We start from the raw sequence: 144,179 nt of genomic DNA, 5'->3' as shown, positions 1-144,179 counted from the left end.
GAGGCAGATAGTGAACGGGGTAGATAGGGGTGATAGAGAGGGGGAGGCGAGTGAGGGAGAGAGATGAGACAGGAGCATGAGGGCAGGCGCGGGAAGAACAGAAGACAGAGGACGAAGAGACAGAAGAACAGAAGACAGAAGAACAGAAGAACAGAAGATGAAGAACAGAAGACAGAAGATAGAGGACGAAGAAGCAGAAGACAGAAGATCACAGAAGAAGATACAGAAGACGAAGAACAGAAGGCAGAAGACCACAGAAGAAGATGAAGAAGAAGAGAGGCGACAGGAGAGGCTGAGAAGCACACAGATGAAGAGAGAAGACGGGGAAAAGAAGAGTACAGAAGAAGATTACAGAAGAGGAGCGAGGAGGAAGAACAGAGAGGAAGAAAAGAAGCAGGAGCAGGAGAGAGGGTGAGTAGCGTGGGGCAGGGCGAGGGGCTGGCAGGTGGGGGTACTTACTGGGAGGTAGCTAGGTGGTCTCAGGAACCTGGAGGAGCTGGAGGAGCTGCAGCGGCAGGGGGAGCGACCTACCCTTGGGTCAAGGGTCGCTACCACTGTCGCGCAGCGGCCGCCGTAAGAGGGAGGAGGGCGGGAGGGGTCAGCTGGGGGCGAATGGGAGCTGGGGGGCGGGGGCGTGCAGGAGGTCGCGGCGGGAAAGCGGGAGGGAGGGGAGGACAGGTAGAGTGAGAAGAGCTGGGGGAGGGGGGTTTAAGGGTGGAGGGGGGTGTGTGTTAGGAAGTTTAGGAGATTAGGGAGAGAGATAGGAGTAATGTTGGGAAGATAGGGGAGGGGGGGTTGTAGAGGTGGGTGAGGGTGAGAGGTAGAGTGAGAGGATAGGAAGATAGGGGTGGTAACAGAGGGGGTGGTGGGAAAGGGGAGAGATAGAGAAATAGGTAGATAGGAGGAGGTGGTGAGTGAGGGAGATAGATAGTGAGATAGAGAGATAGGTAGATTGGTAGATAGGAGGAGTGAGGGAGGCAGATAGCGAACGGGGTAGATAGGGGTGATAGAGAGGGGGAGGCGAGTGAGGGAGAGAGATGAGACAGGAGCAGGAGGGCAGGCGCGGGAAGAACAGAAGACGGAGGACGAAGAGACAGAAGAACAGAAGACAGAAGAACAGAAGAACAGAAGAACAGAAGAACAGAAGATGAAGAACAGAAGACAGAAGACAGAGGACGAAGAAGCAGAAGACAGAAGATCACAGAAGAAGATACAGAAGACGAAGAACAGAAGGCAGAAGACCACAGAAGAAGATGAAGAAGAAGAGAGGTGACAGGAGAGGCTGAGAAGCACACAGATGAAGAGAGAAGACGGGGAAAAGAAGAGTACAGAAGAAGATTACAGAAGAGGAGCGAGGAGGAAGAACAGAGAGGAAGAAAAGAAGCTGGAGCAGGAGAGAGGGTGAGTAGCGCTGGGCAAGGCGAGGGGCTGGGAGGTGGGGGGTACTTACTGCGAGGTAGCTGGGCGGTCTCAGGAACCTGGAGAAGCTGGAGGAGCTGCAGCGGCAGGGGGAGCGACCTACCCTTGGGTCAAGGGTCGCTTCCACTGTCGCGCAGCGGCCACCATAAGAGGGAGGAGGTGGGAGGAGGGGTCAGCTGGGGGCGAATGGGAGCTGGGGGGCGGGGCGTGCAGGGGGTCTTGTCGGGAAATCGGGAGGGAGGGGGGGACAGGTAGAGTGAGAAGAGCTGGGGGAGGGGGGGTTTAAGGGTGGAGGGGGGTGGGTGTTAGGAAGTTTAGGAGATTAGGGAGATAGATAGGAGTAGGGTTGGGAAGATAGGGGAGGGGGGGTTGTAGAGGTGGGTGAGGGTGAGAGGTAGAGTGAGAGGATAAGAAGATAGGGGTGGTAACAGAGGGGGTGGCGGGAGGGGGGGAAAGATAGAGAAATAGGTAGATAGGAGGAGGTGGTGAGTGAGGGAGATAGATAGTGAGATAGAGAGATAGGTAGATTGGTAGATAGGACGAGTGAGGGAGGCAGATAGCGAACGGGGTAGATAGGGGTGATAGAGAGGGGGAGGCGAGTGAGGGAGAGAGATGAGACAGGAGCAGGCCTGAGTCATCACCATGTTGGGATACAGATTGTAGGTATCGGCAGATGAAGCAGCCAAATCTCCAGTTAAGACTGCTACTGTTGCTGTGATTACTCATTCCCACATAAAGGGGGAGGGTGTTAAGAATCTCTGGCTGCCATAAATGCTTTGGCCAACGGCACCCCTTTACCAAAAACATATTCAGAAAAATATTTCTTCCACTTAAGCGCCCAAAACATCCCTTATGTAACCATTCCAGGGATTGGTGATTTGGTGATCCCTAACCAAGACCGCAGATTAAAACTGATGACAGCAGCACATGAATGGGTTGCGTCTGACCATGCCACTGTGGTGGCTACAGTTTCTCAGCTACAAAAACACTATGGTGGCATTGTCTGTACAAACAGGCAAAGCACTATGGGTGTGATTCTGACCCCGGCGGTCTTAGACCGCCGGGGCCTGGGTCGGCGGGAGCACCGCCGACAGGCCGGCGGTGCCCCGCAGGGCATTCTGACCGTGGCGCTTTGGCCGCGGTCAGTGCAGGAAAACCGGCGGTCTCCCACCGGTTTTCCGCTGCCCCTAAGAATCCTCCAAGGCGGCGCAGCTCGCTGCGCCGCCTTGGGGATTCTGACACCCCCTACCGCCATCCTGTTCCTGGCGGGTCTCCCGCCAGGAACAGGATGGCGGTAGGGGGTGTCGCGGGGCCCCTGGGGGCCCCTGCAGTGCCCATGCCAATGGCATGGGCACTGCAGGGGCCCCCGTAAGAGGGCCCGCTTGTATTTCACTGTCTGCATTGCAGACAGTGAAATACGCGACGGGTGTAGTAGCACCCGTCGCACCTTCCCACTCCGCCGGCTCGATTACGAGCCGGCTTCATGGTGGGAAGGTCGTTTTCCCCTGGGCTGGCGGGCGGCCTTTTGGCGGCCGCCCGCCAGCCCAGGGGAAAACTTGAAATACCCGCCGCGGTCTTTTGACCGCGGCGCGGTATTTTGGGGACGGAATTCTGGCGGGCGGCCTCCGCCGCCCGCCAGAATCAGAATCACCCCCTATGTCCTTAGTTTGAGATTTGCCAACAAAAAAGGTTCTATCATCAAACACCCACCACATCCACCCCACCTTGTCCCAAACAAATCACTGCAGTGTGTATATCTGGACCATTGAGGCACCCTAAGTTTGGATGGTGCATTTAAATATATTCTACTTGCTGTAGATTCTTGCTCCAGATTCCTCTGGGCATAGCAACAGTGACCGGCTGGTGCTTGCACTGTTATTAAAGCTTTGCAAGCCTTCATCAGGACATATGCAGTAGCTGCATCCACTCAGACCAGGGCCCTGTTTTTGCCTCTAAAGCATACAAGGATACTATGGGAACCCTGGGTTTGGTTGTACATTATTCCTCACCCTACCATCATGAGGGAAATGTAATAGAAAAGAGGATAAACTGAGACGTAAAGCAAATCCTTAACAGCTAGAGTATTAGGTTCAGATTGCAGTTGGATCCACCACCTTTATGGAGTCCAGAGAGCCTTAAGTAATCTGCCTAGAAGGTTTTTGTTGGCCAGACCCCATGTGAATTTCTGTTTGGCCTCCAGATGTATGTCCCAGATCTTAATAGTCTTGGCACAGTGGCATCAGCAACACCTTTGACATAAATGAACATCTCACTGTCTTACAAGAACTCCAAGACTTCTGAGATGAGTGTTCTACTACGCATGGTGCCACTGAAGGAGTAAGGGACCGACCAGCACCTACCAACATTTGGGATTTGATTTGGGATTTGTTTTGGGAAAAGATTTTGGTGGAGAAAGAAGTTGGCCCATTATAACCTGCACCAGTGCCAGTCCTTGGAATTCAAGGTACCAGAACAGTTATTTTGCCACCATTTGCCTGTTGTAAAAACAAACAATTTGTTTCCTTTAATCAAGTAAAATTGCATCATGTTGCCGATACCCTACACTAGGGCCAGAGGACTCCTAGGTAATTCCTTAACCTCTCACACTCCCATACAGGAAAAACCTCTTTCGTTGTTTCCCCTTGGTTGGGTAGGGTGGATAATGAATGTTTGTTAGTTTCAGTTACCAATGCAAATACAAGAAACACACCAGATGTGAGTCTACAATTTTCTACTACTTTTTAAACAGTTGTTTATGATGAACTACCTTTGGAGGTGTCTACCAGATCTCTTTCACCTGCTGTGGCTCCTGTTTTCACAAAGACTGCTTCTGGGTACTTTAACAACATTGACGACTCTTCTTCAGATTCTACTACCACTTCTCTTTGTGGTATAAATGAATATCTTCATTTGCTTAACTTATCTGATCCGTCCATTGTCCTATTTGTTGATTATACTTGCCTTGTTGGCTCCCTTCTTGTGAACTGGGTTTGTGACAGTTTTCGTCATGCTTATAAGTGTGCATTATCTACCTGAATACTCTGCTGTTGAGTTAGGAGATAAGGTACTGAAGCCTCATTTGACTTCCCACAAAGTGCAAACAAACCTGTCGCTTTCTACTGTTCTATCTGAACATTTCTACTGTTCTGGTTTCTGATAAAAAAATTCGGGATAAGGTCATTTATGATATATTTCGTCCTGTAGACACTATTCAAATTCCATATGTTTTAAAAATAGCTATGGACGTCGTAATTACACCCAGTGTTGTATCTGATGATTGGCACGTAAAAACAGTTTACTCAATGCTATCTGAACTGAAATATTATACTGTATTTGAATGTGAAGATGCACATGAATTCAGATAACTACGGTGAAACACTTGGGGGCATATTTATACTCCGTTTGCGCCGAATTTGCGTCGTTTTTTTCGACGCAAATTCGGCGCAAAACTAACGCCATATTTATACTTTGGCGTTAGACGCGTCTAGCGCCAAAGTATGGGCAAATAGCGTCATTTTTTTGCATGAACGCCTTCCTTGCGTTAATGAGATGCAAGGAAGGCGTTCCCGTCTAAAAAAATGACGGCGACGCAAATGCGTCGTATTTATACTCCCAGGCAAAAATCACGCCCGGGAGTGGTCGGGTCAAAAAACCCCGCATTTGCGCCACTTTTTAACGCCTGGGTCAGGGTAGGCGTTAAGGGGCCTGTGGGCTCAAAATGAGCCCACAGGTGCCCTCCCATGCCCCCAGGGACCCCCCCTGCCACCCTTGCCCACCCCAGGAGGACACCCAAGGCTGGAGGGACCCACCCCAGGGACATTCAGGTAAGTTCAGGTAAGTATACATTTTTTTTTTTTTTATATTTTTTTTTTGGCATAGGGGGGCCTGATTTGTGCCCCCCTACATGCCACAATGCCCAATGACCATGCCCCGGGGACATAAGTCCCCTGGGCATGGCCATTGGGCAAGGGGGCATGACTCCTGTCTTTACTAAGACAGGAGTCATGTAAATGGCGTCTGGGCGTCGTTTAAAATGGCGCAAATCGGGTTAAGACGATTTTTTAGCGTCAACCTGACTTGCGCCATTTTAAGACGCCCTAACGCCATTTTTCCCAACGCCGGCGCTGCCTGGTGTACGTGGTTTTTTTCCACGCACACCAGGCAGCGCCGGTCTGCTTGCGTCGGCTAACGCCATTCAATAAATACGGCGCCCGCATGGCGCTTCAGAATGGCGTTAGCCGGCGCAAAATTTTTTGACGCTAAACTGCGTTAGCGCAGTTTAGCGTCAAAAAGTATAAATACGGGCCTTGGTTCCCATCATTATGCACACCAATACCTACATAGAGCTAATACTCCATGTGCAGTTTTTAATTATACACAATGGGAACATTGCCCCACCCCACCAATGGGTAGTTCAGAAACATATTCAGATAAATTCACTTATTTTCCTGGGCATGATACTTCTGATACTGCATCTTACTATTTTAAAGTAACACCTTCAAAAGCAAAGACAACTATGCTCACCAACACAAAACAATTTTATTCATATTCATTCATTCCACAACTAGCTATTAAAAGATATGAATACTGGAAAGAAAAAAATAATTTGAAATCAGCTGGGGGAGCAAACAATTGGCAAACACAAGGCATGGATGGCTTTTTTTATAGCATGTCAGATTTCACCGCAGATGATTTTTCTGAATGACAATTCAGCAGACTACCTGTCCAGCAAAAATTTAAGAAATTAATGTGCCCAGTATTTCCTCAATTGCAGGTTTTGACAATTGGCCACATTTAGTAAATTACACCAAAGAACAGCTCAATGGTATAGTTCAGGAAGGTTAATTCAGTTCTCCACTTTAAAGTCCTAACAGCTGGCAATCGATGTTGAGATAGAATTGACTGTGTGAAAATGGGCTACCTACTCCAAACTACAGAACAGGCATATATTGTCCAAAACGTTGTGCTACATTTACCATGATTTTGTAATGGGGTTACATTAATTGTGCAGCCCGTTGTGCAATTTTTGTCATTTACTAAGCCACGCAAAGCCACTATGTGCAGATTTATGTGGTTTAGAAAATCCAAAGAACCTCAATGCAACACTAAGCCCCGCCTTGCATTACTTTTCATCAGGAAGGCATCGTCTGGGTGGAACACCAGGGTTCCCATGCATCCATCCATGCATTTGGATGCACACCTAGATTTACAAAGACGTGTAACGTGGATTTGTGTCCAAAGGGTGTGCCTGCCCAACAGACCTAACAAGGGGAAATATTTTCATTTCTCCTTGTCACTTCCTCTTTCCACATGTGCTTCATTCTGCAGCACACGTGGAAAGAGCAATATGGCTCTAAGGATTTTTTTGTGCAGGAAAGTGTTGATTCCTGCACAAAAACAAGTCTGCCCATAACGCAGGCACCCTTGTACTATGTGGCAAGGATGCCTAGGTTGGTGCCAGGCAGCAGACCAGTGGTAGACTAAGCAGAAGTACTCCATATCTTTGTAAATATGAATCATTTCTGCTCTTTCTCTCTCTTTCGTGGAACTCAGCACAACAGGCTACTTTGCCGTGCTGTGTTGCATGAAATAATATTAAAGGTCCCCCTTTATTTATAAAGCCAAATGGGTATATATTGACACAATTGTGCAGGTCACTTGCAGCAGCTTTATTTCAAGCCTATTCCCTATCAACTGAGGGATGGATGCCCACTTTCCTCCCATTTCCTCCTATTGAAGTTCAAGCCCCTATCAATCACTATATGGCGATAATCAAGAATAAAAGAAAAAGATAATACAGCCTGCCAAGTGAAATACCTTCTATGTGCCAACAACATCTTCTTAAAAAGTACAGACTGCAAAACTACATAAAACACCTTAATGGCACCAGAAGACTCCTCCAAAATATCGTTCTACAAAATAAGCTGGGGAAAACACTTCTTTTAATGCAGATGTCTGCAAAGGGGTGTCAAAGCATAATGCAAGAAAGAACTGGAAGGAACAAAGTGGAAACAACCAGCTGTACCAATTCATATAGATGCCTCACTTAAATCATTTGAAAGACTGAAATTGAATTTGCACTACCAGAATCTGTCACTTGAAATACCGCCAACTAAACCACTGTTTGAGTAGAAGAGACTCACTGATCCCATTGTCAGTGCCATCCAGCATGAGCTACATGGAGCATGTGGGTCTCACAGATACGTAATACTGGGGCTATATAATATACTCCCTGGCCATTTATATTGTAAATAGGTTCCGTCCCACACTAGATTTTTGGCCGCACAAAATGAAGAAAGACTATATGGAAGTAGATTAGACATTATTGTTAGATGCATATGATAATATCATTAGGGAAACCAAACTAAAATGTTTATTTTTTAAGATAAAGGATGTAACACCACTGTGATCTATTCCACTTCTTATGTCACTGTCCATGTCTAAGATGTCTACTGACAAGCAATACGGAAGGAATTATCACTAACATTTGATGAACTGGGAACATCCGCGACACATCTAGGACTTTTGCATGACATGAGTAACTTAGAAAGCACCTTGCATCACAGAAAGTGATGGCATGTCATGACTTTAGCTGCCAGAAAACTCTGTGGCCCTCATTACAACTTTGGCGGTCGGTGTTAAAGTGGCAGTAATACCGCAAACAGGCCGGCGAAAAAAAAAAATGGAATCACGACCATGGCTGAAACCGCCAACACAGATAGCCAACTTTAACACTCCTACTGCCACGGCGGTAGCAACAAACACCGCGGCGGTTACCGCGAACAGACAGGCGGAAGACAATGTGCCACCCACATTATTACAAGGCACCAATTCATCAGCTTTTCCGGGGCGGTACCAACCCCATCAAAAGCACAGCGGAAACAGGAATTGGAAGGGAAACCACTCACCTCTCGACAATCAACAAAGAACTAGGACACCATGGAGCCCGAGTTACAGGTCGTGCCCATGTTGCTGTATCTGTTACTACACGACGAAGTGGAAAGAAGGCAGCAGCGTTGACGACGGTGAGTACTGCACCTAGCACACAGGGGAGGGGAGGAAGGAAAAGAGAGTGACACACACATGCAAAACGCAACCCCCCCAACCCCCACCCACAACAACACACTCACACACATATGCAAAAACATCACAGATACACCCAGTCACCCCCTGGAAGAGCGCAAGGATAAAACAAAATGAGTTTAACTAGTGTAATATTCGAACATTCAGATATAGCAAGAGATATTCTAAAAATCAGTATAAACAAATATTTACAGCAAGTACACAAGTCCGTACACTGTCCCATCAAATGTCCATGGACCAGTGGTCCCAAAAAGCATGGGCGAAGCCCACACATGACACCTGCCTCAAAAACGGAAAGAACACTGCAGGGGCATCAGGTCAAAAAAAATTACAGGCATCTCAGGGGGAAGGGGGGGGCACCTCAGCCGGATGATGGTACGACTCCACTGCTCCTCGAGGGGGCTCCATGCCCACTGCTTGGTCCTGGGGAGTGCTAAGCCACAGTCTCTCAAGTCTCTCAAGTGGGTTCACTACCCACTGCTTGGTCCTGGGGAGTGCAAAGCCACAGTCTCTCAAGTGGGTGGGTTGGCCACTGCCTGGTTCTGGGGAGTGCAAAGCCACAGTCTCTCAAGTGGGTGGTTTGCACACTGCTTGGTCCTGGGGAGTGCAAAGCCACAGTCTCTCAAGTGGGTGATTTTCCCACTGCTTGGTCCTGGGGAGTGCTAAGCTACAGTCTCTCAAGTCTCTCAAGTGGGTTCACTGCCCACTGCTTGGTCCTGGGGAGTGCAAAGCTACAGTCTCTCAAGTGGGTGGGTTGGCCACTGCATGGTCCTGGGGAGTGCAAAGCCACAGTCTCACTAGTGGATGCCTTCTCCACTGGTTCTTGAGGGAGCTTTGTGCCCAGAGTGCTTCATCCTGCCAAGGACTGTGTTAGTGGATGCTTTTCCCCACTGGTTCTGGAGGGGTCTTTGTGCCCAGTGTGCTTCATCCTGCCAAGGACTGTGTTAGTGGATGCTTTTCTTCACAGGTTCTGGAGGGGGCTTTGTGCCCAGAGCGCTTCATCCTGCCAAGGACTGGGTTAGTGGATGCTTTTCTCCACTGGTTCTGGAGGGGGCTTTGTGCCCAGAGTGCTTCATCCTGCCAAGGACTGTGTTAGTGGATGCTTTTCTCCACTGGTTCTGGAGGGGGCTTTGTGCCCAGTGAAGCTGCACCTGGGGTGTGGCAGTTGACCTCGTCTCACCTGGGTGTCTTTGCCACACGATGTACCTGGAACAGGTAGCATGATACTCCATGGAGGCAGACCCACACTCCATCCTGCGGCGACTTAGGCTGCCAAGTGCTGGTCCGTGTCAGTGCTGGAGGTGGTGTCTCAAGTGCGTGTCCAGGGTCCAGGTCGTTACCTGCATACTCTGATGGCTGCACACTGGGGATGCTGCTGACGTCCGACAGAGTGGCATCGGCTGTGCATGTGGTGGTGCTGATGGTGGTGCAGGAGGCGGTGGCTGTGGCGGAGAGGCTGCTCCTGCTTGCCGTGGTGCAAGTGACTGTTGCGGTGGATGGAGACACCATACCGTTTCAGGCTGCCTCGGATGGCTGATCCATGGGGAGGATGCTGCCGACTTTCGTTGTGGCAGCGGCAGTGCAGGTGGCGATGCAGGTTGTGGGGCAGGTAGCAGTGGAGCAGGCGGAGGTGCAGGTGGCGGTGGTGACTGTGGTGCATGTGGCTGCCATCCCTGAAGATTTGGTGGTCACCAGCCCCTCACCAGGTGACATCGTGCCCAGAGGTGATGTACCCTTTGGCTTGTGGCCCTTCCCCATCTTGACAGTCACTGCAGGGACCTTGGCACTGTCCACTCGGTGTTTGTGCGAGGCCTTGCTGGGTGGGTGATGTGACTGTCACCTGCTAGAAGCCGGCCCCTTTTTGACTTTTGCAGGTGGTGGAATAGGGTGGTCCTTCTTTCCCTTCGGTGGCACACTGGCAGCTCTGACAGGTGCCCCCTTAGACCGTACTAGAGTAGCACGGACCACAGCTGATGCAGATGTGCTGGCTGATGTGCTGGACTGGGATCTAGACATCCTGGCCCTAGGGGAAGGACAGGGGAGGTGTAGGGAAAAGGTCAAAGTTAGCTAGGAAAAGTTTTTTTGACACACAGGGATGGGAAGATGGAGGGGGTTTGGGAGTGGCGGATGAGGTAGCAGATGAGGTAGCGGTTGTAGGAGGTCTACGTCTGCTGAGTTTGGGTGAAGGTGCATGGGCTGGAGGCTGTTGTGAGGTGGATGGCTTTTGAGTGGGTGTATGCCTTCATTTGTGAACTTTGGGAGGAGGGCTTAAAGACACACTGGGAGAGGACACAGGGGAGGTGTGAATGGTAGTGGGGGTGGTGATTACACATGAGCGGTGTGTAGTGATGGGCGTGCTGGTGATGGAGGTGGTGGCTGAGGATGTAGTGCATGCAGGTGTGAGTGGAGACGAGACTGGGAGGGAGGTGGAGGATGGGGACACAGTGGAGGCAGTGGATGTTGGTGTGTCAGCATGGGTATGGTGCTTGTGTGAGTGCCTGTGAGATGTGTGGTGCTTATGTTTGCCTGAGCCACTTTTGTGTGTTGATATGTGTGCATGCTGGTCTGATGGTGTGCTTGGGAAAGGCTGAGGTAGAGGCAATTGGGTCTGGGTAGTGGAAGTTGGAGGGGGTTTGCTGCAAATGCCTCTCAACATCATGGATGGCATTCAGAATGGTTGACAGCCCAAAAGTGAAGGATCTCAGGAGGTCAATAGCCTCTTCACTGAGGGCAGCAGGGCTGACTGGGGCAGGGCCTGAGGTGCCTAGGGCCAAGGAGATGCCCACCCTCCTGGGTGAGCGGGTACGGGAAACACGCTGAGGGCCTGCTGGGAGGGCGGTGCTGGTAGGGGGGTGGAGGCTGTACCTGTTGTTGCGGTGGGCACAGAGGTGCCCGTCACTGCAGGGGAGCTCCCATCAGAGGAGGAGTCGCTGTCGCTGATGTCCCCTCCTGTCCCCGTCGTGGAGATCCCCTCGCCCTCCCTCCCACTGATGCCTTCAGACTCCCTAGATTCACCGTCCAGGGCCATGTGGGATGCAGCTCCCTCCATCGCCGGTGCCTCTGCTCCTCCGCCAGATGATGCTAATTCACACAGGGTGACAAAACAAATTGGGGGGGAAAGACAGAGTAGACACATGGTCAATTACAGCAACACCACTACCGTTGGCAGACACAACACACAGGGAGCAGCCCTATGCACTAGGTTATGCATTAGCAGTTAGTAGGAAAATCACCTGCCCTTGGGGTACTATGCCTAACACCATTTGCTGCACACTTGGAACCCAAAGGACCCTGCCTAGTTGTAGAAGCCCACTAACACTATTGGGGTTGGAGTGCCTCAGAGCCTGCCTAACAAGGGACCTACCCTACCAAGTTCGCCTTGGCCTAGGTCAGAGGTCTTCAAACTGGGGGGCGGGCCCCCCTTCGGGGGCCTCAAGTGGTCCCAGGGGGGGGCGCCAAACTCTGACCAAAAGAAGCATTATACAGATAACAGGCCTTTGTTTTAAGCAAAAGCATGTTATTGCATTTTTAAAAAGGTAACAGTACCTAACTGCAATGTTTAAATAGGTCTGGACATATTTAAACATTGCCATCTTCCTAAAATATTTGTGAAACATTCTGAGGGGGGGCTCATAGATTTTTATTTTTCAACTGGGGGGGGCGCGGCATTAAGAAGTTTGGAGACCACTGGCCTAGGTGAAACCTCAGCCCACATCCCCCACACAGACACTTCGTAAAGCGTGCAGAGTCAGCTGAATGACACTGTACTCACCCCCTTGTGGCTGCTGTGATGCCCTCAAGTTCCCATCCAACTCCGGATATGCCACCGCCAGGATCCAGAACATCAGGGGGGTCATGGTGCGACGGGCACCCCTTCCACGTTGGGAGGCCAGCCCCAGCTGGGCCTCCGACGTCTTCTTGCTCCAGCGGTGCAGGTCCTCCCATCTCTTGCAGCAGTGGGTGCTCCGTCTATGATAGACCCCACTTCCTTCACGATGGCACGCCAAATTGCCTTCTTCTGGTGGGTGCTGAACTAGAGGAAAGGTACAGGATGAAAGGAAATTACTTTCCTGTCCGGCCCATCATACTCATTGCCCACCAGTTCCCACCCATGCCCTGATGCACATACACTCACCATCCTCACATGCAGACCTCAGGACCCCCACCCCACATGAATCTTCCATCCACACCACTCCAAACAGGCATTGTCCATGCATCATGCTCACAGTTTACTCACCTGTTTGTCTGTAGGACCATAGAGTAGCGTGTACTGGGGGAGGACCCCATCCACCAGTTTGTCCAACTCCTCCGCGTTGAAGGCAGGGGCCCTTTCCCCAGACACATGAGCCATTGTCGCTTCCAGACCGAGGTCACAGCAGCACTTGCAGTATAGGTCCTCTTCTGTTGAAGGTCAGGTATCAAGTGAGTGAAGAGATAGAAAATGGCGGTCACGTCTACGGTGGTACGTACCGTCACCACCGGCGTACATCGTCATTGGCTCATGGAACCCATAGGGCCCAATGATAACCAATGCTTTGACCACCTACCGCGATGCTGCACAACGCCAGCGCAGTTACCTCATTTTCCATTGTCCCTCCTTACAGGTCAGGCAGCCGCCATTTCAGGGGGGCACAAGGCATGGCACCTAACTGCGTCACAGAACTATTCTACAGATATATGGCCAGACAATGCCACACACGGATTTACTCACATTACTGAAAACACACTTGTGCAACCTAAGTGGTACATGACCCTCTTCTCACCATTCTTCTCCATAGGGCACATACGCTGGGGCAGATGATGAGATGGCGTCGTCCTCCAGTGTACAGACCCCTGGTGGACCTGTCGACAATGGAAGACAGACACATCATTATCACCTACAGACTTGATCGTTCAACAATCCAAGAACTGTGTGCCCAATTGGAGCCAGACCTGATGTCAGCTATCCGCCATCCCACAGGAATCCCCCTTCTAGTGCAGGTCCTGTCAGTGCTCCATTTCCTGGCAAGTGGCTCCTTTCAAATTACAGTGGCCATGGCATCAGAGATGTCTCAGCCAATGTTTTCTAACGTGTTGACCAGAGTGTTGTCAGCCCAGCTGAAACACATGCGCAGCTACATCATTTTCCCCCAGGTGGAGGATTTGCCCACAGTGAAGGCTGACTTTTATGCCCTGGGACATATCCCCAACATCATTGGTGCCATTGATGGTACACATGTGGCATTCGTCTCCCCCCGCAGAAATGAACAAGTGTACAGAAATCGCAAAAGCTACCATTGTTTGAATGTGCAGATGGAGTGTTTGGCAGACCAGTACATCTCTCATGTGAATGCCAAGTATCCTGGCTCTGTGCATGACGCTTACAATTTGAGGAATAGCAGTATCCCTTATGTGATGGGCCAACTCCAGAGGCACCGGATGTGGCTAATAGGTGAGCCCAAGGTCCCCACACAGTATGAGTAGGTGTCTGGGTATGGGGTCATCCCTATTGGTTAGTGTGTGTCTAACAGATATCCCTCGACATTTGCAGGTGACTCTGGTTACCCCAGCCTCTCATGGCTACTGACCCCAGTGAGGAATGCCAGGACAAGGGCAGAGGAACGCTACAATGAGGCACATGGGCAGACTAGGCGTATTATTGAGAGGACGTTTGGCCTCCTGAAGGCCAGATTCCAGTGCCTCCATCTAACAGGTGGCTCCCTATACTACTCACCGAAGAAGGTGTGCCAGATAATCGTGGCATGCTGCATGTTGCACAACCTGGCATTGCAACACCAGGTGCCTTTTCTGCAGGAGGATGGGCATGATGATGGTCTTATGGCAGCTGTGGAGCCTGTGGACAGTGAGGAAGAGGAGGCAGAGGAAGAAGATATTGACAACCAAAATAACATCATCATGCAGTACTTCCAGTGACACACAGGTAAGTGACTCGCACTGCTCCTCTCATATCTGACTACTGTAGGACATTGTATAAGTCAGCCTATTAACATCTGTCTATGGACACTGACAGGTCACTTTGGCTTTCTATTTCACAGATCTGGGAACCTCATTCTGCCTTCTGCTATATTTTCTGCTGCCCAACAACTGTCATACAGTGGTATGAGCACATGAACATTTACGTTGATATTAGTGGATGATGTTATAATTATACATTTGTGAAAGAACAGACTGACTCGAGATTGGTTTGTGATTTGAGGGTGTTTATTTATGGGCTAATGTGTATAGAGGTATGTGAAAGGGGCTGGGGTGATGGTGGAGGAAGTTCCATAGTAGAGTCCAGTCTATTGGTATCACAGGTGCATTGTCCAAGGGGGCATTGGAAGGGGAGCAATGTCAGTTCCAGGTTGGACAGGGTGACAGAGTGGGACAGGAGGGTGACATTCAGGAGAGCCTTATTTCCTGGCAGAGTCTTGGCAATGTTCTCTGTCTTCTGCCTGGATCGCAGGGACCATTTGCGGGGTGGTTCTCCTTCTTCAGGGGGTGGGGTGCTGGTGGCCTGTTGGTCCTGTGGCGGGGCCTCCTGTCCACTAACGCCGGCGGAGGTGGAAGGCTATTCATTGGTTGGGCTGGTGTCAGGGGCCCGGTGGTATGCCATTTCTCCCTCATGGTGTTGGCCATGTCTGCCAGCACCCCTGCAATGATGACCAGGGTGGTGTTAATGGACTTCAAGTCCTCCCTGATCCCCAGGTACTGTTCCTCCTGCAGCCGTTAGATCTCCTGAAACGTGGCCAGTACCGTGCCCATGGTCTCCTGGGAATGGTGGTATGCTCCCATGATGTTTGAGAGTGCATCGTGGAGAGTGGGTTCCCTTGGCCTGTCCTCCCCCTGTCGCACAGCAGTCCTCCCAGCTTCCTGGTTTTCCTGTGCCTCTGTCCCCTGAACCGTGTGCCCACTGCCACTGACCCCAGGTCCTTGATTTTCTTGGGTTAGTGGGTTTGCCTGGGGTGCCTGTAGTGGTGGACACACTGCTGATTGACGTGTCCTGGGAAGAGTAGCATGGGCCCGCTGGGTGGGTGCTGTGGTGGTGTTTCCTGAGGGGGAGGTTCTGTGGTGGCTTGGGACTGTGGCAGGGGAACCGACTGTCCAGAGGTCCCTGAGGGGCCGGGCTGGTCATGTTGATCCAGGCGTGCAGAGATGCTGTCATTACTGTGGGCCTCTTCGGTGGGGGGACTGGATATAGCTGGCACCTCCTGTCCAGTGACGTTGGGTAGGGGTCCTGTTGGGGTGTAAATGCATTGTTATTGTATCTGTGTGTGCCATCTTGTGCAATGGGTGTGTTTTCCTCTATTACTGTGCTTGCACTATCGCCTTGACCCTTGTGTGAGTGGTGATTGTGTGCCCTGGGTGAGTCTCTCTCTTGGACATGCTTTTGTGATGGGTGTCCATGCAGGTCTGTGATAGGTGTCCATGCATTGGTGTTGCAAGCAGGGCTTGGTATTGAAATGGGTGGGTTGTGATGGTGGGGTATATGTGAGGTGGTGGAGTGATGAGTGTGAAGGTAGGATTAGGAGTTTGTGATGGCATGCAGGTAGTGTGGTGGATATATTAGTAAAGATTTGCCTTACAAGAGTCCAGTCCTCCTGCTACTCCTGCAAGGCCCTAAGGATGCATGATCGGCAAGACTTGCTCCTCCCATGTCGTAATTGTGGGGTAGGAGGTTGGGGTTCACCGCCAGTCCTCCGTACGGCTACCTGGTGTCTGGATACCACGAAATGTACCTTCCCCCGTAGGTCGTTCCACCTCTTCCTGATGTCATCCCGTGTTCTTGGATCCTGTCCCACTGTGTTGACCCTGTCGACAATTCTCCACCATAGCTCCATCTTCCTAGCAATGGATGTCTGCTGCACCTGTGATCCGAATAGCTGTGGTTCTAGCCGGATGATTTCTCCCACCATAACCCTGAGCTCCTCCTCAGAAAACCTGGGGTGTCTTTGAGGTGCCATGATGTGGTGTGAGTGATGTGTGAAGTGATGTGTGATGTGATGTGTGGGGTGATGTTTTGGGGTGTGTGGTGTTTTGTGCGTGGTTAGTGTATGAGTGATGGTGTTGTGTGCCTCTGGATGCTGGTGTTGTCTTTCCTTTTCTCTCTCTCTCTGCTTCTTCCAAATTTTTCGGTGTAAGGATTTGTGGGTAATGTGGGTGTGTGTTTTATAGTAGTGTGAGTGTGTGGGTGTGTTGTGTGTATGTGTGGCAGGTGTCTGTATTTTGAATTGTCCAATGCGGTTGGGTTTTGTAAGTGTGTATGTATTTTGAGCGCAGCTGTGTACCGCCAATGGTTTACCGTGGTTGAATGACCGCCGTGTTGAATTGTGGATCGTGATAGTGTGGGCGTATTCCTGTTGGCATGACGGTGTGGGTTTTTCTATTGCCAGTTTATCACTGACCTTTGGTGTGGTGGACTTGTGTGGGTGTCTGTATTCTGGAGGATTTCTCAGTGTGGGTCATAATACCCAGAGCGGAATTCCGCCACGGACATGGTATGTTGGCGGCCGTCAGTACGGCGGTCAGCGTCATTTACCCCCAATGTTGTAATGAGGTCCTGTATCTTGAGTTACCAGAGATCACTCTCAATACCCACCTTGGAAGACTGTCACACATAAATTATTAGGATTGTGCACTGAAACCTTGAAGACCACATAAACATATTTAGGTTCATCTGGGAAATTGCCTTGAAGATGGTAATGCTTTCGTAACAGAATAATGACTGAAACAGATGAGCAACAAAGATGGCTGGTTCACAGGGGAAATTGTCTTGAAGATGGTAATACTTTAGCTATAGAATAATGACTAAACCAGATGAACAGCGAAGTTGGCAGCCAAATGGTAACAACTTACATTGCAAGGCAACACAGTCAGACACATATCTGTTAAACAGATGCTTACAGACGATACAATATAAACCGTCAGTTTCTACAATCAAATACAACCAAGAGTTGTGAAACCCCTTTCACGTCTCTCCAAGGATGTAAAACTGCACACAGGCATGGAACGTGCCCTACCTCCCCAAGCACCAGTAGTAAAACAATCGGCCTTCACCAGTCCGCCAATGCCTTTCAACTAGGAACAGTGGATAAATCCCTCTGCATTGTTAAAAGTGGTATACTAACCGGGGAAAGGGCCCCCTAAAATCCTTCCCTTGCTTTAATTCAAAACATCATACTTTAATAAGGAACACCTTGTCATCAACACTAGATCTGGATGGAAATGTATAGGAACAGGATTGATAACATAACAGCACCAACTGTGAATATAAATGTCAAGGTTAATGTAAGACACCAGTCAAATAGATTCTGAGAAACATATCGATCACGGATGATTCCCTTCCCTTTTTCCATCTTCTTTTCTCACTGTTCTTACTTCTTAGTTAACATTTTACATTCTTTATCTGATATGTGTACTAAAGTTTGAAACTTGTAATGTTAATACAGAAAACCTATATTTCAGTGAAATTACATCCAAACAACCCACACTCTCATTCATGGAAAGCAAAGTAAAATAATCAATCTCTTGTGAACCACTTCATAAAGAGAAATGAGAGGCAGAAGTCTGCAGAGACATTGATTTAGATGGAAGCTTAGTATCTGTGTCTGGTTTGGTTAGAGGCATAGTAAGAAGGAGCCTGAAGAATGTGATCATATAGGGCCTAATTTAGAGTATGGTGTACTTGATACTCCATTGCAAATGAGAAGGAAAACTAATAACGTGTACTAAAAGGGCCTAAACAGAGAAACGTGTTAGAAAAATAAACGTGCAACTTTAAAACTGATGGACATGGTGTCCACCATGACGAAGTGCTATGTGAAATAATAAATGCTAATGGTAAATGTATTTTTATTAATTATAACTACATGCGTTGACAAAATATGAGTGATATTATTGCACTACAAAACAAATGGTTTGAAGTTACTTTAATTGTTTTATTCTTCGTGTTTAGCATTAGTTAAAATGCCCACGTTTTGGTATTTTTCCAGAAGCAGAAGCACAATGTTTAACTGTAATGTTGATTTTGCTGAAATGCTTGGCAAACATTGTTTTATTAAACATCCTGTGTGACTTGCAGAGTGGAAATATATGTCCTGCTTTTGCTGCTGTGTTGTATTTCCTTGAGATAAATGTTGTAATCTTTAACAATGAGCCTCAGTTTTTTAAAGCAGCCTTAGCTAAATGTTGTGTTCTCTGCTGCTGTTTATTTCAAAATTGCAATATTTCTATGGAAGCTGTCAACCTGAGAGGAGCATGAATGGGACACTATCTTGGAAGGAACAAAGAAGAAATACAACTGAAGCATGGATGATGTTTTATTGGCTGAGCACTAACCCACCTCATAATCTTGTCCAATAAAGACTTAGCTAGTAATTTTTTCGTCTTTAATTTAGCAAAGCTTTATATGATGCATGTCAGTTTTAGAGATTCCTTTTACTTCCATGTAGAGGCATATTTGATCCTATTTAGCTTCTGTTAAGTACTGTTATTCATCTCTTTACTGTGATTCAAACATTTCAGATACCGTAGGCTCAACATTACTGAACTGTGCCCCCCTTCGTGTTCCTTATGCTGACTGAAGACCCAGTGTGACCTATGCTCTACTTATGAAGAATCTGCAAACTGCTGTCTCATTTAGGAGAGATATAACCAATGTGCATTTATTTTTCTTTTGCAGGTTTTCCTCTTTAGAAACCCAACCACATGTTCTTGTTAACACCATAGTTAGATGTTTTCCAAATTAATTTTTGTCTTATTTTCATTTTTGCATGAAGCCAGCACATGCTTTCTGAATTAGATTTAAGGAGCTAGGATGCCTGGCCCAATATTTTATTTGAATGTATATTAATTGATTGTGATTAATTCAACTGCACAAACTATATGTATAATGTTTCTTTCATTCACTTAATTATGTTGTTATTCTGTCTTGTTATTCTGGAGTGTTTAAAGGTAAATGTATTAGCAAGATAGAGATTCTTTATACACAGTGGACAGCCTGTATTGTTTCTGTATTACTATCACTTGGTTTTGTACATCATTTACATGACTTTAGCATTGTCAATGTAAGGCAATAAGGGGATCATTCCAACTTCGGCGGGCGGCGGAGGCCGCCCGCCAAAGTTCCCCCGTCGAAAGACCGCTCCGTGGTCAAAAGACCACGGGGTCATTTCAACTTTCCCGCTGGGCCGGCGGGCGACCGCCAAAAGGGCGCCGGGCCCGCCGGCCCAGCGGGAAAGACCCTGCAACAATGAAGCCGGCTCCGAATGGAGCCGGCGGAGTTGCTGGGGTGCGACGGGTGCAGTTGCACCCGTCGCAATTTTCACTGTCTGCAAAGCAGACAGTGAAAATCTTAATGGGGCCCTGTTAGGGGGCCCCTGCACTGCCCATGCCAATGGCATGGGCAGTTCAGGGGCCCCCACGGGCCCCACGACACCCGTTCCCGCCATCCTGGTTCTGGCGGTGTAAACTGCCAGAAACAGGCTGGCGGGAAGGGGGTCGAAATCCCCATGGCGGCGCTGCAAGCAGCGCCGCCATGGAGGATTCTCTGGTCCAGGGGTAATCCGGTGGGAAACCGCCGGATCCCCTTTTCTGACCGTGGCTTTACCGCCGCGGTCAGAATAGCCCTGGAAGCACCGCCAGCCTGTTGGCGGTGCTTCTGTTGCCCTCCGCCCTGGCGGTCATAGACCGCCAGGGTTGGAATGAGAGCCTAAATCTTTAAACTTTACCAAATTGTTGTGGTGATTCATGGTCACATAGGTCATGGTGTTTTTAAAGTACTGACTCATTATTGCATATTCTGTTATTGTTTGATGGCTATTGATTCTCATTGTTTGATTGCATAATCTCATATTCCTGTCTGAGTCAAAAGATTTTATTTGACCTCTGAGGGTGGTAGATGTCACTGCCCTCTTACGTGTCAACTTATCATATTAATATAAAATAAATAAGGTCACACAACCACAGATTATGACAGCAGAGGATGGTTTTGTCTTAATAGGAGAGGATCATCCTGGTTTTGATGGTTTTGTCTCAATAGGAGAGAATAATCCTGAATTTGAGAGATTTGGTTTTGCCAATGCTTTTTGAAAATTCTGATTTTGGGAAATTTGGTTTTGCCAATGCTTGTTATGATGCGATTTGGTAAGGTTTCGCACTTGCAATGCTTTGGCAAATAGCAGGTGAATTGTGATTTATGAGAGAAGTAGGGAGTTTGCGTACTCCAACGTAGCTGAGTAGGGAGTTTGCATACTAGAGGGTGAATGTAGAGAAGTCATCGTACTTCAAGTGAATGTGGCTCTTTGTGCTCAAACATTTCCCACATGGTTGTTGACGTAACGGACCCTGCGTGGTCTAAGACCGTGGAGTATTGTACATTGTACTAGTGTATGAGACACTTGGTTGTTGTTGTTCACTTGTCCGCAGCTGGTGTAGTTGTATTCCTAGGGTGTGTGTTAAGGAAGTGCTAGTTTGACAGGTACTAGGTGATTCCTGAGCGCGCAGGGAGGACCTGATATTAGTCATGGGTGAAATTGGCAGGTTGAATTTTACTTGCACATGGGAGAAAGCTATAGTCAAAGGAGTAACTGTCAGAGCTAAAAGCCGCAGTTTCGTAAGGCTTCCGAAGTGATTGAGTCCTACCTGTTGTAAGCAGACAAGTTGGTTTTTGTTGATTTTTCGCAGTATTTAGCAGTTAGTTTCCTATTTTAATCGAGCTTGAAGGATGAGCCACAAGGCTTTGTCAGCCACTGTGTGAGTGAGTGTGACGTCACTGGGTTTCACACTGAGATTGGTTGGTTGGTAAAAGAGCCACTATCAGATTGGTGGACAACCGTAAACAGCTATTGGTCGAGGGTAGCAAGTGAAAAGGATTTTTGGATTGAAATACTTCCTGTTTTGAATTTAATTTGTAGTTTTAAGCCCAATTAAAGGTAAAAATGAAATTTTTAAAAAGTGCAATAAGAGGAGATGCTTTCATTCCAGTTAGAGTAGGAGAAATTGCCTCATCAGAAGGTACGCCTTCATACATAATAAATTAAGACAAAGGTACATCACCATGTATTTAGTTAAGACACTTGTGAAAAATAACAGAGAAGGAAGGGAGCTTAGCGTTTCCTGCTCATGGAAGTTTTTCTATGAGAATATTAGAAGAGAACTTTATGAATTAAAGCCCAATCCAAGACCAGCACAATTTGAAGCTTTAGCTTTTTGGGAGTTAGTAGCCAGCCAATAAGAGAAATAAAATTTGAGAGACAAATGTGAAAAGCTGAGAAAACATTGCTAGGAGCCAAATGGGATAATGAGAGGTAATTTTGGAAGTATTGGTATTGGAATTGGAATGTTGTGTGTAATTTCACAAGCGAAAGGAAACAGTGACAGACCAAAGACAAAGAAAAAGAATAAGAATTATGACAAAGCTGAGATAATGTCAGATGAAACTAAGAAATCGCTGACTTATGATAGTGATTCAGATGAGGATTAATTCATAACATAAATATTGTTAAATCATCCTCCCCATATGAGACACAAGAGGCAAGTCAAATTGTTAGTGCTAGTCCAAGTGCACCTCCAGTTGTGGTAACACAGAGTCAAGTACAGGTCGCAACTAATGTTCCTGCTATTACAGTAACTCAGACTCCTGTGATTCAGACTGTAGCTCAGCCTGTAGTGCATTCTACAACAGCTAATGTTGTTAGTTCTACACTGAGTATTACAGTACCGGTGGCACCACAGATTTTCCAGAAACCAATGATGGTTCAGGTGGAGTCTACACCTAACTCAATGGCTCCGGTGCAAGTTGTTAGTCAAGCCCAGACAATGCCACGGTATACTTCAGTAACAATATCGCAGTCGAGTTCCTCAGTGTTTGCAGGTCAGAGTTTTGGAATGATTTACTTGAGAAATCAGAATACTCCATCAAGCCCAGATCCTGATCACAATTGGTCCAGTTGTTCTATAGTATGCTCAGGGAAATAATGAAAGTAATATGCAGAATCTTTTTTTTTTTTTTATTCAGAAATGGAGAAACTCAATGCTACAGCAAGAGTTATATCTCCAATAAATCAGATTTTCTAAGCAGGTTGTGGGCAGCCAATTACACTTCTTCTTTTTGCACGCGTATTCTCAAAAATTCACAAATTTTCACGATTGGCAAGCATCCACACCGCTAGATATACAAATTTATTTTCCCTTTGATATCTCAAAAACTACTGAACAAATTTACACCAAATAAGCAAAAGCTTGATCTGTGTACCGAAAGCTTGCCTTCTGCCAAATTTGGTGTAATTCCGTCCAGCGGTTCAGGCTGTAGTTGTGACTAAGGAACCTATGCGAAATACAATGGCAAACACAACATTTTTTGACCGCTGCTTGATGGACCACTCTAAAACTTTCCAAGTGCAACAGGAATCACCAGGCCATTTTTTTTGGAGGAAATGTTTGTGAAGATTTTTCAAATGGTGCCAAAGATATAAGCAAGTAAAAAATTGCTTTTTAATGGAAACTTGATCCTAACTTTAACTACCTAGTGGAAACCATCACTATGATTTATATAAATACATACAGACACATATATATATAATAAAAAAGCAGAGAATTCACTTCCCTGGCATATACTTACTATTTCATTGTAAAGACATGCATGGGAAAGGCATTGCATGGTAATGGACATGTGTTAAAGGCATGCCTGGTAACAACATGCTTGGTTCCATCAGACATCCAGAATGCAGAAATGACAACTGTTGATGACTTTGTCGAGGGTATTAATGTTATAAACCCATTTCTACAATTCTCTACAAGTATCTCTAATTAAAAACGTATTTTCCGAGAGCTCACAATCAAAATCAAATGTAGGTCTCCTAGGGCAAAAATGTTCAGGAAAGTGACAGATCTGTAATTGTCTACTCCATTTTGACAGCCATCATCCCCAAGCTCTCAGGAAGATTCTTCCCTTTGCTCAGTTCCTCAGTATGAGGGGAATTGTAGTATCCTCATTGACTATGAACCACAGGCAACAAGCTCATTATAGGCAATATCCACACCATATTATTAACAAGGTCCAAAAACGAGCTGGGAATAACAATAGGGAAGCATTATTTGAACCCAAAGAACATATTGCAACCAAGACACTCACATATCTCACTCCATGTTCTGACACTATGAAAAAGATCACCGAAAAAATGTGTAATCTTTTCATTTTAAATTTTTAATGGGGACCCTCCCAATAAAGCAGTTTAATAACTAGGGATCGGGCTAAATTCCTAGACCCACATGACAAAATATGAGAAAAAGATCTCCAGCAAACAGCCCCTTTTGAGAGGCCTCTTGGGCATTGCAGTGCCAGACCATACTGGAGCTAGCCCACTGTTGAAGCATGCCACCCCTAGGGATGGATGACGGCTCGTGCTCTGATTTATTTAATATCCCATCCGGCCTGTGATTGATTAGGTTACACAATTGTTGTTGACTCTGCTCCACTATGAAACAGCACATTGTTTAGTTAATCACTATAGATGAGAGAGTCTATGTGCTGGACCTTGAATACTCCCAGCACCTATCCACCCCCTTTTTCTTTTCTGCAGGGAGATTAAAATAATGCAGAAATTCCAGAAAGGATTTGAACTCCCTGTCTTTGGGCAAGTCGCCAAACAGTGTATGTTACAGCCTTTACTGGTAGACTAACTGACCTCTGTCTGCCCAGCCCTAATTGCAGCATTGCAACGTTGGGGGGGCTGCCACATGCAAAAATGCCGAAACCCACAGCATGGCAAGTGCCCATTGTCACACCTCCATGGAAGACTGTATAACAGGATTAGTTTTCTGTGTGTCCTTCATAGGTCTAGTGTAGTATGTCATCAGGTCCTCCTTTGCCTATAGGATATCATGCTCTAAGGGAATCCACATAGGTGTCTCCCTGAAAAGTCTTAATCATGTATACTGAATGGGCTAGCTTCTGGACGATCCGATAACATTCCATACGAGGCAGCCAGAATCCTCCCCTTTTTGTGGTAGCACACAACTTGGAGCCTTTCAATTGCTAATTCCTTACACCCCTTCATTTTCACCACTTGCCCACTCCGCCATAGAGACAAGTTGAACTGTTTCCAAATTTTGAAGTCAGCAGTCCTTTTCTCTATCATAGCAAGGACTTTTCTCTGCATCATGTCCCCCAGGCCTCCACTAACATAGATTCCCAGATATTTAAGACACCAATGTTTCTGCTTCCAAGGCAAGTTATCCATTGAAGCTTGAGTCATGGTCATGGTGAGGTCCAGATTTTCACATTTAGCCCAATTAATGCAATAACCTGAGAAACGTGAGAAAAGATCAATCAGGGTCACCACTTTTTTGCTGTTTGTCAGAGAAATCATCAGCATAGAAAAATGTTTTGTGGACTCTCGCTGCAGATTGTACTCTTGTGATCTCAACTTCCTGGCTCATCACTATTGGCAGTGGATCTAGCACCAGAAGAAACAGCAGCAGAGATAAAGGGTGTCCCTGCTGTTTTCCACATCCCACCTGGAATTAGAGAGATGTTAAGCTCCCAGAACTGACCACCGCCACTGGATCCTCATACATACCCTGCTCCCAGGTCAGGAAATTTAGGCCAAAGCCCATTCACACCATGGTGTGGAGAAGGTTCCCTCACTCCTCTTTATTAAAAGCATTCTTGATAACTTGGGGGGGGGGATACTTTCTCATTCCCATCATCTTTAAAATGCCAGAAAATATAAGACATAAGTCTGTGGTGGATGGTAGAGGCATATACCAGATGAATCCAACCTGGTTAGGATGGATTAGGACAGTAATACACTTCCTTTAGACTGACTGCTAATATATTCAAAAGGTTCTTAGTGTCCTCATTGATTAAGGGGATCGTCCTGTAGTTGGCCTACTCCAAGGGATCTCTAGCTGATTTAGGGATTAAAACAAGCCTAGTCTTGATAAAGTCTGAGGGGATCTGCCAGTTGTAAATGCTTTTAGGAAGACTCTACATGATAAAGGGGGAACCGGGGGTATTGTGATTTTATAAAATTCTACCAGCTAACCATTTCTTCCCAGTGTTTTCTGTTCTGTAAATCACCTGTTGCCTGCAGTACCTCTTCCTCCATGATGGCTGCTCAACAGACAGTGTGAGATAGGGACGGTATCCATAAATCTGTCTTTCTCTGTCTGATCTGAGGGGGGTTTTGACTTATACAGCTGACAGTAGAAGTCATGACAAGCTCAAATAACATTATCTGGGTGAGTCAAGAGTTCCACCTTCTTATAGTGAATAGAAGAAATAATCCAACTCACCTTCATTTGTTGTAGCTGAGAGGCCAAAAGTTGGCCAGCTTTCTCCCCTCTTTCAAAGTGTCATTTTAGGAGAAGTAGGGCTTTTTAGGCCTGCTTGGTTTACAGAACATTCAGGTCATATTTGGCCTTAATTAATTCTCTAAGAATATCCAGGAAGGGGAGGCATGCATATGTGGATGTAAGACAAACAATTAAAGCCTCTAGGGACTTTCTCTACCTGTCTGTTTGTTTTTTGGCTACAGCTGAGACTCGTATCATCTCATATGCTCCCACAGCATCAATGGGGACTGAAGTGATCCCTCCTTCTCATTCAAAAAACACTGGATCTGTAAAAGCAATTGTTGTTTATCTGTTGGATCCATATATTAAGACGTCTTCATATACTACAGACTAGGGGTCAGGAGAAGATGTGTTAAGGTCCACCATAAGTGCTATCATATCATGATCAAAAGGTCCCACAAGTATAATCTGTGCCTCCCTATAATCTCGCAAGACATAAGCTGTTGTTAAGAAGTAGTCTATCCAAGTACTCATCCCGTGGACACATAAAGTAAAAGTGTAAGCACATCCTCTCAAGTTCAATGGCCTCCATGGGTCAACTAGGGCAAAATCTGAAAGTAAGTTTGGCAAATAATACCACTCGCTGTCATGTTTGGAGTCTGGCCTACAGATCCTAACAATCATCATGGCAATGGTGAGATTCCCCATTCACCTGCGATCATGATCGTAGTCTTTTAGGACACCAGTAATCTGCTAAATCTAGATTTATTAACTACTGGGGCATAAACACAGCCCACAACTAAGTAAGCATCCTACAACTGTGGCTTTAAAAAGACATTTCTCCCATCCTCATCTGTCCATGTGTTATGCAACCTATACATGAGGGCCTTATGAAGGAGTATTGCCACCTTTCTGGTCCTGTGACTCAGGGTGTGGTCTGTATCAAGGCCTGATGTGTACTGGGACAAGCGTAAATCACCCAAACCACTCTCTCTGCGTACTTTGTCACAATCTTGTGATGAAAAATGGGGTTCCTGGATCAGTGCGAACAAAACCATTTCATCTAAATAGTTTCATGGAAATAATTCAGGATGAATGGCATTCCCCTTTTCATAGAAAGTCTGATTTAGAACTTGGCAGACTTGTTACTTCATCACAACGGTGACGGATATCCTGTCTGCTGAAATCTAATCCTATTAACTATGATGGGATTTAGATTTCGGCAGCCTGGATATCTGTCACTGTTATGACGGATTCACCCGTCCATCGAGTTCTAAATCAGTCACTAAGGGCCTGATTTATGAAATGTTAGTGCCGCCTTTTTGTCATTTTTTGATGCAAAAGAGGTGCAAACTATCAGGCTCTACGTCTTATTTTCAGAATGGGCTTTTGCACACTTATTATATTTTAAAGGTGTAAATGAAATAGTTTCAGGGCTTACATTCAGAAACATTTTTGCCAATGGTATTTATTTCAATCCTTTATGTCAAGGGACATTATTTCAGATTTATATCTTTTACATTGTGCGGTAGTTACTTTGGATGATTTTCACTGATCCTTTACCACCCCTACACATCATTCATCTCTGCCCCCTAAAAATGCCTCACCATGTATAAACTACATCTATCTCTAACCCCTAAACTTCATCATTCCCTGAATCCTTTAAAGGTCTTTCTACTTCTAAACTCTACCCATCTCATAACCTAAAACCCTCCCACGACTGCTAAATTCCACCCATTCTTGAACCCTAAAAAACCCTTTCTATACGTAAACCCCACCTATCCCTGATCCCTTCAAATCCTACACCAACCCTAAGCTCCCCTCAACCTTGTACCCTAAAAAAAACCCTCACCACCACTAAAACCACTCATTTGTGACCTCTAAAGCCCCTTCCCACTCTTAAACTTCTGCATCCCTGAACCTTAAAAACTATTTCTACATATAAACTCCACTTATCTATGAACTCTTAAAACCCCACACCACCCTAAACTCCACCCATTCTTGAACACTAAAAACCCTTCACCGCTCCAAAACTCTACCCATCACTTAACGTTATAACCCTCACCAGTCCTTAACTCCACTCATCTGTAAAACATCCCTACACACCACTGTTAGACTTGGCATACAGTGGTAGTGGTTCTCCCAAAGTTTTTTGCTTTGATCTAGGATGTTTTTGATGGTTCTTTCAAAGGGCCTACTGGCCCGGAGCACTTTGCCACTGGAAATACAGTGTGAAAGTGCCAGCACCATCCTTCCATCCACCTAGAAGTATCACTCGCCTGGCATGCAACTTGCATCCTGGTAGTTTTGCTATGTAGGTAGGAGAGCTGGCATCACTTGCCAGGGTGTTCACATTTGCGTACGGGTATCGTATTATAAGAATTGATCCTGATAGAAAAGGCTGCTATTGGTGCACGTGTACCTTTGCAGTGGATTTGATAAAAGTGCCACCATGCACCGGCAGGCATGGACGTGCACCAGGACACATGTGCCGAACACTAGTGCATGTTGGCGCTGCCCTTCAGCGCTGCTCTACCCATAAGGTAACGTGGGACAATGAGTCTTATTAACCCAGGCTACAATAGTGGATTTCAGGGGAGCAGTCTCATGATGTTTAGTATAGTTGAACTCAGGATGACAAACTCCTTCTGACGATAATGGAGGTTTTGTCATTGATGCCCTAGAAACAACACTTCCTGGAAGTAGGCATTTCTAGGTTCTGAAGTGGTTCTGGTGTCTTATAAATTAGACTTCATTCTACGGGTCACAGTGATAGAGCACATCAGTGCATTTCCCTGTCGACCGCTATAAAACTTGGGCTTCGAGAACAACAAAAACCTGACATTTTGTGTCTGGATAGATAGAGTGGGGGGAGAGGTTTTTGACATTTGGACTCGGAGTCAGAGAATGTTCCCACTAAAAATAAAGGTCTGCATTCCAGAGCCTCAGGACTGAAAGGGAGGAAATTTAGGGGACACATCTGTGGTTCAATTGAGAACCCTGTGAACCATCTCCAACTTCAAAAGGAACCATCTAGTATAACTAGGGGTACTCAATGTCTTCAAGGTAGAGTAACCTATACGGGGATGTGGGACTGGTGCTGCTGGACCCCGTGGGCACACTGCCAGAGGAATCTGTTGTGCCTAGCAGTATAACTGTCCAAGGAGAGGATCCACACTCAGTGGTTGCTGGGAAATTTAGGAGGGAGGTGGGTGGGACACACATACACACTCACACTCACTCATTCATTCATTCACTCTCTCACACACATGCACGCGCACACACACATCCATTCACAGCACTTATTATCAAATATTGCAAACATACACCCACACACCCACCGAACATTCATTTTAAAAAACACACACACACTTACCTTCAGCTCTGCCTCAGAGGTTCCAGGAGGGACCTTAGGACAACCAATGAGGGAAGGTAGCAGTCCCAACTTCATCAGAGAGTGGGATGGGGTCAGTGAGGCTTCTGACCCCACCCCACTCTGTGACAAGGTGTCACTGATTGACAGTTGCCCTGGGAGCTTCAGGGCTTAAACCTGAAGTGCCTAGGTCAGAGTCAATGGGTTATGCTTTCCCTCATCACCGAGGGGGAGGGCCTCAAGGAACCTTTGTTGAGCTGAGGAGGTCACGCCCATTGGAACTCTGACCTCTTCAGCCCAGCAAAGTTCAGCTCAAGCAGCCAGGAGCCTGCACAAATCACTCATGTCTAGTTCCTGGCTGGCTGATCTGAAAAGAAGAGTGTGTGTCAGGCTGACCTTTGCTCAGCCTGACAGACACTCTTCTTGAGGGGCAAAAGTTAGGGAGGCATGGCCTCTCAGACCCATTGGACTGGCCATAGCTGTCCATGCTCCCCTTCTTGCTTGGAGACTGGACTAAGGCTGATTACCTGCTGTTGTGTGGCATCCTGAAGGGTAACTCTCTAAGGGCAGGTTGGCTTGCCCCCGCTCTCTGAGGAGGTCTCAGGGACATCAAAGATCTTTTGGGTAGGACATACATCGACGACCGGTAAAATCTGGAAAGCGGTGCCCTCTGCTTCATCTACATCATATGCTGAACATCACCTGGAAGCAGTGGTCTTAGCTTGGCCTAAGTATTGTGTCTGGAGACCGGAAATGTCTGGTGAGGAGCTTGCCAAGGACTGCCTGAAATTCAGGTGAGTGGCCCATCATTGTGGGGACCACTGCATGCCGAAACGTCTTGTTGTTGTGAACAAGATCACCCAGTGTGAGACCTCGCGGGGCCCGCTATTGTCAAGTGTGTTGCATTTCTTTCGTGTGAACCTCTCCTGCATGCTCATTATGTGTGGTGCCCTGTTCTTTGGTTGCAACCCTTGTAGGTGGGGGTGCAGCCTTGGGTGTGCTGTACTTGGCCTCATATGGCACCGCTGAACTTGCATTGAAGTGTGTGACTGGGGAGTCTGGCGCGACTACAACTCATTGTGTATTAGACAGTGTGCCTAAATCCAGAGAGGTATGGAAACCAAGTTGCGAGTGTGACCAGTGTGACTCAAGTCATTGTGTGTTAGATGTTTTTCCTCCCAGAGTGGCATGGGATTGATATCCTTTATGTGAGATACTGGGAGTGTCTGGTGCAGTTCAACTCATCACATACCAGACTGGTGCCTCTGTCCGAGGCAGTATTATCTTGAGAAATGACATGTGAATGAATGTACGGTCAGAGAAACTCAGATCAGTGGACTCCTAGTGTTGTGCCTTCTTTTTGTGGAGAGCACTTTTCACATGGGATCGTAACCATCCCGGGTCACTTGAGTGTTCGTGCCCCTGACATGGCATCTCTTGCTACAGGAGGTATGGGCCTAGTAACTTCTTGTGTGCAATTGGAAATGTTGAAGGCGACTCAAACCGAGAAGCCTTAATGGTGCCTCTCTATTTCTGAGGTGCTGAAACTGGCAACCATTTTCTAATATTGTACTGACTGGCTGGGCTTGGTGCCTCTGTGTCTAATGGTGGCTCAGTGACCCTCCACCTGTGTTTTGCTAACCTCTGAGTGAACCTCCTGTGGGGAGCCCGAACTTCTCCTCCTTGTTTAAAGGCTGTTGTCTTTCCTTTCACCCACCTTGACTTTGGAATCCTGTGACTTGTGCCTTTGCGACAAGCAGACCAGTAATCAGGAAAAGGTTGATGCATCTTTGATTCATGGAAGGGCGGGATCGTCAAAGCTGGTTGGTGGGTAATGGGCAGTTTGGGACCCAGGGGGCTTTCAAACACAGTGGCATCCACTACTCAGATGTTAGGGTACCTCATTAGGGCATTGAGCGTGAGTGCGTAGAAGTGAATGTGGACACGCACTGATGCCCATGGCACTGCAGGGTGGTGCAAAGTGTATGTGAAGGAGTAAGTGCGGGTGAATGCAAAGGCAGTATTTTGGTGAAGCTGGTCACGTTTATCCTGTCAGTGAGTTTTTGCAGTAGGCATTACGTCTTACTAGTGGAACTTCAACCACAGTGCTCCACGAAAGTGTTGTAAACCTTGTATGTACATTTTGCTGCTAATAGTGGGAACCTGGGTGCACCCTGAATTTATGTGTTACACTGATTGTGAGGAATTCTAGGGTAGGTCTTGTGCTGACAATGTTTGGCACCTTAAGTGAGTGGTAGGAGGGAAGGTACCGTTTTCCTCATGTGTACATGCAGTCAAAGTATTTACCGCAGCTGGGCCTCATGATGTGACTGCCATTGTAAATTGGGGCATAGGCCCTGAGTTACATTATAAACATACTGTAGTGTTGACAAGGTGTGTGTTGAATATAATCTTTTTAGACATATACTGTATGTGAAGTCTCCTTTGTACCACTCAGCTTGGTTGTGGCAGGGAAGTGCTGTGTCTTTGCTTTACACATTGCCTGTGTGATAAGCCTGAATGCTCTGTGCAAAGCTACCCAAGGGTGAACACACGTTACACAGAAAGTGTAATCACCCACCCTAGACAGGAGTGGCAGGTTCTGCCTGGCTAGGGTCTTGCCTCAGCCAACAGAATGTGCTGATTCCAACAACCACCCTTCCCTGAACCCTAAAAAACCCTCACCATCCCTAAAGCCACTCATCTGTAAACCCTAACCCCATACCACCCTAAATTTCACCTATGACTGATCTCTAAAGAACTCTCACCACCCTAACCTCCACCCATCTCTAAACCCTACAAATCCCTCAGCGCTCCTAAACATCACCCATTCCTAAACCCAAAAAACCCTCACTACCCATAATCTTCATCCAAGGGTGTGATTTTGGATATTTCCTTAACATTATCTTTCCTTCAAAATGTTTTCTTTTTTTTTCTATTTAGCTGTATTGCTTTGAAAGCAGTTTTCCTTAAAATCGATTTATTTTTCCATGATTTGGCTTCTTAATTTTCCTCACATAAATCACCACCCAGTATACTGTGTTGGGAGTTCGTGTAGGAAGCACTGCAGGGGTCGCATCATCCAAAACAATCATATTTCTCAAGTAAGGGGTGTTGCGTACTGTGTGATAGGTAAGGCCATCAAAACTATCCAAAGAGAGAAACTGTTTGACATCCGATAAGGGAGTTTCCAGGAACACCATATATGAGAGAAAGAGAAACTACCATTGACAGGTACTGTAAACATGGGAATGAAGAAAAGATACTTGGGGCCAAACAAAAGCCCCCCTCAAATCAACTTTAACTCTGGGATCACCAGCAAAAGCTGTACCAGAGATGACGTGGCCCTAGGCCACCCCATTGCATAACAATCTAACAATTAACATTGAACCAAATGGAAGGAATTCCATAACATTAGGGATACAAGACCACCCAGGGGGGAAAGTGATCCCCTTAATAGAAAACATTTTAGAATCAAGAGTAGTATCCTTTAAACTACAAAATCTGGCCACCCATATAGCCCTCTCACTCATGTTCACCATATTTCCAAAATGAGTGAGGTGTAGGCGAGTCTGACCGGACTCTTGAACAGTTAATTGGGGTTCCCACACAGGGGGCTCTGGCACTGCAAGAGCGAAGGGCAGACGTAACTATGCAAAGTGATACAGTACCAGAAAGGGGTGGCAGAAGCAAGGCAGAGCCTTCTCTCCAAAAGACAGGAGGTGGATGTGACCTTAGCATATGGATCGACCCACCACTCCCTGGTTCCTGGAATGGCACCTTGTACTAGACGAAAGTTGTCCAGAAGTACGCTGCTCTTCCTCCACAGAGAGGGACACAGTCATGAGTAGGTGAAGGCATACATTACAGTTTTATGGGAGAGCGTAACTTGTCTCCACCAGCCCGGTCTTCCTATTGTCACGGCTTGGGATCCTTCCTTCCATCTTGATGTCACTTCCTTTATACATCTGCTTTCCTCTGAGTTCTTCCACTTCAAATCGGGCCTACTATCATGAGCCAGGGTTGTCTTCTGAGAAACAGTGTCCATATGGGTATCGTCTATCCTTTCAAATTAGACTCATCATCTTTCCAGGTATTCGTTTCGTCGTATTCACTGCTCTGGCCATCCATGATCAGCATTCTCGCTGGTTCCAGCAGCCCATACTTCACTTCTTTTTTCCTCAATCGGGGTCTGAGCACCAAGAACTGTTTCTTTTTCAGGTTAGTTTCAATTAAAAGTCTGTCAGGAAAAGTATTTGATTTTGTTTGTACACGTAATTCCCATGTTGCTTTGCCGAAGTTAGAATTTGTTGGGCGGCTGGTTCTGGGAGCAAAATCAAGAATTTGCCTTGAACAAGACAGAGAGGGTTTGTGGCCTGATCTCACCTAGAGTGCTCTCTGGAACGCCAAAGGAGAGTTGAAAGTCATGTTCTTGAAGGTTGGGAGCAGGGTGCTGGGAAACCTCACCATGTTAACCTTTTCTGCATTCTCAGGAATGCTGGATATCTGCATGTTGTTCTTATGGCTCCACTCTTCCCAGTCAATGGCTCACCAATGGTATATCCAAAGCTCAGGGCCGCAGCCAGGCAGAGTGTCCCATTTGGATTCCATCTTCCATCACCCTCTGTTCTAGGACATACAGCTTGGAGTGAAAAGTATGAATGTCCCCTTGAAAGGACTGTACTTCAGCAAAGGTGGTAGATGCTATATCAGTAATAGTGAATAAACAGAGCTTAGCATCTGCCAGTTCCTTCAGCAATGAGGATCATGAGGTATTTTACACCCCAGGTCGCCATTTTTGTCCATGCTACCATGTCTTCCCTTGGTACGTTATTTCTTCCTTTCCTTGCCACACTTCTGAAAATGTTATTTACCTGGTGGGTTTTATGGTCTTGAACCTAGTGACATGGGTGTCAATGAGGTGACGGCGGCACCTGTCTTTTCCAGATTATTCTGTTCCATGTATGGGGGCTGCCTCAGGGATTCAATAAAAAAATCTCAGATAAGCCCCAGACCATTGCCAGTCCCTCCCAGTTGTGTTATCCCCACCTGCATACACTCCAGAGATGCCCTTGAATCGCACCTGTGGTAGGAGATTGCAGTAACACAATGATAACCTCCAAATATAATAACAGGGAGCAATGAACCTGTGGGCCACCCTCCAAGCTAGTCCCCAGAAAACATTCCTGCTTTAGAGAGGTAGAAGAAAATAAGGAGGCAAGTGAAAATAATGGCCTGAAGAATAAAATGTGACAAGGGGTGTCAAAAGAAGATTAGTGGAGAGGCATTGAGAGGGAGGACTGCATGATCAGACAACACATGGCGTGGGCACACTGATAAAAGCTTGTGTGTGAGCCTGATTTAAGATTGCATACCGTTACAGTTTCTGGTCATCCACCTCCTACCGGTTCCAGTTAGGAACGACTGTTAATTCCAGCCTCCCACACTGGGAGCATCAGTTCCTCGCCTCAATGACCCCAAAACAAATTTATGTGTAGCAAGTAAGGCCCTCTGGTAAGCCAAACTAAACATAGTAGGATCAGTTGGCTAGCCATCCAGGGGTGGCACCGTGCATCAGGAATGTCTGTTGGGGAGAAGAGGGCACTGTAAAGAGAGGCCACATGCCTCTCCCAGTTCCATTCCGCTTTGTCCCCCAGTGCGCACATTATCCTTTACCTTACCAAATTTCGGGGGAGAGGCCACAGGTACAGTTGTCAGGGACTGAGCAGGGCCTGAGTAGACATTTGACAATGGGACCCCCTCCATTTTCAAGGTGTTCACTGCCTCAGGGCTTCCTTTGTGGCTTCAGGCCTACATACAATGCGGAATCTTCAGCCCAGTGCAGCTATGCTCTTTGATGTAAAGCCACGCCCCCACCTCTCTCCATTTGGCACTTTTGATTCCCTATTAGAGAACTAAAAGGCCGAGTGAAATTACTGAACGGCTCTAATCTATTTATTTTAATTGCCACTGATGTTCACCTGTGACTTCCCCAACCAATGATTGCACAGTGATGGCCCAGAACAGTGGTTCCCAACCTGTGGTCCGGGGACCCCTGGAGGTCCGCGAAGCTTTCTCACTGGGTCAACGACTGCTTAGAAAATTTAATAAAATTAACAGGTTAGGTCCCCAGCTTTCAGTAATGACCCATTGGGGGTCCCCTGATTCCAATAAGGATTCAGTGGGGTCCTTGGATTCCAGTACTGATAAAGTGGGGGTCCACAGAAGTCAAAAGATTGGGAACCACTGGCCTAGAAAAAGGAGTTACAAATTATATTGGCTTGAGGTACTGTTCCACAATGTTAGAAGACAATGAAGTCAATGGGGATCAGCAGCAACTGGAAGAAAATAAAATGATATAGAGCACAAGCAAAAAAAACAAAGTAGGGAAGATCAGGGGGAAATATTCAGAAGACATCTGATTGAGCAGGGATTGGGAGCTATGGAAAGAAAGACAAGAAAGTCGTAGTGGGGTGAGAAGTATTCAGAAGATGAAAAAATGGACTGCAGTGGATCCACAAAATTAAAAAAGTAAATAATAATCAGGGATCTGGAGCAATCGGTAGAAAATAATAAAGCAAACAAGTATTGGCAAAGCCAATAGGAATATGTTTTAGCCATGTTGTACACCAGTATGGCTGATGTTCAGCATGGTTAAAGGTTAGTGGGGTAAAAGAGAGTGGAGTGGAATATCTTAAAGTGGAGTAGAGTGAAATGTTAAGGAGTAGTGTAGAGATTCATGGAGTGGCGTAGAGTGGCATACAGTGGTATGGAGTGGCATACAGTGCTGCAGAGTAGAGTGGCATGAAGTGAAGTGCAGCATCACAGAGTGGCATACAGTGGAGTGGTGTAGAATGTGGTGGAGTATTGTGGAGGGACTAGTGTGTTGTAGCATGGAAGGGCATAGAGTGGGGTAGAATTGAGTGGCATAAAGAGGAGTAGAGTGTGAGTGGGGAGTAGAGTGTCATGTAGTGGCATAGTGTGTCATGGAGTGGTAGAGAGCACAGTGAAGTGGCATAGAGGGTGTGGTGTAGAGTCGAGTACAGTGTTGTAGAGTAGAACGAAGCAGAGTGGAGTAGATTGCGGTGGAGTGGCATAGAATGGAGTAGTGTAGGAGAGTTAAATGGCGTGGAGTGGAGTGTTGTAGAGTTGATTGGCATATAGTGGAGTGACATGGCATAAAGTGCCATGGAGTTATGTAGAGCAGAGTGGAGTGGCACATAGCATGTTGGAGAGAGTGGAGTAGAGTTAAGTTAAGAGTACAGTGACACAGAGCTGAGTAGATTGTCATATAGTGGAGTGGCATGGAGTGGAGCAGTGAAGGAGGGTGGAATGGCATGGAGTGAAGCTGAGTAGTATTGTAGAATTGATTGCCATAGAGTAGAGTGGCAATGAGTGTCAGAGTGGAGTGGCAGATTTACAAAAACACAAGGTTAAAGTAGATGAAGTGTGCTTGATGCGTTATTCAGAAGGCGGATTAGGGTTCTTGCACCGAAATTAAGCACAGGGACTGTGATAGCAGATGTTTACCCTAGCTTACACTTTGTTGCCCCTGGCACCTTGCTTCCCCTGATCTCAGATTATAGTCGAAGACAGAAGAGATGAAATGCTAGTCTCATTCGGTGATCCACTTTCATGATCCACTTTCACAATGCGTACCTGTTCTTAATGTGTGATCTTAGATGAAAATGAGCACTTTCGCTCTTGACAAATGTCTGGCTTTCATTTTAAAATGGCACTTCCCACATTGAGAAAGCTGACGGCTCAGACGTGCCATTAACCTTCTTGATACCAAACAGCAAGGCCGCGGTTTTCGGAGGCCGATCGATGGCGCGCTCAAGAAGCTCGAGCCCCAGCTTTGATAAGCGCTGCAGCGGCAGGTGGGTGAAAAATGGGCCCGATGTGAGGGGGAGTTCGAGAGCGCAAGGAAACGCTTTGGAGTTGGCGGCGTTTCCAAGCTTGACTTGTTTGAGCTGTGATCTTCAACAAGTGCCAACAGAGCGGCATTTCAATGTGTACGTGTGTGGGGGGCTGTGACATTTCTAAAAGGAAACTAAAGGCGTGATATTAGAAATGAGGTAATCCATCACAGGGCCATGTTTATCAGCTTTTGTGGCACCTTGAGGTACAGCGCCACTCTGTACCCACTAGCCCCCGCCGCGGACCTCGGAGTGATGCATTTCAATTTAATAACTGCTCTGCGATAGATAATAAAATCTGATCCGGCGGATTCAGCCAAAAATAACACCTGTCACCTTTCTTTGCCACATATGCAGAATAAGCTCCCAATGTTGACATAATTAGCGGCCATACCTTTGCTCTGCCAATTTTAGAACTCTCACTAGATAATCATCTAAATTAAAGTTGAAACATAAAAATCACAGCCGCTGACTAAAATACGGTGACTCATATAAACTGTCACACAATATTGGATTTTTGTGCTAGTTTTGTCAATGTTGTTTGATGCTTGTTGCCTAGAACTTTATATGCTTTTGTCACCTTTTACTGGAATGACTGCTGTCAAAGATAGCTCTTTCTCTTTCTTTATGGAGTTTAATAAAAATAAATAATATTTACTTTCGCTCACTGACTTGCGAAATACCCTGCACTTTTTTGACAAGCCACTAACCTGAACGGGTTGCCTCAGAGACATATTGAGTTCTGTCCTCTGGCCTCATGGCACATCTAAGTCAGTACTAGGTGTCTCTAAGGAAAAGTTGAAGAAGCAGCACAACAATCTCAATTGGGAGCAACCAGTTTTTGTAACTGTTTGAGCAATGCTTGTAGTTCTCCAGTTGTATGCAAGACCCTCACAAAGGAAGTAGGTCCTTGTGACAGGCCTCACAGCAACTAATGCTTTAAGTCAGAATATATATCTCTTATAGATAGTCAGTCCTTTGTCCAACCAGGTGATCTTGCTATGCTCTTTTCCTTCTATATGTCTGTGGTTAATCACTCCATAACACATGCTGTTTTTTGCAACATTAATGTACTTGCTGCCATTAATAACCCTTTGACTTATTTGCACTAAGCTTAGGGGAAACAATAATCAAGCCTTGTCTCGCACACCAATTCAGACACCGGCCAAGGACTGATAAATGTCCCTCCTTCACCCAGCTAGAAGTGTTATTCATACACCAGGCCAGTTAGGCTGGGATATACAAAAAAATGATAATCAACCCCCAACCTTGCATAGAGGCCAGGGAGCTACCTATTTTAACGAAAGTGGCACTCCATCAAAACCCTTCAAAAGAGTTGGTAAGGGGAAAGAGATTTTTTTTAAAACAAGACTCGTCACAATAATGGTGGGTATGAAGTGTTGCAAACCCCAGCGAACACCTCAAGCGCTGGGGGGAGATGGGATGGGGGTAATGTTTTGCCACCCCAGCCCATCTTACCCTCGGCCCCAGCTATTGTGTATTCCCCACACTGTGCACAAGTGTGGAAGGAGATTTTATATGCCCCCTTCATCAATTTTGTTTGCTTTGATTAAGTGTGGGTGGTGAGATGAGCGTGGCCTAGAACATTTGGCAATCCACATAGGATCCATGATTTTGATTTCTGTCATGAAGGGGTTATCAGTGAAAACAACTGCCTCTCCTACAGTTGGGTACTAAAGGGGAAGGGTAGGAGGTCAACCACCACCTTTCGTCAGCATAAAATAACAGGGGGCGTGATGGCACCACCCATGGTTAAACAGTATGGAATGTAGCCAAAGTTTTAAAGCTGAGATTCATCACTGATTTGAGAAATGTTCTAAAAATATCATAATTACGGGACAGATTTTGTTCTTCTGCCCAAAACATATTCGATGTATGGATGCCACACTTTTTCTGATACAGTTACTATTTTTTACGGAGATCGTTGAACAAATCTGTAAAACAGTAAAACACATTTTTACCTCTCAATAAATGATAGTGGGAAATAGCAGGGTGGCAACTCCTGCCTGTGCCATCACAATGAAATTGTGCCTGTTCGTCATCTCTTGACAGGCTTTTTATTTCATAGTTTTGAACATTGCACGTTGAGTGTGCAATTTCCCAATTTTCCATGAGACGTTTTTGAAAAGTGGCAAATTTAAAAGACTTAAACTTATTTTGGTGTTTCAATATTTCTCAGGACCAAAAATGAATTACTTATTTCACACTCAGAAAATGTCCTGGTTTTGGTATTGTCTTTTTGTTGCAAGTTATACTGTTCTCATTTTTTCTACTTACTCACATTTGACTTCTTTTTGGACTGTGTTTGTTTGTGTACACTGCTTTTCCTTTATTTTCACCAGATGAAAAAGGAAGTGCTCTATACCTTTAAGTTAACTGTTTTTCAAGATTATTAATCGTAAAGACGAAGCAGGGCTGACAATTAGGCGCATTGATGACATTCATGGTCTGCCCGGATCATTCAGAATTTGAGATGTTCTATTGGTCAATGCCACTCTTCCAGGCTGAAGGAAACACATCTCCTTGTTTCAGATTAATCGTGACAATAACACGGGAGACAGAGGTGCATAGGTGGGGCGTCTTCTGAAGGATCACTTGTGCAATTTGTGTGGGATTGTTACAAACATTTTGGCGCTTATGTCTCATTCTACCTGTCTACCGTCTGAGGGCTTCTTTCTTCAATGTTATTTTAGCAGGAAAAGGAAGAAGGGTTTGGCAATCAATGCAGGGTAGGTGCAATGCCATTTATCATACGGTAAATTACTTTATGGTAAATGTTCATATGGCTGAAAGAGATGACAACTTTGTAAATATTATTATTATTATTATTCATAATAATAATTTTAGCAATAGGATTATTGTTATGTTTTGTAAGTTGAGTTTCATGCTGTACTTGAGGGAATGTTCTAAACTGAAAATGTACCTATTTTACGAAATGAGGGGCATATTTACTAGTCCCTTGCTCATCGTTGCACCACATTAGCATATGTTTTTTACGCTAATGTGGCGTTAAGTGTGCATTTTCAACGTGCCATATTTACAAAGTGGTGCAATGCTTGAAGTGCACCACTTTGTAAACCATTGTGCCACATTATGCCTGTGCCAGGCAGAATGTACTCAAGGGGGCTGTTCCCACGTAGGGAGACTCAGAAAAAATAGTGCAGTAAAATTTACTAGATTTCACTGCGTCATTTTTTTGCGTCATTATTAATGATTGCCTAAGGGTGGCATTATGATGACTCTCCCATTGAAAACAATGGGCCTTCCTGTGCTTTGCTGCATTAGCGCCATAATTATGACGCTAATCCAGCAAAGCACAACATTTTGTGCCATAATTAATGACGCTACTCTGAACACAACCTCCATGGTGTGCCATATTGTAAATATGGCGCACACATTATGTTGTTAGGGGGGCATAATGAGGTGCTATAAAAGTGGAGCATCATGAATGATGTGCCACTTTTCCATAAATATGACCCCTAGAAGCCACTGCATCATGAAAACCTCAGCTCTTCTTCAAGCTTATGATCTATGTAAACTCATCTTAGGCAGGCTTTGACTGCAGTAACAGGCGTTTACAAACTGAGGTTCAAAAAGTGTGAATGTCATTTTCCAGTAAGAGGCGGGAAATAAAGCGGTAAGTGTTTCAGAGATTTTGAAGTGACTTGCACATAAATAACACATACATAAAATTACGAGGGTATCTAAAAAGGTCATGATAAACACAACTACACAGGGCAGAATGAGCCAGAGGATGCATAGGTAAAGAAGTTGGCCCTTTTATCTTCAGATTAATGGTACAGCTCCATGCATAATGCAGTGCTGGAAAAGTCCTACCACACACATAAACACATTCACACAGGTACAGCTGAGATGGCAGCCTTTGAAAACACTTTGCCTAATAATCAAAGGCGCACATGTCACTAGTCAAATCGACCTCATTGGAGATAGGCTTCTTGAAAATGGTACACAAATATCAGATCACCAGCGTAATATTGCTGACAGGTGGTGGAAAATAACCTAGGTATTTTTGCTTCAAAAATTAATAGAGTCTCTTTTGTGTAATTTACTTATGTTTTCACCCACTGACTCAGAGAGCTGAGGGTTTCTGATGGAGAAAGTAGCAAACAAAGGCCCCTATTTATACTCTCTTTGTGCCGGATTAGAGTCATTTTTTTTTACACTAATCCGGCGCAAACTTAACACCATATTTATACTTTGAAGCTAGACCCGTCTAACGTCAAAATATCCTAGTGTGAGCCATTTTCTGGATGCGTGAAACTGCCTTGCGTCAATGAGATGCAAGGTAGGTGTTCCTGTCCAAAAAATGACTTAAACACCCCTCCGCCATATTTATTCAACCGTACAAAAATGGCGCACGTCTGGTAGGCGGAGCCGGAAAATGACGCAAATATCGATTTGCGCCACAATTTAACGCCTGGGTCAGGGCAGGTGTTAAAATGGGGCAAACACACCACTACTTAAGGAAAACTCTCACAAGCAACATCATAGCTCAAAAAGGAAGACATGGAGGTGATACTCATGCAGAATGCACGAAGTTGCAGAGCACAGGAGCAACAGCAGCAGTTTCCACCACACCAACATGGCCCCCAAATGCAACGCAGAAGGCAGGAGAGGATATTCAGGACCAAGACAACCCTTCAGGGCCTCAGGGGACATGACATCATCCCGAGGTACAGACTAAACTGGCAAGCCATACAGCTGCTGCGCCACATTGAGCAGCAGTTGGCACCCAGCTTGCAGACACCCCAAATCATTCCACCGGAGACCAAGCTGCAAGCTGTCCTGCACTTGTTGGCAAGTGGCTCTTTTCAAATCACTGGTGCCCTGGTTGCCAGGATCTCACAGCCCTCATTCTCTGCCTTCCTTCCCAAGGTACTTGGGGCCACGTGTAGCTAGCTTTTTGCACGTCACAAACAGCAACCTGGTTACCGAATCGCAAAATGGGTTTGCGACTCACAATTAAGAAGGGGTGTTCCCTTCCTAATTGCAAGTCGCAGTGCAATGTAGGATTGGTTTGTGACTGCAAACACGGTCACAAACCAATCGCATTTTGCACCCATTTCAAATGGGTGGTAACCCATGAATGTCACTGTAAACATTTTTTCAGAGCAGGCATTGGTAAAAATGAAACGAAAACGTTTCATGTTTTGTTTTTGTAATGCATCTAGTTTTCCTTTAAGGAAAATGGGCTGCATTACAAAAAATAAAATACTGCTTTATTGAAAAGCAGTCACAGACATGGTGGTCTGCTGTCCGCAGCAGGCCACCATCCCTGTGAGTGCCGCCATTCGCAAGGGGGTCACAAATTGCGACCCACCTCATGATTATTCATGAGGTGGGCATTTGCGATCTCCTTGCGAATCGCAGTTGGTGTCAGGAACACCATCCAACATTTGGATTTGCGACTCGCAAGTTGCAAGTCGCTATGACTCGCAATTTGCGGGTGCAAATCTGAAAGTTGCTACATGTGGCCCTTGATGCCATCATCTTCCTCACACCCTGCCACATCAGCTTCCCCAACCCACAGCAGAAACAGCAGGTGACCAAACAGGGGTTTTATCAAATTCATGGCTTCCCTCACATGCTTGGTGCCATTGACTGCACACATGTCCGGATTGTGCCACCTGCTGCAACCGAGCGCCTATACCGCAACAGGAAGCACACACACTCCATCAATGTGCAGGCCATTGTGGATCACCATGGATTGTTCACCAACATCATGGCAAAGTATCCTGGGAGTGTACATGATTCATTCATCTTCCGCCACAGCACCATCAATCAGCACTTCCAGGATGGACGTTGTGGCAATGGCCTACTTGTTAGTAAGTACAGAAACCTAATCATTTACACACAGCACAGCAACCCTGTAGGACACCCAACACATACACCACTACATTGACACGTGGCCAGGAAGATACTGAGGTGTGACACTGGTAGTCATGTTTGATATCCTGACCCAATGGGATACACACCTATGGACAAATAACAGATGCAAATAACAAGAGATGCCACTCTAGAGCCACACAGGACCAATTTAAAACCACACAGTGACAATGACATGGCCTTAACTGGCAGTACATCTTGGAAGATTAACCTTTCAAAATAACTTCAATAATACTCAATCCCACACCCTTCCAAGCAATACGTCCTGTGTAAAGGGTGTGTAATGTGTGTTGCTGCAGATCAAACACCATGAGACACATAGCATTATGACGCTGACTCTAATGAAGGTGACATGGAATCATTGAGGCAGTACCAACATCTCACATCACTCCTGGGGTGACATTACCATCTAGCAATAAGAAAGTGGACTGTGCTATGAAAAGATGTGGATGTGACACTAATGCAAAGTGCACACTCCTACACATAAGGATTGAGACAATTCCCCATATACATAACAGATATACAGGCAAATGGACCTTCCAAAACTAAAACCTTCACCCCCACAACCAAGCTAGCCAGCTTACCTGGAGCAAGTTCAGTAGTGTAGGTACATGTTATGTACATGAGCCAACTCAGTGAAGGCAAAAATATTGGTTGGCATAGAACGTGTCACACATATGATAATTGTGCATTGTCAATTGTGAACACTTCAGTGCTCCCAACTTATGGAGATATGTTGTGCACTGTCACCTAGCCAAATCAACAGGCCTCACTGTTGCATTTCACCTGCAATTATATATGTTGAATTGGATGGGATGTTCAGCCCATATAGTGCAACCATGTTACCACCATAGTGGAATTGATTGTGTGTGTGGAAGTATCATGTCACCTCCAGTGAAGGCCCACAGACACTTCTTTCACATTACATAACACATGGGAGATACACACTGAACAGCAAGTTTCTAAATATACCACTGATATCATGTCAATCCGCCAAACATCAGTTTTGATAGTCAAACAACCCAATGCAGAAAGAACATCACAGAAGACTAGGATCCCACGCAATACCACTAACACAGATGAGTCACAGACGACGCAAGATAACAACTTCCATGCAAAGTGACATTCCTAGTGCAAACAACAACAAAATACTTACCCTCATTTTCTCTTTCAGCTTAGGAGGGTTACGGGATCCAGTCATGGATCATGACCCCAATTGCCAACCCAAGCACAGCAGCAGAGCGTGCCAATAATGAGGCACATTGTAGGACACACACCATAGTTGAGAGGACTTTTGGCATCCTGAATTCCAGATTCAGGTGCCTGGACATCACCGGAGGCAGCCTCCTATATTCCCCTAAAATGGTCTGCAAGATCATTTTGACCTGTGCCATCCTGCACAACATCTGTGTGAGGAGGAACATTCCCCTCTATGAACCGGATCAACAAATGCCTGAAGAGGAGGAAGAGGAGGATGCTGTCTGTGAAAATGAGGGGGGACATCCAAACACAGCTGCAGGATTGCATCGGAGACAACACATCGTACAAAACCTCTTCTAACTATAGTCACCATCACCACTTTGTTATCATATGTAATTAAACACCTCACTTCATCACTCAATCATGCTCTGGGTAATTATTTATGCATCACATGATCCCTAAGAATCATAATCAGAGTTTAGCCTCATGGAGCATTGCAGCAATACAAATTTGCATACTGAAAAAGCCACATCACTTTTGATGGGTATGAATGTACAGCAAACATCACACACAGTGTTAATGACATATATCCTGTCTATTTCACATTTAAAGGGCAATATCAGAGGACCACAGCTATGAGACACATCCATGTTGCCAACATGGTCCATTGCAGCATATGACACACAACTAAAACATCATCAATCATAAGGTAAAAAAAGTGCTTCATACATGAGGAAGTAGATGTGCAATTTTATTGGTAACAGGAATGTATGACCAGACCCTTGGCAGCAGTAAGTGTGACATCAGCTATCTTTGCAAGGAGCATATGTGACAAGAAGTGCATCAAACCTGAAAATGGATAGCACAAGTGCCCCAGGTATGACAAGCATTGCTCACAAGACATGCCCTGCACAGTCCATCCCAGGTAATAAGTCCTGACACTGCCATGTTTTAAGTCTCTCCCCACCCTTCTCCAGGGGGCCCTGTAAATGGACTATCTGTACCCTGAGAATCTTCATCTACACACACTCAGACTCCCATTCTGACTCCTGTGTGCTTCCGTCCTCAGTATGGCATGCCATAGTTATAGTTCCTCAGTCTGCATGGACTTCAGGTCCGATAATGCACTGCCTGGTAGTCGGTAAGACCTGTAATCAGCTGTCCATTGCTTCCCATGTGAAAGGTCCAGTTGGCCCTTTAAACTTGATTCTCAAATCCAGGACTTGTGAGAGACTGAAGGTGCACATACCTGTGAGCACTTCCATGCAGACCAGCCATTTGAACCGAGCTGCTTAGAAGCTGTCATTTTCTGAATCTCCTTATTGTGCATCGGGGTACAAATCACTTGTGTACCAGAGCCCTTGGGGGATTGTGTAACGTTGCAGACCACAACACAAACTGTTTTTTGTTCCCACAATGTTGTTCCTGCTGTCCCAGTCAGAGTCTGCTCACTGTGTATTTGCCTTGTTCATGTTTGTTCCTGACAGAGCCTGCATCCTGTTAGCCAGACTGGTTCCAGTCTTTGCGTTAACAATAGAGGTTCCCTGTAGCTACATTTGTCTCATAGTTGCTTTCCATACCCTCTGTTTCCTCCTGGGGTATTGTGTCTGGTAGGTCCACGATGAATCCTCAAATGTATAGTATAGGTTAATCAGTTTACTTATCGTATTCTGTTCTCGGACATGTATTCAAATGGCATAATCCAGCCCCCATCCCTTGTCTGGTTTTGCATGTATTCATTAGTGCCAAACAGTGACAGTGTGCTATGGCTGTATGCATGAATTTGGTACGGTGCCTACAGCACAACAAACAAGGGTTGCTAATGTGTATGGAAGGACAAATTATGTTTGTGCCCTGCTGGCCCACACACAGCTTCACTTCTACCGCCACCTTCTGATGGGGCTTGCGTGGTGACTAGCTGTGAGATTAATCAGCACAGAGGCACTGATGTTCCCTGTTGCAGTGGGAATTTTAGAGCCCACCCTGTGTACAAATGTTGTGATGAAACCTACCTGTTTCCTATTACTGATCCATAACATATTTGAGCACACCAAGGTTGCTCTGTCGTCGGCCTTATAAAAGTTTTGCAGTGCAATAAATGGACTATCTCCATGTGTGCCATTAGTTTATCCTTGGCTTTTGGTCAATTCTGTTTTGAAAGATACTCTGTTAATTCAAGGGTTGGCTCCACAGACTCATGACTAGACCTGCACGTAACTATGACAACATGGAGGCTAATACTGACACAGGGTACACATGGCCACACACCTGAACTGGACACCTTTGTGCAATGAACCATTGGAAATATGTGAACACATGCAGCATGGTCTGCTGGTCCTCCAGGAGAAACATAGGTTATTTACATGACTCAAACTGTGGTGTACATAACAATTTTAGGATTGGATTTGAGACTCTGTGTCACAAACACTATATCTACCTAGCATGTTCAAATGATGGACTCATGGGTAGTATACACACAAGTGACCATGAAGTGGTATCCAACATTTCATTACATGTGATGGGTAACATATCTGACATAGCCATTATCATCCATCCTCGATCTATCCTGTGTATAGTTCATCATGGGAAATGATTTGTCCCCAAAGTCAAGGAAGTACACACAGCAGAAGACGCAACAGATATAACAAACACATATCATGACTGATGTACCTCAATGAATGGCATCTGATGGTTATACACATTTATAACACATTCATACATGCACATTACGCCAAAATGTTCTCGTGACGTTCCCACAGAGGCACAACAACTATTTGAAGAGCCAATTCACAGACATAAACACACAGGCCACGAGTCTATTTGTTTAGTTGCGTAGCCTTGCTATCCTTCATTGATGCAACACTTGCTCAAACTACGAAATACCAATTATATTCCCAAAGTTTGTGTTGCTGTTGTGTCAGTTAAGAGAGCTAATCCTGCACACCAACATGAGTATTATGCCCCACAGTAGTATGGTCTGCCACATGTGCCCAAACACTAGGACACACACTGCAGGTCATACCATCCTATCTTTGTATAGTTCTAGGCTGCATGCATGTAAAAAATTTTAAAATCATACAAACACAATTTAAGACAGATTTTTTTATGCAAACGTGTAAAAAAAGACGCATATGCATCCAAATATAATGCATATGCATTAAAAAATGATGCTTACACACATTATACATCAATTGGTCCCTAGCAATAACTCCAACACCGCACCCAGAAAATCGGTTATCCATTTAAAATGTTTTGATTCTTGAATGCGGGGGAATTTTCATGCATATGCGTCAAAAATTATTGACACAAACTCCGTAAGTGTCATAAAATTACACGCAATACAAAAAAACGGCCCGCAATTGAGACAGGAAGTGATGTAATAGGACATCCTGTTTACAGAAATGGTACAGTGGGTCTACTTTCACTTTCACTTTGCAGTCTGTGATTATTCTAGACTGTGTGGCTGTGTCTTGAGTTGTCTCTGTGAATATTGTGATTTTGTCTCCTGTGTGCTATTGCTATAGAATTTTGGTGTTTTGTAAGTGTCTGTGGTAATCTGCGAAAGTTTTTTTTTGTCATTTATTGTGATTAAATTTGTCTTTGTACTGATGGGAGTGTGTTTGTGGGTATCGTTAATTGGGGTATGGTTGGGCTGTTTGTGGGTTAGTTAAGTTTCCTTTCCATACCTCCTTTCCCTGTTTTTCCCTCTTTACCCTTTTCTATCCTATTTTTCTTGAGATGTTGGGAAGGCCACGTCTGGGGAGAATGGGTGAGGAGGAGCTAGGGGCTTTTGTGTGGCTGGGGTGCCACTTCCTCCCCCTGATGTTGGAGGCTGGGGGCCGGGTGATACAGGGGTATCACACGGAGGCAAGAAGGCTCAGGTGGGCAAAGGTGCTGTTCCACCTAAGAAGAATCTTCAACAGCCAGTGCAATGACCACCAATTGAAACATCGCTGGGCTGACCTGGTGGCCCGAGAGCAGGACCTGCTGGACCACCTGGGTGTGGTGATTGGTGGCCCTGTTGGTGAGTACAAATTTGACCAATGTGTACAGTACAATGCTCTGGAGTGACAGTAGCAGATTTTTTGACATGCTGCATGCAATGTTTGTGGACATGTGGAATGCAAGTTAAACAAACTGTGGCCCTGATTTATACAAATTTTGCAACGCATTACCGTAATTTGTTGATGCAAAAGCTGCACTAACTTACAAAAGGCAACTTTATCTTGTAAATTATTGCTTCTTTGGCGTCAATAGATAATGGTAATGCGGCACAAGCAAAATTATGATTCAGGGCCTGTGAGTGTACCAGGAATGGGATGTATTTCACATGCTAATACAAGGAACCAATGTAGACCCCAGTTTTTTTGTCATCTTAGGCCGATATTTCTACTTTGTTTGTGCAGCATTTGCATTATTTCTGGATGCAAAAGTATAGCACACTTGCTACAATCAAATTTTTGTGCTAATTTCCATAGCTGTACCGTAAACAAATGAAGCAAATGCAACACAAAAAAAGACACATCTGGCCCTAAGTTCATTGTTTCTGTGTGTTTACGTCTGGATAGATAATCTTTCACATGCCCAAACCCAATTGTGCCAGGATGCTACCAGATTGCAGTAGCACAAAACAGGTTCATTTCGTGGCTTTTCAGAGTAGATGTTGAAATCCTATCATTGAGAAGCATGGCCCAACAACATTTTTGCCTTGGGCGCAATTGCTGGTACAGAGCTGGTGCAGTTACCGTCTGTGTCACTTTATAGCCAAACAATTTTGTAAAGTGAATGGCTCATCATGGGATCCCTGCTCTTTGTGAATGCATGGTCACAAACTATTTATTAGCATGATGTTGTGCAAGGGACCACTGACTGCTTCCATTATACAATTTAAGTGACAAAATAGGTTGTTATTTTACTTTTGATACACCCCTGCTGATATAGTGCAGCATATGTGCAGTTATTAACTTCTCTGTATAAAGGGTATCACAGACATGGTGGTATGCTATGATCAGCAGGCCAGCATTCCTGTGAGCGCCACCATTCCCAAGGTGCTTTTAAATAGAGACCTACCTCATCAAGATTGCAGAAGTAGGACATTTGCTAACCCATGTTTTAATTAGCAGACAGTGTCAGTTCGGTTGTATTACCACAGATCACCCAACTTGGCAATTCTAAGTTAATGAATGTGGCAAATTGTGATTTAAAATACCTGATATAGTTACACAGGGCCCAGAGTAACACATTTCATATGTAATGACTACACCTGTGGACATGCATTCTGTCAGGGATGATCAAATTAGACACTGTCAGCATACATCCTTTTGCTGTTTAGAATCAGATAAGTGGCCAATCCATGTTTAGCGTAACATTGTCATCAAGTAACACACAGGATCCCTGCCATCATGTTGTCATAGGGGGCATATACGGCTCTGGGTACACTGCCAATGTGGCATATGTAACCAACATACAACACTGGCACACATATAATGGACCATTGAAAGCACAATAATTCCTGAACGCAAATCAACCCACATGAGCATCACACAGTAACTCATTGTCCCTTGATGCACAAGCCACAATACCTGAGTCACTGGTAATGCAGTACACCAGGAATGTGGCATTGCATGTGTCTCATAATTACAAATGATGAAATGGAGTACCCTCTGGAATGAATTAAGCACAAAATTGAGTAATCATGTTTGGCACCATATGTTTGTTAGGGCCAGTGCATGTGTACATATGTGTGTCTATCACTCACTGGAGTGACAGTGTTAATGCAGGTATGCAGTAGTATGTCTGTTGGCGTGTCTACATGCCTGATGTGCAGCTCTATCATATAAAATGTCACACACAGTGATTTGTTGTTCCAAGTTTTGTATAGAGCAGACATTGAGCACATATCACGCTTTTATGTTTTACAGGTGGACCAGCCCCCTATACAATTGGTGAAGTGGCTCGATTTGCGGACCCAGACATATCCAATAAGTGTTAATATGTTTGTCCTGTGTTGTGTTTGCAGCTGTTGTGTGATTGACTCTTGTGTGTTGGACTCATTGCAAGGTATGATGTGGTGGCAGGTGATCTGATATGTGACTTGACTGGAGGTTGATATTTTGTTCAATGTTAGAGTTAGACATTCTGCAGCGGAGAGTCATATATTGGGAGTCGAGTGCTGCGCCAAAGCATGGGCAGGTGAACAAGGTGATTTGTTGCTACATGTATGCCAAAAATTAATTTGGAGGTGGTCAGTGTCATAATTTAGTCAGCAAGTCATTCCCTGATCCACACAGACCAGAGATGCATACGTTTTACACACAGACCTGCACATCCCTGTTAAGTAATGAGCATGTAGGACTGTATGGGTGACATTTCTGCAGCATCTAGCTCCACATGTTGTACTCCATTTATGTGGCACTTGAGTGAAATGTCATAGGCGTGCATGCAGGTCAAGGCCAGATGGCTGCTTGCATCAATATGCTTGATTTTGGAAATGTGTCAGTGAGATCTAATGATGTTGACAATTGTCGGCAATTAAAAAAATAAATGTAGATGTGATTGTCCAATGGTTGACTCAGTCCTAGTTGGCAGGGCTCCTTACCTGTGGTGGACTGACTATACCCATGGACAGCTGTCCAAAGCTTTGTGGTTGTCCTTGATGTTTGAAAGTATGTGTTGCATGTCCATACCCCCCTTAAGGCACAGGGTTAGGGCTAGAAAATATGTGTAGCTAGGTTTGATGATCACAGTGTAGATGACAGACATGTAATTCAAGCATGTGTTACAAACTACAATGCCCCCTCATGATTACCAACTGCATACCATCCAGGCAGTTCCATATACAAATCACAGGTCTTGTGTGCCTTGATTTTGAGCCTGAAGATAGTTATTAGTCAGCCTGGCACATGTGGAGTACTTGCAGCATTTGTTATGTGACTAATAGCAGTACAAAGATGCACAGATCATTTAATTAAGTACACACCTTGTTGTGCATTGCTGTGCTGTTAGATAGTTGATGGGTAGGCTGCATTGGCATGTCATTCCTCAGGAACATTCTATCATCTGTACTGTGATTTGGACTGTATGTGCTATTTTTGATGAAGTGTTAGAATATCATCTGTAGATGTATCACACAATGATGTCACTAATGTTTGGCTGTCTCTATTTTTACAGCTGCCAACATGAATGCCAAGGAGATACAGGAATTTCAGAGGCGGGCAGTGCAATACCGCCACATACTTGATGTGGAGGCTGGGTTCCGCAATATGGCACGCAGATACCGCCAGGAGAGGGCCACAGGGGTATGGAGGGCATTTGTCCAAGGGGGGCCAGCATTGCCTACAGCTGCCACCACCACCACAGCTCAGACCACAGTGGCCCCAGGGATGACAGCCACTCCAGGAGGTCCCTCGACTTCGTCAGCCCAGGGCCCACAAGCAGCACCTTCTGCACCTCCCTCTCCAACCACAGCACCGCCACCAGCACCAGCTTCTCAAGTGGTACAGAGACAACCCCAGCTGCTGTAGTGGACATTCAAGAATTCCAAACACTAAGTCGTGACATGCAACTTATGTTGCGCCGGATGGATAGGCTGCAGCAGGGAGTGGCCCGCAATAGCAGGAGACTGCAAGGTATTAAGGATAACCTGCGGAGGGCCAATTTGTGACTTTTTGATCCTCACCTATGATTCCCTCCCCTCCCTCCTCTTTCCTCATTCTTTTCTTTAGTGGGTTTAGGGGACTTAGTGTTAGGTTAGAGTAGGCTGTTAGTTTAGTTAGTATAAGTGGGTTGAGGGGTGAAGGGTGTTATTAATTTTTTTTTGTGTGGATGATCTTGGGGTTAATGTGATTAAAAAAATACAAAAAATAAATAAATATATATATACATATATATATATATATATATATATATATATATACATATATATGTTTAGGATAAGTTAGAATGTGTTTAGGTTAGTATATGTTGTCCTATACGTGTCCCGTCATATAAGGGGGTGGGGGTTGATGTTTAGAGTGTTTAGTTAAATGTGGTAAGTAAGTTTAGCTTAGGGTAGTTAGGGCCAGTTGTGGGTAATGTATAGTTAGGATAGGTTAGGTTAGTTAAGGTGTTTCCCCTAGTTTAGGTTTCCTTTAATACTGATGTAATAAAGTTTTAGGTACTCCGTTACAGTATGTGTCATATGCTTGGGGATCAGGGGCTTTGCATAGGTGTACAGTGTCAATTTAGTATTTGCAATTGTGTTCCATCATGCATCCAAATCTCATACTTGACATGGTTATTCCCACTTCCAAATGAGCTGTCACATTGACATCTACAACAAAGCTACTTCTCTATGCATCTGCTATCCATAGCACCCACCACTCAGGGTAACTATGGTTCCCAATATGTTGTAAAGGTTTGTGTGTTTATAAATGTGTCATCGTTTGAGTCCTGTGTTAGAATCTTGGGCACTGTGGGACGTCTGCCTGCAGCCTGTGTTCATGTGAACCCTCATAAGCTGAGTGATGTCATTATCTTATGAAGTTCTGTATACATAACTCACACCTATCATTTATTACATTGTACTCCCAGGTTACATAATTGTCCATACACTCGTACACCTCCATTCCCGCTGTATGATGTGTGTGTGTGATTAAAGTTTATAGTCAGATGTCACATACATAATGATTGTCTTGAAGGGAATGTCGGCCACATTGAGTTTCATCTTGTACATACTTTGGAGCTGAGATTTTCAGTTCTACACAGCATTATACTGTTTGTGATCTTTTAACTTCAGAAATAAGCCTAAGGAAGCACAGATGATGATAAAGTCCATCCCCCAGTGCATAGTTATCAGCCCACATTCTTTCTACACTGTTGTATTGGCAATCTGTGGCCATTGACATGTTACATACATCACAAATTTCCTACACAGTTGATGTGTCACATTACACAGAGACAAAGTGGTTGTGTAAGTGCTATTTATTTTAAAGTGCTGTAGTGCAATATTTACACAGTCTAAGATTGTAAGTCGATTAGTGTGACGCCTTCTATTGTGACGCAACACAAGTGCAATGGTAAGGCACATGTCATTGGACATGCTGTGGTGAAGTGTCATTCAGTTCAGAGGAACATGAATTGCGAATGAGGTAGTGAGAGACAATTGCAGTGCATAGTGGTAAGGTAAACAGTGTGCTGGAGAACAGTGCACGTTACCAACTGTAGCAAGACTGGCATGTTAACAAGCACAGGAAATCAGTGCCCATGTGGCATGGACTTGTGCTACCGGGTACTCCTATGGGTGAAGGTGATCTGTTCCATGTCTTCATCTTCTGATGTGTGTGTGTCGTCTCCTCTGCCCTTGGTGGTGGGTTTGAAGGGGCAAAATACACTTTAGTGTTTGAAGACGTGTAGTCAGAATTCCCAGTAGCTGCCAACTGTGGGGCTATTAAGGGCATTATTGCAGCAAGGAGGAGCTTCTGGTTCTTGAGCATAGCAGCTACTTCACTGTGGTAGGCAGCCAGGTTGGCCCTGAGGGGGTCATGATTGCATTTGTGCACGCAGTGAAAGGTTTGGGATGTCAGGTGTTGTGGCAACTCCCTAACTGCTGTGGTGAAAGCCCTCACACATTGTTGTAGTCCTTACAGTAGGGATTGTTGCGCTTGCATGGCTGCTGACTGTTCTGCAGATGACATCATGCACATGCGCATCCCCTCAAGGCTGGCTGCCATATTTTGTATCCCCACCCGCAACTCCTTGGCCAGCTCCCGCTCTACTCCCACTACTGTCCTCTCAAAGGTGGTGTCAGTGTCATCAGAGTCGTTAGCTTGGTTGGAGCTGGCAGGTCGTACTACTGGAGTGGTGGGTGGGTCCTCTGTGATGGCTGCTGCATCTGTGCTCCTCCTTGCGACTGAAGGTGGGGTCTGGAGGGTTCCAAGGACATCTTGGAGGGTCTGCTGGCTAATGTTTGCCAGCTCGTCATCCATGTCATCAGGGAAGTCCAGGACAGACATATCCACAGAAGAGCCATCGTCCTCTGCAATGAGATATTGTACAATTAGTGTGTCTGTAATGTGGCAGCTGTAATGTGACTTCACTGACTTCCTATTAGTGAGACATTGTAAGCTTGGTTCCTGTTCATTGTTCCTGTCATTAATATTAGCATTCTCACAGGCCTATGCCCCACCTGCATGTCACATGTAGTGTGGGCAGTTTGGGGAATTGTCTGCGTCACATCCTCTAGGTGTAGGCTCTGTCCAAATTGTGTGTTGCCACCTTCTGGTCCTACTCAACCCTCCCTCTACTTCCATTAGCATGGTGAGGCCTTGCAATGGCTGTGGGTGTTCTGATGCCAATTGCACCACACTTAACAATATGAGACTGACCCAGTCTCTGATATTTCACATACACCTGTACGTTGCTGAGACCAAGCAAATACTATGTTTAGCAATGGCATGGCACGATACAGGTGTCAGCATTGGTAGTGTGTCATGTTGATGTTTGTGAATGTGTGCTACATTGGATTGCACTGATGGGCCTGGCAGTGTTCCATTTTCTCTTATGACTGTGCGGGTGTGTTTAACTAGCTAGACACATATGTCCCCCCCCTCAATGCTGTTGTCTTAGCAGTATGACAGTTGGGATGTTGCAAGGTGAAATTGCAGCTATTGTAACACAGGCACAGGGTGGACCCTGGAATGGGCAGCATGGGTATGACATTACTGCTGTGCATTTCATAATGTAAGTAACAATACCTGATGTTTATTGCACCTATAGACATGAGCATTTGACAGGATTTACACTTTGTTAGGAATTACAGGGGATTGATAATGTCATCACCCTGAACCCTCTATTTTGGGTGTGTTTGATCCATGGGCACCTAACTGCCATTTGCTACTTGACCAGCACACACAGCACAGGTGGTAGTGGCAAATGTTGTCAATGGTACATGCTACTTGCGGATATGGCCTGAGACTGGAAATTGAGACCTAGTTCATGTTGTGACAATGCCAGCTGTCCTGTGACAGCGGGGCAGTTTTACTTTCTACCCTACCCTCCTGAACTGGCTTGGCATTTCCAGCAGGCTTGGCATGGCGGAGTACCCCCATGCAAAGGTTGTTGGTGTAGTGTTGTGCTTTACCCCTGGTTTCCCCTGCACAGCCCATGCACCCGTGCCGTGCCCCTTTTCCCTTTCCCCTGCCTGATTTCCATGGCTGACATGCATTGTGTAGTAGGTATGTACCTCCCCCTGCCTGCAGTTAACATTTAGGCATTTTTGTCCCCCATGCAACTTACCCTGAATCTGTGTTGTTTGTTGGTAGTCTGTGCTGTCCTGCCTTGAATTCCTGTGACGATATCCTCTGGGATGACGGCTGCCACTATCTTCTCCATCTGGTCCAGGGCCTCCTGCGGTGCTGGACTCCCACCTCCAGTCTGCAGTGTTGCCTTTCTGTTCCTTGCCATTTTTTCCTTGGCCCTGTGCTTGCAGTCATGCCAGCGTTTCTTGCACTCAGTGACTGTTCTCTGTACCTCTGTCACACTGTTTAACTTGTTCACAATTTGTTGCCAAATTGCCTCTCTCCTCCCAATTGGCAATTTTGAGGTGACGAAGAGTTGATGCTGGTGTTCCGTCACCTCTTTCACCAGTATTTCCTGTTCCTCTGCACTGAAACAACACTTCATTTTCTTCTTCTCCCTCTCCTGGGTCTAGTCTGGGTCCTTCTGCCTGGTCAATTGGGGTCTCCCTTGGGTCTCTCCTGGCTCCTGGGATCCATTTTGGGGCTCCTGGGCACATTTTGCTGTGTTTGCGCCGCTTTTTGACGCTATTGCGGGTAAAAATGGCGCGTATCCGGTTTGTCACGTCGTAAACCGGATTAGAGTAATTTTCTCCACGTTAACGTCGTTTTGCTTTACGAGGTGGCGCAATGGTTAGAGTAAAAAAAAAAAGACTCTAACCCATGATTTGCACCAAGGAGCGTCAAAATATAAATTTGACGACCGGGTGGTGCAAAGAAATGGCGTTAAACTTTTTGACCCAAAACTGCGTTGGTGCAGTTTTGCGTCAAAAATATAAATATGGCCCAAAATATCTAACGATTCGGAAACAGATCACGCACCAGGTTGAGACAGATAGAACAAAAGTTTTGGCTCCACAGACGTGTCCGTATTCAGTTTATTCTGATTCACAGCCTGGTGTCTAGCACATTTCTCAGTCAAGGAAATGTTTTGATTTGTTCCACTAGAGGGGAAGCATGTTAAAAATAGGGCAGTAAAACGGGAATAAGAGTCTGAGTGAGTCCGAAACTTAAATTACGGACGTCTGGAACAGCATGCGATTCCACATTAGATATATTCATGCATCACAGGGATCAAAATTTATTGGGTGTGATAAATAGCACCCGATAATGATTATTACCCTCAAAATGGGCTTGGACATTCAGATTTTGGTGCGTATGCACTAACATCTGCATATCCCATTATTTACTGGGCATTTTTTCCCTGGTAAATTTTATCAAGTTTGACCTGCCAAAATTTACTTGGGAAGAAGCGCAGGGATTGTGATGCTTATCACACAACTCTTAATTGTGATATGTGTGGTAACAGGAGATACTATATATATATCACTATGAATTGGGCTCACTATAATTTGGGCCAAGGAGGAGGAGTGAAACACCAGGTTGAGGTGGCATTCAACTATGGGAATCAATGGGCTGAACATACAAAATCCAGTTCAAAGCCAATTCAAGACTAACCAGTGCTGGGATTACACCCACCACAATAATTCATAAGCCTGAAGCATTACTCCAGGTGACCAGCATGACAGCCAGATAATAGGTTTCATCTGTTGGCATGGGCCATTGAAGAAGTCAGATAATACGATGTCAAGGTGGAAGTGGTTTGAGCATGACAGGGAAAGAGATAACATAAAGACACCTGATGCAACATCAGTCTGTTACTACCTTGTTATCTCTATTTTAAGGTCAAACAAGAACAATAGCCAAAACAGTGTATTCTGAATTGTCATATTTTTACCTTATTTCTTTAGAAGAATGTATCTTAAACTAGCATCCTCTTGCACATTGGTTATGCCAAACATTCCTAAAGTGGTATGGGAAATTCCCATCTTAAATAAGAAGCAGTATGAAAGTACTCTACTTGGACATTTGTAAGGAGAGGTCCGTCACCCCATGTTATCGAGCAACATACTGCCAGAAAAGATTTTGTTTATGTAACATTGGCACCAACGTGGGGCCTGAAGGTTTGTGAACCCATGAGCAGTTTCTTTTATGTATGAACACACATGAACCATTATTACGTCATTACGGAGCTGTCTGTAGTAATCATGGTTACCTCCAGCAGGGAATTATGGCACACCTATTGCCGTAGGTTTGTCAAGCTTGACTTTTAAAAGGTTATTCCCCATTCTATGGATTTTCTAATTCTTTGACTATAATTTCATTTGAATCTGTTTGTTTACATGACAGCCCTATTGTGATGGTAGCAACTTACTGGGAAGCAGTTACTCAGCACCTCAAGCATCGGAGTGTCCTCTTTGTAATAGCTGCTCAGGCAGCATATGCCTTTGAGACATTTTACTCAAGGGTGGAATTTGAGGATATAGACACAGCTTCTTGGCATTTTCAGGCTTATTAGGCTGTACCACAGACAGCACACTATAGGTTTACCAAGATCTGGAAATCCCTTTGACTTACCAGGAACACCAGAACTGGTTTTCTAGTCGGGTACTAAATATGCACAGGAATGTAGAGTTGCGACCACTGAGCAATGAGGGTGCTAAGAGGCCAGTATTATCTGGTTAACACCCATTCCACTTCCACGTCCTCACACATTAGCACTCTTTGATGTTGTTGGGATTGTGAATTACACAGTCACCTTATACAGAATTTTTTTACACTTTGTACTATGTACAATCAAATCAGACCAACTCTTGTGGCTGTAACTGCAGTTCAGGGATGGATAAAATACATTAGTCCACAGTATAAAGGACAGTGGACACTTCTGAAATTCAAATTGTACTTTCTTGCCTGCATTGGCCAATACCTCCAAAAACTTCTAATCCCAGATCTGCAAGAGAAATATTTAGCTGGCATTATTATCCATTTGAGTGGGTGGAAACCCAACATTTGATGCCAAAATTGACAGTCTTAAATTCTTCAAAGAGATCAGCTTTAAAGCCTCAATGTCAAAATGTAAAGGCTATGCATAGTGGTTGAAAAAGATCAAAACTCAGAATGGAAGAGGATGTGTTCCACTATAAAATATGCCCATTTTACCAAAGAGCTTACATATTTTCATAAAACGTGACAGGAGAAGGGAATCTGGGAACTCAATGAGATCATCAATAAAGATTGGTATAATGTGTTTTTTATAGATACAAGATAAATTTTGGATAAGAATGGAAAAGTGATTCAATATTTACAAACGCTAAGTTATTTCTCTGGATATAGAAATAATTCCAACACGTTGACTGAGCCTTATTTTGCCACACTGTTTGTACAGGCTACTTTGGCTCACTACACCTCCTATTACTGAAAACCATACCCCAAACCACTTACAATATGTTCTAAATGCTCAGAAGATTTACAGATGCCACCTTCACCTAGGAAATTGGAAGATGTAAATGTAGACTTATATCAACTCCTACTTTTCTTGGTTCAAGGCAAATACAATTCTTTTGTCCAGATTGTATGCATTATATGATCCGAAGCATAAACATAATTGCACACGGGTACAATAGTCAATGCACACAGTGTCAGAATGCCCTCCCATAATGTATAAAGGTAGCATACTAGTCTGCAATCATTTTGGGCCCTTATTTGTCAGACAGATATTACAGGTATCAATCTGAATTCTGATCCAGGAGCAGCAGTCATAGGAAGGTAGGGAAATCCCTGCCTAAATAGAAGCATAGATAATCTATGTTTTTCGCCTCGTTAGTGGCAAGATCCATGTTCACACAGAATTGGAGCTAAGACACCCACATTTGCAGAACAGACCTTAAATCTGAAAACATTGAGGAGTTATATCTAGATTTCAGACTACCTTGGGCCTTTTTAAGGACTACATTCACTCTGGCGTAACACAAAATGATGGGCATAATGCAAAATGATGGGACCTTCTACAGACTGTGATTAGGGGCGAGTGAGTCTCCTATATCTCCCGGATATTCATTTACCATGGGGTGGACCAGTGCTGTTTGATTCTGTGCCAGTGTTGTGCGATGTTAAGCCAGTTTTGTGTGATCTTTCACCAGTGCTGAGTAATAGTGGGCCAGAAGCAGGAAGTACTGTACATCTACTGTGTTGATTCAGGGCTGTGTGACCTTGACTTAGATCTTGGATAAGCTCTGCACAATGTTGATCCAGCATGTATGATCCTGGGCCAGCAAGTAGTTGATTTTAGCCTTACAGAGTGTGGCATTTGATGACACATACTGTTTTGTCTTAGGACAGTAATGTGTAGACTTGGCTGGAAACTGTATGATTTTGAGCCATCCTTGACTTTAATTCAGCCATTGATGTGATTTGGGGCAGCAGTAATACTGGATGTGGGTCTTCATTCAGTTCTATCTGATCTCATCTAAGTCATTTCAGATCGTTTCCCAGTGCTGTATTATACACTACGTAAAGATAAGGGTGAGCTCACTAAGAGCAGCACTTAGGGCCTTATTTAGATTTCGTCGGACGGTTTTATCCATCACAACTGTGACGGACAGCCCATCCGCTGAAACACAAGGCCCACATGATATAATGCGATTTGTATTTCGTGGACAGGCTATCCATCACCATTGTGATGGAGTAACCTGTTGGCCGAAATATAATCAGGGCCTAAGTTCTTAATAGCATGCATGCAAAAACTCACAATGCAGGCTGGAGAGGTTTAACTTAAAATTACATTTGAACTTTCTCATGCTTTTGCCTTTACTCTGATAAAAGCTTATTGGAAATTAAAGGTATTGAAATGCATGTCTCTAAAATTAACTCTTAGGAATTCCCAATATGCTGCCATGTATACAGTGGCATCTGTAATGCGAGTCGTCATGATCTCTCGCCCTATCAATGAAAGAGATTAAGGGTGGAGTTTCTGCACAGTAGCTTCAACAAGCACATGCACAAAACATTGCTTTCCCAAATGTTTATTTTTAACAAGGTAACGCCAATCAATATCTGCGCAGTCCTGGACACAGCCCCTCCTTCAGCAATCTAGTTCTCAAGTCATCCTCATTATAAGAGCTTATTGTCTTTTCTGCTTACATGCAATGGGCATACTCATACAGTCTGTTGCAGTTATATGTGAATGGGGACACCAAACCACACAAAAAGAACCCCGTAATGATTTTAACAGATTAAGAGCTGTGCACATTGGTCATCTTTTGTGATGTTGTGTGATGTTAGCTTGCACAGTGTAGTAGATCAGTATTATGTGATCCCAGAACTGTGGGACATTGGATGTTTGTAGGATATTATGTAAATCTGAGCAATTGCTGTGCCTATATTGGAGGACCACTGTGTCATTGGGTCTACGTTTTGTGATACTAGGTCCACTGTGTGTGATACTACCATAGTGCTTAGCGAATTTGACTTACCACTACATATTTAGACGGACTGGACTTGCAGTGTGTATAGAAACAAGTGCTTCTCATGCACCAGCATAATATGCAAGGAACTGACCATACATCTCATTAAATGTTTACCAGCCTTGCTTAGAAGGTAAGTGGTTGCACCGGATGTAGAGGCATGTGTTTCCTGAAGATAAGACAGAACAACTTCACATAGTTAGCCAGATGTAGTGATGCATAAGTGATTCTTATGATGTTCTACTGCAACTGGCATAGTACTGAATAACTTTATTAAGTTAACTGAAAGTATATTTCTAGTTATCTTCTATGGTGGCAGAATTTTAAAGCACCCAGCAGCAGTGGACCAAAATGCCTTAAGAGGTCCAGACCGGATACTGTGCATAAAGTAGGAACTGGTGTCTTTCGGAGCTGTCCTTTCTTTACGAGGTGGTGGGGATAAGGATTTTAACTTTACAAATGCTATTGAAGAGCAATGTGAAGATCTGCACGGAAGTGGTCCTACACCATCAGGGAAGGAGTGCTTAAACTAGCCCGTCTGGTGAAAGCACTATTGGGACTACTGGGGTAATTGTCAATCAGCTCCAGCATCTAGCCATAGAAACTTTGGAATAGCAACATTATGAGTTACTTCTACAGCAGTTGCAGCACATACCAAAACACATGATGAGTGTATTATATAAACAAAACAGGTAACAATAAAATAAAGGCCAAACATTATGTTAAAATGTTGATTTCTGTATAGAAGGCATACATGAAGTAAAGAATTCAACATGACAAAAATTGATGATTAAGTGTACTTTATAGATTTATAATAGTCCTCAGGATTCCTTGGAAGCCCTACTTGGAAGGTAGAATGATACCTCAAATAACCAATAGTAGGAAACTAAAGGTAATACTCCTGTAGGAGGATCAAAAACCCACTCTATGTGTATTTTAAAGAATTGGTTAACTAGGCTGAAAGGGCATGCCAGACCTGAAAATAAAACAGAGGTCCATAAAGTCAAAGCCACATCTCGAACTCATGAAAAGTGATCCTCACGAACCAGCTAAAATATCAGATGCAAAGAAATGCACCATATGTCTTTGAAAAGAAAGGCATGCTATGCTAACAAATAGCAAGGTTATACTGAGCCATGTGTTTAAACAGTGAATGTGAGAACGGGTAAAGGGTCAGGACAGGACAAAGAATGAAAGATAAGGAAGACAAGACATGGAGAGAAAAACATGAAGAAAGAGAATTTAAATCTAAAGAAAGAAACAGGGCTTGATACAAAAAAGAGGCTGGTCAAAGCCCAGTTTTGGATGCCAGCGATCCAATGCTCCCTGCTGTCCAAAGATTACTTGAAGCACCACAAATAGTATTTTTGCAAAAAGTCTTAATTCTCCTGCTACATAAGCATTACCGACACAGAAATATAACTGCAAAATGTAACAAACGTTAGGATAAAGGGTAGCATGGGGCCAGAGTCCACCATCCCAGCATTCACATTCAGGAGATAAATTGACACAAATAGTGACGATTTGTGAATGCAACATCTTGGAATGCATGCGGTGGGCCATGGATCTACTGTCTGCACATCCTGGTGCCTATAGACCGCACAACCAGAATGCAGGCTGTAAAAGTATGACTGCTTAGACTGTGAAAAAGTATTACCTGACTTCGGCAGTCCCTATCCATTCCACACTTATTGTAATTGCAATAATGGTTACAAATCATCTATGCATCCCATTTCAAGCTACAAAGGTAGAGGAAAGCCCCCTTGACTGCCTCTTGAAGTTGCAATTCAGAGTGGTTTGTAATGCTTGCAGTACACCACGTAATTAATGTCCATAAAGAATCAGAATGTATATTTGCAAATTATGAATTGAGACTTTGCATTTTCTTTGTGAGTGCTTATTCTTTTGTGCACAAGCCCCTCCAGGATGTTTAGGAGTGTGAACATGTTTCTGTTGATTCTTGCATTAATGATTGCAGTGCTTAATTTTAGTCACTGGTTGCAGGTGGGGGCCACCGGCACTCATATTCCAGAACGGACACTTATTTTTCCATCAAAAGACTTTGATCCAGAGCAAGAGAGAGAGAAAAAAACACAGTGAGGGAAATAAAGACAAATTGAAAAAAGCAGAGAGAAAAAGGAACCTGCACTATTGAGATAAAGAGGTAGGGAGTGTCTGGTCGTGAATTACAGAGGCATGAGTTGAAATCAAGACTATTAAGAATTGCTACTCGCCACATTTACCTTCAATAGGCTTCTAAGTCAAAATTTGGCCCCAACACTTAGGGGCATATTTATAATATTTCAGTGCAGAGCAGTGCAGCAAAGTGTCCTTCTGTGCTGCCCTGCTTCAAAAGAAAGGGGCAGGAATGCACAGGATCTATAAGATATGGCACATTCCTGTCCTCTTCCACTCTTCCCGGTTTACAATTTGCTGTCATACGTCAACACAGGCACTCTTGCATCATGGTACAAAGGGGTCTGTGTTGTAGAAATTATTGTTTTTGTGCAGGAAGGAACATCTTCCTGCACAAAAACAGTCAATGGAGGCATTTTCCTCCTTCGATGTGTGTTGCAGAATAAAAAGAGCTGTTTTTATGTGTATGTTTATGTTACATTTTAAAGGAACAGGCCTCGGTAGAACTAAAATTCTTCATTTGTAGCTTCAGGGGGTGATTCTGATTCTGGCGGGCGGCGGAGGCCGCCCGCCAGGATTCCTCCCCCATTATACCGCTCCGCGGTCAGAAGACCGCGGAGGGTATTATGAGTTTTTCCCTGGGCTGGCGGGCGGTCTCCAAAAGACCGCCCGCCAGCCCAGGGAAAAACTCCCTTCCCACGAGGATGCCGGCTCGTAATCGAGCCGGCGGAGTGGGAAGGTGCGACGGGTGCAGTGGCACCCGTCGCGTATTTCAGTGTCTGCAAAGCAGACACTGAAATACTTTGCGGGGCCCTCTTACGGGGGCCCCTGCCGTGCCCATGCCATTGGCATGGACACGGCAGGGGCCCCCAGGGGCCCCGCGACCCCCCCTACCGCCATCCTGTTCATGGCGGCTTTCCCGCCATGAACAGGATGGCGGTAGTGGGGGTCAGAATCCTCATGGCGGTGGAGCGCGCTCCGCCGCCATGAAGGATTCCCCCGAGCAGCGGTAAGTCGGCGGGAGCCCGCCGACTTGCCGCTTCTGACCGCGGCTGAACCGCCGCGGTCAGAATGCTCGTGGGAGCACCGCCAGCCTGTTGGCGGTGCTCCCGTGGTCGGTGGCCCTGGCGGCCACCGGCCGCCAGGGTCAGAATGACCCCCTCAGTGTGCAAAATGCTAGGATAAAAAATCAGTTATTTTTCCTTCAGTTTCCTACATCTGGTTGGTGAAATCAAATTTGTAATAGCATTAGTTAAAAGCAACTTTGTAATATTCAACGTTGCGCTGGTTAGCCCAAAATTGGCATCGAATTTTTTCTGCCTTTCATCTTACCTCCAGGGGGCAGTACACTTCCAAAGCTGGAGTTAATCACCCTCCTTGCCATAGAACAATAGCCTCTCCTGTGCACCATGGATTGCAGCGGTGTTGAAATCAATATCTGGCCCGGGATTAGCCATCTGGCAGAGGGGACAGGAACAGTTTGTAGAGAAAACTGACAAACATAGACTTCTTATTTTGAGGTAGAGATGCTAAATGGGCCTGACAGATCTTCTTCCATTCCCTGATCTTCGAGCGTTAACACCAGCAGGAGGGAAGACATGTTTTGACACAAAGGGAAGGTTACGATGTGGTTCAGGGAGAGCCACCCGTCTGGCAGACAAACTAGAGGACAAGACTGACACCTCACTACTATCTGCTTAGAACATTCCTAGACCTGGTAAGACTACACCAGAAGAAGCAGGTCCTGGTGGTATAAGGAAGATTTAAGTACTCCAACTGACACCCAGAGATTTGAATTTCTCTCCTTGGGTCAGGAGATTGAAATTCTGTTTTCTTGCTTCAGGGACACAAAAGGCAGACAGGCCACTGACTGTAAAAGGGCCCAGTGGACTACAGGGGTCAGGACACTGCAAAAGTGCTGGCTTGGGAAAGATCTTGTTATTTGAAGCCTACCCTGATGACCTGGGTGCTGCAGGAGTGACCACAAGAATCTTTTCAGCAGCTAGGGAAAAAAGTCAGTTTTACATCTCAGGATGACCAGGGTAGTGTGCTGAGGCTTGCCCTGGGAGGTTGTACACCTTAGGTCATCAAGAAAACCAGATTCATACAATTTTGAACTTTTTGCTGCACTGAAAAAGTGTTCAGAGGGAGCTCACAGAAACAAATATCAAGCCTAGAGTGGCTCTGCACAGCTCAAGCTTTCAGCCATGCCCCACTGGAGGTTGTTGAGAACCAAGACAGTGATTAAGTCTGAAGGTAAAACATTGGATCCAGGTAAGCGGACAAATTCATCATAGCGGTGAAGCAACCTTCAAGGCTATCAAACCTAGCTTTATAACATTTGGAGCTCTTGGTGCCAAAATCGCCAACTTCAGTAGGAGCTCAACAGGTATCCAAATTTGACTTACCCTTATCAACTTCAGCCTAGGGCCTTTCCCCCTGGAAGACTTTGACCCCCAGAAAAAAAGACTAATGCTTTTATTTAAGCCTTGGAAGGCATCCCACATTCTCACCAGAAAGATGGAGTTGAAAACATCTGCCATCGTGGAAGAAGATAATCAACCACATTTAGAGATCCTCTCTTTCTTAACAGGGATCTCACTGCTGTGAAGGGAGCCATCACCATGACGGCTCCCTTCACAAAAGTTACGTTTGCATAGTTTGCACCATGCTTAAAGCAGGAGTTTGTTTTTTCCTGATCAATATATAAATATCCCCAACATGCATTGAGCTTTTTCCTTTGGTTTGGGGCCACAGCCAAGGGGAACTGGGTGACAGTATTCTCGCCTTCAATCTAACAACCGTCACTGAAACTCACCAGTCCTGTGGCAGATGGTCTACTGCGTTAGGCTTTACTCTCAGAAGAGTCAGAGAAGGGTCCACCAGTGGTAATACAACAGTTCTCCTTACTCCTAACGGAGCAGGGAACACACAAATTTGGCAGAGTGGAACAAATGCCAGTTTACTACATTCCTCCCACTTAGCCAAACCTTAAATAAGTCAGTCAAGCTAAAGGTAAGAACTTTAATTGGGAAACCCCTCCTGTGCATCATGGTCATCCTGGAATCATGCCATTGTGCCAGTGAACTGATATATTTTAAAGGATCTTTATTTTTTCTAGACACTTTTGCTTTAAAACTTTTAAAATTATTTTCTCTGGTTCCAGAAAACCAATTTTTAATGTTTTGGTGTACTTTCTTTAATAAATGTTTCCCCCTTTCTTCTTACAGTAATGTTGTGATTTTATTGAGTTTTGTTCGTTAATATTGCTGGTACTGCATGAGTTTAAACACTTTTCTGGAGATTGATGGCTATTGACGCCATAGCTACCAGGGACTGACATTCTATAACAACTGTGTTTTGGCCTAACTAGATTGTATTTATTAAATTGCTAGGGGTGTCCTCCCAAATGAATAACCCAATTTCTGACAAAGAGCAATAGCATTGTTGTCGGTTCAACAACCGATGAGCAAACACACACAAATATGAAACAAATTTAAATATTACGGGCCATATTTATACTTTTTGACGCAAAACTGCGCTAACGCAGTTTTGCGCCAAACAAATTAGCGCCGGCTAACGCCATTCTGAAGCGCCATGCGGGCGCCGTATTTATTGAATGGCGTTAGCCGGCGTTAGCCGACCGGCGCTGCCTGGTGTGCGTGAAAAAAAACCACGTACACCAGGCAGCGCTGGCGTAGGGAAAAATGGCGTTTGGGCGTCCAAAAATGGGGCAAGTCAGGCTGAGGCAAAAAATCGTCTTAACCTGATTTGCGCCATTTTTTTTTGGCGCCCAGACGCCATTAACATGACTCCTGTCTTAGCAAAGACAGGAGTCATGCCCCCTTACCCAATGGCCATGCCGAGGGGACTTCTGTCCCCTGGGCATGGTCACTGGGCATAGTGGCATGTAGGGGGGCACAAATCAGGCCCCCCTGTGCCACAAAAAAAAATAAAAAAAAATACTTACCACAACTTACCTTTTCTTCCCTGGGATGGGTCCCTCCAGCCTTGGGTGTCCTCCTGGGGTGGGCAAGGGTGGCAGGGGGTGTCACTGGGGGCTTGGGAGGGCACCTCTGGGCTTATTCTGAGCCCACAGGTCCCTTAACGCCTGCCCTGACCCAGGCGCTAAAATCCGGCGCAAATGCGGGTTTTTTAGTCCCGCCCACTCCCGGGCGTCATTTTTGCCCGGGAGTATAAATACGACGCATATGCATCGCAGTCATTTTTTAAGACGGGAACGCCTACCTTGCATATCATTAACGCAAGGTTGGTGTTCATGCAAAAAAATGATGCTAACTCCATGAACTTTGGCGCTAGACGCGTCTAACGCCAAAGTATAAATATGGAGTTAGTTTTGCGTTGAATTTGCGTCAAAAAAAACGACGCAAATTCGGCGCAAACGGAGTATAAATATGCCCCTACATGTTGTTATGCAGTTCATGACTACAAGAGGGATGTGTTGTAGAGTTTCCTCTGTTATAACCAAAATGGATGTGTTTATACTCTTGTGGCATCAGAACACAGATTCCCAGCACTCCAATCCTCCTTTTTGTTTCACATTCCCTCAGATCCTCCAATGTCACGACCATGTCTGAGCAACCTTATTAATGACGTTAATTGCCTCCTTATATCATGCAGTACTGAGCAATGCCTCCTTCGATCTGTGGCTACATTCAGGTTAAGAGACAGTTGATATTTCAATGCTACAAAGTGAAGGCTGCTTGATCCTGCCGCAAGAACTCTCAGTACCATTTTACATGGGAGCACAGCCACCAGCATCACACATAAGTATTTACTGCCATTGAATGGACCTTCTTTCCCTTATATACCATCTTTGGTTTTCCACAAGTCTTTCCCTTGCATCCGTTTGTAGAAAAGATCATATTGTTCTTGGCTACTCCTTACCTCCTCCGACTCTTATAGGTTTCCCATTTTCTGCATTGTTATGCTGAAGGCACTTCCTCTGTGTGTTGTGTGACACTTCTGTCATCACCAGGACAGCACTGGAAACCTCCTTTGTCTTGTACACCAACTGACAGCCAGAGGTAACAGTAGCAGGACAGGGTCATTGTCTGAGCCCCCACCAGGTCACCTTAACAAACAGGCAGGTATGTTATTGCCCAAGGGTAAACTTAAGTTCAGTCCATATATGTCACTCAGAGTGCCTCACTTGCTTTCTCCTTTCCCTGTCAGTAGCCTTATTCAGTCAACTTTAAAACTGCTGACTGTTTAATACTGATGACGTGCAAACAGGCCCTAAAAACTGCAAACTGCACAGTAGAGTTGCCTCCCAGAGAGGAAGCCTGTGGGTGAACTCATATTTCACAGGCTTATTAAGACAGCCATACACAGATGGCATTACTTCTCTACTAACTCAGATACTTGAGGTTAAGAAAAGCCTCTGTAGTGTCCTTAGCTCAGATTTGTTAGTGAGATCAAACCATTAAGGCCTAAGCTCAAAAAGATGTGGTTTCTGAATGGTATCAGATGCAAGGTAACCCAGTTATTACTTAATTATGAATTTCCAGCCAGAGATATGTCCATAGCATGAAATGACATTTAAAATGGCAAAAAAGAAAAACAAGCAGATGTCTTTAGCTCTACCTGTTTTAAAGTTAGGAGCGCCAAAATGTTTCTAAAAAGCAGGGTATTACGGCATGGGACCCACATTACCCCATGAAACAATGGTATTCCATAAGGCAGTGTAAGCCATACACAGTTCGCACTGAAGACAGAAATTAAGTGACCATGTCTTGAACCCCCTTTTCAATATTATCCTCTGTAGAGATGGTCATTGTTAGATAATCACAGTCAAAGTAACGATTTAGCAATGCTTCTGAAATTAGTTGGGTGATTAGTCCTGATTTGGAAGGGTCCTACTGGAGTTTTTCATTGAAGAGCTAGGCCTAAGTTCACTAAACCTGTTCCTCTCTGTTTCATCGTGCAAGGTGACGCAGGGCAAAGCAAAAGCTTATTTCGAATTTACAAAGCAACACAAGGCTTAAATTGCATGCCCTTGTGTGGCTTTGTAAAGAAATACTAAATCAAAGCAGCAACTTGCACTGCGTTGCCTTACATTACTTAGTGGTAGGAGTTCTATGGGTGGAACATTGGTGTACCCATTCACCCGTGATTATCACACAATTCCAGGTTTAATGAGATTTTTAAAGCAGAAATTATGTGAGATGTGTATGCCTACCACAGAGAGGCACAACAAGGAGAAAAATATTTTTTCTCTTTGTTATTTCCTCTTTCAATGTGTGATGTATTCAGTATCACACATAAAAGAAGGCAGATACAACATCAGATTGTTTTTGCACAGGAAGGTATCCCTTCCTGTACAGAAAACACTCCTGCCCATGCCTGCATTGGTGCCTGGCAGCATAAAGGGCAGCAGCGTTGGAAGAGAGCTGAAGAGTGTCATATCTTAATAAATATTTCATCTCTTTTCAATTTCTGCAGCGCAGAAACATGCCGTGCTGCACTGCGCTGTGTTAATTCCTAATAAATCTGCCCCATATATTGGCTGCTATTTCTTGCCTCCCATCAGACTGTTGCTCCAATATGCAGCCAGCACGGCAGACACTTCCAAAAGTACAAGTGAAAAGGGGGGTAATACACGGAGTACCACACTATACTCACAAGTGACATAGCATGGCATTTGGTGCTGTGAATACACGAGAACTAACATCCAGTCATTCTGCACTTGTCGCTTTAAAAATAGCTGATCACGTTCGTTGTACACATTAATAAATCAAGCACACTTATTTGAACAAATAAGTGCTCTTGATTTAGTAATGGTACAGTGTGTAAATAATAGAGGAAATATTGCAGACAAAGGCCAAGCAAAAAAATCAGGCGAGCTAACATCAAAACAGACCTAGTGTAATGTGAGTCATAAAATGATCCAAGATCTGCGCTATAGGTGGACACACCATCTGGTGTGTATTTCAAGTCTTGAATGAGACATTTGTCAATTGCTCTAACTATAGAAACAGCATGTACATCCTTCAGAAAATATCTGTGGACCACTTACAGAACTTGCTTTCAGAACCTTTTACGTCCTTTCCAATTCTTTCCACACCGCACCCTGCTTCCCATACACAATTCATAACTGTGAAAATATGTTCATCCCTAGCAGACATTCTGATTTACAAAGATGTTCAACAAAGACGTCATACTTAAATTAGTCCTAGACAATAACTCCTGTGTAGCTGGGTGAAATCACAAGCGGAAATGAAACGGACTAGCCCAGAATACTAGCATACATCTAGTACAGGTTACCCATATTTCGAATAAGGACAGGCTCCTCGTTATACAGGAAATATTGTTGTGTCTGTGATTTGAACTATACTTGGTTTATATGAATTTTCTGATGTAACAAAGACTTATTAGCTGATGCATACTAAAATAATTAAACTAGAGCTCTGTCTTTTTTGATACTGTATGGAAAGGAAAATCAGAAAATAATCTCATATGATGAGAATCAATGTATTTATCACCTGCTAGTTACAGCTCATGATTAGTTAGTCTGCGTAGCTATGTTGGTGGTATATTATCATGTAATCACATTTTGTTTCTCAAATATTAGATTTGCAAATGAATTTGTATTGAAAGTCATAACTTCATGTTTTTGTTCTTTCATAATTTTATATGATTCAATGAAAATATGCATCACTATCCCTTTTCTCTTCTCGCTCCTGTGCGGTTTGGTATACTATTTGAATTTAGTTTCAAGCATAAGCAGATTTGCTGACAGATGTGTCAACAATATACTGAAACAATGTGATGTTTCTTGTTCTTGATATCAGATGTGATATCTTATAATAGCTTTGCTCGATAAAAAAAAAAATCAAATAACAATGATTTGCATTCAATGAGATCTTATCTGTATGGAATAGCTATTTATTTTATTTTGTATTGGATTTTCCATTGAAATTTAGTGATTCTTAGAACCTGTTTTGAAATTTATTATAACATTTCTAGTAATTTTTTTTTTTTTTTTTTTTTAATTAACCTAGCCCCTTGCTAAAACATTATTTTTCATTCAACCAAGAGCGCAATCCAGCCAGCTTCATTGACAAAGTATATCCAGCGGAAAAAAAGATCTCTTTATATACCATTTTGCATGGGTATATTGTTGGCATCAGTGACTAAGAGGTGGTCTTCAAATCCTTGGTGGGGGGCCTGACCGAGATCCCTGTGCTTTGGGTGGCCAAGAAACACTATGTAATTTTCTCTTGCTATGCCATCTCATGCTCCACCTCCGCAAGCTGTACCTATGTTCACTTTTCCAAAAGCATGGAGTCGGGAAATGCAAGAAAGCTGAAGCTCTGGTATGCGATCTGATGACAAAGACATTGTGATGGCTGTTTCCGCATACATCTTTGATGCATGGAAATTAAGAATACATGTCCATCAAAATACTTTAGCGGTAACACAATGATTGCCATATTACAACAGTAACACTGTAATAAGAGCCTTTTGAGCTGGATGTACCACCTGGCTAAGCATTCAGGGAAGCAGTGTCCTAACTTTGCTAGACTCACCAAATGGATTGGCAATGTTTCTGGGGTGATTAGTAATTTGTACACAGAAAATATTTAGTATTGTGCTTGCTGCGTTCTTACTACTAGGGCTGTGCCTTGATCACTCCTATTTATTTTATGAAACCACTAGGCACCTGGGATTTGTTTTTTGGCGCCAATGTCACACAGGGGGAGCGACCCCGTAGGCAAGGGTCGCTCCCGGGGAGGGGGGGCAAATTTATTTTAGGCCATTTCTGCCCCCCCTGGGGGAAGATCAGCCCATTATTAGGTCGTTCTGCCCCCAGGGGGGGGCAGAACCCTCTAGGCGCCAGGGCAGGGGTGGTTTCAGGGGTGTGGGGGGGTTCAAATTTATTTTAGGGCATTTCCGCCCCCCCCCCCCCTCCCAGGGCCGGCTGAGCTACAGGCCAAACTCCACAGGTAGGCACTTTGCAAAAAACACCTCTGTTTTCTGTGAAAAAATATGTTGTGTCCACGTTGTGTTTTGGGCCATTTCTTTTCGTGGGTGCTAGGCCTACCCACAGAAGTGAGGTACCATTTTTATCGAGAGACTTAGGGGAACGCTGGGTGGAAGGAAATTTGAGGCTCCTCTCAGACTCCAGAACTTTCTGCCACAGAAATGTGAGGCACATGTGTTTTTTTAGCCAAATTTTGAGGTCTGCAAAGGATTCTGGGTAACAGAACCTGGTCCGAGCCCCACAAGTCACCCCATCTTGGATTCCCCTAGGTCTCTAGTTTTCAAAACTGCACAGGGTTGGTAGGTTTCCCTAGGTGCCGGCTGAACTACAGGCCAAAATCCACAGGTAGGCACTGTTTTCTTTCAAAAATTTGGATGTGTCCATGTTGCGCTTTGGGGCATTTCCTGTCGCAGGCACTAGGCCTACCCACACAAGTGAGGTATCATTTTTATCGGGAGACTTGGGGGAACGCTGGGTGGAAGGAAATTTGTGGCTCCTCTCAGATTCCAGAACTTTCTGCCTCAGAAATGTGAGGAACATGTGTTTTTTTAGCCAAATTTTTAGGTTTGCAAAGGATTCTGGGTAACAGAACCTGGTCCGAGCCCCGCAAGTCACCCCTCCTTGGATTCCCCTAGGTCTCTAGTTTTCAGAAATGCACAGGTTTGGTAGGTTTCCCTAGGTGCCAGCTGAGCTAGAGGCCAAAATCTACAGGTAGGCACTTCGCAAAAAACACCTCTGTTTTCTTCCAAAAATTTGGATGTGTCCATGTTGCGCTTTGGGGCGTTTCCTGTCGCGGGCGCTAGGCCTACCCACACAAGTGAGGTATCATTTTTATCGGGAGACTTGGGGGAACGCTGTGTGGAAGGAAATTTGTGGCTCCTCTCAGATTCCAGAACTTTCTGCCACAGAAATGTGAGGAACATGTGTTTTTTTAGCCAAATTTTGAGGTTTGCAAAGGATTCTGGGTAACAGAACCTGGTCTGAGCCCCGCAAGTCACCCAATCTTGGATTCTCCTAGGTCTCTAGTTTTCAGAAATGCACAGGTTTGGTAGGTTTCCCTAGGTGCCGGCTGAGCTAGAGGCCAAAATCTACAGGTAGGCACTTCGCAAAAAACACCTCTGTTTTCTTCCAAAAATTTGGATGTGTCCACGTTGCGTTTTGGGGCGTTTCCTGTCGCGGGCGCTAGGCCTACCCACACAAGTGAGGTATCATTTTTATCGGAAGACTTGGGGGAACGCTGGGTAGAAGGAAATTTGTGGCTCCTCTCAGATTCCAGAACTTTCTGCCACAGAAATGTGAGGAACATGTGTTTTTTTAGCCAAATTTTGAGGTTTGCAAAGGATTCTGGGTAACAGAACCTGGTCCGAGCCCCGCAAGTCACCCCTCCTTGGATTTCCCTAGGTCTCTAGTTTTCAGAAATGTACAGGTTTGGTAGGTTTCCCTAGGTGCCGGCTGAGCTAGAGGTCAAAATCTACAGGTAGGCACTTCGCAAAAAACATGTACAAAAACAAGGTATACACAGTTCCACAATGTAAGTATAATCAGGGAAACCACATTGGGTCCTGATCTAAGGAAAAGATCGTAAAGAAAAGAAAGAAAGCCAGGTCCCTGGAAAATTAATTATTTTGGAACAAGAGCCCTCACTCACCAAAGGTGACATGCTTCATCCTTGGGCTTTGCTCCACGTCAGGCCGGCGCTGCAATGCCTGACGGGCCCCTCAAGGGAGGCTCTTTGCCGGAGATCTTTTGAGATATATGCCCGGTTTAGAAAGAATAGGGTATAGGATTGGAAAAATTCTATTTAAAAATAACTAGAGGTTAGGCAAATTTTATTAAATAATCCAACCACTGTCATGATTAAAACCAAAGAGCGGGGAGAGAAAAGAACAAGGTCTACGCTCCCCAAAAAATTATTCACTTCCTCACTCAATTTGAGGTTAGGAATTGTACGTACAGGATCCCCTGTACGATTCACCAAAAGGTCAACATGTTTCTCGCTATTGATGTCCTATGGATCTAACGCGATTCTTCAGGACCTAAACTACCTAATCCTATGTGTAAATGTAACCAATAGTAAGGAATATTAGTATAATTCCAGGAACACCGAGACGGGGCAGGTGATGCCGCGAACTTCGGACAGGTCCCAACTCAGTAGGACCTCCGTTACTTGGTGCTTTACCTGATGCGGCCCATCCACTAGTATGAGGAGGGTGCCTGCATTGTACTAATATTCCTTACTATAGGTTACATTTACACATAGGATTAGGTAGTTTAGGTCCTGAAGTATCGCGTTAGATCCATAGGACATCAATAGCGAGAAACATGTTGACCTTTTGGTGAATCGTACAGGGGATCCTGTACGTACAATTCCTAACCTCAAATTGAGTGAGGAAGTGAATAATTTTTTGGGGAGCGTAGACCTTGTTCTTTTCTCTCCCCGCTCTTTGGTTTTAATCATGACAGTGGTTGGATTATTTAATAAAATTTGCCTAACCTCTAGTTATTTTTAAATAGAATTTTTCCAATCCTATACCCTATTCTTTCTAAACCGGGCATATATCTCAAAAGATCTCCGGCAAAGAGCCTCCCTTGAGGGGCCTGTCAGGCATTGCAGCACCGGCCTGACGTGGAGCAAAGCCCAAGGATGAAGCATGTCACCTTTGGTGAGTGAGGGCTCTTGTTCCAAAATAATTAATTTTCCAGGGACCTGGCTTTCTTTCTTTTCTTTACGATCTTTTCCTTGGATCAGGACCCAATGTGGTTTCCCTGATTATACTTACATTGTGGAACTGTGTATACCTTGTTTTTGTACATGTATTGGGAGCTCTATACACAGGACCAGGATTTTTCTATCCAAATCTCCCTTTTTCCAAACCCCTCTTTTAGTTGGTTTTTGATGACTTCGCAAAAAACGCCTCTGTTTTCTTTCAAAAAATTGGATGTGTCCACGTTGCGCTTTGGGGCGTTTCCTGTCACGGGCGCTAGGCCTACCCACACAAGTGAGGTATCATTTTTATCGGGAGACTTGGGGGAACATAGATTAGCAAAACAAGTGTTATTGCCCCTTGTCTTTCTCCACATTTTTTCCTTCCAAATATAGGAGAGTGTGTAAAAAAGACATCTATTTGAGAAATGCCCTGTAATTCACATGCTAGTATGGTCACCCCAGAATTCAGAGATGTGCAAATAACCACTGCTCCTCAACACCTTATCTTGTGCCCTTTTTGGAAATACAAAGGTTTTCTTGATAGCAATTTTTTACTCTTTATATTTCAGCAAATGAATTGCTGTATACCCGGTATAGAATGAAAACGCACTGCAGGGTGCAGCTCATTTATTGGCTCTGGGTTCCTTGGGTTCTTGATGAACCTACAAGCCCTATATATCCCCGCAACCAGAGGAGTCCAGCAGACGTACCGGTATATTGCTTTCGATAATCTGACATTGCAGGGAAAAGTTACAGAGTAAAACGTAGAGAAACATTTATGTTTTGTTCACCTCAATTTCAATATTTTTCTTTTTCAGTTGTTATTTTCTGTAGGAAACCCTTGTAGGAGCTATACAAATGACCCCTTGCTGAATTCAGAATTTTGTCTACTTTTCAGAAATGTTTAGGTTTCTGGGATCCAGCATTGGTTTCATGCCCATTCCTGTCACTGACTGGAAGGAGGCTGAAAGCACAAAAAATTGCAACAATGGGGTATGTCCCAGTAAAATGGCAAAATTGTGTTGACAAATTGGGTTTTCTGATTCAAGTCTGCCTGTTCCTGAAAGCTGGGAAGCTGCTGAGTTTAGCATCGCAAACCCTTTGTTGATGCCATTTTCAGGGGAAAAACCACAAGCCTTCTTCTGCAGCCACTTTTTCAATATTTTTTAAAAAACGAAATTTTCCCTGTATTTTGGCCAATTTCTTGGCCTCCTTCAGGGGAACCCACAAAGTCTGGGTAGCTCTAGAATCCCTAGGATGTTGGAAAAAAGGACGCAAATTTGGCTTGGTTAGCTTATGTGGACAAAAGGTTATGAGGGCCTAAGCGCGAACTGCCCCAAATAGGCAAAAAAAGGCCTGGCACAGGAGGGGGAAAAGGCCTGGCAGCGAAGGGGTTAATGGATGTGCGTGCATGTGTGAAAGTATGAGTGTGTGTGTGTGTGTGATCCTTTAAAATGAATGGTTGGTGAGTGCATGTTTGAATGTTATGAGTGTTGTTAATGGATTTGCGTGCGTGTGTGTGTGAAAGAATGAGTGTGTGTGTGATCTTTTAAAATGAATGTTTGGTGTGTGCGTGCATGTTTGAATGTTATGAGTGTTGTTAATGGATGTGCGTGTGTGTGTGTGTGTGAAAGAATGAGTATGTGTGTGTGTGATCTTTTAAAATGAATGTTTGGTGCATGTGTGCATGTTTGAATGTTATGAGTGTTGTTAATGGATGTGCGTGCGTGTGTGAAAGAATGAGGGTGTGTGTGTGTGATCCTTTAAAATGAATGTTTGGTGCGTGCATGTTTGAATTTTATGAGTGTTGTTAATGGATGTGCGTGGCATGTGTGTGTGAAAGAATGAGTGTGTGTGTGTGCTTCCCACCCCCCTACCTCCTAAAGCTGCCGGCCACCTCTGGGTATTGATATCAAGCACATATCTTTTTGGTACGTGCAAGCGTGTGTATGCGTCGGCGCAAGGCTGCCTTAAGTGCGTCAGTGCGGGAGGAAAGAGAACCAGCTCCATATCATAACAGAGCTGGTGCTATTCTGCTCACTGCCTCTTTGCTGTGCTTCTCTGTGTCAAACGTGAATAAATCTAGGCCACTGAGGTTTCCTATTTTTACATGCAAATATGTATCAGTCAACTAAGTGAAGTCAGTCAGATGTGTGCTGTGTATATATTTCGTCCTTGCTTTCCACACACAAATACCCAAATCACTCTAATGTGCTGCAAAAATGTGCTTTTATTATTTAAAACATCGAAAGCGTCTGCTGGAACCAAAATCAAACATGGTTGCTAAAGCTTATTAACTGATTCACACAGTAAAAGACTTAAAAAGCGTGTGGCAGAAATGAGAGAAAATGACAAGGCAAACGATCTTTATGCATGCATTTCGATAATTGCGGTCTCAGTGCTGCGGCGAACGCTCCTGTGCTTTTGTTTGGCCCGGCGTCTGCTGCTTCCTTTGTCTCTGGTATATGTCACACACCGGCTCGTGGCATTTAGAAGCGCGGCTTGCAGTCCGCGCGCCGGGCCCGCTCCTCGTCGAATGCAGCCGACCCTCATTAGCAGCTGGACCTCCTATTACAAAAGCGGCAAAGTCCCGGATCTTCCCCGTCCTCGGCACGACTTCCGCTCAAGAACTCTACGGTCCAAATGCTTGACATTTTGGAACAATTTAAAAGCGGAAAGATTACTCTGTAAAATGTAATTGACTGTTGAGCACCTAGCCAAACAAGGGACTGTATGGCTTAGGAAATGTAGCATGTCTAACAAAGGGAGAAAAACACTCGCGAGGGGTGGTGAGGGAGCAATGGCGACACAAAACACGTCTTGTTTTTTTAAAGCATCCCATTTAACAACTGCTGTCAGTCAGAGCACACAAAGATGGGTAGTCATGAGCTGCCACAGAAACACCACTGGCCTTGGCATACTGATTCATGCATTAGCGTTACCACGTACAGGGCAACAGCTTTAACGTTCTCTTCGGGAGTCCTGAATGGCAACGAGTGCACACCAATCTTCAACGTGAAAGATATTCTGAAAGAAGTCAACACATATATTTGATACAGTGATGTTAGCTGAAATAGGGACTCAATTACACCATTGGGCAGCTTCTACCACTTGGTGGTATGTCTATCTCAGCCAGAGAGTACAGGTCAGCCATTATGCAAAGCCCAGTTGGTAAGAGAGTGGGCCTCTAGCAAGAGTTCTCGTCTATCTCATTAATGTTAGTGGAAAACAAATATATCTTTGTAAAGTAAGAAGCTGCCACAGTTAACCCGAAGCTACTGAGATTGTGATGCAAACAGAACTTCCGAAGACGAATTGTGCAAATTCCCACCCTCTGCAACGTAATGGGAAACCACAACCGATTAAGCCAACATGAAACATCATTACTTCCTCTACTTGAAGCATTCCTGGAAAACAAGGAAAAGGCTTGACCCTGACATCTTGTTTCCTCTTGTCCTGAAGTGATCCATCACCACCGGAGCATCTGGATACAGCCACCAAGAAAATTATAGAGGGATCAGCATAGATCCACTTCTTCCAGACGACACGTTTATACTCCTGCAAATAATATCTTGTTTAATCACCAATCAATGCTCTCTCCTGGAACTGTGGAATCCTGTCCATTACCACATTGGCAAGCTTCACAAGATACTAATGCTAAACTTAAATACGGTGATCCAGGCAAAAATGTCAAAAATGATGCATTCTGTGACATTCTTATGTATGCTATACGTGGCACATTTTCTTTCCCTAACAGAGGAGCACTTTAATGTGAGCAAAAATATCCTAATGCTACCTTCGAATAACTTAAGGGCCTTATTTACAGTTTACGAACAGGGTGCACCATCAAAACATGCCAGTTGTCCATCCACCCTATTTAAAGAGTCATTGACTGTACTGCACTTGTAATATGATGGACTAGATATATACCACATTTTGTGGACTGGCCTGTCCACCAAACTCTAAATAGTCCAAAAGTGCATATTTCCTCTCTGAGTGAACTACTTCCTAAACAGTTTCCTGAACACGTAGTCATTCTCCTGGTTTGAGAGGAGTCAAATTCATATATCTGTGTGTGTAAAAAAAGGTTCTATTTCAGAATACCGTATACAGATAAATCATCTGATATAAATATTGTACCCTAAATGCTGTTTACAAGACTATTGTTCCACTGGGTGTAGATCAGTGGTCCCAACCTGTGTTCCGGGAAGACTCCTTGGGGGTCTGCCACTGCTTAGTAAATTAAATACTATTAACAGATTAGGTCCCCAGCTTTCAGTAATGAATCAGTGGGGGGTCCCCAGATTCCAATAATGATTTAGTGGGGGTCACTGGGTTCCAGTAATGATAAAATGGAGGTCCACAGAAGTCAAAAGGTTGGGAATCACTGCTGTGGATTTTCATTTATTAGCTCCCATAGGACCATGTTTCTGAAAACAATACCACACATGATAGATACCAAGCTTGCAGTTTCTGACACTCCTGCTGATGACAACTATGTGATAAATGGGGGTAAATTAATTTAATGGATGCTGACAAAATCTCATTATCACTGTGATGTCCCTCAAAACGATTGTAAATTAAAACATTTCAATAAAATGTTTGCAATAATCAGTTTAAAATGTACTATGATATATACACTAACAACCATAAAAATCATGTCTAATGTGCTGGGAAGAAGGTTCACTTTTCAACTTTCTCTAAGAATCGAGAAAGCTACAATAACGCAATTGCTGTCTCCGGCTGATCCACTGCCTTCATATCCTGTGCAATGAACAGCCCGTTGCCAAAGTAAATTATTTATATTCCCCTGGATCAGAGGGCTAGCATTTTAACATACTAGTGAGCCACCACAGGACTACTGGCTGGGAATGAACATCATTTATACCCTAATCTATGAAACGTCAGGGGGAAATGAAACATGCCTGGTAGCGCTATAGGCTAAACACATGCCCTGATTGCCCATACTCTATGTACCTTCCTTTGCATAAGAGAAGAAACTCTAATTTCTCCATTTGCTTCACCTCACTGGCCACACAGAACCGGCCCACTTTTTTTCACATTTCTCTTTCATCTCTATCCTTACTCCTTCCATAACGTGCATCCATGAGTGACACCAGGCCACGTTAGGTTATTTCATTTTACACGGTAGCATATTCTAAGGAGTGGAACAGTCATTGATTCCATGGAGCGATATGAAATGTCTTCATAATTGAGAAAACGTATACATTGTTTATAATGTGATAAATGTACTATGTTAAACGATTGTTTTTGCCTTATTTACTATCCTGTGTGAAAAACACAGTTGAGAATTGTTGCAAAAATGATGAAACAGGCATGTCCCCTGCATGTTGTATAGTCTTGAGTGCCCAACTGCAAGTATCCGGCATCATGGTTTTTGAATTATTGGCCTCAGACTCCTGCTAATCTAGCATGTGAGCGAAGGTCTTGGCCTGTCCCTTGAATTGAGCACATGCCTAGACCTGTCCTGGACCAGAAAAGGTGCACCAAGCAGAGTCCCTATCATGAGTACTAGCATGTCGAGAAGTGGAGGCAGCATCCTGTGTTTCAGTGATATTATGGTCGTAACCAGACCTTCTTATCTGTGTCAAGGTAGTGGTGGCTTACTGGCCCATTCATGTACAGTTCCACTTCTTCAAGCTAGACTCAGAGCTTTATGCTAACATCCTAGTGCATATGTGCCCAACTGTATGTGAGTAGTCCGCGTGATTCGTGAATTGTGTGTGTCTGAGTGAACCAGAATGAAGGCTTGACTGTTTCATTTTGGAACCCCCTGACCTTTTCATGTTAATAAGATCTACTTACCTGGACAGTAGAATTATAGTATAGGCATTCCTGATAATGGAGGAGGAAGACCTAGACAATGTGGGGAAAGATTATAAATTCAGTTTAATAGAGCGCACAAATGCCTAGGGTCCGTCTTGGCAATAGCAAACAGTAAAAAGCAAAACAACTCAAACCATTAATAAAAAAAGCTAGGTTTTAAGTTCTTTCCTAAAGAGTACTAGGTTCGACTGTGTTTTTAAATGCATGGGCAGCTTGTTCCATGCTTTTTCCCGTGGACAGCATGAAGCCCGCCCCCCCCCAAACTCCCCAGAGTGCTTTATTGAGCCTGAGGAACCTTACATTTGTAGAGAAAGCAGAGTGTAGTGTTCTGTTGTGAACATACCAGCAGAGCCTTGACTTTAAGCTCTCTGGTCCGGCGTCATACAGGGCTTTATGGGCCACACAAAGAGCCTTGAAAAGAACACGCTTATTCACCGCTAATCAATGTAAATCAGCAATTGCCTGTGAGGCTGAATGAAATTTAGGAACAGAAAATAGGAGCAGGGCGGCGGCATTTTGTAGAATCTGTAGTTTGTTTAGCAGTTGTTGTTGAAGGCAAGGCGCATATATAAAGCATTACAGTAATCGATCCTCGATAATAAAAGAGCACCAATTACTGTTTTCCTGATTTCAAAAGGAATGAAGGGGAAGATTTTTCACAGAGTTTTCAGCAGATAAAAGCAAAATAAAGTAACATGACTGATGTAGTCTGGGAAGGTCAACTTATCATCGAAGAGACTCTGAGATTTTTGGCTTTCCTGACCAGACACAGCAGGTTTCCTCGATCCTGCGGCCACCACGAGGGAGAAAAATGAAATGTCAAAGTCGAATAAAAGGACCTCTGTCTTCCTTGAATTAAGCTTAAGCCAATTTTTGTTCATCCATTTTCCCACCTCCTGTATACAGTTGCAGACGCCACTAACTTGGTGTCATCAGCATATGACACTATGGAGAACCCAAAGGAGCGTATAAGCTTAGCCAAAGGGGTAGCATAAACATTAAACAGAGTAGCTGTAGGAACCCCACGTGGAAGATAGAATGGTTTGGAGACAAAATTGCCAAGTGTAACTGCTTGCTCTTGTCCTCCTAAAAAGGACCCTAGTGCAGGCAGAGTCACTGATTGCAATGCTCTCCAGGTGGGCCAGCAATACTTTATGATCAACGGTGTCAAACACTGCCAACAAATCTAAAAGAATGAGGGCAGCTTGGTCACCATTGTCAAGTATCTCTTAAATCTCCCCTGTTGCTGTAATCAATGCTGATTTCATGCTGTGACCACCTTTGAAACCATGCTGAGATTAATCAAGCACATGGTTCATAGAAAGGAAGTAAGACAGTTCTGCATTTATGGCATTCTCAGTTATTTTGGCAGGAAACGGAAGTCATGAGATTGGGCAATAGCTACTAACTTCCACAGGATTTAGTGAGGGTTTCTTTAATAAAGGTATCGTTTGGGCTTTTTTCCAGATTGTAGGAAAATATCCAACTTTGAATATATTATTTATGAGAGTGATCAGATGTATAGCAATTGTCCGAGGGACCAAGTGCAGAATTTCCGGCAGACAGGGGTCACTGGGACCCCCAGATTTAGTGACTTCAATTAGCTTGGTTACCTGCTCTAATGACAGAGAGGAAAATTAAATTCAGTAAGATATTGTTAGGTGGGAATAGAATCATCTGGCAGGGGTTCATCAGTAATCCCTGGCAGAGTTAAAGTAAATTGGGTATAACCTCATTTACCTTCTGTTGTAAGTAGTCATCCAACTTATCACACAAGGCTTGATTATGGCCAGATGCATTTTTATTATTGCTGCTGGTTAAAGAATTGCCTGCATTAAAAAACTCTCTAGTCGAGTTTTTAGCAGCATGGATTTTTTTTTTGATTGTTTAAATTTGATCAGAAAGAGGGGACAGGGTGTCTCTTAGTGATTCAATAAGATGATTTTGCTGCAAAGATCTACTGATTAGTCTTCCAGTGTAAAGTCATTTGGTGCAATGAGGGACTTCAGAGTGTGAAGTGTTCTTTGGAAGACTCCAGCCCAGCCTTTTATCTCCTGACCACTGTATGTTTGGCTGTTGATAGTTAGTTGCATAATGTTCGCAACTCTTTGTTCCTCTGTTGTGGGTGCTCCAGCATGGAGATGGCTCTCCTGTGAGGAGCATCACTTTAGACATAGGCTAAGGCTGGAAGTCAGCCTGAGATGGACACATGAAAGGAGAACCTGCCTAAATCAGTCCTGAATGCACAGACCAAGAATACCCGTATCCTGTTTGCTGTAACTGTGCAAAAGGGAATGCTGTTGACCTGCCTGTTCTAGTTCAAAATTCTGTCTGACCAAGGACGGAGTACTTCATAGAATGCCCAGAGAACTACTGTTGAACCAGAGATGGTGTCTGCCTGACAGCCAGCTTCCCAGAGATGAGGGGACATTACATTGAGTCTTATATGGAACTGTCTCTTTGCCCTGGAACACTTGGAAGTTACCTTCCTGAGAGAAGAGGAAACCAACCCTACAGGGGAACCTGACTGCCTGTGTGGACAAGAGTGGTTGACCCCAGAGCTGAGGGTTCACCCACTAGGGACTATCAAGATCATGACTGATGTGCTCCCGGTTCGGAGCCCACCTCCCTAGGTGAAGCAGAGCATCTGTGACACTGCCAAAGTGTACCCAAGTGGATTGCCCTGATGAAACTTGTCTTCTACTAGTCTTTGCCGCTTGCTAAAATAAAATGTTTGCCTGACGGGGCCCCTGCAGTCACAGCCTGTGACACATGCTCAAACTGGTTGTGTCCTGCACCACTGAAGAACTGGTTGTTCCTGCATGTCCCAGAATATTCTTCGAGTGGTTAGCCAATGGCACTTGCCCTTTATGTGCCCCATTGGACTTTGCCGATGTTATTGAAGCTGCTGTGTTCAGACACTTGTCTAAAGCACTGACTGGAAGTCTGACATTTCGGCTAAGCAGTTGAAGCTGAATTGTGAAATGTCTTGAAGTGACCCATATGTTGCCCTGCTGAACTGCTCACTCAACAACCGTTCCTTGTACAGGAGGACCCTGTCACAACCTGTGGGTCCTAACCTCCAGCTGACTCGCTATGTACGTGGAAGAGGGCTGCTGTTGTGAAGACAGCTACACTCCTGCCTAAAAGCCCCCGCTAGACTAGCTCCAGGGCCTCACATCTGCTTCAGGGATCAGAGCAGAGAGCTGACACACCTGCAGCATCACTTCCTAAACTGCATAGCTAGGACAAAGACTGAAGTATGCAAATGGCTGGCTGAGGCCCACTGTGAAGTATTGTATTTGATGAGAAACGTAAGACTGGCAGAGTGAGTGCACAACTTTGTCTGGGGTGGGAAAACTGCACTTATACCTGAAAACCATAGCAGAGTAACCCCACAGTTTTCAAAGACTGAGTGGAAGTGGAAGAGGAGTAGGAGGGGATGAAGGTGGTGTGAAAAATTGGGTTGTTGGTTGACTGTGATGTGAGCTCTGGTAAACCAGCAACCACAGTACATGTTAGGGTAAGGCACAAGAAAACGTAAGGCACAAGAAAACTCCAGATTAACCCGTGCTCGCCCTCTGATAGCTTAGCACAGAGCAGTCAACCAATTCTGCACACACAGGCTCTGCAATGGCAGGCCTGAGATGTATTTAAAGGGCTATGTAAGTGGGTGGCACAATCAGTGCTGCAGGCCAACATGTAGCATTTAAGTTACAGGCCCTGGGCATATGTATTGCACTTTGGTAGGGACTTATAAGTAATTTAAATATGCTAATTAGATATTTGCCATTGTTACCATAATTAAGAGCACATGCACTTTAGCACTGTTTAGCAGTGGTAAAGTGCCCAGAATCCTAAAGCCAACAAACACGAATTTGGCAAAAAGTGGGGAAAGACAAAAGGTCTGAGGATGATCTACAGAAAGGGCTATTTCCAGCAGATGGGTATTCTTGCCTGTAGAACAGTACCACTGTGTCTGGAACTCTGAGTACCTAAACTTTTTTCGCACTGTGAGGTATTTTGTTTTAGAGTGTATTAAAGTACTACAATGCTGGTTAGTCAAGTTATTATGCTGTTGGGTGTTTGTTGAGTGCTGAGCCTGTTCTACAACACACTAACTTCACTGAGAAGATAGTGTGATTTCTCATCATAGCTATCACTGACAGTCAAATGCTAAAGGTTCTGTACTAGGGCCAGTTTGCAGAGCCATAGTAGGAGGGTCCTGGGACACCAAAGGCAAATGACCTCAGCCCCCACAGCTGAAGCCCTGGCTTGGCTCATGGCCCCTGAACGGAACAAATAAAACAAAACCCCTTTCAGGTCTAAACTTGCTATCCAGGGGCGTGGCCAAGATGGCGGTGCGCTAGGACGTGCCAGTCCAAGCTCCGCCGCCCTGGCCTGGAACACCGCTGACTGGCCCGGCAGGGGGACACCCTGAGGCCCCCCCGAAGTGACGGGCGCTGCTGTGGTCTGATGGTCACCCGGCAGAGGCTGTGAGGCACTCAACGCTGCTCCCAGTGGGAGAGGAGCGGCCGGCCCCGAAACGCGATCGGGGCCACGGAGCGGCTTGGGCGTCAGCCTGGGCTGCGAGGCGGGCCTTTCCCCGGCGGCTCCCTGGGCCCTGTGCCGGAGGGGCCGGGGCCCTAGAGGGTTCGTGGTGGGCCCCGCGAGTGGCGAGACCGCAGTGGGGGCCTTGACCCCTGGATTGGTGGGCGCCCAGGGAGCGGAGGGTGCCCCGTTACAGGATCTGGTCGGGGGCTGAGGGCAGCTCCCCCTACCCCAGTGGGTCTCTCCAGGTCTGAGGAGAGGCCCGAAGTACCGGGCAAAGAGAGGAGAGGTCATTGCCTTGCCCTGAGGTATCATACTCACCCGTAAGGAGGACAAATAAGTGCAGGCCCCTGCGTGAGGCTGCAGAGCCTATGAAACGCGAAGATTCGTATGAGGAGCTATAACATGCTGAGGCCAGGCGCAATCTGTGACACGGCGACACCTGGTGATTCGGCCCCAGACGGAGCTCTTGGATAGACTTCTGGGGGTGATCCGGCGAATCGAGACCATGCACGTGTGCCATGGCGGCGTCCAAATCTAAGCAGGAGCGTTCAGTGAGGGAAATGCTGACAGGGGCCCGCCTGACATCGAGTGGCATGGCTGAGGACTCATCGGCGACGAGACACCTGGAGGGTCAGACGTAGATGGATCCTGATGAGGGTTCACCGGTCACGAAGGGCTTTTTGATCTCCCTGTTTGATTCGCTTCGGACCGACATCCAGGAGCTGCGTAGGGACATTTCCCAGGAGGTGAAGGAGCTGAGAGGATAGGTTACCACCCTGGGACAGCGAGTGTCGCAGCTGGAAGATGGTGAGATTCCTCGTGGTGAAGAGGTGGCGGGCCTGCAGCAGGAGGTCGTCCACCTCCGAGAGCAGCAGTACAACCTCCAGATAGCGGTTGAGGATTTGGAAAACCGTTCGAGGAGACAAAGGGGGTCATTTTGACCCTGGCGGTCCGAGACCGCCAGGGGTAAAATGACGGAAGCACCGCCAACAGGCTGGTGGTGCTTCCTGGCCTATTACAACCACGGCGGAAGCGCCGCGGTCGCACCGCCGGGGCCGGCGGTATTCCGCCACTTTTGCCCCGGCGGTGACAATCCACCTGGGCAGCGCTGCTTGTAGCGCTGCCCAGGGGATTACGAGTCCCCGACCGCCAGCCCTTTTCTGGCGCTGTGAACCGCCAGGAAAAGGCTGGCGGTACAGGTAGTCGTGGGGCCCCTGGGGGCCCCTGCACTGCCCATGCCACTGGCATGGGCAGTGCAGGGGCCCCCTGACAGGGCCCCATGCGGCTTTTCACTGTCTGCTATGCAGACAGTGAAAAGCGCGATGGGTGCAACTGCACCCGTCGCATGGCCGCAACACCGCCGGCTCCCATGTTGTGGCCCACATCCCAGCTGGGCCGGCGGGCGGAAACTTAGCCGCCCGCCAAAGTTGTAATGACCCCCAAAATATCCGCATCAGAGGGGCCCGGTGCGGGCGGAAAAGGAGGACATTGGGGACTATGTAGTGGGCCTGTTTCGCTCTCTGCTTGGCCTGGATGAGACTCAGGAGATAGTCCTGGACAGAGTTCACCGTATGGGCCGCACTGGTGGCCCTGGAGACCGCCCCCCGGATATCCTAGCCTGTCTCCACAATTTTGTCCTTAAAGAAAAGATCCTACAGCGGGCTTGCAATCTTCAGCAGGTACTTTTTAGAGGGCATGAGCTCCAACTATTTCACGACCTCTCCGTGCGGACCTTGCAAAGGCAGAGGATTCAGACCTATCACAGAGCACTTGCGGGCGCACGATGTGTCTTACTCCTGGGCCACCCATTCTGCCTGGTCTTCCGTTGGGAGGAACAGCTCCGGCAGGTGAAATCCGTTTCAGAAGCAAACTGGATCCTGGGCTTGGATGAGATCTTCCAGGACGCGAGCGAGAAGGCGACCTTGCCGGATTGGGGTCCTCCACGTTGGCGGCGGAAGGAGAAAAGAAGGAAGCTGCAGCGCCCTATGGCCTCGGAGCTGAGGTCGGACAGGGAATCCGTTCTGAACAGTGTGGCCGCCGGAACTTCAGCCTAGAGGAGGGGGGGCAGCAGAGCCCCGAACTGCGGATGGCCTTGATGCTAACGGCATGCCGGCCGCTCAAGAGGGTCGGGGCGGAGGGGTCGACGGACCTGGGTACCAAACATGGATGGATCTACAGCCCTGTGGAGACTTTTCCTCGTGAAGATGGACGAGCGAGGACTTCTTGGTTGTGTGCACCTGTTGTGCATACTGGTTGAATGTTGTTGGGTTTCCCTGCGACGCTGGCTTTTGTGTGGAGCTATTCTCAGGCCTTGGTGTTTGAGGTGGTGTATGATCTGGCAGGGGGGTGCTCTCCCAGTGAGGTCCCTTTCCTCTTACATACTGTCCTCATTTTAGGGTATGATTATTAAATGTACAAGCTTGAATGTCCGTGGGCTCAATAACCCTACCAAGAGGCTAGCCATCCTGTCCACCTTAGAGAGGTCGGGGAGTCACATATGCCTGCTGCAGGAGACACATCTTGTCCCAAAAGACATTTATTGTATGCGCTCTAAGTGGTTCCCCAGGCAGTTCTGGTCTTTGGCATCATCAAAGCATGCAGGGGTTGCGATACTATTAGCGCGCTCATTCCCTGGGGAAGTGGTGACAAAGCTGCATGAGGTTCAAGGTAGGCTTCTAGCTATGAGAATGAGACTGGGGGGCTTTTCCTTCACTATTGCTTCTCTATACGCGCCTAATTCCCAGCAGGAAGTATTCCTAAAACAGGCTTTGACCCAGCTGCTACAATCCCCGGACGGTGCCATCCTGGTGCGGGGCGATTTCAACCTGGTGATGGATGGTGATTTGGATCGTTCAGGTCACCGGTATGGGCAGACGGGGTCAATGGCAGTTGCGGGTCGTCAGTGGCTGAGTGAGTGTGGCCTGGAAGATGTGTGGAGGAGGGCGCACCCCACATTAAGGGATTACTCATTTTACTCGGCAGCGACTAAGACGTACGCTAGGCTTGACCTTTTCTTGGCCTCGCAAGAGTTTCTTTCCTGGGTTAGGGAGTCAGCGATTGAGCCTCGAGCCCTGTCGGACCACGCCTCAGTTACAGTTGAGGTACTCATGAGCATGGAGCGCATGGGCGCATAGGGGTGGCGATTCAGGGACTCAATGCTTCAGAACGGTGCAACAGTAGAGGCGATTCGTAGTGCAATAATGGACTACCTTCGCCTTAATGACAATGGGTCTACTAGCCTGGCGACGCTGTGGGAGGCACTGAAGGCTGTATTGAAAGGTGAGGTGATGTTGCTGTCCGCTAGGGATAATAAAGCAAGGAGACTGCTTAGAGAGGATTTAGAACAGAGAGTGATGGTATTGGAGCGGTCACATAAGCATACCGGTGCACCGAGAGTATGGCGAGAGCTTGAGAAAGTAAGGCAGCAGCTGAGGAGATTGGATTGGGACAGGGCAGAGTATGCAGAAGTGCGCCTTAAGCATAAGTATTATATAGGAAGTAATAGATGTGGGAAGCTATTGGCACATCGGTTGCGAGCGCAGCGCGCAGCGTCAATGATAAAAATGGTTGCTCTCGCTCGGGAGTGGAAGCGCGCACATGCGACCAAATTGCAGAGGCGTTTGTGGAATTCTATCGGGGACTATATGGGGCTGAGGAGGTCGGTAATGCAACTCCGGAGGCCTTCTTAGAGGGTATAGCAACTACTTCCTTGACCGAGAGGGAGGCGACTTCGTTAGATCAACCTATAAGGGCGGAAGAGGTCATATCAGCAATTGCACATTTGCAGGTCGGGAAGTCACCTGGCCCCGATGGTTTTTCTGCACTTTTTTATAAGACCTTCTGTATGGAACTTGTACCTGTATTAGTGTGACTCTTCAATTCCTTTTGACAGACGGGGGCTCTCACGGCTAGCATGTTGGATGCCACTATCGTGGTTATTCCGAAGCCGGGGAAGGATCCCAAGGAGTGCGTCTCATACAGGCCAATCTCCCTTTTGATTATTGATGCTAAATTGTTCACTGGCATACTGGCACACCATCTCAATTATTACATGCCGGGCCTTGTGGATCCTGACCAGCCAGGATTTATACCGCATAGGCAGTGGAGTGATAATACCAAGCGATTGCTTCATCTATTGGATAAAACTGATCGCTCACGCAGGGAGGCGCTTTCCTTTCTATCGATGCCGAAAAGGCGTTCGATAGGGTTCATTGGCCATACCTGTTCGGGGTGCTTGAGCGCTTTGGGCTGGGCCCGGGTTTTATGGCATGGATCCGCTGTATCTATCAGGCGCCTCGGGCGGCAGTCCGGGTCAATGGGACGCTCTTGTTGCCATTCTCAATTCAAAGAGGGGCTCGGCAGGGGTGCCCGCTTTCGCCCCTCTTGTTTGCGCTCTATATGGAGGTCATGGCGCCGCGGCTTCGTGATAACCCTCAGATTACAGGCGTGAAGTTTGGGGGAGATGAGCACATCATTTCATTGTACTCAGATGACGTGATTCTTAACTTGGCGGAACCCGCGACCTCACTGCCTGTACTAATGGGTATATTAGAGAAATTCGGATGGGTCTCGGGATTCCGGATGAATATACTAAAGTCGCAGGCCATGAGCAGGTTTATCAGTGCTGAGCATGAAAGAGACCTGAAGGCCCGATTCCACTTTATATGGTCTTCCTCAAAACTCCCGTACTTAGGGGTTCAGTTAGGGTCCACTGTCGCTCGTACGGCGACGTTGAATTACACGAAACTGACTCCAGAGGTACAGCACGACCTAGAAACCTGGGGGAGACTTAAACTATCTTGGTTAGGTAGGGTGGCAGCGGTGAAGATGACCATCTTACCACGTGTACTGTACGTGTTTCAGGCACTTCCGGTGGCGCCCCGCCACAAACGATAGCAACCCTTCAAACAGCGGTTCTAAGATTTATTTGGGAGGGAAAGGCGACGCGGCTTCCATGTCGGGTGTTATATCGCCCTAAGCAGGAGGGAGGATTGGCGGTCCCCTGCCTTCTACGATACTTTCAGGCAGCACAACTGCGTTTTCTATTAGAGTGGTGTCGCCAGTCTTCCGAGAAACACTGGTGCTTCATGGACCAAGCGGTGGCGGGCTCCCATATATGGAATGAGCCCTGGCTTCGGCACCGTCACAGAGCGCGGGGGTTGTACGTATCCCTGGTTACGGAAGTGTCGATGAAGGTGTGGGATGGGGTGCTAGCAGACTGGGCTTGACGACATTCCCGTCCCCAATGACCCCCCTGGGTGCTAACACTGACTTTGGTCCGGGCCTGCAATTGGAGGCACTGCACCGTTGGTATGAAGGGGGCTTCAAAAGGGTAGGATACCTTTTTGACGAGCAGGGTGTGATCCCCTTTGATCAGATGAGGGACACTTATGGTTTAACCGAGGCTGACAGGATGATGTATTATCAGATATGACACTGGGCCCAGTTACCAGCCAATAGAGCCTTAATAGATAGGCCATTAACGCCTTTTGAAAAATGGATTTTTGTGAAAAAGGACGATAAGCGGGTGATTTCGGAGCTTTACGGTCTCTTACGTGAGGAGGCCCGCTCGCCTAAGACTAAGGGTCAGCTGAGGTGGGAGAGGGAACTTGAGAGGGAGCTCTCTGATGAGGGGTGGGAGAGCCTCTTTTATAGGACACATCACATGGCTTACAATGCGGCAGGTACAGAGACAGCCTATAAGGTGGCCTCCTATTGGTATTACACCCCAGCAAGGATTCATGCTTGGGATCCCACTAAGTCCAGCCTTTGTTGGAGGGGGCGCGGGGTGGAGGGTCACTTGTTCACCCACTATGGCATTGCCCTAAGCTTCATCGGTACTGGGAGAATATTATAGACACTATTGACACGGCGTTTGATACTCAGATCCCCAGATTTCCTGCGTACACTTTGCTGGGCCTGCCTAACCCGCTTACTTTCCCCCTGAGATCATTGAAAGGCCGACAGATGGCCTTGGCTTTAAATGTGGCAATACAGCTGATACTAACCGTGTGGGGGACTGACAAGATCCCGACAATAACATCATGGCTCCATAAGCTGTGGTTTATCCTCGCTACGGAAAAGCTCACTTTGACTTCGCAGCAGCGCAGTGGTGACTTTAAGGATTTTTGGCAACCATTCGTACAAATACTGTCCACGGAGTTCACAGAATTGACATGTCCGGCCTACTTGAGGGTTCTGGAGTTGAAGTGAGCGAATGGGAGCGAGTGTGTGGGGGAGACTTATACGGAGGACCAAGATAACATTGGAAGGAAGCCTGGGATTGAGTGATTGTTGTATGATGGGCCAGTCGCGGGGAAACAAAGTTAAAGTTGTATTCAGGTTTTCTATCACTGCACATGGAACATAGCAATTGTATTTGTGATGTTTATAATTGAAAATAACAATAAACAGATTTGATCCATAAAGTTGCTATCCAGTCCAATTTGCCTTCATATCTCAGGAAAAGGTACAGCTTGATTTAGAGTCTGGTGGACAGGGTGTGCCAATAAAAATGTGCCAGATGTACCATCCACCAAACTAGATGTTTCCCTGCTCTACATAGACTCTGTTTCTGGCAGCACAGCTAATCCTGACTCAGTTAGAGTAAAATGTATGGCTTGCTTACCATTGTGCCACCTGACAAAGTACCTAATTTAGGGCCCGACTTAGAGCTTGATGGTAATACCACTGTCCCTCCACAGTGGTGGTCCCAAATACTACGTCAAGCTCACGGTGTTCCGACTGGCGTATTTAGATCAATGGCTGTTAAGCTGCCATCTACATCGATAGAATGTACTCCGTCATGGTAGCTGTATTCCGCAACTGACGCGGCGGACTCCAATGCTGGCGAGAATCACTCCACTGCCATTGATACGGTGGCATTGCACCAACCATATTTAGATAACACAGTTGTGCTGGTGGTATACCAGCGGAAATCCCATGATGACGGGAGTCCGTCACGGGGCATATTCAGCACTGTACTAAGACTGTGACCATTGGATGGATGTTAGCAGACCACGCCTGATGCATATTGGACAGTTGTGAACATCTGCAAAACAAACTATAAACCACATTCCATTTTAGATCATGATCCTTTGCCATTCCACTGCTGACCACAAGTCTGAGGACAACCTTGCCACTGAACTTCCAGTTTTTTTTTTCAAGTCTACCTCTGTTTTTTTCACTTTTTCCTTTTTTTTAAAATTATTTTTCAAATCACTTAAAAAAATGTTTTTATCACTATGGCAGGGAGGAGGAACCCACTTTTTACAGAGGGAGGATTGACACTTATGTTGGATGAAATCATTAGAGTAGAGTCACTATTGTTTGGAGCACAAGTACAAAATATTACAGAAAAGGCAAATGTGGGGCAGAATAGTCAACAGAGTGAATGCTGTAGCTAAAAATCTGCACACACAGGACGAAATTAGGAGGAGGTGGAATGACCTGCAGGGGAGAGCCTGTTCCCTATCCTACAAGAGTCACCTGGAGACCTAGAGGACTAGTGGTGGTTCTGCCAGCCCCCATTACAACTCTTTCCCTGGGAGGAGAAGGTCTTGCAGATCCTACATCTCAAAGGCTTGATAGGAATCCATGGTGGAGTGGAGACTGGTAAGTTACACCTAAGTATGTCTCACTAATGTCAAATGGAGTCCTTGCCCTTTACTGTTTAGCTGTTCAGAATATTTCTAGACACCTATCAAAACATAAATGTTTAAAATTACTAGCATCATGGTTGTTTCTCTCTATTCAACAATGGACAATATGTATTGTCAGATTGTGTGTTGTTCTACATGGAACACCCCTTGCATTTGCCTGGTCCCTTGTTTTATCTCAGTGTGGGTTGTTGTACTTCAAAAAACAGGTTCGAAATTCCATCCTTCACGTGAAGGTATAGTGCTTGTGTGCACATATCTTAAATGTGTGTTCATTTTCACTGTAGTAATTTATGTAGGTATGTGTTACTCATTTTTTTACAAGTATTGACAATAGTGTTTACAAATGACTACAACTACAATGACGCCCGACTTTTGTCTCTGCAAAACAACAGTGCAATGTGTTGTAGCTCTACCTCCCTTTCCTTCCACATAAACACAAAAGTTAAAGCTTTATGTATTTGTCATTCACCTTTAAATGATATATAGACATTTCTGCTGTGTTGATCTAGTATGTTGTCACCCTTCTGTCACTACATTGAATTGATCTACATGCTTGCATAAATCATAAATGGATTCAAAGATTTCCAATCATGTTCTGGGGCATGCTGATTATTAATATTGATACACAATTTTCTTTGCAGTGTTCATATGATGACCAATTCCCTTAAATTCAAAAAGTAGTACAATGGTTTGTTTTTGAGGTCTTGAAATGTCTCAGCTCTCAAGTCTCCTCTCTACTGTGTTGAGTTGCATTTCTGGTACATGTAATGTACACTTTCTAAATATCATCTTATATTTCAGGACATCTCTCCATCTTTGTTACTGAGGTTTGCATCCGTCTAAGTCAACCAGCCTGACTAAAAAGTAAAAAATCATGCAAAGGCGGAAATATTTCATCAATAATATATTTTTTAAGGTTGCTACATTTGTTTGAGGTACAAAACAGACCTTTAATGTCATTTTGTTTATAATGCATATTAGGTCCAACACCCAGGGCCCATGGACCATCGCCTGCAGGACACCTCCACTCCAGACCAGTTTCAAGCCCTCAGTGAGGACACTACTCCTGCAAGTCCAGATAATGAGAAGCAGCCTGGTCCATCTGGTCTGTCTGGGCAGGCAGCCCCAGTGAGTCACCCTTGGCCACACCTACACTTCCCACCTCAGCTACTACAACAACTCAGCTTATGGATACCTCCACCTCCTATGTCCAGAGGTGCACAACTCCCACCTAGTTCACCCCTGTCCTGGATACTGTTGAGCAACCACCTCCAGTCCAGGACCCAGTGGATTGGGACACACTGCCTCAAGGGCACAGGGTAGTAGGGGTAGGGATCATTGAAGGGAATCTTTGGGCCAGCAAAGTGGGCCACTGGCATCAGTGTCACCCAGACCACCACTGACCGAGTCTTGGGAGCACTACAACAGGTCCAATACATGATGACCCAGGTCCTAACAGAGTTCTGGGACAATAAGCAGGTGCAGAGAGAGCACATTCTTGAGATGCAGAATGAACAACTCCAATTTTTGCTCCTTGACTGAGGTGATGGTTGACATATATCATCATGTGTGCAGGGCTTTTCCTGTACCATCTACCCCTGTCTGTGGTGCTCCTTCAACATCAGGAAAATATGCTCCTTCCTCAACCACAGATAGGGAGGCCCTGCCACAACAGGACATTCATCCGGACCAGCAGGAGAAGATGGCAAGACCTCCACCACCATCTCCAAGAGAAGCAGAACCTAATTTTTTCCAGTGTGTCTACCATTCACTCTGTGGACTATTTCATGGACACATTGAGCTTTTTTTGAGGGCAGCTGTATTTTGTACTTTGGGCTCCAAACAATTTGTGCTCACCAAATATAGGGGCATATTTACATGCCGTAGTACCACAGGAGAAACCCTTTTTGGGATGCTCCGGTGGCGCAGAGCACTGCGCCATATTTACAAGGCTGAATGAAGCCACTTTTTGTGGCTTAACGCTGCCTTGTAAATATAGGTCCCTCCGACACAGTTTTCTGCTACAGAGGGGCATGCAATGGGTGTTGCTGTGGGCATTCCACCGCTACACCCCTTGCTTTTGACGCTGCCCCAGATTTACAAGAATTCGTCAATCTGTGGCAGCGCCAAAAACTAATGCCTGGGGTGGTATTACCATGGCACAACCAGGAGAAATACTTTTATTTCTTCTTGTTGTGCTTTTCCTTTGTGTGCTGCATTCTGCATTCCACATAGAGAGGGCAAAACACCATGAATGATTGTTTATGTGCAGGAAGATATTCCTTCCTGCACATAAACAATCATTCATTAATGATGATTTGCTACTTCTATGTGTACAACCATTGTAGATTATTTATGTGCAGGAAGGGACACCTTCCTGCACATAAACAATCATTCCCTTCAAAGCAGACACCCTTGTACTATGGTGCAAGGATGCCTGTGCTCGCAGCTACATTTAGCGCCAGCTCTAGGGAAACACAGGAGGGTGTTGTATTTGTGTAAATACAGAACATCCCAGCATTCCAGAAGTGATGCAGCTCAGCGCTGCTAATTTTGACGCAGCACCGCACTGCGCCACTTCTGTATAAATATGCCCCATAGTTTCATCCACTATAATGTACTTTGGCCCATATTTATACTTTTTGACGCAAAACTGCGCTAACGCAGTTTTGCGTCAAAAAAATTAGCGCCGGCTAACGCCATTTGAAGCGCCATGCGGGTGTCGTATTTAATCAATGACGTTAGCCGGCGTTAGCCGCCGGCGCTACCTGGTGTGCGTGGAAAAAAACGACATACACCAGGCAGCGCCAGCGTAGGGGGATATGGGGCTTGGGCGTCAAAAAATGGGGCAAGTCAGGTTGAGGCAAATTTTTCGCCTCAACCCGATTCGCGCCATTTATTTCGACTCCCAACCCCCATAGAAATGACTCCTGTCTTAGCAAAGACAGGAGTCATGCCCCCTTGCCCAATGGCCATGCCCAGGGGACTTATGTCCCCTGGGCATGGTCATTGGGCATAGTGGCATGTAGGGGGGCACAAATTAGGCCCCCCTATGCCACAAAAAAAAATAATAAATAAACACTTACCTGAACTTACCTTAATGTCCCTGGGATGGGTCCCTCCAGCCTTGGGTGTCCTCCTGGGGTGGGCAAGGGTGACAGGGGGTGTCCCTGGGGCCATGGGAGGGCACCTCTGGGCTCCTTCAGAGCCCACAGGTCCCTTAACGCCTGCCTTTTGCAGGCGCTAAAAAACAGCGCAAAACCGGCCGTACGTCATTTTTTTTGACCCGCCCACTCCCGGGCGTGAATTTTGCCCGGGAGTGTAAATACGGCGCACATGCCTCGGAGTCAATTTTTTAGACGTGAACGCCTACCTTGCATCTCATTAACGCAAAGTAGGTGTCCACGCTAAAAAATGATGCAAACTCCATGGACTTTGGCGCTAGACGCGTCTAACGCCAAAGTATAAATATGGAGTTAGTTTTGCGTCGGAATTGCGTCAAAAAAAACGACGCAATTCCGGCGCAAACGGAGTATAAATATGCCCCTTTAGTTTTTGATTCTTGTTCTTTTTCATTCTGGTTTAAAAACATTGCCCTAATTTTTTATCAAAATAAATGCACATAAAATGAAGTCAAAGACTGGTATAGTATTTATTGTGGTAATTACTTTTCTATGTCTTTCATTCAGCATCATTTTTTAAACCTGTCAACCAAAATGATTAAACACAAATAGTAGATACCAACCTGGTTCTGTGTTTCCCATGAATAAAAATGGCAAAAAATTAAATTCACAATGTATTGGTGCCATACATTTGTATGTAACATGCCTTTGACAAAATCAAACATGATTTTCACAAACCATGCGTTACCCAAGCAGTCTGTGTCATCAGGAAGTTGACACTCCACAACCTTTACACCATGGCAGAACGGAATATTTCATAAAACTAAATTAAATAGGCAAACTATTATTGATTCATGACCCCAGCTGGAGCCATGCATACTGCCCTCACAATAGGAATCCTACCTCAATAACACCAATAGTCCACATTATGGCAGTAACACAATTTGAGGCCACATGACCATTTCAGTACACTGTGGCAGTATCTGGTGCAATGTCACAACCACTATTCAGTGGTGTGCTACAAAAATTTCTTTCAGCTATGAGTTGACACATCTACAGCGTCAAACACTGAACACAAAATGAAGCTTTACTCAATGTGAAGGGAGGTAAGTAGGTTATGGCTTGACATGTACATGTGGTTAGAGCAAGTTAAGCAGCATTAATCGCCTTGGTGGCAACATCCAACAGAAAACAGTTCTAATAGACTCTCAAGAACTTCCATTCAATCACAGTGCCAGTTGTTTCATGATGAAGGATCGTACAGCAGAATAACAAGGTAACATCAACTATTTCACATAAGAAATTTAACTGAGATGATAAGTTAGGAGGACACATATACTTAGCAAAAGCAGAGATAACTATGTCAATAAACACAGTAGTCAATGTGGGAAACTTTGATTTACAAACATCTTAGCCTTAGACTTACCTGCACTGACAATCCCTACTAAGTTACCATCACAGACTGATATGTTCAGTAAGTCACAAGTTGTTCTGACATTATATATTACAGTATGTGAAGATACACTTACACTCGGGTGAAGAAGTGGTCAATAACATCTTAATGTAGGTCAAGTCCTTCCTCTTCACCACAGTCATCTTCATTGGGCATTTCTACACCCTCACCCAGTGGCTCTTCATGGTCTCCATCCTCTGCGATGATTGGGATGTTCTGTTACAGGGTGATGTTATGCAGCATGCAGCAGACAACCGTGTTTTGGCACACATTATCAGCTGAGTAGAGGAGGTCTCCGCCAGCCTTGTCCAGACACCTAAATCTGGCCTTCAGGAGACCAAAAGTCTGCTAAACTGGCCTCTATATTCTTCCATGGGCTTCATTGAAGCATACTTCCCCTGGCTTTGTTAGATTCCTCAAGGGTGCCAACGACCATGGCTGGTTAGGGTATGCTGAGTCTCCTACGTGGAAGCAATACATTGATATATTAACATCATTTCAAGCCATTGTACATTCCTAAACTAGGATTAAAGTAAATGATCCATAAGCCATATTGTACTTACCAACAAGCCAGGCCCTCCCAGGTCCAAATTGTGACATTTGCAGGGATATGATTCTGTTATGTACCACAAAGGAATCATGTGTTGACCCTGGAATGCCAGCCCACACACTGGAGATATACAAATCCGGTAAGAAGACAACTTGCACATTGATGGAATGGAAGTTCTTCTGATTGCGGTAGGTGTGTTCCCTGGCATGTGCTGGCACCAAGGCAATATGTTTGGCATCAGTTGCTCCAACAACATGTGGGTGGCCACCCAAAGCATAAAAATCTCCATTCACATTGGCCACATCCTGATGTATTGGAAACTGGATGAAGTTGTTGATGTGTCTCATCATTGAAGCAAGAAAATCCACTGAAAGTTGGCTGTGACAGGCCTCCAAATACTGCCACACTGTATTGAAAAGATCCAATGTCCACAAAATGAAGTTGTGACATGAGTTTCACTATTGGTGTTATTGCTGTTGTATTCTTTTTGTGAGGCAGGAGATCAGGCTCCAGCTGCTGACGTAAATGTACCATAGTTTGCCTATTTATTGTGAATTTTTATATGATGTCCCTTTCCTCCATGGTGGCAAGGTCTGGAAATGGTCTGAAGACTTGGGGCCATCTTTTTCTACCCATCCCTGGGTTCATATGTATGTATGTAAGGAAGGCAAACCATCAGGATAAATTGTCACACAATAGTTTCATAGTCAGCATGCATCTTATGTCTTGGTAAGATTAGTAATCTCATACATGTGCACATAATTGTTTCAAAATGTTCCAACTTCAAATCTCTTATTTTTACATGTCAGATTTTTATTTTTTATTAATGTGAAAATAATGCATTTGAAATGTGTTATTTGCACTCTATTATTTATTTGTTTTCCAAATACTGTCAACGGAGGCATAACATACACTGCTGCACTTTCGATGTTAAACACCATTCACTTTATAATGTGTTATATTTTGCCAAAAACAGAGTTGTTCGTATCTGACATTGGTATGCAAACTAGCCATAATTTTTGGTGCTGGTGACTCACAAACAATTTAAATATACACTGCTGCACATCTTAAAATGGCGGGTGCCTGACCTTGATGTCAGAACATTGGGTATCTGACAGCAGTCAGAGGAAGTTGACCACGTAGAAGGTGTAAAACTCCACAACAGACACAGCCATAGGCCAACGTGTGTGACGGCTACGTATGAAAGCAAATGACTGTGTCTGGCTCCATCATGAATCTTGTACGTCGTGTACTTGTAGGCGGCAAAAAACAAAAAAAGTTCAGTTGCCTCCTAGAACCGCAGGCAACAGCACCTCTTTGACTTTTGCTGCTGTAACTGACCTCTGGGGGCAAGAATGCCAGGCAAAGAAGGTGACAGGGCCCCTGCCTTCTCCCCTGAGGAATTAGAAATTCTCACCAGGGAGGTCCTATAACTGTACAGCCAGCTCAATGGGAACCCAGAGGAACAGGTACATGTTTTAGTGAAAAATGTTTGTCAAACTAACTAATTCCTCCTTTGTACACCAGCTAATTTGTCCCTTTTTGTTCTGGGTGGAGTGTTGTGAATGGAGCATAGTGAACTGAATGATTTAGCTGGGTACAGAATGTTGTTTGACAGTGTTAGATATCTCTGTACATTGAAATGAAAAGTCACCTGAAAGAATAAGCAGAATTTTCAGTTCATGTTATTTACAATCCCAGATTTCATTAGACAAAGTGCAGGCCAATTACTTCCAGTGGCCATTAGACACTGTACCACTGGTATAAGTGAAAACATACAGCCCATGTCATAATGAGTGAAATGCAAAGTGCAAGAAGACTATTGAAAGATATGGAGTTGTCTAATGCTGTTCTCTCAAGCAAAATTACAGCCCATATTTTGAAATAAGAGTATATGTATGTTTTAAACATGTCATGGTTCCACATACTGTATGTGGAAAGATATTTCCTGTGCTGCTAGTCTAAATGACACAGGCTCTCAATCATCCATACAAGTATGTCCCATTACTACACACACTTGTTCATACATTACCAAAAACCATGATTTCACTGACACATAGCAGAACTTCCATATTGCCCTTAGTCACTATATGTGGTGTATACCTTAGTATCTAGTTCTTAGAAGACTAGGCATGAAGCCAATGTATCTGTGTGGTTGGGTTTTTTGCAAATAATGTACAGGTTGTTTGGCCTTTAGCAGCTCACAATGATTTGGACTAATCAAGAATGGGTCTCACTACATATGGTAAGAAGAGGAAATCGGAAGTGTTGAGGGTACTCAGCAGATCACTGCAAATTAGTATTTCCTTGGAACTTTTAAATGTTTGATAATTTTCTGTACTGGCTGCTTTAGGAATGCATGAGAGATTCAACAAAATTGTGTAACCACTACAGACAAACAAAAGTACTCTAAACCTATTTTGTTGTTACCTTTTCTCATCCATACAGGTTAATGCCCATCAAAAGCGCACCAGGTTGAAGACTATCGCCAAGGAGGTGCGGACACTGGAGGTCTATAAGCGGTGTGGCCTGCATTGCAGGAAGAGGTGGGAGGAGCTCCGATGCTAGATCAGAAAGTCAGCAAAGGTCTAGCCCAGCCAAGACAAGCATGTGCACGTGCACCTTGTGGTGGCCCACCCAGACCTAGATGGGAAGTTGAGGACCCCACAGAAGCATCAAGGGGATGAATTATTGTTTGTAGCTATTCTTGTTGTTTGAGCTTTGTATTTACAGCAATGTTGTATGGCATAAATATGATGGTTGATATGAATCCAGTGCACACAAGGATTTCTGGAAGAGTAAGTTTTTCAGACGGTGTCTGATGCTGTGTTTGGTGTATTGTTTTGTGCTAAAAGTTACCACTAGATTTTTCATCACAAGACAAGTACTGTTTTGAGCAGGCACATGGCTGCATACCAAAAAACAGGTACCTACGTTATTAGGGACAGTTGTACCAAACATGCCCCATTTGAGACTGGGTCAGGTGTGATGCTCCATAATAAATGTGAGTAGGTAATGTAAGCCCTGTTACTGGTGACATGGCATACTAAGCACACATGACACAGTTAATGTTTCAGACTTTACATTGGTAAGTTGGTACAATGACCAAATGATAATGAGCATTTGGTGCAAAAAGACTGGAAGCATGTGTACAATGGCATCATTCCTCATCTGAAACATGTTAGAAATATTTTTTCACAGGAAGATTCAGGTCAGATCATGTAACCAGTAGCAGATTGGCATGAAGCCTTAGTCCTTCACAATGTAAGCCTGTCTGCCAGCTAACATGAATTGGTAAGCCACACTGTATTGATTGAAACAGACACGAATGTGTCTACATTGGTGACCCCAAACAACATTTTAATGTCCTTAGTTATGTCCAGATGAAAAATCAAAAATGGTAAGAAATGTGAAACTTAAAAGAACATTTGAAGGTGGAAGGTTAATTCACATAGACGTTGGAGTACCCCATCTTGAAAAGTCAATATCAGGTCCAAAACATGACTCTTTTAGAAATGTGAATATGTTTCTTCTCTGTATGAAGTGGGTTAGAAATCTATCAAGACCTTTTTATTTACACTTGCTCTTTCAGTCTACCCCAAAAATAAGTTAGTAAACATCTTCAACAGCATAGGAATGTACATGTAGCGTAATACAGTGCTAAGCTAGTTCAGTCGAGATTTCAGATGATATGTGGTAAAATTGAAATGTACTTTAGTTACTTGAAGCAAGTGTTACCATTGCAAAATATTCAGACAAAGGAAACTGTTTTTCAGTTCATAGACATTTTGGTACAACATTGGAGTATTTTTGGACATACATTGATACCTATGTAACATTTTGTGAATGCACATGATGTTTATTATTTGACCTTGAAAACACACCATACAGATGTATTTCTTGTTACGTGAGTTTTGGAGATATAAGTTCAGTATTTTAAACAACAAAGCCCTAGCAATCAGAGGTGTGAAACAGTTCATGCAGAGAAATAAAAATGGATAAGAGACAAGGGCATACATGATATAGGAGCTAGCATGGGGAATTTCTAGACTGTGAGCAATTGGTTTGTGGAATCCCTCCCTACATGTATGAGATACTGATGATAAAGAAGCCAAGTTTGAGATCCTTTAAGCTGGTTAAATGAATATAAGTTGGAACCACGAATGCTGGAACCACGCATAACTAAACAACAATGTCGGAACAACGACCACAATGTTGCAACGAATGCCTTCACCACAAATGCCTTAACAACGACTTTTCGTTGTAAAGGCATTGCTGGTAAAGGCATGTGTGGAAGGCAGACGTGGTTCCAGCATGCGACCACCCCATCCCTAAAGCAATCATACCCCAACCCCCCACCCCTAAAAACAATTCTAACCCTACCACACTACCCCACCCCTTAATCTTAAACTACCACCACCCCTAAAACTACTATGACCCTCCACCCCTAAAAACTAAAAATACCAAGATGCCCCACCCCGCCCCTAAAACTACTGTGACACCCACCCTCCCTAAAACCTAAACTACCTCGACCCCGATCCCCACCCCTAAAAACTAAAAACACCCCAGCCCCCCTAAAACTACAATCACACCCCTAAAACCTAAACTACTCTGACCCCCCACCCCCAAAACTACCCATAAAAAACAAAAATACCCCAAGCCACCACCCCTGCCCCTAAAACTACAGCGGCCCCTCCAACACCCTAAAATCTAAACAACCCTGACCCCCCCCACCCCCACCCCTAAAAAAGAAAAATACCCCAACCCCCCATGCCCTCCCCTAAAACTACCGTGGCCCCCCCACCCCCCTAAAACCTAAACTACCCCGACCCCTCAACCCTGCCGCTAAAACTACCCCTAAAAACTAAAAATACCCTGACCCCCACCACCCACCCATAAAACTACTGCAACCCCCATCCCTCCCTAAAGCCTAAACTACCTCGACCCTCCACCCCACCCCTAAAAAATTAAATTACCCTAACCCCCACCCTGCCCCTAAAACGAAAGCGAACCCCCTAAAACGTAAACTACCCTGACCTCCCACTCCCATCCCTAAACCTACTGCAACTCCCATCCCCTAACACCTAAACTACCCCAACTTCCCACCCCGCCCCTAAAAACTAAAAATACCCCAACCCCCGCCCCTAAAACTACCGCAACCCCCCACCCCCTAAAACCTAAACTGCCCAACCCCCACCCCTAAAAACTAAAAATACCTCAAACCCCCCACCCCTGCGCCTAAAACCACTGTGACCTCCACCCGCTAAAATCTAAACTACCCGACCCCCCACCCCGCCCCTAAAAACTAAAAATACCCCCACCCCGCCCCTAAAACGGCCCCAGCCCCACTTACCTGATTGTGTCCTCCTCAAAAGCCGAGTCCTTTCTTCTGTGCCTTAATCAAGCATATGCATTGTTCAGCACATGCTTGGTTAAGGCACAGAAGAACAAAGTTGTGGTTAACGAAAGCGTTGTTCCACTTTCGTTGTTCTCGACTTCGCTCTTCCGGAGTCATGGTTCAGAATGTTTACCGCTTAAATATGTAGACTTGGCAAATGTTTTGTGATCAAATTTCATGTTCAGTTCTATTTACGCAGATACACTCAAACTGGTGTATCTGTGTTTTCAGCATCATCTGGGCAAGGCGAAGGTGACATTGGCAACGTCAGCGAGGAAGAAGCTGGCCACTGTTGTCCCGGTGCAGATATCAGTGGCACAGTGGCACAGAAGGATAGGGGATGGGCACAGAGGCCACCAGGGGTACATCATCATCTTCAGAGTCCTCCACAGAAGACCCAGTCCCTAGTGGTGGTGGAGCCTACCATAATATTAACACCTGCATCATTGTCCTCCCCCAACCCCTATCTCCCAGGCTGCGCACAGTAAGGAGGATATTGACCTCTTGTAGACTATTTCTGTAGGCCAGACTGCTCTATTGAATGCCATCCAGGGGCTTAGTGTGCAGACCTTACCTGGGCGGCATTCATAGTGCCATGTCTGGCCTACAGAGGTCATTCCAAGGTCTGGCCTCCTCACTGACTGCAGCCTCTCACCCATCCCAACCTCGTGCCCCAAATCCCATCACATCCCTTCACCATCCCGAATCCCTATTCCCAGCCCTATCCAATGCACAGTCACTCCTTTTGACACATCCACCCAAACAAACATAAGCAGCACACTACACATAAACACACACAGCAAAAACACAGACACACACGCACATACAGACACCACACCCTTCACCACCACAAGCATACCCGCAAGCACAACACCCCCACCATACCCACATGCACAGCCACCTATCCAACACCTGCAGACACCACACCCACATGCACAGCCACCACCACCACAAGGACAAGCATCAAACTCACCTCTACAGAAACATGCACAACCACCACTACCAGTACCACATCCGCAGACACCACATCCACCACCAAACATGCACAACCACCACACCTGCAGACACCTCACCCACCACCACACAAACATGCACAATTACCACTACATATACATGTACCAGCACATCCACAGGCACTACAACCACACACAGCACCTCACAACACACCCATCCAAACACAAATACATTAGACATTACACACACTGTACACAAATGCTCACACTCACCCGAAAAACAGACACTCAGAAAGAAACACAAATTAAAACTTACACCATATACACTATATCCACAAGCAACTGCACCATCAACAGACACACGCACATCGCTCACTTTCACGACCTCTATCTCCTAAACCCAAATCCCTGCCAACCACTCTACCCATTTCCCCATGGAAGACCTTTTATGTGCCTTGGCGCTGACCCCTTCTACATCACAAGCCACACCTCCCAAACATAAACCTACCCCTCCAATGCCCATTCCACCCCACCCACACCCCAACACACCCTTCTCAAACCCCGACCCACCTGCTCCCAAATCCAAACCCACCCCTTCCAAAACTAAGCCCACCACTCCCAAACCCAAAGACCACCCCCAAGAAAGACCACTGAGGTGCCTGCTCTTTGCCCAATAGATGCCCCTTCCTGAGGAGGTTGTATATGGCAGTGCAAATAGGAGGCAACTCTGGGTATGCAACCCTGGATGGGACTCATGACACAGGAGTGAAGTCCGGTTGAGTCATAGTCCTCAGTCCAAAGTGAGTGGTGGGAACTCTGCCCATGGATCTTGCGGTCCCACAATGTCCTCTTTGCAGGGATTTAAGGGCTGCTGATGCAGACCTTGCACTTTTGAGACACAGGGGTCATGGTGCAAATCTTTGGTGGAGGCTGGTGTCTGCCTGGGGTGACAAATCTGGTCACAACACTCATGAGGCCAACAGACATGGGTGCACCTTTTGGCAGTTGCAAAACGTCTGTGGTGGCTACCAGAGATGAGACTTGGGCTGTTTCAGCTTTGATGTCCATGTGCCGTTCTGGGGAGCCAGTCAACTGACCTTTGGAGTCTCTACTTTGGACAAGGTCTGGGAGCCAACTTTTCCCCAAGTCAGATACACAGAACAGGGTCCAACTCCACTAGCCCAAAGAACAGCAGGTGCAGTCGCTCCGGCGTCACAGCCTCTCTTTGTGCACTTCCAATGGGTGCAAAGTGTTCTTCATCTAGTCCCCTTCCAAGTCAATTAGTACTGAGGGTCAACATACCAGGGGTGATATATTTATCCCAGGAAAATGCTCAGCGGGAAACATGTGGTCACTAGGCAATGGGCTACTGGGTCTCCTCCTACCTAGTGATGAAGTTCCTGTGATGTGTGGCATCTGGCTGTCCCAGAATATCACATTCCTGCCCCTTTCAGGATGTCTCAATCCTTCTTTGGGCGTGAGGCGCAAAGTAGCCTGCTCTAGAGGTGTAGCTACCTGAGGGCAACATGCCCACAGTAAAACCGGTTTAGGAGCAAGTTACCCCTCTCTCACCCTGTTTCCACACTGTCTGCAGGAACAAAAGGCATCCTGCTAACAGGTGTTGGGCCAGGTGGCCCATCAAAGTCAGCTTCCTCTTTGAAGCTTGCCTCTGAGCTAACTCCAGAGTGGCCACTCAGGCAGAAGAGGTGGCACTTTGCTGCTGCTGATGCACTACCCTTTGTTCCTGAGCCTGGGAGTTGTTCACACATCTCCCCAGGTGGTCCGAAAACTGTCTGAGTGTGCATGCCTTTGTGAAGCTGCTTGACAAGCAAAGCACAAAACGGCAACTTTCTAAAACCTGCCTAATATTAACAGTGACATTAATGCCCTGATTAATTTGATGCCTTACGTGACCCAGTTTGCTAGTCCCAGTCAAAAGTTAGCTGAGTGGGGATGCCACACAGTAACCTTATATATTAGCCAAAGGGGCTACTAACTTTACCCGCAGCAAAACGAAAATTTGGAAGTGCTGCTGCTATGACATATCAAAAAACGCATGTCTTCCTTAGCAAAATATTGCTCCCTGCCAAAGCACTCAATAGGTCTTCTTTAGAGGAGACTTATATATAATGTTAAGGGATATGGTGGCTTTGACATAGGTTTAAATGGCAAAGTCGAACTGGCAGTGCAAACACTGCCCTTCCAGTCTGCAGTGGTAGGCTGGAAGGCATTATGGGGGTGATTCTAATTCTGGCGGGCGGCGGAGGCCGCCCGCCAGAATTCCGCCCCCATAATACCGCTCCGCGGTCAGAAGACCGCGGAGGGTATTATGAGTTTTTCCCTGGGCTGGCGGGCGGTCTCCAAAAGACCGCCCGCCAGCCCAGGGAAAAACTCCCTTCCCACGAGGATGCCGGCTCGTAATCGAGCCGGTGGAGTGGGAAGGTGCGACGGGTGCAGTAGCACCCGTCGCGTATTTCAGTGTCTGCAAGGCAGACACTGAAATACCTTGCGGGGCCCTCTTACGGGGGCCCCTGCCGTGCCCATGCCATTGGCATGGGCACGGCAGGGGCCCCCAGGGGCCCCGCGACCCCCCCCTACCGCCATCCTGTTCATGGCGGCTTTCCCGCCATGAACAGGATGGCGGTAGGGGGGGTCAGAATCCCCCATGGCGGCGCAGCAAGCTGCGCCGCCATGGGGGATTCTGAGGGCAGCGGTAAACCGGCGGGAGACCGCCGGTTTACCCTTTCTGACCGCGGCCAAAGCACCGCGGTCAGAATGCCCTGCGGGGCACCGCCGGCCAGTCGGCAGTGCTCCCGCCGACCCTCGCCCCGGCGGTCAAAGACCACCGGGGTTAGAATCAGCCCCTATGTATGTTGCCACGCAAAGAGTGGCGCAAACAGTGCTTCAGCCCTGCGTGGACAGTCTGTCTTACAGGCCCCAGATACCATATACTACGGACTTACAAGTAAGTTATGCCTTGTTACATGGGTGTATTCAATTTGACTTCTAATTCATATGGAGTTGAAGTACTGGCACTGAGATCTGGTTAGGCTCAGTGCACTCTCAGAGTAAAAAAACAGCGCCGTCAGTCCAAGGATTTGTGCGGGTGCACATGCAAAAAGATGCATTTCCTTACAATCCTTATAAAAGAGAGTGCATAAAAGGGTATATTTTGAAGAAAATCATGAAAATCAGAAGAGTTGAATGAGCTCTGATATACAAATGAAGTTAGTTTGGAAGCTTGATGGCAAGGACGGCTCACAACTTCTCTTAGACTCTTTGATGCTGGGGTGGAGAACATGACATCAGTGTTTCTGAACAACCGGCAGAAAGGAGGTTTGTAACCAAAAAGGGTATGAAAACAAACAAAGAGGGACATTCAAATGATGGTGATTTGTCAAAAAACAGGATTTGTGTTTTGGATCTATTTAGCTTCAGTCCCATCTTTCCCAGCCAGCCTTCTTAATTTCAAAATCTTAGGGCCTTATTTTCGACCCCAAGCGCCACACTGTGTCAACGGAGCTTCATTTTTTTAATGCTCCGACAGTGCAGTGTGCCAGCCTTTATTAACAAGGCCATGCAAAGCCACCTTGTGTGGCTTTTCATGTCCTTGTAAATATGGACCCCTTTCACACATAACAATGTGTGAAAGGGATGTTCCATGGGTGTTGTTTGCGGAGTTCCAACTCAACACCCATGCAACCCGAAGAAAACTGTTGCATTCTCAGATTTACAAGTCTGGGAATGCATCAGATTCCTACACCACCTCAGGGGTGGCGTATGAGTGACGCAACAAGGAGAAATATCTTTATTTCTCCCTGTTTTTTCCTTTTTCTATGTGTGCTGCATTATGCAGCACACATAGAAGGAGGAAAACACCTCTTGTGATTTTTGTGTGCAGGAAGGTGCCCCTTTCTGCACAAAAAAATCATCCGCACAACGCAGGGACCCTTGCACCCTTTTTCAAGGGTGCCTGTGTTGGCACATGGCAGCAATTTGTCTGTCAGGGCAGGAGGAGAGGACAGAAATGTGCCCTTTCCTGAGGTGTAGGGTAGTGCCACGGGCCTTGTAAGTGAGGCCATTCATTTTATGAGAAAGCTCTTCCAGAGTAATAGTGACACAATGAAGATTTCTATGTTATTGCAGTTTGAGTAGAAATCACACCCCAAACCATGGAGGAAATACAGTAGTACAGAATGGGATCACATGCAATGGCAGATTAGGTCATCTCTGGTGTACTCTGGCGTGCCAGAGGTTGGATCTGAGATGATCATGCCCAGATAAATTCCAATCAATCCTGAATTGATCATTAATCAAAGACATTCAAAACATGATGGCATAGATCTATATGATACACCCCCAACATAAAGATTACCTCATAACCTAAAAGTTGCCATAGGAGGTTTACTCCCTTACTCACTTATGCCTACTACCCCTCCTGGAATATAGGCCATCAACGAGGAGTCTCCAGCCATCTCTGTCTCAGGGTTTTCTTTCACCCTGACCCCAGGTGTAGCCCATCTCCTTGCAGTCAACCAGGAGGCCTTGGCACCAGGTGTTTCTTGGCCTTCCTCTTTTCCTTTTCCCTTGAGAATTTCAGGTCAGAGCTTGCCTAGTGGTGTTTGATATTGGTTTGCAGAGGGGGTGACCTATCCAGTTCCAGCGTCTTTTTATTATTTCATCATGGGCAAAGAGTTGGGAAGTCTGTTGCCATAGCTCCTTGTTGCTAATGCTGTTTTGCTAGCAGATTTGGAGGATTTTCTTAAGACTGGTGTTGATGAACTTCTGAACTTTGTTGATGGTGACCAGCAACAGAGGAGAGTTAGAGTCTGTAAATTACAAAGCCTACAGTCTTTTGAATTTGGAATGAAAAGTACACTCGGATATTAACACTTTGGACACTGTTTCAGAAGAATAGTTTGGCAATTCTTGCATGATTTTAATGAGAGTGTGTCATTGTGGAGCCTAGATTTTCATGATTTAATGAGAGTGTGTCATTGTGGAGCCTAGATTTTCTTTGAAGTACATTGCCTTTGGAGCAAAGTCAGTTCCTAAAGATGGTATATGTGTGTTGGTGTAGTGTTTTAACCTGTAAGTATTTATGAGAAATGTGATGCCACAATTGTACTGTATGGTGTCTTATGTATACTTACAGGCCCATGTATAGTGGGATACCAGGGCTTCCACTATAAACCAGAGCCTCGTCCACCCTCTTCTGCTTTATCATGTTCCATTATTAGCCTTCACAATGGTGTGGCCCCCACCAGGTCTGCTGTCGGGAAACGCCCTTAAGGCCGACTCCTGAACAACGAAGTCCTGGTTAACGAAAGTGGAACAATGCTTTCCTTAACCACGACTTCGTTGTTTTGTGCCTTAACCACGCATGTGCTGAACAACGCACATGCGTGGTTAAGGCACAAACAAGGGAGTCGGCTGAGGAGGACCACGCAACGAGGCGACGACTCAGATAAGTGGGGTGGGGGGGTCGGGGTTTTAGTTTTAGGGTTGGGGTGGGGGAGTCGGGGTATTTTCCGTTTTAGGGGTGGGGTGGGGGGTCGGGGTTTTAGTTTTAGGGGTGGGGTGGGGGTTCGAGGTATTTTCTGTTTTAGGGGCGGGGTGGGGGTGGGGGTGGGCGTTTGGGGTTTTCATTTTAGGGCCGGGGGTTGGGGTATTTTCAGTTTTAGGGTTGGGGTTTTAGGTTTTAGGGGTGGGTTGGGGGGTTGGGTAATTTTAGGGGCTGGGTGGGGGGTTGGGGATTTAGGTTTAGGGTCAGGGTGGGGGGCTCGGAGTAATTTTAGGGGTGGGGGTTGTGGTACTTTAGGTTTCAGGAATGGGTTGGGGTTGTTTAAGGTTTTGGGGGTAGGGTGGGGGTCAGTTATAGGGGCAGGGGCGGGGGTTGGGGTTTTAGGTTTTAGGGGTGGGTTGGGGGTCGGGTAATTTTAGGGCAGGGTGGGGTGTTGGGGGGGTTTAGGTTTAGGGGCAGGGTGGGGGGCTCGGAGTAGTTTTAGGGGTGGGGGTTGGGGTACTTTAGGTTCCAGGGATGGGGTGGGGGTTGGGGTTGTTTTAGATTTTGGGGGTAGGGTGGGGGTCAGTTTTAGGGCCGGGGTGGGGGGGCGGGAATGGGGGGTTGGGGTTTTAGGTTTTAGGGGTGGGTTGGGGGGTCTGGTAATTTTAGGGGCAGGGTGGGGGGGTTTAGGTTAGGGACAGGATGGGGGGCTCGGAGTAGTTTTAGGGTTGGGATACTTTAGGTTTCAGGGATGGGGTGGGGTGGGGTTTGGGGTTGTTTTAGGTTTTGGGGGTAGGGTGGGGGTCACGGTAATTTTAGGGAGGAGGTGGGGGTTGGGGTAGTTTTAGGGTCAAGGGTGGGGGGTTGGTTTGGTTTTAGGGGGGTGGGGTGGTTGCAGTAATTTTTAGGGGTGGGGGGCCCTGGGGGACACATGCAGGAACAATGGATGTCTATCACTAATGCCTTTACCAGGAATGCCTTTACAACAAAAAATCGTTGTTAAGGCATTCGTGGTAAAGGCATTAGTGGTAACAACGAGGTCGTTGTTCGGACCTCGTTGTTCAGGCTTTCGTTGCTCCGGCAGGTGTCGTTACGACATACATTCTCTGCTGTCAGCTACATCATGTCTCAATGCTGAAGTTGATAACAATATGGTTGAACGCTGACAAATTAGGAATTGCTGTTAAAATATACAGTAAGGTTAGTAATATGCTGTCTAAAAACAGTATGCTCATTTAACAATATACACAATAATACGATGTACTCTATAAGTGCAGTTAAAAATGAAGCCATCCAGCTAGCAGCAAAGAAATAACACGTTAGCTATAGGATGAATTGCTCCTTGGCTTTGTCAAGACAAGGTACTTTGTAAAAATAGGCCTTAAAAATCTGCTATGAAGTTCCCAAAACATTGGACACTCTTTTAAAGCATGCATAAGTGAGCGTGTGGCATTATAAGAGCAAAGTAACATACACTCTTTTGAGTATACCTTTGAAAAGAAGCCTCGAATAGCAAATATAGTATTAAGGGCCAGATGTAGATAGGTTCCGATTTGCGACTTGCAAATTGTGAGTCAGAGCGACTCACAATTTGTGAGTCGCAAATCGAAATGTAGGATGGTGTCCCTGACAATTTGCTACCCCCTTGAGACTAGGGGCACTGACAGGGATGGTGGCCTGCTGGAGACAGCAGACCACCATGTCTGTGACGGCTTTTAAATAAAGCAGTTTTTTTTTGTTTTGTTTTTTGTAATGCAGACCATTTTCCTTAAAGGAAAACAAGATGCATTACAAAACTAAAAAATGAAACATTTTCGTTTGATTTTTTCAGAGCCTGCTCTGGAAAAATGTTTTTAATGCCATTCACAAAGGGGAAGGGGTCCCATGGGGACCCCTTCCCTTTTGCGAATGGGTTAGCACCCATTTGAAATGGGTGCTAACTGTGATTGTTTTGTGACAGCGTTCGCGGTCACATAACAATACAACATCGCGCTGCGACTCGCAATTAGGAAGGGAACATCCCTTCCTAATTGCGACTCGCAATCCTGTTTTGTGATTCGGTAACCAGGTTACTGAATCGCAAAACAGGGTTTGGGCATCGCAATGTGCTTTTTACATGTCTCAAACAGCTAAATTCCCTGTTTACGACGTGCAAAACGTTTAGTACATCTGGCCCTAAATTCCAAATAGAACTTTAAAACCTCAACTCATAATTTATTATCACACAAGGCAAAAGTGTATGGGAACAAATGTTCATTTTCAAGTGAGGTCAAAGTGAGGGCAGCAGATGTTTTTACTAGGTAATCCTTAGCTTTAACAAGCAAGAAAATAACGCCACTATTCAAAAACATTTGTGAGGGAAAGGGTTCTCAGCTTGCTAAATTAGCTTTCTTTATAATTATGTTTAAAACTGTTTTCCTTCGGGGATTATCTCTTGGCATAGCCTTACTCTTTTGTCCTTCACAATGTCAGGATGGGTTTGGTACCTTGCGGATTTCTCCAGAACTATCTTCATCATCATGCCAAAGTATTTTTCCTTTGTGAGTTTTTCTTACTTAATGTGGCCGTCTTAGATGACATTTGTCATTTTAAACATTATTTGTGCAGGTTGGCATTGTGGCTACTGAGAGGAGTCCCACTTTCCCCAGCCAATCTATATGAGCACTCAAAAGACCTTGACATCCAGTACTTGACAACATAGCAAGAAGTGGAAACCCTTCTTTCAGGAAAGATATAGGCTCTGCTTGGTTTATGCAGCATGTAATCTGCCCAATGCATGAAGTATTCTAATGCCACTATTTGGCTTCTAGATGCCTCTGCAGGACTCTTGCATGACGGAAGGCATGTGTTTTTTTGCACAGTGGAAAGAATGCTATATATCTCTTATTCGCAGCCGAGGAGGGCACAAGCACACTTGAAAAGCATCCCAAGCCTTTAATGAAAGAATGGGCTGGAGGTGATCTTATGAAGAGCATAAGCATCTGAAGATGTCCTAGGCTTCTAATGCTGTTTTGGGCAAATTGTTAGGTGAGGGTAAGAGGCTGCACTAGGCTTATCAGTCTGTACATGGCGTTTGAGGAAATAGTATGGCACAAGATGGCTTACCTAGAACATAAGACGTCCTTAGACATATGAAACTGAATCTGGCACATAATGATTGTTCCATACGTTTGGAGAATAGTTGCCATGTGATGGCAATGTCTAGGCATATGTAGCTTTATCTTGGCACAAAGCTGTGCCTAGTGTCGAAGAAACTTCAGTAATCTGTTTTGATTCAGTCAGCAAAACCATATAAACGTATTTAGTGAAAAGAAATGATCACAAAAATTGGGCAGTTGTCCTGCCAGACAAAGAGAGGTACTCCCGAAGGCTAAATAGCAAATGCATTTATTGGATTCATCATAAGTTTCTAGAATCAAGTCACATGGTTGAGTTTTGGCTACTTCAATTTGCAGGTGCAGGACTGAGATCATGGGGAGCAGCGACTCTGAGTATAAGTGTTTTTCAGTGGTATCAAAACACTGGGATTAGCATCCCATTATTTTATATGCACAATACCATTTTGAAAATCATGCTTCAGGTGTCAAGTACAAATCCAGTCTCGCTGCAAGGCTTGGGCTTCTCAGTACATCAATCATGCTAATTAAAAGATGGCTACTGCCAGTTACATGGCTAAATGTTCAACACTGAGCACAGAATGGTGCGTGTTGTTGTACGATGGCTGTGCCCTGACAAACAAGGCTAAGCCCAGATGCACAAAATTGTGCATGCATGAAAACGTACAGATATATAATGAAGTTATTATGTACCCTACAGGAATACCTGAACATATGAGGCTGTACCTTGACATATGATGAAGTGTCGGCCTTATGGTTAGTATACTTTGGCATATAATGCTTCCTTTAGCACCCGGAAGCAAGACACAGGTGTAGGAAAGTGCCATTTTTGGATGGTCACCCCAACACATTTTGTTGTAGTTGCTGTTGGTTATGACTCTGAAAGTGCATTGGAGATTGCTAACCAATCCCCCTGCCAGTGCTCTCTCCCTAAATTGGCAACTGTGAATTGGTATTCCCAATTGGCAATTACTTTAACCCCCTTATAAGTCCCTAGTATATGGTGCCAGTGGTACCCAGATCATGGGAGTTAAAGGGGTCATCAGGGCCTGAAGCAATATTTGTGCCACCCTGAGTGACACAAGTAAACTACTGAGAGCAGGCCTGCCTTTGCAGACAGCAGGAGTAGTGTATATTGCTCAAACTGAACTGTGTCCACACCATGTGTGGCACAGCCCCAGCACTAGCTTTAAGATTTGTCACGTACCCAAAGGTAGGCCTCCTGAGCCCAGAAGGCAGGGCGCATTATATTAAAAGTGTGCACACATAACTGCAATCTTATTTGTCCCTATAGTGTCCTTTTCCATCAAAGGCTACTATAAGTGAACAATGGTCCATAGGATAAAATGGACGGGCAAACCTGAGGTCACCAGCTCCATTATGGTACTGCAGAAATGGGTCATGTTTGGTATCAAACAATGTGCCTTCTCATCCCTGACATGATTCTTGTGCCAAGGGCAATGTGGCATGGACCCAGAAAGAAACCTCAGAGGTTGCCCACTGATTCACCCAAGTTTTGCTGTGCTCTTGCTGCCCGCCCGCAGCTACTGCTGCCAAGACTGGATTCTGAACCACTGGGCAGAGGTGTAACTATGCTGAGGAGTCAGGACAATATCCTGGATGGGAAAAAAGTCACATCTACCTCCCTCCTAGGAAGACTAGGAAAGTGGCAAATCAAAACAGTGAGCTTCATAGGGCACACTGCCTCTGATATTCAAGCAGGCTGTCTCCCAGTGGAGGACAAAGCTACCCCCATGCCCCCAGTCACCTGGTCAGGTGGGAATATTAATTAGTCAGGAGGCATACAGCCCCAGAAGGCTAGCCACCCCTCTAGAGTGGGCAGCCTGGTCTGTACAGCTGAGGAAGGCTTCTGCCATCTTGAAAAGTGGCAAGTCAGAGTGTTATAGGTAGAAAAGGTGCCACTACCCATGACTTCAGGGACGGATTAGCTGATGGGGCCTAGTAACCCATTGGCTAATGTACCCACACCCCTAAGTCTAAGATTTAAGGGGTTCCCATGGCACCAGAACCTCAGATCTGTAATAGCATGAGAAGAAAAGACACAAGAAGACTGGCATTAACGACAACAGGAACCTGCACTAACAAAAGGAGTGATGCCTTGAACCTGTGACAACCTCCTGGAACTGTTCAACTAAGGCTCGCCCTGGACCAAAGACTGCTTCCCCCAGCGACAGGGAACCCTTTGAGAGCCAAAGACAAGACCAGACTAAGTTGGACTAGTGGCACTAGTCCCCTGTCCACCGCAGGTAAAAAGTACTCACCCGATCCGAAGAAGAGATGACCATAGGGTCATCCAAGGGATTGCACAAAGACAGGTGATCCATTGTATTGTGGGAAGTGTAGTCCTGCTTCCTACCAAGTTACAGCCAGCTACCATTTTTCCCTGGACCTCCAGAAGGGAAAATAGCTTCTCCTCCACCTTATCACGGCTTATTGGTGGCCAGCCAGTCATTACCTTTACTCGATGCTGAAGCTCGAGGGCACACTGCAACACATTCATCCAATGTCACCAGTGGATCCCCTGTCAAGTTTTTGCATCTGTTTCCTCACCTGCACCGTCTCAGTGGTAAAACCACAACCCCAGCTCCCATTCAACATCAAGGATAGCCAAGCACACCTCTGCACCCAAGGTGCCCAAGCTAGGTGGAGTTGTTCTGTCTGGTGAATCCTGGTTCAGGGGCCCACAGAAGTTTAATCTACAGTGGGCTCCCACAAACTCGACCTGCAAGTGACCAAGTGTCACAAGTACCATTTTTCAGCACGAGGGGCTCCCACATTCAGCACCAAGGACAGCCAGGACAGCTCTGCACCCAGGCCCCATGAGATAGGTAAAATTGGTCTGACTGTTGCAGCTTGGTCCTGGAACATGCACAACCTTAACTACTAGTGGGTTCCTCTAAACTCACCCTGCAAGTGACCGACTGTCACTAGTGACTTTCTCCATTGACCGCACTGGTAGAGTTTGACAGCTTGTAAATATGCTGATTTTATTTTGACTAAAATCCATAACTCCGGTTATACATATCTGATTTACTTTGTTTTGGTGTCTAAATTTATATAAAAATCTGCTGTATTTTTATAAAGAGTTGTCAGATTTCTTTTGAGTTGTGTCAATTATTTATCTACCATTTCGGTACTCTGAAATGCTTAACACATGTTCCTCTAGTAAAGCCTGACTGCTCTTTGCCACACTACCAGGATTGAGCTAAGGATTTATTACTGTGCAAGTATTTCACAGTGAAGCCTAACCAGCTTCACTGCATAATACTCAGTGCTTAATTTGTGCTTGTTGTTTCCGGTGCAGAGCACCAGCACTTATTTTTGAGGGCCGGCGCTTATTTTTTCTGCCTCATGCATTTACTGCGAGCAAAAGACACAAATGGGAAGATGGAGGAAGAGAAAAAAGAAAAAGCGTCACAATGGGAGAAAGCAGAAAGCTGCAAGAGTGAGCTGAAGGGACAGAGTGACTTTCAATTAATTGAGGAGGCCTGAGATGGTTTCAGAACTACTCTGCCTCAGTATTCCGTGTTCGCACATCTAATTGCAGCAGTCGCGTTTTTAAGAGAAGGGCTTTGAGCACCAGCACCTTTTTATTCAAAAACTAAGTACTGATCGTATGTCAATAAAGCACTCCTATGCAATCACATAAAACAGAATTTGATATAACCGGCCACAATGGCCCAAAGGAACCACAAATGGCGACCTTCCATAAAAAGCAATGCATCTTGTAGCGTGGTTTCGTTTCCGTCGAGCGCATTCACTAGCCATTCGTTGACTCGAAAAGCCAAAAGTACTCAAACCTTGCTAGAAATCTTCAAGTAATTTTGGAACTGAGCTCCTTCAGACATAGGGGTGTAAATCATCAATAAATGATACACTGTTTATAGCACACACTACCCCAGGGCCTCTGGGTTTTGCTCATTTCAAAACGAAGTACATTTGACAAATGACTCGGATGCTCCCGGAAGGAATTCCATAAACTGATCATGACACTGAAGAAGCTCTGCTAATCTCCAGCTTGAACTCGGCTCAGGAAGACAAGGAGAGCGACCTTTCATCCTGGTTGTGGATGACAGAGCAAGTGGCGCCAGGGAGGCTTTTATGGCACGGGATTGTTCACACACTTTCAAACAAACTGTTTCACAAGTCGGCATCCTTAGGCGTGACCTTCAATCCTGTGACACAGGCTGCCTGGCCGGGAGTGGCTTGGTCTGTATGATTGGTGGGGGAGGGGGGGGTGTTAGCTTCAGGTTTCCCAGAGCACGCTGGCACATGAAGTTGAAATACATTCTAGCAGTGCTTCATTTGTGCTTGTTGTTTCCGGTGCTGAGCACCGGCACTTATTTGTGAGGGCCGGGGCTTGTTCTTAAGCCTCAAGCATTTGCTGCGAGCAAAAGACACATTAGGGAAAGAAGGAAGAAGAAAAAACTAAAAAGTGTCATAAAGGGGGAAAGTGGAAAGTTGCAGAATGAGCTGAAGGGGCAGGGGTGGCCGTAAATGGATTGAGGAGGCCCAAGATGGCTTCAGGATTATGCTGCCTCAGTATTCAGTGTTGGCAGATTTAATTACAGCAGTCTCGTGTTTAAGAGAAGGGCTTTGAGCACCGGCACCTTTTTATTTACAAATTAAGCACTGATAATACTCCAGTATCCTACAACAGGTATGTAAGTATGTGTCATGGCATGAAGGCTGGGTGGGAGTAGCTTAGTACGACAGTGCCTCAATTTATTCATTTGTCTATCAGTACACGAGGCAGTATCTGGCATATGATGCTGCTCTTGGCATATGAAAAAAATACTGGGACATGTAATCTGCATTTTGGCTGCTCTTGTCATATGATGGTGTACGAGGGAATATAATTAATGGCTTTATAAAGGCCTGATTGGTAGTGTTTCACATGGCTGAACCTGATGAGTCATTGTCAGGCCAATGATGACCGTGGTTGTAGGTGTGCATGAAACTGTACCCGGGAACATGTTGCTGGGTGTTGAAAGGAATTCAAGGCATTCCTTTCAACAGCATTCTAAAGTTTTATTTGGTATTGAAAGCAGTACCAGCATTTGAGGAGCAACTTGGCACATGAAGGTGTACTTGTGCTTATGTTGTCTATAATTGGGCATCTTAGGCTGTGTTTGAACATGTGAGGAAATGAATAACACACACCATTTATATGGATCCATATGGCACTGCTGTAGACTTGTAAAATGTAAAGACTGTAAGCCACCATGTACCCTGGAATGTATGGAACACCTTGGCATATGAGGCTGGCATAAAATAGTTGTGATTTGGCACATGCAACTTCACCTGGGCACATCACACTGTACTAAGTGTACATAGACTGTGCCACTGGCATATCATACCTGTAATAAGAAAATATCCTGGCAGCACTTTAATAATGGTTGATATTTAAATAAAGTAGATTAGCTGCTGTAGTTAGATCTGCGTATTATTCTTTATTTAAGGTCTGATTTAGAGTTTGGTAGCCGAGTTACTCCGTCTTAAACGTGATGGATATCCCGTCAGCTGTATTACGATTCCATTATATCCTTTGGAAATCGTAAATCGGTGGATGGGATATCCATCATGTTTAAGACGGAGTAACCCATTCACCAAACTCTAAATCAGGCCTTAAGTCTAATATTTATTGTATGTTTTTTTTTAATTAGCTTTAGAGATTTCATTTACAGTGATTGCTTTAGGATTAAATGTCACATGATTTTCCTTATTGTGAAATAAGTATCACAAGAGATCATAATGTGACACTTCCTGATATTTCATTTCAAGGCATATCAAAGAGGAGTGGGCATGTCCAGCACCATATTTCATTTGATATTTTATTTATAAGGTGACACGTATAATGTAACCATCTATTACCCTTAGAGGTGGACCTGAACCTTTTGACTCAGGCAGGAGTGTGATAACGTCCTAACAATCAACATTAACAATATCAAATCAATAAACATCGATTTCAATTTTAGAGTCAATAATTTATACGCACCATGACCTATGTGGCCATGAATCACCACACTGGTTTAATAAAGTTCAAACATTTATTGCCTTTTAGATTAACAATGCTAAGATCACGTGAATCAGATGCAAAACCAAATTATATAAGTACAAGAACAACACAAGCTGACCAAATTGTTGAAGGAATCTCAATCTAGACAAAATATGTGTCATTAAACATTCAAGAATACCAGTGCAGAATAACAACAATAACAAATGAATGATGGAAACAGAATACATTTAGTTATTGCAGATGAATTATTAACATTAACTTATATAACAATCAACTTTAGATTTTGGCATACTTATCTATTCCTCTAATTAGATAAGAATGTTTGGGCTTCATGAAACAATAAAAATAAAATACAATTTCAATTTGGAAAACATCTAGCTATGTCACTAACCAAAATAGCAGTTGGATTTTCTGAAATATGCAAGAAAATCAAATGTAGATTTGGTTATGCCTCTGATAAATGGATCAGCAAGTAGCAATGTCTTAATCAGTTGAGCATCTGGTCTTCATTGTCCACATCACTATTATGAATGAGGAAAGAGTTCAGTAAAGTTTGGGCCTATAGTATCTGAACTGTAAATTATAGAAAGTTAAGGATACAACACATCATTTGACTAGCTGAGAAACTAAGAATCTGAGCTTACATAACCTAAACTTTGCTCTATTAAAATCCCAGAAAGCAACTAGCTAAGTTTCTATTCGTCAAACTATGGGGTGTTTTAGTGTGCACCAATAAACTCAGATCCATGTTTCAGGAGTATCTTTATTCATTTTCTGCACCCACGATTGCCTCATCTTCTCTCGCTCCTGGTCACCGGTTTCCTCTCAAAAATTACATTTCAGCAGTGTAGAAAAACATTACATGTGCTTCCAGCCAAAAACTAAAACTCAAGCAAGTACAAATATTCTAACATGAAACATGACATTGAGCACTGAAGTCTATTGTTTAGTTTGTATGTTATTATCTCATCTCAGGAAACAAATGCTACAAGAAACATAACTTTTCCACAGTATGCAAGTCACACAGGATATTTGAAGAAACATCATTTTGCAGAGTTAACAGTCTCTAAGCATCCTGCCTTTGGAAAATTACTAAAACGTGAGGCTTTTTAAACTAATGCTAAATCATGAAATAAAACATTTCCTAATATTTAAACTATTAATCATTTTAGTACATGTTAATACTCATTTTTCAGTACATTTAAATGTAATTAAGCAAAATCAATTTTCATTAGACATTATATTTTTATGTTAATACACGTTGTTTATGGTGTCCACCATATCAGCTACATGTTTTTATGTATTAATACATGGATTCAGTTAGGCCTTTTGATACATGTTATTTCATTATGTTTGAGTGACTCAATTTTTATTAATAATGTTTGCACTCTAACAGAGGTAAGGTCTGCTAACGCACCTGTATAAAAGTTCAGAAGACCTGTAAATTAAAGTTAGTAGTGACAAGATGGTAGATATGACTGCAAGAGAATGTGGGTGCACTCTTTGCTTCAAGACCCATGCACTCTGGATTTCTGTTGTGGCTGAGGCGGAAACTCTATTGTAAATCTGCCCTTTACCTACCACTGTTCTTCTTGCTCCACTCTTTGGGATTAATCCCCAAACCATAGGGAGGCACTTTCCCATACACGTGTGTGAAGAAAACCTGAAATCTGACAAGCAGAGGTAGAAGGAAACTCCTTCTACAGAGTTGTTGTTCTCAAATCCAGCGAGCCCTGGTATACTCAAAAGGAAACAACTTTAAGCCAGCCACTAAAACTCTAAAACTCTGACTAGCAAGAAGAACATTTTAGCCAATCTGACAAGTGTACATGGAAGATGGGCTCTTTATGCCCTTTTGCTGCCCACTCCCCTACAACATATTGTCTCAAGAAGACGTAATTGGGCCATTACCTGACTTGAAGCTGGAAACATATCCAGATCTGACTGAAGCAATTCCTGCTGCATCGGTCAGAGAAAATCCTTCAAATTGCCCTCTAGCCCGCTCCTCCAGTCTTAAATATATATTTAAAACATTTTCTGATTAGAATAGAAGTCCTTGACTTCAACTTGGTCTACAGGACTTGTGCTCGCCTCCTCAGAACATAAAAGTGATTCACAGGTGGGCGAAGCTGTGAAATCAGACACTGCACAGCTGTATTACACTTTCTTTAAACTGCAACAGCTTTGTGGTGTGCACATTGAGAACTACAGTTAAAAAGAGGCCCAGTCTGGAAGCGAGGACCTTCCGACTGCTGTGTAGTGCTAGGAGTGGCAGCTACTTACCTTTTTTGACAGCACTGTGTTCCTTCTCCTTTCTCCATTGCCAGGAATCTCAAGGCTGGAGTCGGGAAAGGCGATGATGTGGTTGAGCAGTAGGAATTGTGTTACCTTGCATTCATTCCATTCAAGAACTGAAGAGAATCATAATTTCCTACTGTGTAAAGTTCCCATAAAGTGCCCGGATGTGGCATCAACTATGACCTATAAAGTGTAGATAAGCAGCACCCATATGAAAAGTATCCCTGACTTCCTGCAAGCTTTCTACCAACACTTTGCAAGACTTTTCATATAGGTCTACCTTTGTTTGCATAGAGGTCTTGAACAGGTCCGCATGCAAGGATACCATGCAAACTACGACTGTTTCCATGTCGCTGCCGAAAATGGCATTGGATCTTCTTGCCTATACTGAGCAGCTGCTTTGATGCCATTAACGGCATCATCAGAACTAGTCACGAGTGCACCCTCCGCTTTGGGTCAGCAAAATGTAGAGGTGGGTGGATAGCACGACTGTGTTAATTTTTTTACGGAAGTTCCATTACTTCATCCCTGTTTATCAGGACAAAAGCATATCTGTAAGTGGATATTCCTAATTGGATATGATCATTTTAATTGACATTGTGCCTGAACCTGAACCATCTGACCTTAGTTACCACATAAAAGTAAGTGACACAAAGAGAATCTTTCACAGACTAACATTCACAGGCAACAACATTTATGGCAATAGGAAGAGATGACAATACCCTGCACTGGAATGGGCCCTGTACTATCACTGCCACTTGCACAGGAGAAGATGCCTCACACCTCGGAAGCCCACTAGAGGAGCAAAGCTAGACTTTGACATGGTTAAACGCTTGGTTGATGCTGGCTTTAGCTTCTATAATGCCAGCACACTTCGCTATGATTCTGTTTCAAAAATTGATCCGTCTTGAGCTGCAAGTGCCATTCCTCTCCCACTGTTAACTCCTCTTGAATTACAGAGTAGCATGAGTGGCAGAGGTGGAAATATGAAAGGATAATAACACAGAATGATCAAAAACAAAAGAGCAATTAACACTGTGTCTTGTTTGTGTGAGTTATGTGTTTTCTTGAGTAGGGACACACTTGAAAGGCCTTTGCCAATGTTAGATGGGACGAAAGAATGTTCAAACAGAAAACTTAAGTGTCTGTTGAAGTTGATATCATAATTTAGAATAAAGTGGGGAGAGATAATTGTTATATATATATGCTGGGGAGAACTGAAAGGATTTGAAAATGTATTCCTTGGGGACATTACGGGTAGTGCTGGAGGCACGACGTACCAGGGCTAGAATGACAGATTCCAGCCGTTAATACCTATGCTGGACTTGGCTTTTCCGAGCTCCTCGACCTGGAATGTGTGCTAAAATGCAGGCATCACAATTTTTAACCACTTCTCGCATTCACCCTGGCCATTTCCACTCAGGAATGCCTCTTGCTTTAAGCGCGGGAATTCTGTGCAGAAACAGCTGACAAGACACCAAATGAATGTCCACAATCAGTGTATTCATAAGAGGACACCTGGTGTCCTGCTCATGGCATCCCACTAGTGACAATCTTTGAATCCATGAGGTTATTTTGAACAGTAAAAGTGAAGAGGAGATATAAAGCATAGAAGCCTAATGGAAAAGACGGTGAAAACATTAAATAATGTATTTTATGTTGGCTTTAAAGTATACTTTTCATGCATTAAAGTGTAGGCATGTGTGAACGCCGAATCTTTATTAATGAGTATCCATGTACTTTAAATTATGACTCTGCATAGAAAATGAATTATTATAGAAAATAACGCACAATATGGAAACTGTGCCTACTTGAGTGGCCATCAGTAATGACAAAGTGTCCTTATTAATTGCATATTAATATGAAATGATATGCTCATGTTCGGATTAATGGAGTAGTATGTTATATTAATGATTACTTATTATGTATTTGCTTTATTAATTGTAGGCCTTAAGTTAGCAAGGTTTGGGCCTAGTTGCACAGCCTCATTAGTTGCACCGTTTAAACAATTCACATAAAATGGCTGTTTAGAGAAATGAATACTTTCATTGTTTCACTGGTTTGACCAAATGCTAGTAGATGATTTTACTTTTCCATGAGAACTGCTTGCTAGAATATGCTGTGCTAGTTATCGTTACAATGTAAAGTTAAGTGTGTGTGAAAGCGATGTTCCCAGGAGCTAACAATGGATGCACTGACTGATGAAACGAGCAATACAAAATTGTTACCTGACGAGTCAGACGATGGGAACAGGAGAAGAAGAGCCAATCATCGACATGTGAAAGTCAGTTTAGTTATATCTTAGATTTGAAGTTCTACTTTCATTGGACTAAATGTAAACAGATGATTCTTTGACCAATGGCAATGGCAGGGTTTGGAAGATTTTAACTCGGCCCGACTGCACAGAGAGTAATGCACCATTCACTCGATCATTTTCGCCTTCTATGCTCGTTCCTATTTGATCCCTTACCTAGAGAATTCTGTCTTTAACTTAATTGCTTCTGGATGCTGATCCTTAGACTTTGCTTTACCATGGTTCGGATAGTTTAGAGACCCCGAGATTCTGAACCACTTCTTTCTGTGGTCCGATGCTGATGCTGACCAAACAGATGTCCAATTGACGAAGACAGTTGCAGCTTGCTGATCCATATTGAGGAGAGCTATCAACCAAATGTTATTGTGTTTGATGTACTTTGTCTTTTGTCCCTAGGTACCAACCGCTATTTTGATAGAGCCATAGCAAGATGTTTTTTCAAATTTGTGTTCACTAAAAGTGTTTTCGCATGAAGCTCAACATGCTAATGCTAATTAGAGGGTTAGAGAGGGAAGTCCTGAAATACTAACAGATTGTTGTTAACAAATAATTGCTGCTACTCAGTTGCTGAATCTAAATGTATGTTAATTCTGTTGCGCAGTTCTTGCTATTGATTTGTACTGTAACTCTAGAAGGCATAGTGTTCCATGCTTTGATTAAATTGAGATTCTTTAGAAGATTCGGTCAACCAGTGCTATTTTTATATGTGTATCAAATTGTGTTGAGATTGATTCACATGATATTAGCATTGTTAATACAGGGAAATAAACATTCTAACTTTTATATAAAGGTGTGATCATTCATGGCCAAAGGGGTCATGGGGTGTACTAATTACTGACTCGTAAGATTATCGTTACTGTTGATTGGTATTGAGATTGGGTCACATGGTGGGAATTCCTCTAAGCGGAGTCAAAAGGTCCATCGCACCTCTAATGCGTCCCCTTATAAATTAAAATAAGAAACCAAATAAGGTCAGACGCACTCACATGTTCAGAGTGATGCAGGGTGAAGGAAGACAACTCTGACACATGTTCTGGGCATCACATGTTTAGCATACAAACATGCAGCATGCATCAAAGCAAATATTTTGGCTTTTTGACAAGGTTTGTTTTACTTGGCTGAAACATTTTGCTGCTCTTCTCGCATTACTGCAAGAAATGTGTTAGACACAATCTTTTTTTTAAAATAAAAATGTATATGCCATACATTTTTAGATAAATGTACTTTTAGTCTGCGGTTTTCAGTCACCAGTCGTGAGGTCGAAGTGGGTGGGTTCAAAGTGCCCATACTTTTTTAAATATAAAAAAAAAGAGTTCCTCTACTTTTTGTGAAAAGGATACTGTCCCTGGAAGGTTAAATCCGACAGCTGAAATGCTTCAGCAGAAATATAAGGCGTGAAGTCTCCACTGCTTTTAAACGGGGGTCGCAGACAGCTAAACATGCCTTCTTGTCAGGGTGCCTGCTTGCCTGAAAGAAATGTAAATATGCACCACAGTTTAATTTGCTAATGTAAAGGGTTGTTGGAGCCCATATTGGCTTTACTAGATGGAATCACTTGAGGCTTCCTGATGGCACAAATGTATTCCTTTTGAGTGATACTGCAAGGGAGTTACCAGCTGAGCTGTGAAGTGTGTGATTTTAAAAGGTGCGTTATAAAATAAAATTGTACTACCTAAGGTCGGGTATTACTAAAATCTATATTTCTGAAACACTTTATCTTGAACCTTTTTGCACACTTTGTAGTAGTCTAACTTAAACTGTGTGTAATGCAAGCTTAAAATAGGAACTTACATAGTCACAGTGTTTTCTGTCTCAGACTGGTACCTCATAGCACTGAACCAGGACCACTGGAATTCTGCAATTGTGCGACCACAGCGTTTTTTGCATAATAATGGAGCTGACACATTTACCACACAATCCATAATCTGCGGCATAATCTGCAGATTTTCACAAAAAAAATTGTTTCTAGCTCAATGGGTTCAAAAGTTACTAAAAATGGCAGCCGTGTGTTGTTGCACAGTAGAAGGCCATTTGCAAAGGTTGACTTGCCACCTTTCTGTTGCTTATTGCCATATTTGGGTATTAAACTTGTGTGAATGAGGTATAACATATGCCCAGACATGTTAACAAGTTTAAAAAATGATAAAATGATGAAGTAATACTATCAGAAAATGTGCTGCATTATGCAGCATGTTATCTTCTCTTGCCGCATAATTTAGTCAATCCTACAGCATAAATTGGCACTCTCCTGCCACATAATTCCAGTTGCTCTACACTAAACATACACAAGTCCCTATTCTCCACTACACCAACTAAGATTGAATTCAGTGATTGTCTGGTTACACACCCCAGAACTCTGCAGTGTATTAACTATTAGAGGTTTCATAATGTACAATAGTGCATTTCCCACTGATTAACTTAACTTGCATTCATTTTTTATTTAAGAGGTGTGTTATTTTATATGTAGTTACCTGAAGACTATTGACCAAAAAAGTTACAGAATATTTAGTTTTTTAGCCATACCTTTGACCCTGCCTCAATGCTCACTCACTCTGCCCTCACTGTGCACAGCATCACAGTTCCCATACTTTTTTTAATGCACTTCAACCGCTGCTGTGGTGTCATTCAGGTTTTGCTTCCACCCAACACAGCATACAGCATGGGATAAAGGTCAGCCCACTTCAGCCCATAGGTTACACAATTGTGATAGCTTTCTGCTGTTGCGAAAGGTGCACATAAGTACAATAAATATTCCCTTTTAGTGCCAGGGACTACAGTAGAAATGTGTGATTTTACATTACAAAATATTTTAACATTTAAACAATGCTTGTTTTACTTAGTCAAGGGACTTGCCCCTGCTTCAACACTGCCATCAACTTGGCCTGGCCTGCTTTTGTGCTACTTCTCATCATACGAAACCCATTTGTCCATAAAATAGGCTTTGGTAATGCCAAAACATCAGCAGCCACAGTCGGACCGATTGCCTTTGTCACTGCTTGCTTTTTATATATTGCACTCACTCATCCATCTAGACTGGCAAGTAGTTTTATATTGCATGCACGCACTTACATCCTGAACAATACGTTTAATTTGTGATAACATTTAGCAATCAAGCAAAGCACAGCCATCAATCAAGAACAGCGCACACTGATGTACTCCCAAGGCACCATCACATATTTAACTAATCAAATGCTCAATGCTCTGTGCCTCCGGGTGCAGGGCTAGGGACTTTTAAAGGGAAGCATACAATAGGTTCATCCACAATTTTGGACTGATACTTTGGGCAGTCTGGCACTGCAGATGGGCAAGGGTGAAAGGGGCAGCGTGTGGCCTGTTTTTTTTGTTTTTTTTTGGTTGCGTTACAGCCGATGGGATGAAAAAATGGTCTTTCAAACTGGTCCTATCTGCCAGTGCCAGCCCGCCAGCCCAAGAACATGTATAGATACATAAGAGCATGCGTTCATACTGTAGACTGACATGCAATGAGAAGATTACAGTATTTACTATGTATCCGAGCTTTCGTACAACACTGACACACTGATGCAAGACTGACTTCTTAACAGCAATGTTTTGCATACATGCCAACACTTTAGAACAAGCAACTGGGTGATTTTGAAAAAAAAATATGGAAAAGTAATTTTCCCCAATTGCTACTACTGAAGCAGAGGCAATTTTCAGGCGGGCGACAGATAAAATAAAGCCATTTTAGGCTTTAAAAAATCTAGGCCCTTATTCTCAAAGGTTTATCATCGGGTTAAGGTTACTTTTGTAAATTAGTATTTGCTTTGGTTTATGTGGCATTTGCATTACTTTGCATCAAGGGGGCGTTACATGGCTGGTACAAGGGCATACATTCTACCACCCATGTTCGTTGCTGCTAAATCCTATTTTGAAACTTTAGGGCCAAAAATTATCTCCACTTAAAAGCAGGTGCTAAACAGAGAAATATTTTTTATTTCTCCCTACTTTTCTGACTTTGCATGTGAGCTGCACAGTACACATACAAAGTAGGATAAACATTTCCACTTGTCTAGGCATAGCGTTTTGTACAGGAAGGGTAACCTGCCTGTACAAAACCCTATGGTAGACTCACGTAAACACCCTAGCACTATGGTGCTAAGGTGTGTGCATGGCGCATGGCAGGTGTGTGCATGGCACATGGCAGCTGAAATCAGCGCCAGCGCTAGGGAGACAGAAAGGGAATAACTATTTCCTTGTGATTATAGTGCTCTCGAGCACTCTTCTTGTCACGGAGCATTTTTGGCTGCAGCGTGACACCTTTCAGAATCTGGACCCTAAATGCTCACCTCTGAATGGAGTCTGTTGGCATGTATGCTTTTTGTTCACACCTAAACCGACTCTTCCAGGACTGCATCAATAGAGCAGAGATGCAGGGTTCCCATTTAGCAGAACTCACTTCATTGCGTGCAAGAGCTATCTACTTCCGTCCAGTGTCAGGCTGGCATCACCCTCTACTAGGACCATGCCAGCTGGGTGAGTCGCAGCGAGCCCTGTCCTCTCTAGCCAGTCTACTGACGGAGGCGCTGAGTGTCAGCGGAAACTTCCCATCACGTTTAATATTCAGCTGCGCCAGAGACGCTCGCGCTCTGTCACTTTGCATCTTCTCACGCACCAGTTCTGGATGTTAACAGCGCCTCCTCGAGGGAAAGAAGCACCTGTCTTGGGCCTACGGCGGGAGCAAATACTATCAAACATTCATGGAACGCTTCCGTACGCTGTCAAAAGCCCCTCTTCCTCAGCGCTCAATATTCGACGACGCTTTGTCATTTGAATGAAACCTAGCGTTTCCTAACGTCGTCTCGTTCTCTGCTGACGTTGCGGACCTTTTATTGTTCCTCAAGGGAAGAGTATATAAGAAACGAATCCCATCAACTATGTAGGAAAATCTATTTAAATGTCCTCGAGTCCTCATTATCGGTTCATCTTCCGTAAAACTGCCCTGAATGTCTCACCCTACCTATTGTGGCTTTGCGTAAAAAGCATAGACAGTTACACAACTGCATTATTTCAAAGCTGCGTTCCTGTCTTTTAAGCCTTTTCAGGTCTCAATAAACCTTCTCCTAACTTGTTCTACTATCGCGTCTAGTTTTTAACGCCGATCGGGCACATTGTTAAGTGTTGAATATCAACTACTTACTGCGTTATGAAATTAATATAGGTAAGTATACATTTATTATTCACATCCGCATCTGTATGCCTTGACAAAACACACACACACGCACAAATATATATGCAGATGCAAATTTGTACACGCTGTTCGTTACCATTGTTGAGTATGGTGACCGACCTGAATGAGTTTTGATGTCTTTCCTTCAATTATGGTAATAAAGAGCATAATCCACTCTAGATTGGTACATACGGTTTATCCATTGGCATTTTTTTCATGTGAGTTTATTTCAACAAAAGTATTTAACCAGAACCACGATTCAATTGATAAAATGTAAGCATTATGGTAAAACTATATCGATGAGACCCAGTGAATGCCAGAGAATGATGTTTTCCTGCATAAAGTAATTGTTACATACAATCTGCGAGCAAAAAGTGTTTTTTCATGTCGATTTCGCTGTATTGCAATAAAATCTAATTTGTCATAATGTGAGTATTCTAGTAATGTGTTAATGCCAGTGCTTTAATTTGGTAGGTACCGTCCGGTACTCAGTGCTTAATTTGTAGATAAAAAGGTGCCGTGCCTAAAGCCCTCCTCTTAAACATGCGGCTGCTGCAATTAAATGTGTGAACAAGGAATACTGAGGCAGCGTAATCCTGAAGCCATCATGGGCCTCTTCAATCCATGTAAAGCCACTCCCTGCCCATTCAGCTCACTCTAGCAGCTTTCTGCTTTCTCCCTTTGTGATGCTTTTTCGTTATTCCCTTCCTTCGTCTTTCCCATGTGTCTTTTGCTCGCAGCAAATGCTTGAGGCAGAAGACTAAGCCCAGGCCCGCAAAAATAAGTGCCAGTGTTCAGCACCGGAAATAACAAGCACAAATAAAGTACTGCCGGAACTGAGTACCCACACTTTTTTATTTTGAGACGTGGAGTACCTGCACTTCTCAGGAAAAACTTAATACTTTTAATTGGAGAGTACCAACACTTCTCAGAAACAAACAGGTACTCTAATAAAGAGTACCTGCACTTCTAATTTTCCATTTCAACACTGTTTAATGCACCTATATTGGTACAGTTGATCTAAGTAATGTGTTAATGGGCCACAACGGTTGTTTTTTTTAACTATTTTTACTGCTATCTATCTATCTATCTATCTATCTATCTATCTATCTATCTATCTATCTATCTATCTATCTATCTATCTATCTATCTATCTATCACTAAAATAAACTAAAGTTAGAGGCATGTTATAGTTCTTATAGAAATTCAGCTGTTATAATTAGTTACTTCTAGTAACTATAACTCATGCTCTAAGATAACTGTAAATTGCTACCCGCCATGCAGTTGTCTCATCAATAATTTTATTGCAAATGTTGCAGTGGTAATATCAATGATGCCCTAGAAGATGTCATCAATGATGTAACATGTGGGGTAATTAGCTGCGCATGGCGAGTACCCGAGTTATAGTTATCATAAGCCACAAGTTACAGTTACTTTTAATAACTAACTATGACAGCTGAATTTCTATAGTTTTGTGCGTGTAAATTCAGAACCTAACTATAACGTCCCTCTACCCTTTGTGTTTTTTCAGTGAATTTCTAAGGTTTTTAAAATGCTAATTCCTAACTATAATATTCCTGTAACCTTTGTATTTTTAGTGAGTTTCTGTGTTTTTTAAAAAGCAGCAGGTGGGTCGGCCGACCCCAGCCAGCCATCCAATCCCAACCTCACGCAAAGCCTTTGGCTTTGCTCTGATAGAGAGGGTCGCAGGGCCTTGCGCCACACATGGCCTTTGCCCTTATGTGGCGCGGTATGCTGCAGGGCCTGGCCAGGACCTTAGGCCTACCTCCGTAGGCACCCAAATCCCACACCATGCGTGGCCTTCGGCTGTGCACAGTGGAGGTTGGCCGCAGAGCCTGGCCTGTGGCCAGGCCCCTTGGCCAACCCTCTAGTCACCTTTAGTGGAGAAGTGTGGCACAATGGTTAGAGCGGCAGACCCTGAAGCAGAGATCTGGCTCAAGACAAGGGTTCAAGTCCTGCTTCGGCAGGCCTTGGGCTCAATTCCCTTGGACCAGATAATTCTTGCCTCTGTGCCTAATCTAATTAATGAGTCCCACTCTGTAACTCTGGGCAATAGCTTGCTTAATCTCCACAACGGCCCCAACAGCGCTTGGATGCCTGGCTTCACCCTGGGGGTGCCCAGGAGTGGGCACCTCACAGGGAAAAGCCAGGAGGGGTTCCATAGCGGTATGCGTACAGCGCCTTGAGACCCTAACGGGTGAGTAGTGCGCTATACAAGTGCAAAGTTTACAGTTTACAGTTTACCTTAGGGGTGGTTGACGTTTAAATTACGTGAAATGAGCATCAGTGCTAGAATACATCCTGACCTGTTTATTTATCCACGCAGTTTTGCGCAAAATGTCTACCCAACTGGAGTACTTTCTACTTATTAGTAAATGCTACCTTGTTGGAGAAAGGTATAGTGCATATTCAATATTACAGCCGCGTAGAAGTCCCCAAGGTAAAGTGTCCAGTGACCCTGTGTGTCTGTAATCTTGGCAATGTGATTGTTCCTCAAGCGTCTCCATACAGAAATCTGCAATAAAATGTGTCCTCATGTAGAGAAGAGGACGTGACTGCAAAAAGTTTAATCATCACCAAACATGGGTATTCCCTCTTAATTATATGTAATAAGTGCTTCTTTGTTTGGTGGAGATGTGTCATATTCTGTTGCATCAACAGCACATCTCCAAAATAGTTGTGAAACACATTCCAGGGGCTTTTTAGTAAGATATCCAGCATCCTGGAAAAAGGCGGTAAGACTTTGCATACCACTATCTTATATGTGGGGGGGCAAACAAGTGGGGCTTGTAGCTTCATTTACATATTGGTACTGGTTAAAACTGAGAACAACTATCTCTTAGTTTCTTGGAGAATGCAGGGAGAGCCTCAAGGCCCACGCAGTCCCTGCCAGCTCCCTGTCCCCAGCCGGAGTCAGCATTGCTCCTGCAAGCAGGGAGAAGCTAAAAATGCTGTTCCCTGTGTGCAGGAGCAATCCTTTAATCTGTTTTCCTGCCTGCTTGCCAGTGGGCAGAAAACAGATGAAAAATCCACTCCCAGTGAGGGGGAGCAGTTTTCCTGCTCCTCCTTGCTGGGAGTGGACTTACAGTTTGCTCTCGCTTGGCGTGCACTGTCAAACTTCCAGCCAAGTAGAGCAAACTGCTATCTCCTGAGGCTGGGCACCTCAGGAGATAAGGAGCCCATCCTGGGGGTGGCAATCCTGAGGGCCATTAGTGGCACCAGGAGGGGGGCCGCAGCTACAGGGCACTAACAGGGTGCCTCCGACCCAGGGAGTGGCATGACAAATCGGCGACACATTGGGCCCCTGGGTAATTACACAGCTGGGAGTGACAGAGTTCTCTAGACTCCCCTGAAAAACATGTGAGAGTTATATTGGCACGACACAGCAAGGATACTGCTCTTAGTATTGGCACCTACTGATAATCTGGCCCTGCGACCAAGTCCCTCCTCCCCCATTACTCAATCAACTTTAGCAGGCTGCCTCTATAAAGGCAGAAACAGCAAATCTCTTTTCAGAGTGGAAGGTGTGGGATTATTCTGCCACAGGTCCCAGTATGAAGCCCACAGTGAAGAGGACGAGATCTAACTCACGCCTGCTAGCACTAGCGCAGCAACACCTGTGAAATCGCCCCTCAGTTGCCTTTCCTACATTATATGCCCTATGGTGCTTGAGTGGGCCCCTGAAGCAGCCTTGACTGCTCATGTCCCCTTGTGTGCTACCCAGTGTGACAACGAGGGGTAAGGGGGGTCCCCAAACTGCGTACTGCAGCCTGGGACTCTTTACCCCTCATACCCTTCCTGTCACTGCTACAAGGTTGTCGGATTGGGATGATCTAAGATGCGAAGCGGTGTGGGGCTTCAACTAAATCTCCGACTCCCCTCTCTGAAAGACTAATCACTCGCTTTGATTGCTCATGGAACCCTGATACTTCTGTGGGGTCCAGGGGTTTGGTTGGTCTGAAGGAGTGTGGTGGGTTAGGCTGTCCAGTTTCAATTGCACCAAAGCAAGGCAACACAGCCTCCCGGCCGATGAGCTCTGGGGAATCTGTGATTACTGCTGCCCTGGACACAGCACTAGTTAACTTCTCAAACGCCCATACGGATGCAAAACTTGACAAAATATTGGAAGCTATTGTGGACACCAAACAAAAGCTCTGTGGAAGATTAGATGCAGTGGCGTTTGAGCTGGGACTACTAAGGGAAGACCACCATAAACCTACCTCCTCAGTCACTCCTACAGAACCTGCCATCAGAGACCTCCGTCCTCGCCAGTCAGAATTGAAGTGATCAGTTTCTTCCCTCACACAAGGTTTGCAAACTTGAACAGAGAGTGGAGGATTCAGGGGGAGATCTTGCTGCAGTAACCTCCAAAGAGTGGGGTTCCCCGAAGGAGCAGAGGGTTCGGACAGGGTACAATTCCAGACCAGATAGTGGTGCCCACACAGTTGTCCCCATATTTTCTAGTGGAATACGCCCTCGGGTCTCTGCACGCAGACCTCCGTTGGGGTGACCTCTGTGCCCAGTAGTGGTGAGATTGTGGAATTATATAGACAAGGAAACTATCCTTTGTGCGTTGTCATCAAAAAGTCTAATTCAGCATAAGAACACACAAATCTGTCGTATCCCAGACTGCACAGTCCCAGTGCAGTGCAGAGGAGCTTCATTCCTGGTGATAAAAAAGAAACTCCGCCATGCTGGCCTCCGATTGTCCTTACTGTTTCCAGCCAAGTTGAAAGTGATGGTCAATAATACCAGATATTTTTTCACCAAACCAACAGATGCCTGGGATTGGGTGGAACAGAGAAGGTACAATACGGACGTACGGACATCACCCACACAGCAATCGAGTGCTGACGAACCACAACACTGGAGAAGGTGAAGGCTGTGGAATGAGGAGACTATCGACCCCAATGGAACTCCTTTTCTGGAACAGGCAAAGGAAGGCCAGACACAGGCCCTGTCCACAGCATCCTCTTGGTGGGCTGAACAGCAAACTTCCAACCCTCCAACCTTGCAGGGCACAGCATCAGAAACGGACTCCTGGGCCTCACTGGGCAGTGCTGAATCCATGAACCTCCCAGTAGTCACCCCACAGACAGCCGACACCTTGGTGTAAGTCGCAAGTGACTGCCACTGCTGCGCCATACTCACACCTCACCTATGTTTTTCCACCCCAGGTTGGGCAGGAACACAGTGATCCCTGCCTGCTCTGCGGAAAACGACTGCTGTCCAGAACCACCAGGACCCTAAGCTCTGACGAAGGGGGACTCTTACGGCAGTGCTCAGAACTGATGGCACAGTTCATCGACTAGTCAGACTTTAATGTTATTTTACTACCATCTCTAATGTAGACATAGGTCATAAATCCACCTTTTTAGCTCACTCCTCCGAAGTACCCAGTGTGCTACTCTACCCGGGCACTGCTCCTACTGTTGTCATCAAGGAGCCGCACTGCACAGGATTGCCTACTAAAGAGCCTTCCCCTTATGTGATTCTGGTTAACGGTTTGGGCAGCCGCCTGTTTTGCGGCCACCCTGGGTTTGGAGTTGTGGGTTTTCTTTGTTAGATTGTTTAGCAGGTCATGTGAAGTGAATTGGTCACAGCAACTGCACTCTCATTCCCTCCATAGAGCATTATATATAGATGCAAACATGAAACTCCCTCACAACATACCCCTTCCCTCTTCTCCTACAACCCTTCCCCCAGCCTAAGCAAACATGCCTAGAATAGGTTTTTAAAGGCACGTTGAATCCAGTCTGTAAATTCAATAGATGTTTTATTATGTCATATATAAAGGAGAACAACGGCAGACACGTGTTTCACCCCCTAACGGTATGCAAACCTGGGTCGTTCTCAAGGCTAAACATCTTTACTTAAGCATATATCTACCATCGCTCTGCGAATCACTTCTGGTGTCCCTTCCCAAACCAGATAGAGACCCCTTAGAAGTCCTCATACCATCCACTATCAATTCTTGAAATGGATTACAAATTCTTAAGTAAGATAATTGCAACCTACCTCTTAGAACATATGACCCAACTGGTACACCCAGAATTAAATGGGCTCATAAACGGCAGAGCTACTACCCTTAACATTTGGAGGTTGCATAGAATAATGGAATTGGCCATACACAGCCTGTCGAGTTCTAGACCTTGAAAAAGCTTTCAGCACTGTGGACTGGAGATCAATGCTCTCCATTTTGATGACTTTGGGTATTGGTGGTAAGCTGGGTAGTCTCACCAAATTACTCTACACAAAGCCCGCGGTGCGAGTTAAGAAAGGCCAATATATCTCTCCTCCATCCCCTGTGAATAGAGAACCTGGCAAAGCTGTTCCCTATCCCCATTGCGATTCACCCTGGCCATGAAGTCATTGGCACAGGTCAAGCATGGGGCATACCTGCGCACAAATGGGTGCATGCAGTATGCCTATACCTGGACGACATCCTGATTTGGAAAATAGTGGAGATCCTATCAGAGTTCCAAAAGGCCTCAGGATTGGGAATTAGTTGGACTAAATGTTGCATATTCCCACTTGATGCCCACTGTCCACCGCAGCACTTAACAGTGGACACCCACCCTGTGCCCTGGGAGCTTCATATTTTCTGCTACTTTGGCATTCGTATATTTCATGACACTAATAACCTCATTGACGGAAATCTCACCAGGGCTATCTCCTCCTCATGTCCCCAGATGTCCTCTTGGAGCACCTTTCCCCTTACTGTTCAAGGAAGAGTATCATTGGCCAAGATGGTGATGCTCCCTTGTCTTCTGTTTTATTTCCCCATAATTTACCAGTGGGTATACCATCATCCACTTTCCATGCACTCCATGTAACACTGAGGAGCTTCATTTGGGATAAGGGCAGAAGACAAGTTGGGTAGCATAAACCTCAATTGCCTGTTGAAAAAGGGAGTTTGGGTGCTCCTAACTTTGAATATTATTACTTAGCAGCACAACTGCAATGGCATGCCCCGATGGTTGACGGATATACTGACAGAAGAACTGGGGCTATGAGCAGCAGCAAGTGCACGAAAGGTGATTAGGAAGCACTATTACCCACCCCAAAGCTCCCTAAAGAAGCAAACAATCTGTTGCGCATTGCATACAACAGTTATCGTAGGAGCCTGAAACTCATGCCAGCCCTTATGCTATACTATACTGAGATCCGGATGAATATTATCTCTTCCTTTTGAGACCTAATAGGGAGAGACAGGGTAGAGGTTTGGGAGGAGGCTGGAGTGAAAACAGCTGAGCTGCCTCCTTTTGACCAGCTGCAAACTTCTGCAAACCTCTATCTCATGCCGCACTGGTGGCTAAGCTGGGTTGCCTAAGGCACATAACTGACACAAAGCCGGACTAACACCTGTTAGTGCACACACTCTAAATCAGACTCATTGCTTGGTTCACTGGAGCCTTGGCGTATACCACCCAGGATCCCGTACTACCAATATGTTGGTGCTGGGATAGAGACTTAGGTTGACCCATAGAGCCTAAAGATTGGTATACAGTGCTCTAATACCCATGGAAAGTGTCACGAAAATGCCAAGTTTCAGTACATCCAGCATAGCATTTTTCATAAGGCATACCTCACACCGGAGAACTTAAACAAAATGTCCCTATCCCCCTTCCTGTGCCCCATGTGTCAGGAGCCAAACACAAATATGTTACACATATTCTGGAGCTTCCTGGTGGTTGCAACCTTGTGGAGGGAGGTTACAGATGCACTGCATGACCTGCTTATTGCAAAGAGTGCTATACTAGGTCTGTTCAAATGGAAGAAGTCCCACGTGGTTACTAATTGACTCATTGATCTGGCACTACTCATTGTCCGGAAATTCGGATAGCCATGCACTGGAATGAAGCTACACTACCAGGGTGTGCTGCTACATTAAAGTCTGGCAAGGCTGAAGCTGTAGTGCTTAGGCGTAAAGAAGTGTGTGGTTTGCTCAGAATTCCTATATCGGCCAACTGGGACACCTTGTTACTAGACTTGCAGACCTTCCAAGAAACCCTCACAGACTAAACTTCCACAAGCTCTGCCCATACAACTGCCTCTACCATACCACTGACTACCACATTGTATTACTTGCTGTATACTCCCTACACTTTCTTATTGCTCACCCATGATGCCAGGGTATACCTAGCAAGGGGCATCGGGACATTTGTCATTTTAGTGAGACTGATGGGAGGAGTTGGAAAGGGCTGTGACATGTATTGTGAAGGGTTTGTGAGAACGCAGAAGTTTCTACATTGTCATGATCATATGTTTGTTCTTGTTCGTACACAAATGTAATGAACCAGTTCTTCCTACTACACTACTGATCTTGATGATTGATGTGGAATCTATACTGAGTTTCGTATCTCTAGTGCATTATGTAATACTGACTTGATGAAAACTAAAAAAATTGGTTTAAAAAAACACTTGCACTGTAGTTATATTATTATAGTTTAGGAGGGACTAACCTTCTGCCACGTCAGCTCTGCTGAATGTGTCCTTTTTTTGCAGCTCAATGAACTTTCAGGTGAGGGTCTATGATTGCAGGTGTATGGGTGTTCAGTCCGGAATAAGAGTGAGACACGCAGTTAGTGGGTGACTGGGCAGGTATATGTCGTCAAGGTATGTATATATGGAGTTAGGAATAGTAAATCAATGATTACCTATAACTGCTTACATTGATGGAATAGTGGTAGCTGATATTTTGCAAACAATATTGCTGCAGGTCCATATTTTGTCAATTAATATCGTGACACACACTGACATTTATTGTTTCTCGAAGTAAATTTGCATAGTGTGAGCCACTGCATCAGCTGCAGTGTGCTGAATCAACAGCGGGGCTTAGCATTGTGGTTATGTGCACGAAACACACTGAGTTTGAACGATTCACATGATACAAAATTGTTGTTGCCAAGATTGAAAATATTCATTATTGCCATCGGATTACAAAAAAAACATAAAAATACTAATAGCCCTCCGTTTTTGACGCAAACATTTCAGCAGTTTCTTGAATCTTCAGGAATTTATCACCAGAGGAGCATGCCATGGAGGTCTCGTGCCAATAGTAAGGTTGAGGGCTTTTGTACAATTTGAAGTAATGAGGCTCGCACTGGGTTAAGAGAATGATTTAGAAGTGCACCATTCAAATTGATGAGTGAATTCCAGTAGTCCCCTTACTACTCAACGAATGGCGTTCATGCAGCAGGACTGTCAAGATAAGCTGTCACCCCTATTCATTCCTCATATAGTCTCCACCTAAGCTGTACTCAGACCTAATGGAGGCCTTTACAAGAAGAAATAATAACCGGCAGAACCTTCACAAGGATAGAAAATCGTTTTCCAATAAGAAGAAATAGATAAATTATAAGCTGTCCAATTACAGGTATGATGGCCCTGCCTTCCAAGGTAATGCTCCAATGCCTGAGACACCAAATGCACCAGTGAAGACAACTTGTGGCTCAGTCCCCCATAAATTGTAACGAGTGTCACATTAGATCTGCTCCTGCTGCTTCCTGCAGACTGAGATGCTACACTGTATGAACCCCTTTATTTTGAAAACTATATTGTAGAACAATATATCAAACAAAATAAATAGAGGACAGAAAAAATAATTTTACAAAGTCAAACAGCAGTGGGATCCAAGTGACAAAGTTGTTTGTCATGTACAGTTGCAATCAATAACATTGTGTCATGCCTTGTGTCATTTAGAGCAAGATGCGGCCCCATTCACGATTGTCACCAATACTGGACAATACACATTAGAAGGAGCATGTATAGTTCTCTGGTAAAGCTCTCCTTCCGAAATGTGTTACATTCTGCACAAATCCCTCAATTCTACTATATATTCTGCTCCTTTATGGTCGGCTTCAACTGCAGTCATACATATATATTGTGCCACCATTTGCTCATCAAAATCCTTACACTACAGGTCAACCTGGGGCCTCTGCCCTGCATTCAATGTATTGGCCATCAGGGGTATTGTATGACCTATGTAGTTATTTAAAAATAATAAGCCAGAATCTGGTGTTGCTAGTCACTGTCTTCGTATATGCCAGAAATGTGGCCTAGTTTGAATCTAGAATCTGCATACCACAATCCCTTTCCCATTTTACTTTACTTCGTAGGTCTTGACTTGGCGTGTCCTTAACATGTACTGTATAGTTACTATGATTCAGGTGGTCTACTATGCCTCATAGGTGTCATATGTTTTTCTAGATACTCCAGCATGGAAGACAATGCTCAGACCTCATGCCCATGTGTTGTCTGGCTTCTTTTAAGGTCTCCTTACGATATATGTCTTCTATCAGCATGTAGCCCATGGATGCAGTATATAGTTCATTAGCATGCTGCTGGACATGTTGTTTTTGTTTCTTTTATTTAGTGAAAAATCTGGCTTGAAAGAGATGTTATGCGCACTTTGGGGGCAACACAGTCCCTTTCAGGAGGGATGCGCAGCACTTGAGATCATCATCAATATCCGCTTCGCACTATGAGATACATAACACACATAAACCCTGTGCAGCCAATCCCGTACTGAGTAGTATGTTTCTAAACCTTCCCCTTCGCAGAAACGCCCTTTGATTTGGGCTTCCCCTAACATATAAATGAGAATTCCTTCCAGCGAAAATTCTACATTTGATTGGATAGGAAAAGAGGGCTCTGCAGAGACTAGGTTCTTATCTTATCTTATCTTATCTTATCTTGTTTTTTATAACACCTTCTATAAAAACGCATTAAGCCTAGCAGGGGGCATGGAAAGGTCTACTTAAATCCCAAGACAATACTATGCCATTAGTGTGGCATCCTGGCACTTTGATTCACTCCTCCTGAGGTGTGGAGAGTGCACTTGCCGGCTGACTGCCCGCTTTTATGCATGGATTGACTTACCGACTTGGCACAGATCCGAAGCAAAGAATTTACAGTTATTTGAAGAAGTTCCCTCCAAAGAGAAATGTTCTTTGCTTTTTTCACACATCAACAGGAGTGCCGATTCCAGAAATTCAATCTAATTCTACCAAGCGAGTGATGATGTGTGAATACGCCGTGAAGTGTTTGTTTTTTGCTCAGACCGCAGACTCGGAAGCGAGTAAGACTGGCGAGTCCATGCTGCGAGCATCTGTTTATCAAGCGGAGGTCACGTCGTGGCGGAGTGGGGTTTTTGCACTGTGTAAGGTCGTATTTTTGTTCGCCGCTTCCTGTTTTCTCTTCAAGGTTGGAACACTTCATGTGAACATAGTTGCAGCTGCGTGTTGTTCACCACATTTTGTTTGTAAACGAACAGCAATTTGCCACTTTTCATAATGTACAAGAGAGCCACCTTTCAGTCCAAGAAAGAACGTGATTTTTCAGGGAACCAGATGCAAAGTGCGCAGTCCTGGAAATCGAAAGCATATTGCGAGAACCCTTAAATTGTGGGTCGCGGTGTGGAAACAACGGAAAAGGGGTGGAGTGAGAAGGAGCTTGACAAGAAAAGCTGAGTCTGACAGTCAACTTACAGATTTATTTTGAAGAACTTTAAAAGAAATTGGCAGCACAGACAAATGTGGGAGTCTGTCTTTTCTGGCTAAGTTAACTGGTCACAAAGAGGCTGCATTTTAAAATATCTTATGGGATTAAGGCACCTGCTGCAGAGATCTTTGTGTGGCCAGCAATCTCCAGGGGACATTATTAACTAAAATATAACTCTGGTGATTGATACACTTCCCAAAGATGTATGTATTTTGTTTAGTTCTAAAGTAGCATTGAGTCTGTAAAGCACATCTGTAACATACTGACAACAAATGTTTATTATATGTTTATCGGCTAGTGGGTTATTGCTTTTCACACAGTTATCATTTTGTTAATTACAGTTCATAAATTGCAGTTCTTCAAAGACAGCACAATGAGTAATGAACTGCATCTAGGAAATGCATGCAAACTACAATGAGTGGGTGGAAAGCCTTATATTTTTTCTTATTGTGATGTTATTCTAAGGTTGCTAAAAAGAGTTCCTTTTGCTAGTGATAAAGTCTTAGAGAACAGATAACTCCAGTCACTGAGTTGTGTTTTAATTCCTTAATTTATTTCTCCCGAGCGGGTACTCCTAACACATAATGCCTATCAGTACGAATGGAATGTGGCTCCTCCACCTTGTAATCAATGTTCCATCTTTTTTGAGTTCCTCTATGTGCGGCAATAATGGTACTCTAGAAACGGCAGCTAAGACTGCATGCACTGAAGACAAGCTACAAATTAATTTGTGCTTGCAAATACAGTGTAGTAAGCTAACATGCAGTGTGTAAATTAACAAAATCAGTGGCATAGTAAGGGTGCCATGCGCCCTAATGCAAACCAGAAAAAAATGACCTCCTTCACCTCTGTATTGGCATAAAAAGACACCATTACTGGGGAGTAGTGGGCTCCTTGCACCCCTGGGTGTGGGTGCCTCTACATCTTGTGTCCTAATCATTCTACCTATAATTCCTATTTATTTGCTGTCTCCATGCCACTCTTATTTCCTCCTATCACTTTTTCTTATCCCTGTTCAGTTCCACTTAATTTCCTCGCTTGTCCTTATCTCCTTCCTCCCTCTTTTTAGTTGTTTTATTCTTTCCTTGTTCCTCTTCACACTCTCCAGTTTTTTCTTTATTTCCTCTCTGCTCCACTTCTCCCGCATTCTGTCTCCTCTCTTCAATCTACGTCTTCCCTCATTCCACCCTTATTCTAGCAAATCTATTTCTTGACTATGATTCTCTCTCACTCATTTCACTCCTTTCCTTTTCTCCAACCTCCTTGTTTGTCACCGCTTGGTCTACCTATCCACTTTTGGTTGTTTTAGCACCCTTTCCTTCCTTCTTGCTTTCCCTCCTTTTTTCCTCTCATTTTCTACATTCACTCCCCTTTTTTCTTTTTCTCTCCATTTTTTGCTTATTCACTTCTTCCTTTTTCTATCTCACTTCCATAGCTCTTCCGCTCTATACATTTCTGCTTTTCTCTCTACACTGAATTGTTCCCTCTCCCTCACACTCTCAAATCTTATTTCCTCTTCATAAATCTATTAGTTCTGCTTTTGATTCTCTTCTCCTTTCCTATCCAGTACCTTTTTTTTCCAATCCCCGTTCTCATTTTTACTCTTTTTCTCCACTCTCATCTTTCTTTCCAATTTGTCTTTTCAGTCTCCTTGTTCAATTCTAATGCTGTCTCACCTCTTCCAAATTCTCTATACTTCATATCCTAGTCTTATCCCTCCATTTTTCCCCTCCATAATATCTCGCCTCAACAGCTGCCCTCCTCCTCCCAAACTCATTGTATCCACCTATATTTCATTCCACAATTCTGTTTTTCTTCATTTCTGCTGCCTTTTTGCCTTATCGATCAACTTCCACACCGTCTCCTTGTCATCTTTTCTACTCCATGACAAGCTCCTGCACAAATCCATTGAAGGAATGTTTGGCTTTTGCTGTGCTATATCCTCTGTTCTGAGTTTTACTAGTGCCTGCCTGGGACCGGTTTCATGCTGTGTGGCAATGACCGTTCCCCAACCCCTACCAGAAGAAGAGACCACATAGAGCTAATCCCAGGAGATACTAAAAAATATACTTAGCAAAATCAGGGTGAAACTGGTCTTGGGTTGCGTATGTTCTGGTTCAGGGAGGACCTGGCCTGGTACTTTGGCTGGACTGTTCCTGTTGCATTAGAGTCAAGATAAATTTGCATATGAGTAGGTTTAAATTGAGTTGGTGCCATGGGCAAAATAACAGTGGTTTGGAATGGTACCTTGAGTTATTGTGAGTGGTTAGACCTCCTGCAAGCATTCCTCCCATCACCTTTTTGTGTGTTTTATGTAGTGCGCTAAGTGGTCAAGGGAATGCCCAAATGTCACCCCCCTTTTCTTTACTGTGTCACTGGAACCAAGCTACACCTGACTGAAGAGCACCAATCAGGGTAAAATTGGTCTTAGGTTGTTGGTGTTCTGGTTTCTGGAGGACTGGCAGTTTGGACTGGACTATTCCTGGACTGTTCTTAATGGAGCAGAGTTAAAACTGGTTTGCTTATGGCTGGGTCCAAGTTGAGGTGGCCCAGTGGGCAGAAGAACAATAGGTTATAATGCTATCCAAAGTGATTGCCAGTGGTTAGGCTTACTGCAAACATTCCACCCATTACCTTTTATGTCTCTAATGTGAAACAAATTGCAGCCAGTGCAGAGAAGACTCATATCTTAGTAGTGGTGTCTTTGCCCTGGCTGCAGTAAAAATAGCCACACCCCTCACTAAAATGACATATGAGCACCACAGGTGGCACTTATGTCTCCTCTGCCCCACTTGTCTAACCTCCTCTAGAATATTCACAAGGTAATGGGGCAGGGAGACTTGGCCAGGCCAGGTGCCACCACCATTGATACCAATGAGAGGCCTGTATTCACACCTCATCACTTATGTTGGTGTTAAAACACGAACATTGATGTGGTTGTTTGGCCCTCTTGTATTTGTATGGTGCTTAACATTCTTTACAAAGCTGTGATGTATTCTGACTTTCTTGTGATGCTTGGCACCCCTTTGAAATGCATGGTGATAAGGAAGTTAGATGTAGTGTGGCCTATAAAGAAGAAGTTGAGTGTGGATCATGAAGTTCAAAGACATGACTCAGGTTTGCCTCTGTGAACATCCCTGAAAATAGTTATTATGGGGTGCCCTAAGAGAGTGAAAATTGATCTACCATTTTGATAAAAACACTAATGTGCAGATAAGTGAATTGTCGCAGCTACATTTTAGTCCCCATTGAAAGTTTAGGTGTTTGTAAATTTATAGCACTCTTCAGAAACCATAACTAAATGATAGCTGTTGGAGCAAGTTTAGACCTTTACAATGTGGAACAAGTCTACAGAAATTTGTCATGCTCAATGCCAGACACAAACCATTTTCTTTCATGCTTCAGGGGCCCCTTCTCTTTGGCATCTTTACTGTCTTCTGATTTTACACAGTACAGCAACATTTGCTCTGCACTGGTCCTTTGGTAACCTTACATTAGCTTGCAGTAGAAACACACATCATCCTCATAATACTGACAAGTACCTGTTTTGAGATTCTGATCCAGATTTATTAGCACTTTGCTTTGAGTTCGCATCACAAAATAGACACAAGCCCATCACACAGTGTTGTGGTGGGATTTAGCTTCTAATGCAAATGGTGACTTGGTGGAAACATTGCCCACACTAACCCAAAGTAACACTATGCCCTACATTGCACTTCTTCGCATCAAGGAGGCATACTGTGGGTGGTACATGGGGGTTTCCATGCAATCAACTATTGGTTTTGAGGCAAATGCCTATCTAATAAAATTTATAGGCAGTGATTTGAGCCAAAATGACATCACCTCAAGGCAGAAGTAACAGTAGAGCAACTTTTAAAAGTCTCCATATTTTTCAAACTTTGTAGGTGTGTTGCACTGTATGGCACACATAGAGGGGGAAATGTCTAAAAGGATATTTTTCTTACTGTAAGCATCCCCTTTCAGTACAAAATATATGCTAGACAGAATGTTCAATGCCTTGTACTAAG

Source organism: Pleurodeles waltl, chromosome 9, assembly GCF_031143425.1.
Source record: "Pleurodeles waltl isolate 20211129_DDA chromosome 9, aPleWal1.hap1.20221129, whole genome shotgun sequence".
Lineage (NCBI taxonomy): Eukaryota > Metazoa > Chordata > Amphibia > Caudata > Salamandridae > Pleurodeles > Pleurodeles waltl.
The sequence above is the reverse complement of the archived record's forward strand: the minus strand, read 5'-3'. Positions refer to the sequence as shown.